This window comes from Choristoneura fumiferana, chromosome 11, assembly GCF_025370935.1.
Source record: "Choristoneura fumiferana chromosome 11, NRCan_CFum_1, whole genome shotgun sequence".
Classification (NCBI taxonomy): domain Eukaryota; kingdom Metazoa; phylum Arthropoda; class Insecta; order Lepidoptera; family Tortricidae; genus Choristoneura; species Choristoneura fumiferana.
Window position 1 is genome coordinate 11,352,580 of NC_133482.1, and position 144,179 is coordinate 11,496,758.

Here is a 144,179-nt window from a genome sequence, read left to right on the forward strand (position 1 = left end):
ATCATCAGCCCACAGCTGTCCACTGCTGGACATAGGCTTCTTCCATGGCGCGTCACATTCTGTCTTCAGCCCCTCGCATCCATCCGCCGCCAGCGACCCTCTTAAGGTCGTCCGTCCACCGTGCCTCAGGACGCCCGTCCGTGTGGTGTCGGGTTAGAATTACACCTCTCCATTTTTTCCGTGGTTGTCGTAAGAGGTGACTTAGGATATAGGTTAAGGTATACCGTAGGCGACAGGCTAGCAACCTGTCACTATTGTACCTTTTTTTTGTCGAATTTTAAACCTAAAATTGCTAAAAGTGGCTCCGAAGCGGTAACGATTCGTGTCCTCGCCTACCCCTTTTGGGAATACAGGCGCGATGTTTGTGTGTGTGAGTTATTAATTTACTCCTTTAAATTGCTTTAGGTATACCTACTTGTGAATTACGCGAATGCAATAAATAATAATAATAATAATATCTGTATTGGTCCTTCATGTTCGATACTGACTTCCACTTGGCTAGTTTTTTATCAATGAAACTACCTATATAAATTAATCGAATAGTCCTAAGTTAGATTTATTTAAAAACTCTGCGAAGTGACTATTCCTGTAAAAATTACATGATAATGATGAATGATTTAAAATGAACTATTATGCATGTTATCTAATTATTTTTTAGCCTTACATAGTAACATCGGTTGGAACTTCCTTTTAAGTATTATTATTACTACCTTTGCCAGGTACCTGGGACCTCGAGGTCCCTCCTTTAATTATGCATTTCAAGTTTATGTGAAACAGGTTAGACCCCCTTTACCACCTAAAATTATATGCTCCATAGCACATTGGCAGGAATTAAAATTAATTATCTGGTTTTCCTGGTTGTTTATAGTCTTGTTAAGTGTGTGGTTAAATATTTAGATGCAGACAAACATATTTACGGGATTTTTATAAGTACGGAAGAACGCAATGAAACTCATACAAACAACATTGGCTAGATAAATGGACGCCCTTCGTTGATGTTCAATGACCATGGTCAACCAGAGATTTTTTAAATTCATAGACATTTTATTTTTAATACTAGTATGTTGATACTGTACGTGAGACATAAACATAATAAATATTATTTTACTTTTATTAATTACTAGTGATTACCCGAGGCTTCGCACGCGTTAACTATTCGATCTGGTAGTTACAATTAAAATTCCGGGATTTTACAAAATTCCCCTGGGAAATCCCAAAATTTATATCATGGTCTTCATTGAGGTTGTGTTAAGAACACACACACACACACACACTTTCGCATTTTATTTATAAATAAGACCAGAGGCCGTATTGTCTAACGTTTCTGACCCTCGCGCAGTTTTTTGCATAGAACAACTGTCATTTCATGTGATCGCGAGTGTCAGAAACTTTAACGCAATATACCCTCAGGTATTATGTTTATGGTACAATCACTTGTATTTAGTAATATCTGACACTGTGCAAAAATATCTGACACGTTCTACTGGCCCTAGAAATAGAGTCGTGTCAGATATTAATGCACGCTTTGTTGTAAATATCAAATCGATGGGTCCTATGTATAAGGGCCAAAGTGGTTTTTTTCAGTTTTGGGTTTTGTGCGATAAAGGTATCTATATAAACTCAGAACTCAGAAAATATAGAATGAAGATTAAAAATTTCACTACGAAAAACTCGAAATATGACAAACGATACATTCGGCACTGTAACCTATTGTATGTTACCTACACCTAACCTACCACCTATTGCTGTTTGTTGTGTAGGAAACCTGCACAACAAAACCTGCGAAGCAATTCAACGGTGTGTGTGAAGTTCCAAATCTGCACTGGGCCCGCGTGGGAACTACTGCCCAAGCCCTCTCATTCCGAGAGGAGTCCTGTGTCCTGCAGTGGGACGTATATAGGCTGGGATTATGACCTACTGTTATAGCAGTTTATAAAATAGATACCCGAATTTCTTTCGTATAATAAGAAGCTAAACTCCTGGAGACAACATAACAAATATGAGTGAAATTTATACCTATCGTATTTGAATGATTGTACCTACAAGTAGTCCAAGCGCCTAAACCTATTTGAGTACAAAAATAAGCAAAAAAAATAATTGTTTATTTTATTTTTTGAATTGGAAATGCTGTAATAAATAACAATAGCTTAACAACAAATTAACGGTTTTTTGTGCTCGGTTATCCTAAACAATTATTATAAAAGAGTAAACAAACTTAATAATGAGAGTTCACTCGAACTCTGGACCCATTAGAGGATAGGTAATAAAGTTGTTTACAATATAGCGAATTGTTTGTTTCGAAGCACATAGAAAAACATTTTTGTGTAGCGTTAATTCCAGCAATACTTTTTTATAATTATATTACTTAATTATAATTTTAGACACCTAAGTATAAAATCCTATGATTATTAAATATCCAGTAATGGATTTTTTAAAATACCTACCCCACTTAAGTGATTGTACTCATTTTAATTAGCTCCTGTGTTTGTTTGGGATATTTTTTGTAGGATACTATACATTTGGAGCAATAAATGACTCAGAACAATTTATTGATCCAAGTAATTTATTTAAAGATAAGGACAATTGGAAATAGCTAAAATCATACATTTTTTGAATGCAATAGGTGATCGGCGTGTCATGTAAGTACCCATATAGGTACATATACCTAACATTTGGAATTTAAAAGCTTATTTTTAGGTATTTAAGTTCGGTTTGTTTAATTATTCCTTTGTTGAAAGTGCATTCTGGCCCACTTTAGATTAGATCCCTTCTTTGTTGTATTGACCTGAAATTTCACCTAAATGCAAAGAGTATTTACATAATTCTATTTATTTTGAGTACGCAAAATAAGTTTGAGCTTATTTGAGAGAAATGACAAGTAATATATTTATTTAGATTAGATAAGTAAGCGCTTAAAAGTGATAAAATTCTTTATTATCAGTCTGGCGACCAAAATTTATCTGTAAGCGTAGTATTTTTTTAAAGGCATTCTATTTTCTATAGGAATTGGGTAAGGTAGGTTTTGTGAGATATTTAAATTTCAAGTGTTTGATTATGTGTGAAAATTGTTTATAGTTAGAGCTACAGTAGATATATCTATAACACCGCCGCTGCCGCCCTAAAGGGCCTAAAGGAAGTAGGTACAGGCAATCGCGAGTAAGTACAGTACGACGGACTAACAACCGTACACGGCGTAAAATTTACATAGCTAAATATTTACATAACATAACTATACTCTAAGTATTTTGTTTACAATAATTTGCTCAGTTTGTAATTAAATGAAATTTAGAGAATAAGTGTTCCAAGAAACTAATTAACGCCTCTAAAAGTAGGCAGGCATATTTTTGTTCTCCTCGTCTAAAAGGTATTTTAGGGGGAAATGTTAAATCTAAAAGAGCATAGAATAGTTATCTAAGTACTCACATAGAAATATATCGCTGTATTTATCTACGAATTCGATTTCATCCGAACTAAGTCACTCAGTTGCTGATGACGAAACACTACCTACCTAAATCTAAGCGGTCCTAGCGTTCGACTGGAATAGTTTCAACCATCAGTTACTCGATTTCAGACAATGCAATGCTTTAGCTTCACTTATAACCATTTCTTGTTTTTATCGCTGCGCGGTGCGGTATTATTATCAGTGGAAAGTCGCGCGGAAGCTCTGCGCATGATCAGGAGGGGGGAGAAGCTGAGGTAGGGGGGGAGGGTGCGCGCGCATCAGTAGGCGGGGTCATAGGAGCCCCGCCCCGGCGGGCGCCAATCGGCGGCGGCGTGGAGGGGCGGCCGGGCCCCTGGCCTCTATTTACTCTTTCAATCAGTGCGAGTGTTTGCCCCTGGCCGGCGTACACGCGCGGGTGATGCGCTAGCCATGATCTCGCAGAAACTGTCGTACGGGGACGTGCCGACGTCCGCGGCGCTGTCGAGCCTCTCGCCGGGGCTCGCGCCGCCCTACGTCAACGGCATGGGCTGCATGCCGGCGCAGCCCTACCCGAACCTGTACTCCAACAACATGGTGGCCGGCGGCTCGTGCATGGGCTCCCCGGGCGTCGGGTACTCGCCGCCCAGCACCATGGCCTCCTGCATGGGCCAGGGCGGCGTGCCCTACGGCGCCCTGCCGCGCGAGCAGGAAGCCGCCTCGCCGACCTCCGCGCTCCAACGCGCCAGGAACGACAAAACGTACCGACGGTCCTACACGCACGCGAAACCACCTTATTCCTACATTTCGCTCATCACCATGGCCATACAGAACAATCCGACGCGGATGCTCACGCTCTCCGAGATCTACCAGTTCATAATGGACCTGTTCCCGTTCTACAGGCAGAATCAGCAACGCTGGCAGAACTCTATTCGGCATTCGCTCTCGTTCAACGACTGCTTCGTCAAAGTGCCGCGGACGCCCGACAAGCCCGGAAAAGGATCGTTTTGGACGCTGCATCCGGACAGCGGGAACATGTTCGAAAACGGATGTTTCCTGCGGCGACAGAAACGTTTCAAAGACGAGAAGAAGGAAGTCATCAGACAGGCGCAAAAGGCGACGCATGGACACGGGCACCACGGGCACGAGAAGCGCGGTGATCACCACGAGAAAACGGGAGACGCGCGAGGTGTCGGAGAAGAGAAGGAGATGCGGGATGACTTGCTGGCTCAGTTGCACGCAGCGCCTGAGCTGTGTCTACCGGAGCATGCCCCGTTGGCCCTGGAGCACTACGCGCAGCTGAAGCAAGAACCCCCGGGGTACGCGCCAGCGCCGCACCCCTTCAGCATCACGCGGCTGCTGCCCGGCGCCGACACCAAGTCCGACCTCAAGATGTATGACGTTAACTACGGCTACGGCCACACCGACAACTACTACCAGTCCTCGCTGTACCACCACCACCACGCGCACGCGCAGCCGCCCTTGTGACAGTACCCCCTGGCGTAGACTCCTACGCCGCGTGACAAGTAAGTCCGCTGGACTCCCGATAATTACCCGTAAAATCTCATTAAATTATTGATATTGGACTCCCGGTGAGCGTGATTTGTGTTCTGGTGATATTCTAAGCCGCGTATTGTGTAAATATTTTTTTCCGTCGCTTGAATAGTTGTGAGCGGCGACGGCCGCGGCGCCGCGTTAGGCATAATGTTTGTGGAAATTGTTTGGAAGTGTCCTTTTTTCAGTCAGTTATTGCTTCTTTGTCTATCAACTCTTTAGTATTGGCGAGCTTTCGTAATCAGTTGTCCGGTAAAGCAAATAGTGTGGGATAGTGGTAATCTGGTGCATTATGCGATCGATGCGATAAGGTTATCAGCGAGTTACTACGGGCCGTAGTACGCGTTGAAGTCTTTTGTTTCGCTCAAGTATCGCCCTATCATTTTATTAGACAGTTTTGTAGTATTAAGGACTGTTTTAGACTGACTAAATTCTAAAGGCAAAGTAACTGCGGACTGCCCATATATTTTCCATGGCTGTCGGAAATATTGCGATTGTAATTATAATGACGATCGGCAATTATTTAAAAACACGTTGTGCTTGGAATGCAGTCGGATTATAACGGCCCCAAAAGTAGTTAAAAAAATAAAATACTTACCATTTTTGCTAATCTTATATTTTAAAATCAGTGACACGCGTTTAAAAGTTTTTAGAGCATGTGAGCGTTTATATTTCTTATTTCTAGAAAAATATTTTTAGAACTTGTAAGCATTTTTCGAATAACGTCCGCAAAGGAAATATTTATTTAACACACCGTAGGTATTTTGTGTTACAAACCCATTTTACCTTCTTCATTTGGAATGAAATTTCTAAATTAACACTTTTTTTAACTAAAAGTTCTCTACGTGTCTGCCATAAAATAATTAAATATATTAAATTGTCGTGAAATATTAAAAATTAGATACGTCAATGTGCAATTCTAATAAAATCAACAAAGTAGATGACTTCAAATTTAAATGACGATTTACTGAGTGTTTTTTTGCCTGACAACTTATTATTTGCAAGTTATTTACTTATGGTTTGTAAAGGGTTGGTAGATAAAGATGAAAAAGTGACATCATATCGTGGACCGACGAACTGTGCAATGTCGTTTATGTAAAATGTGTATAATATACGTTAGATAGGTGAAAGAATTACCGTTCTGTCGACCATCGCATTAGTGTAGATAAGTTTTGTATATATAGTTCGTAAGGTAAATATATATGACTTATAAGTAATGGTGTTTGGTGTAAGATAGGTACCTATCCAGGCTTCTGCACTTCGAATATATATTTATGTGCAAGTGTCAATTTAGCATTTTTATTATACAGTAATAGTTTGGCAAGCGCTGACATTCAGTTAGATATGACTAAAAGCATATATTTTACGTTTTATAATTTAAATACAAAAAAACTCAATAGAATTATCAAAAACCAAACCATTTAATAACAATTATCAAGTCAATTTACACAACGGAATATTATTTATACCGATGACAGAATCGTCGGTACCAGTTTAATACTGATTTCCCTCAATTTGCAAGTAGAATGTCGCTCGCCTTGGAGCTACCTTCGCTTGACCTCCACACGTGTGAGGTCTTGACAGATTCGTAAAAACTTGACGTTTTTGCGATAAAAATCGTAATCACATGATATCGACGGTAACTGTGAGATATCACGGTAACACGGCGGTGACTTTGAACATGTGGGATAACATTTGAGTAACGAAATACTGGGTATACTTATTGGCTTAAAGGACGCAGTTCCCAGGCCACAAAATCTTGGAAAAAATACTGGGCATGTAGACTTTTTTAATGCATTTTTGCCCAATCGTTACTTAAAATCATACATATATTGTTAAATATTAGGAACGATTATTTTTGTTTTTTTTCCATCATGTTCAAAATCACATGCTGATTTTTCTTTGCGCGCGTCAATAATTCATAAATGTCCTTTAATTAGTGTTTTATAGAAGTTTGTGTGTATTATTTTTCTCATTCGAATCATGGTTTCTCTAGTGAAACTTCGTCTCAACAAAAAATAATTATGATTTGCGTTAAAAAATACTGAAATCAGGATTTTTCTGGCGCAAATATAAATTCGCTAGCTTGCGCATGCGGTAATGATCTACTCCCGTGAAAAAAAAAATAGCCCAGTTCCTTATCTTGTTGAAATTTCGAGAAACCTCTTCTTTTTACATCAGTCCCATAATGGAACTAGAGAATGGAACTACTGGGATACGGGGTTATCAATGGACTATAAACAATCACTTTGCATTTTATTTTTTGATAGACTTAGCTATCATAAGGTCGCGGGTGAGCAAAGTTATTGTTTATACACAGTAGATACATTTAGTCATTCACGTTTTACTTTTATTTTAAAGGTAATAGGCAAATTTATTTTATCTTATTGCCAGCACTTGCCAAACCGTTATATCTTACATACTTTTAATTATATTTAGTGAATATTTAGCGATGCTAAATTAATCCTTGTGCTTATAAATACATATTAATGCCATATTTGGATCTAGATAGGATACTTATATTATCATCTGTTAGTTTCAGAGTTAATAAAATTAAGTATTTACAATAACGTTTCTTGTTTTCTTTACATACACAGTTATTCATTTTCAGTTAAAATAAATATTATTAAAAAAATGGAATAAGTTGTTACATTTTTTAATCCGATGAAATTTCAATTCCGAATTCAGGGGAATGCGAATAGTTCAGTTAATTGATATAGGTACTTACCTAATTAAATATCGTCATTAATTTTTAAAAAGTTCGTCCTTCTATGGTTTTTCTGAGTCAACTTAATGAATATTATTTCAATCAATGTCAGTGGTGTTGTAGTAGGTATTTATTTTGATTTCACATACGAGATTTTTCTTAAAGTAGTGACGATATAAGACTGAACTGAGTTAAATTAACACTAGGTACTCCTTTATTCATGTTTATATTACATTTTTTATAACTTGCGTAATAATTTCAAAATATTGGTTCCAAGATTGATGAGTAGGTATATAGTTGTAGTTTTATGTTTTCTGAATTTCGATATTTATCATCATCATTAGCCCAGCCTATATATGTCCCCCTGTTGGGCACAGGCCTCCTCTCAGAACAAGAGGGCTTGGGCCATAGCTCCCACGCGGGCCCAGTGCGGATTGGGAACTTCACACGCACCATTCAATTGCTTCGCAGGTTTGTGCACGTTTCCTCACGATGTTTTCCTTCACAACATAGCTCGTGGTAAATTTCTAATGTAATTCCGCACATGAATTTCGAAATACTCAGAGGTGCGAGCCGGGGTTTGAACCCACGACCCTCTGCTTGAGAGGCGATAGGTCAAACCACTAGGCCACCACGGCTATTTCGATATTTATATTTCTTGCTAAATCATATTATCATTTGGCTGCGTTAAGACTAGGATATTTAGAAATGTATATTAAATGACAGGTCTTTCAATCCTATTCACTTCACGGTCGAATAAAGGACCAATACTTTGGATATAATATGTTCGACATGAAGTTTAGAAAATAAAATTACAGAAATGCGACTGACTACGCAAGAAGGCTTCATTTTCAAAAGTCACTTTTCGGCTAACAATATTTTGGCTTCATGAATTTTTTCTTTCATACTTAATATTTTTTTACTATTTCAACCCACGTGCGTCTTTTAAATATACCTAAGTAGCCTGTTACCCGTGACTCCGTCCGCGTACAATTCGTTTATCACTTCGGTACTACTACCATGAGTTTACAGTGACCGTACTCGATAGCGACGGCGTAAATTATTTGTATGGAGAATTGTACCTACAGCGCTTCTACAAATAACTTACGCCATCGCTATATGCGTATACCTAAACTCATGGTAGTGGTACGGGACTCATTCGTATACCGAATGTATCTGTAAGTATATCGAATTTTGTCTAAATCTTTTCAGCGGCTTAGACGTGATGAGATAACAAACAAACAAACAGATTGACAAACTTTCGCGTTTATAATATTAGTGGAATGAGCTCTACTCAAATGGAATAACACCTTCGTCTCAAAATTAGGAATTGACACTATTTTGTCAATCTCAAAAGGCTGGACGCAAAAATAAAACACTGCTTTTGAATATTCATACAACTAACCCTTTACTGCCTCGCCTAAGCGGCGTCAGTGGAACATTTGTCCACTTCCGAAAAGATAAAAGAAACAGCACAGCCCTAACCCTTTCTTTAAACAAAAGATGATCCCAACCTGTCGTTAAGACAATAATTGCACAAAGAACTTTTACTGACATTCTCACTTTTGTCGGTAACTTGCGCAAGCTACGCGAACAGAACTCGTAAAGCAATAAAAGCCATACAAAAGGCTTAACACGTGGCCATCGGTGTTAATTTGCTTAAGAAATCGGCAAAACTGCCGATAAAAACGCTTGAATGAGCGTATGAATGGGTTACAATGTTTCGACTTGGAAGTTCGAATTGGAAATGTCAGATTGACATTGTACGTAAATTGGCGGTTGGTGTTGCTTGCTGTCTTTGTGTACTCAAAAGAAAACGGGGGCCACGGGTTTCATTGGTAGAATGGAAATATAAATAAATATAACTATTTCTGACCCGTGTGATGTCGGGTTAAAATTACACCTCTCAATTTCTTCCGTGGATATCGTAAGAGGCGACAAACGGTAGGTTTAGGTAGGTAGGTATACGGTAGGCGACAGGCTAGAAACCTGTCACTATTGTACCGTGTTTGTCAAACTTAAAACCTAAAATTGCTAAAAGGGAGTCCGAAGCGGTAGGTAACGTTTCGTGTGCTCTGCCTACCCCCTTTGGGAATACACGCAGAACATTTTTTGCAGAATGAAATGTATTAAATGTAATTATACCGCAAACATAAATATGCAAAGCATTTCTAATTTTTATATTACGTAGATACCGGTGTAACTCAAGGCTCTTATTTTATTTTAAATAATATATAGTTATAGTGTAGGTAACACTCAATAAAATCATTCAACTGTTTATGTTTACGCGCGGCGGCGGATACGTTTTTTGAAAACAGCGATTTTTCTTTGATCGTGAAGGATTTATGAATCCATATCTAGAAATATCATAAAAATCATAGAGTTTATATCCAGGTCGTGTGTAAAATATTAGTAATTGTATGTATTTGATACCAAAAGCACAAGTCACTCTTCAGAAGAAAATGACAAAAAGAAAGTGCTTTTTAGCGATCCGTTTGTAAAATAATTGGCTATAAAGTACATACCTACTAACTTTTGTTAAAGGCAAGGGGACACTTAACCACCATCCACTAGCTATAGCTAGGTACTGCTGATTTGCAAACTCTATAAAAGAAAAATGATCAAATTCAAAATTTTCAGTTCAAATAAATAAATTTGGTCAGGCAATACTCATATGACATCAGTAAGTTACCTATCTACCTATGTCGATAATACTTTGGTAGTCTAGCAAAAAATGTCGCTTATGAATCTCAAAAATTACTCATACGAGTAGCATGATTAATCTAAAAGGTATCGCTGCTGTTGAAATACCGGGTCACGGACAAGAGCCAGCCTTTATTGTAGCACGCACAAACACACAATGGCCCTCACAGCCTCGCTGACATAATATCACATTTATTCAAATAAAAACATTATAACAAAACCAAAACACAACATCCTAACGCACAAAAAATACTGAACCTCAAGTGATTCACTATAAAACTCCTTCGAAAACCAACTTAAAGAAGCGTGCCTAAAAACTAGTTTTAACCAAATGTGATTCTTAACTACTGTGTATTAGATTGCTTCAGTTTATTTTGGAAGTGTATCAGATTGGGTTGGTATGCTGTTCTAAGAGTTGTAGCGTTATGAAAGGTGGTCATCGTCGAAGACCGGTAGCTTACGTACGTGTAACAAGCTAAATGGAGTGACACAAAATATAAATGAACAATAAAAAATCATCGCCCACACAGTGTGTTTCCACTGCTGAGTTTGATATTCATAATATGAGTCCTAACGGAAATCAATTTTATTGATAAAGCTGAGGCCGTAGCGCCTAACGTTTCTGACGCTCGCGATTGCAATCAAATGACAGATTTCGCATACAAAAACTGTCATTTGATTGCGATCGCGAACGTCAGAAACGATAGACAGTTGACCGATCATCGTTTGTGTTGTTAAAATAGGTGGATAGTCTTTGTAATACCAAGGAAAAGTGAATGTCGTCAACAAATTACTTTTATTCTTGTGCAAGCGAATATTTTGGACTAAGTAGGCTAATAATTACAATAATTACAATTACATATTAACTACATTACTTATTTAGAATTTTAACCTCTTTAGATCATGCATACTAACAACTATACTATACAGCTTTATACCACAAGGTGCGAATTGCATTATTTGCGTTGCACCAAGTTGCTTGAACGATAGCCAAATTACAAATCAGTCGTCATCAAATCCGATTGCATATATTGCCGTGATTAAGCCGCGGACAAAAGTTTAAAACATTACATTGGTTACAGTTGTAGTAACTTTGTACAACTCATGCACTAAAACAAAGACCGCGGCTCGCTTTAAATGTAGGTTTAAATGGCCCGCCAGTGACCTAATGGAAATAGCGAAAAATATAGCAAAATTATGACAATTTCAGTTGTTTATATTTACTGCGGCCCGCCTTTAGCTCATAATCTGTCCTAGTGGCCGCTAATCCTAATAAGTCTGTGCATCCCTGCATCAAAGTAACCCTTCCATCGTCAGACAGTGTAACCAAATCATCGCGCCGGCCGGTGAAGTGGTTACTCGGTTAGCTTTATAGAGGCTGTATACCACCCGCGTAGTGGCTTCGACCCAGGCCGCTAACACGGGTAAAAACGACTTTTAATTATTTTATTACGTGACGAAATACATTTTTGGGTAAACAAAAGAATGCAGGGATAACATGAGATACTACGTTATGATTTTACAAGCTTTTATTTGACTTGCAATATTCATATGAAAATGTGTCTTAAAATCGTAGAAGTCCATTTTTACGCACTTGCAGTAATCGGGTTGACTTCGACAGTCAAAAAGAAATACCTACTAATCCAGCAAAAATAAGCTTGTATAAAAAACTTGTTTTAACAGAACTTCATTTAATAACAGTTTGTTTGCAGTTGTAATGGGTCAAATCAAAAGAAAAAATATATACGAGTACAAAGGAGTAAAGCATATACACATAAAATAATAACTTTGTATAATAACTGTATAGGCATCTGCGGTGCGGTTTTACCTGATTTTAGTTTACTCTGAGTAAACTTTGTTGACGTGATACAAATACAAACATTTTTTTTTGTTTTATTGTTTAATATGTTTAAAAATGTATGTAATTGTGTATACGGTTAATGTATCAGCTGGGCGTAGTTATCAACAGTGTAGACATATTGCAACATATCGAGGGACAATAATGAAATATGTGTCATCGGGTAGGTATATACTATGGCCAGCGAAAGCTGTCCACGCATATTTTACGAAACTTTAATCTGGTATCATTTGTGAGTCTGTCAAAATTGTCATATTGTAATTCTAGCCCGGCTTAGATAGTTTTGATACTTCTGCTATAAGAAATAAATATATTATTTTTTTGTTTAATTTAACGTCCTATACCATCCTTAAAATGCAAATGTTATAAGATTATGTTAGAATTAAAATGTTAGAAGATATTCAATGCCAATCTGCTCAAAATGGTCTGAAAGTTGATGCGTCTGGACTCGACTCGATAAATGAGCACTGACAAAGGTCATGAAATTACCAAGGGACTCCTAAAGTGCATCATCAACTTTCACACATTACTATATAATTAATGTTGATGCAGCTTGAAGTCCCGTGTATAATTTAATATCTGGAAAATTTTAATAATTTCTAAGTATCAACATCGTTGAATCAGTGTACAGCAAGCGTTGTCAGCCTTGTTTTTTTAAAATTTGCCGCGGTTTGTCGTGGACAGCTTTAGCTGGCCAGAGTCTACAAGTCAATTTAGCTGCAGAAGCTTGAGTGATATTTCGCCAAATGGATAGAATTTTCTAGAAGTTTATATATAAAAGAAACAACAAGTTTGTAATAAGTGTAATGATAACATGTTAATACGGATAGCAAATCAATATACTTACAAAACAAAAACAAACAATACAAATAAGTAAATAAAAATTACCTACAATCATCTATATCATTATCATTATGAATTATTTTTAATTAGCATTAAACAAATAATGCATTCGACAGTTAATTTCTGATCATATAATGTCATATAATCATTTGAACACTGTTAGCAATAGTTTGGATTATTTACAACACAGCGGGGATGTAGATAATAATTTTGATGCAATAATGTTAATGGTAGAGCGTTCAAGTAAACCAGGCGCTGTTAGCAACAGTGTGGACAAATGTTGGACCAACTGCAACAAAGTGAGGTACCTATTAAAGTGCGTCATCATGACGATTAACACCTCGGAAACTATTGGCCCACAAATATTGGTAAGTAAAATATTCATACATTAAAGTTTCTGTGATTATTTTTAGTGAAGTCTCTACATTCTATCCTATTTAGATTAAGCCTATAATACTGCTTTTTAGTTTGTAAAGTTGTTGTGTTTGTACTTGTAATGAATATTTTATTCAAGAAGTTAACTTTTACAAAATAAGTTAATAAAAACAAAGTTCAATTAGTTATATCTGTAACAGTCATTATACTTATACAGATTTTATATGTAGCTAAACAGTTTTATACTTTATAGTAACTTCTGATAGTACTTCGTTATAGTTAATAACTTCAAAATAATGGTTTAGAAAGCTTCAACTACCAGTTAAGTATTGTTCAACTTTTTTATAACTCTATTAATGATTCTCATTTTTGTAAAGCCCTAATTATTTAAAAGTATGCTTACACACATTAATGAACATACATTTTTATGTATTTTTACGCAATATTTCCAAAGACCACACCACGTCTAAATCATTTTGTACCTACCAATTTGTGCCAAATCTAAATATTCCCAATTTATTTATTCCACGCCAGTCCTTATTTCGCTTGAGTTCGTGCCATTTGATCAATTTCTCAGAAACATTTTCACCACATTTAATACATAGGTTATACGTACTTACGTAACGCCTTCTCGCAAGGCTTTGGCGGTGACGTCACGCCTTTAATAGGTACAGTATCTTTGATAAGTTTTTTATCGTTACCAAATGTCTGGTTGACTTAAGTGCCTACTTGAAGCTGTTAGTTTTGTGACAGTGTTTCATCATAATTTTATAAGATTCTTCTGATGTTTGCATTGGATTGTTACCGAGATATATGACTTTCGTATTGTAATCACACTTATGCATTAATTCGTAATTAGCTATGTGACTTACAAATATGAAATACTTTAATATCCCAATAAGAAGCAAGCTTGCATTAAATATTCTAGAGTCGAAATTAGAAAAAATACATGTTGCGCTATCCCCTTAAACTTAACGTACAATTAGCAGTAGAATTGTGGGCTCAAAATGATCTACCTCTAGCCGTCATTATAAGACGGTGTATACTATATAGATGCTCCTGAGAAGAAGGGCTGCGAAATAGCCCGAAACATGTCGAGCTAAACTCGACTTAAGACGTGAGTTATCCGTTACAATATCATTTTATATAGATCAGCTTGAACTCCACAACTGCTCATACATATAATCCACTTTTGCTGCTGACGTCCAAGTCGCAACTCTTCTTCATATGCGTAAATTGTCACACAAAAAAACTACACTAATCTCATGCGGTAGGTTCAGTCACGATCTTTAATTTGGAACCCACTCAAGATAAAATATCTCTTCTTGTATGACAATTCAAAGGATTTCCTTTTACAAAATGCTGCTACATAATATTATAAATGCGAAAATTTGTGAGTGTGTGTCTGTGTATGTGTGTGTGTGTATTTGTTACTCCTTCACGCTGAAATGACTGGACGGGTTTGAATGAAATTTGGTATGATAGCTGGACTTCTGGAGTAATAGTCGAACATCTCGGAATTTCCAGGGGATCGAGATAAAATCTCCAATCATCCGCTGGTTATGAAGTCACAAAATTCAGCACTGTTGTTTATAATGAAACGTCAACAAAGACAATCATGTAATTCCTACGGGAAATTTGCAAAATCCCGGAATTTTAATTCAACTGCTGCATCTAATGATTACGCGTGCGAAGCCGCGAGTAGACACTAGTGGATCATTTAAGGATAGGGATCGTACAACGTACATACATAGACTATCAAAGACAATGAATTTAGGATCCATTATCAATTTATAGTACACGTAAGTATACTATACGCGACTCAATCTAATCCCAATTCCATTGCAACAACACGCTCTCAAGTGTCCCTAGCTCTGCAGGTATGTTCAAATGTAAAATATGGATTTGTCGGCAAAGAGGGGAAGAAAACCTTTTTTCGTCGCTTGTGTCGGCGTTATCTGTGTTTACCCCGGGACCGGAATACGTACGTAGGAGTATCCGTGGAACATACCTATATTTAGGTGCGTGGTATTAGATAGGTAAGATTGGGCCCGACTTGTGAACGAAATAACAAGTAGGTATTCGATGTAGAAGGGATAATAATATTTTGGTTGCGTTGTTGGGTATTTTTTAATAATGTTTGTTGGCGTCTCACTGGGTCGAAGGCCGCTTTGTCTAAGTATAGTTTTAGTTCACATTTGAGTTTACTCCTGTTTTACTGACAGAGCAATTCGTTGTTTATACGTAAACATTACTAGTACCAATAGATAGACCATCTGCCAAGGTAAGATATTTACTTTCTGATTAACTTTCAACCAGTAGGTAGGCATAAGGTAACACAGAAATTTAAGTATAAGCAGGATAGAAAAAATAAATATATTGGAGGCAAAGTTAAGAATAGAATTTAGTGAGCGCATTGTCAATCGGTATAAAGATACAAGGTGTTTTAAATTAAAATTAATCTGGAATATTATAGCAGATCGTTGGGTTTGTCTGAGACGAATGTCGACTTTGATTGAAAATTCCTAAAAGACTTTTATAGAGATTAGGTAGGTTATTTTCTATATAAATATTATTATGTGTTCTAATTACAGCATATTTTAGTAAAATAATTATTAAAGTGAAAAACCTATATGCGTATATAGTAAACTAAAACCCCTCGGACCCTAACGTATTGCGCCTCTTCTCTCATCCACTCAAAGGTTGACTGGTAGAGATCCCTTAAAGGGATAAGTCCGCCTTTGTACAAGTATCTTAAAGTTTGTCAGTTGTATTTTGTTAATTTTCTTTTGTACAATAAAGAGTTTACATACATACATACATACTAAAACCTAAAACCGTAAAATTAAAAACAAAAATCAGAAAGAAAATTTTCTGAAGTTCGTTATTTTTTTACAGGGACGTGCAATGAAAAATCTGCGGAAATATAAAGGTCCCTTTAAATGTACCTTCATGTATAATCTGTAAACGGCTTAAAACCAATGTCAGTACTTAAACTTGAAAGCTTTCTGACCAGCACATAAAACGAAGAGTGCTGCCGCCAAAACATGATCCCATGGAATTTCCCGTGTCCCTACCAATTTGGTGAGTGAAATCTTCGACACAATTGAAAACTATTTGCTCCTCAAACAACATCCATCACCGGCACTTAGCCGTATTGCCGGCACGCCCTCTCGTACTCATGCATTTTTAATAACGGTTTTTTGGAGAAATTTTGAAATTGAGACCTAAATTTTGTGACCGCATATTTTGAGGCATTCTCATGCGGCACGGGAACATTGCAAGACGTCTCTTAGGAATTGTCATGAGGTTGTTAGGATTTGGTTAATTTGGTTCTCGAAAATATCCGTATGGTACTTATCTAACTATTTTTCGATTATTTTAACTATTCTTGACATTTTCCCCGGTTATATCTCTTCTATTTAGAACAGTAAATCATTTTATTACTTAAAAAATATTTTTTGTTGGAAAAAATTGCTTTTGAGGCAGCTTTTTTTCTGGCTATATTTTCATAAAACCTTGTCCGGACAATTGCAAAAATCCGTCAATTTAGTCGTGCGTTCTCAAGTGTAATGTTTCATATATGTATTTATTTAGATTTGTAAATATTATAATATTACTTAGTAGTAACTGAATCTGAAACCATTCAATCTCTTTATCAAATCTACCGAGACAGATGACTAACTTCCATAAACTTTTATATACGGCGTCTGTGTTTCCTGATTGCTACATTAATATCTTCAAATCTGGGCATTTATTAGGCAAACACGCTGCATCTAAGTCTACATCTTCGCTTATCATCACGCGTGATTGTGGTCAAAGGCAAACCTATTTATCTTTAGTATATAAAGAAAGAATGATTTATTTGCTTAGAATACGTACATACAGATCTTAATTACTACGTTTTGAACCAGTATTCAGTCGACCAATCAACATGCAAATTGATTAAGAAAAGACAATTCAGTGAGCACTTTCATAATATTATGAGGAAAATAATTTATAAAATAAATAAATAATACAAATTAAAAAAAAACGTAAAAAAAATTGTGGAGATATTAAATCATTGCAAATTTACATTATAATCATAAAGAATTACAGATTGACCAATTTAACAAATTCTTTGTGAAAACTAAGTAACACTTTAAAAACAATATAGGTACGTTATAAACTTCAACCTAAACGTCATTATTAACAATTTTCAATAGGAATCCAAAGCACCTTTATCCCGAACAAAGCATGAAGCATCGCTCCGCACCAAAAAGGACCCGAAAAAAGGTTAATATTGCCAATTCCTTAGCAAAACTTTTGGCCGTCCACTTTTCCGATTTGAAATAATTCTGTCCACGGAGTGAGGATTAGATTTCCATGCGTGTGACAGGGTGATTTATGACCGGCCACAAGATGAATTAGTTTGGTCAGACAACTTCGCGATGGAAAAATTGCTCCACTTCATAAGGGTAAGTTTTGTTTTAAACTTTTACTTAGCGACGGGAATTTGAACAGGAATTTAGTGTAATCCATCAAGTCGTGGATATACTTAGAGTAGCTTTTGTCCAGCAGTGGACGTTAGCCGATTAGCTAGTGATACCTATGGCGAAGACGATTGCGATAACAATAAATTAGAAATTATACACACAAAATAAAAATTGCTTGAGTTACATAAATATCTAAATTTACAGGGATATCAGGGGTGTTAGGGTTTGTTATGGGTTACCTAATTTTGTCAATCTTCATCATCATCCCAAACTAATTATGTCCCACTGCTGGGCACAGGCCTCCTTTCTGCTGTAGTTCCTAAGGGTCCAGTGCGGATTGGGAACTTCACACACAGCATTCAATTGCTCCGCAGGTTTGAACATACAATACAATAACTCTTTATTGAACACCAACACATAGTAAGCAGTACAGAAAACACAGGTATAATGTACGGAGATTTTTCAAGGTAAGCTATAGGCGGCTATATCGCTTCAGAGAGATCTCCTCCAGCCAACCTTTACAATAGACAGAAGAAAGGGACAGATAAGATTTACCGATCATACTTAACAACATTTTAATAAACTATATCTACGTCAGAAAAAAAAATTGAGATGTATAAAGTGAATGAGTTTTCACATATTTTTGCCCTTGACTATACGTGTGAATGCCAATTCATCCTGTCAATTAGTCTGTCGGTTTGTAACTAATTGTCTTCAACCATTCCACTTAAACTAAGTTCGTTGACCCTTTCAACGTTTTGTCTAACATGTAATAATGATTAGGATATTTGGACGTTTATTAGGAGTTAGTTATGATACTTAAGAATGGCACGTAATTTGCGCCCACGCAGCTTTGCGAGAACGTCTATTCACAAAAGAGCCAATCACAAGAGAGTATTTTTGCTGAGTAAAAATAAAAGAAAACTGCGTGTTAATTTTTAAGGTACACTCTAGCACTCGCTGTTGCCTACGACTTTGTCTGCGAAGAATTCGTTTATCGCTATCACGTGGTAGCTATGCAGTTTTCCCGAATAAAAATATCTCTGTCCTTCTTCGGGGATTAAACTATCTTCATGCCAAATATCATCTAAATCGGTTCAGTGTATAAGTGTAAAGAGTTATTTAACTGACAGAAAGATCACACAGACAGTTACTGTCTCTTTTATAATATTAGTAAAGGAGTGTGGATAACGAGTATGCAGGGAGTATTAAAGTTAGTATATAGCATTATAATAATGTTAATCATACGAATGCGAAAGTTTGTGTGTATGTGTTGTACTTATTACTTTTTACTGCTAAAACGGTTTCATGGGTTTGGATGAAATACTTGCATCCACCGGATGCCTGTGACACTCTCAAAGTCGTCATTCTACCAAGTGAGAGCCATTTCTCTTCCGTGTGTCGTCTTCTGGTTCGTGGTTGCCACTCGAGGACTTCTCCTCTGACGGTTATCTGTTCCTCAAGAAATGTGACCCGCCCATTGCCACTTCGATTCGACTTGCACATTCTTCGAGCTATGTTGGTAACTTTAGTTCGAACCTGTATGTACAAGTTGTACAACCAACAGAACCCATTGGTAAATAAGGCGATATCATTTCTAGAAAGTGAGCGATAAAATTTCTATTTCACTTCATAAATTCTTTAGTAATAATGTAAGCAGACAATGCTACCTTAGCCACCAAGTTCATAACATAAGCAATAGCCATAGCAGATACCAATTTTAGTCAGCTGAAGAGAAGAGCCACGGCTCATCTTTTCCACTGGATATTTTGGGCACCGCAAACTATGGGGCCAGTTCATGATTGTCAAAAAACTTTTGGAATTATATAAGTCGGCGGCCGATCGTAAAATTCGCCAGATCAGAGATTATGAATTGGCTAAGGGACATCCGCCATATCGTTAAAAACTCACCGTTTAACGATTTGCTTAGTGACGTTTAGGCAGATCATGAAACGCCGCTATATCGGTCCTGGCACTTCGCTGACCGCTGCAACGGCACGCTCGCTTCGCTCGCTCGGCTCGTGCGTTGTGGTCACAATTCATATTAACAACTCCTCGCTTCGCTCGTCGTACCTAAATTTTTTTTTGTATGTGATCACGATGTGCCCGGTATAGAGCTAGGAATATCGACGAATGCGTTACTTAATCGATAGTATTGTTTTACAGGCACATCGTGATATGCCTGGCCCACTTTTAGGCATATCATGAAATGGCGCCAGTATATTCTCTTCAAATTCATGAATTGTGGCGGCGGGATGTTATCTAGATTAAAAATGTGCTTAGAGCCCAGGCCGGCTCTAGGGTAGAGCAAGAAGAGCTATAAGTTTTAGGTGCCAGCTGGCAAGAGCCGCGATTTTCAAGTTCTCAGGACAAATTAAATTAAGATTTGTACCTTGATCAAGGGCTAGAGCTGGCGCTGTCAGAGTCCCTCACAGATTAAAGACGGCCTTGGAATCACCGAAGAACGAATGAAATAGCGCATAACAATAATGATTAATAATAATTGTTATTGGCATTCTGTTTAGTACCTAACTCCTTAATAGGAGTCATAATTGATGTACTGTATTGCTGTTGATGCGCCAAATAAATAAAATAAATATACTACATAGATACGGGCAGTTACTGGATGCGCACCGCCCCGTCCAAGGCACATACGCAGTAGAGTAAGACCAGCGAGTCTTTGCAGAGGTAATGTAAGTCCGTTTTGGCAACCCTAAAAATCAGTCCAACAAGCAGCAATTAAAATTAAAATTGAATTGTGATATGAGGAGCTAGGTATTCACATTTGCACAAAGACATGATCAATATTGAAAATGATCAATTCCTCATACGTAATGGTAAAAATGACAATGAAATTATTTTTAGACTTTGAATCCATGAGTCAGATTTAGACTATGACTCAAATTATTATGAATGAATTAAAACCAATGTTTTTAAAAATAAAATCTATGCTGTCTTTTTGTATTCATGTTTGCACGCTTGTGTATGCCCCTTGTTACGTTTTTGTGACTAAATTTTTTTAATCTGCGAAATGTATTGCGATATTTTTTAATTTGCCGCCTTTTCTTGGTGCCACGATTTGCTGTTGCTACTCTGCTGACTATTCCGTTCCGTTGTTGATAAATATTGAAAAAAAAAAATGCTGATATGTTTTATTATAGCCAGGAAATAAAAAATCATCACGGTGGGTAATTTGTCGATTGACAGTGAAACTTTATGTGCCGATAAGGCAGATATGCAAATATAGATGATTGTGTGATAAAGTATGCGAGGACACCGAGTCATGGTTGAAGAATGTTTCGCGCCTTTTCTGATAAGACAGCGTTACATTTAATCTATTTTTACCATAAAAATACATTTCCGCTATAAAAGTTTTAACTTGGATACCTGGTTCTAAGAATAGGAACCAACAGTTGAAGAAACTGAAACGCCAGGCTGCACCACGCTGTTGCGTTTCCTCGCCTGTAGGTACGTAGTTAGTATTGTAGTATATTTTAGATATAGCGATAGCGGTCGAATATATATCAATAGACTGATAAAAAAACTGAATTTCATTCTTTTTTAAGTCGGTTAAAATTGCAACATAATATCTACAAATTCCTTTATATTTTGTGACTAGAATGTTTCTTTGAAAGCACTTACCTGTCTATCTTAAGGCTATCAAATAAATATAAGGATCATTGAGTTACCTTTAGTAATGTACTTTAAGTTAACTATAACTATAAGGAAATTAGTCGAGAATTCGTATCCAAAATTTATATTGCAAAGGTTTAATAATCCTAGGTTAGGTTAGTTAGCTTTGAGTAGTGTGTTTATGTTTGATACTCCTTCACGCTAAAACGGCTGGACAGATTTGAATGAAATTTGGTATGAAGATAAATGGTCATCTAGAATATTCATAGGCTTCTTTCTATCTCGAAATACTCTAAAATCTCGAAATCTTATCCGCTAAATAGTGATGAACTATGGCACTATTTTTTATAATGCGACGTTAATGAAGACCACGAGTTATTTTTGTGGAATTTATTTTTTTATTTTACGCGTGCGAAACCTAGTGTGTAACAAAGGGCTACAGTTTATCATAGAATATATAATAGTACTAACGCATAACGTACAGAATGGCCACGCTCCGCCCTGCACCGGTTCGAGTTACCCCACACCTCAAGCGCAGATTGCAGGAAAACCGCAGGAAAGCAGTCGGGTGCGCAACGCGATGTATTTATGTCGCTCGCACGGCACTAAGTTCGGGAGCAATAATTTTGCGAAATGGTAACGGTACCCTACCTACTACTTCCATTTTCTAAATAAATAATGATTTCTGAAATTATCGCAATTAATACATGAAATAACTACCTACCGAATAATTCGCTTAAGTTTGTAGTCGTATATCTATTGTAATTGAAAATAATAATGCTTAAATACACAGACAGACACATTTTAAGTAGGTTTAAATAAATAGGTAAGATTAACGATTACATTTTTTTGCACTATCTAAGCCATACTTACCTTATAAGTACCTTTAAATGTCATTGGTAGCACTTATTACTTATAGGGTTTTGCGATAGTCAGCCCTGTGTATCTTACGCACACATTGACGCGTGTACCTACAGACATCGTCGTGCCTATGTAGATTCAAGAACGCGTATTTTGTACGGCTGCCGTGTGAGTTTATTGAAAATAGGTAAGTACCTAAGTTGTTTACTGCTTCCCGTTAAAAGCGCGGGAACGACCGTTGAAGGCTGGGTGCGTTCTATTTATCGGATTTTATCTTATTGCATAGTATTTGCTCGTAGTATCGTATCGATTCGCTATCGAATAGTCGATATTTTTGTTTGCCCAGTCCCATCAATGGGTCTCGAGTGTGCTTTGAGCAATAACTTGTTTGATAAGTTGACGCTGTGATTATACCGTTCACCGGTATTGGCAATAGGTACCGATCTCGAAGTTTTTTTCCTTGATAATTGGATTGTGGTTATACTCGTAAATGTTAATTTTGTTTCGTAACAAAGGTCTACCATACTTAAGTATGGCAAGTCAATTACCCTATTGGTTCGACCTATGGCCTTCCAAGCGTAAAATCGTGGGTTTAAACCATCTAATGCTCCTTTTGTTCTTGTTTATAGTCCTTAATACTAACCGCCGTATATAGATTCCAAAAAAACGTGTGGCACTCTTTACCGGCCCGAATAATACCGACATGGAACTACCGACCCGATTATTCCTATAAGTTTGATACGAGTTTGTATGGGCGTGTACAAGAAAAATCGGATCGGTATTATCCGAGCGGTAAATAGTGTCACCCAAAAAAACTATTCATGAGTTGCCAATAAAATGAAAAAGTTTTGTATCGGTAAGTTTAAACCCCGAAGACGATATCACCGTCACAAACCAAGCTCGATTCGACATAGATAGCAGATGCCCAATAACATCACAGGATTCACAGGGCACTACTTCAGGTTTAAACAAAATTTGGATAGGTACTATTAATCTCATAATTTGCGTATATACTATTTATTAATATTTTTGATATGCACATAAAAATATTGACAACAAATCACGTATGGAAAACTATGGTATACATGGCGGCCACAGGGCCACCATAACATCTCCAATTCTCACTTCATTCGGCATCTGGGGCATCTGGGGGACTACCACGAAATTCGAAAATCGAAGTTCGTATCGTATTGGTATTGTACCTCTGACTCGTATTAAATAACTTAAGCGTCAGCGGGATGGCAAGTTTAGTTACGAAGTTCGAATTTTGCACTGGCTTGACGTTTGAATTGATCGAATGCTTTCTATACTCGTGGTGATTTTCGTTCTTGAGTTTTTGTTTCCTGTTAAGTTTTCTGTTGCCGGTAAAACAAAACATTAATTATAAGATTATTTTTTTATTAATGTGTATGGGTAGGTTACATCTGGAACGTCACAATGATAATGACACTTGTGACAGTGACGTTCGTCCATCTTCGGTAACTTTTTTGGAATCTAAATACGGCGTTGAGTATAGGTGACCACGATTACACCACTGAAGTATTCGTTTGCGCACAAAATCTATCCATAACCATACTTCCATACTCATTAATATTATAAAAGCAAAAGTAACTAAATTACCTACCTGCTCACAATTAAAGCGCTTAACTGATTTAGATAAAACTTGAATTGGAGGTACCTAGTTGGAGACCCTGGGAAGGATGAGATAATTTTTATGTCGGAAAGTTGCGTAGTTCCCGCGGGATAGCGGTAAATGAATTATTCTTAGACGAGGTCGCGGGGAACAGCTAGTCACAAGTCTTCCTGTTGCGCTTCTGTACTTGTGGGACGACAATATTGTGTGAGAATAATTATGGCCACCCTTTAACCCTGTGTACCTACAACCTTGTTCTCATAAATCTCAACAGCCTGCAATTAGGAGACAAATCAGGTGTACCAAAATAACAATACAAATTCCAGTAAGCCAACCAAACGTAGCTTATTATCTTCCCCGCAATGCGTTCAGAAATCCGACACAGGCATCCCCTTTCCCACAAAATTGGAAACGGCCACTTAAGAACGTATTTGGACCCTCCTATGTAATAAAATACTGACCTACGATCTAATATAAAAGCCGATCGCATTAGCTAAAGGAGCCATTATTAAAAAGTATCAGATTTCCGAACGCAGCGCGCCGGCGCGACCAATCCCGTGCTCCCGCCAACGGGACAGCCAATGAGAGCGCTCCGTTCGTTTTTTTGTAGATCGAGTTAATGGATTGTTCTTCATTTTGATTTATGTGTTGTTTCTTTTTTGGCGTTCTGTTTTTAAAGTATTGCTGTTGTGGCCAGGCTCTGTAAATAACGATTAGTCTGATCCGACGTGGTCTGACCGCACCGTTAATTGTTGGGAAGGAAAATAAGCCGTAGAGCGGCTGTTTTTTCATAGTGCTAATTAAATTGTGAGTCGGTAAAGAATTTTTGTTCGCATAAAAGTTACTGTTGAATTATTTTACTGAAAAATTTAGTCAGAGCATGTATAAATTACATAATAATATACAGATGTGCAAATTGCAGAAAGTTTCTAAAAATTTGGGAAAGTTCTTGATCGTAAATTCAAAAAATTTTAGCAAGAAATATAGGAAATTTAAATTTAAGAAACGGAATGTTTCAATCCCCATAAAACTTGTGAGAAATTTTCTGAAATTTTCCTATATGAAAAATTCCGCAATTTTGGAAAGTTTCCTTTGGCACGTCAGTAATTACATATATTTTTTACTAGCTGCGGCCCGCGACCTTGTCTCCGAAAAATTCATTTATCGCACTTGCGGAAACTATACAAATTTCCGGGATAAAAGCTATCCTATGTCCTTTTCAGGATTTCAAACTATGTCCAAAACTCATTACGATCGGATCGAAGTTCTCAAGTACTTTAAGCGTGAAAGCGTTATAAACAAACGAACAAACTAACGAGTACTTATAGTCAAAATACCACCAACGGGACTTACCACACTCGGGTCACGAACAAAAAGTAACATAATACTCAATTTTGTGTGTCCCCGCACAAGCGAAACGTTCGCTGACTCAGCATTATGCTGAGGCGTTAAACGCCAGCAGCGCTGATTTTCCGCCAGAACCGTCTGTGACTCACGGAACGATGCACAAATATATAAAGAAATAAAATAAATAAACCACCTTCACGTAAATAAAAATAGATTAAAATAAATGATAAGCGACCAAGAAATAAATAAATAAATAACCAATAACTAAAAGTAAAAAGCAGGGATAAATAAATGATGAGACAGCTACCAGAGCTACGAGTGGTAGGTAGGTACTATATGTATAAATCTCTTTACCTAGTAATATTAGGCACGGGTAGCACGACATAATAACAGTATTCGTGTTATGTTTCACACTAAAAAAGAATACGTCTCTTTTGCCCATTCGAAAACAGCCTACATCACTTCTTTCATGGCATTTCTAGGTTTTTATGGCGGCAAACAACGTATTTAAGAATTCAGATATGTTTTTCCATAAACTATGCTGAAACGTTAACGGGGGGCTTTATTTTTGACGTTATGTAGGTACCTATATGACGATGATGATGTTAAGTATAATGTATGGTAACCTTTAAAGGGATTAATCTTTATAGATTTATTTATTCCTTTCAGAGCTCTCGGAAACTTTCTAACGATTTCATCTAAATTTGCTATGTGGGAGTTTTTAGGTGAGAACTATTAAAGAAGCGTTTCCGTTAGCAAGAGAAGCCCAGGTATATTTGTAATAGCAGAGCTATGCAAGAATTAGCAATGAGGGTTACTGTGACAAGCTACTAGACGCTAGTACCTATCATGAGGTCCGTTCGACAACTTTGACATTTATGTCACCTTTCTGATTGGTTAAATATTTCAAGTTATCTTGAAACAAAACTGCTTGAAACATCTCTGCAAGGGTGTAAATTTAAACTAGTTCAACAATTGAATGAAACATTCTAGTTTCTTTTTTCCTACTCGATTGTTGACTGCGCGAGCGAAGCGTCTCCGCTTCAGCTTGGGCAAACTTTCGCACATTACCCGTCTGAAAAGCTGTCTGATATTTCTTGAGCAGGGTTTGATTTGTATGGTTGTTTTAGATTTTTTTTTAAATAGTTGAGGGAAGTCTAGTACCCTACAGCTACCAGAGCTACAGTGGTAACAATTACGGTTTAGCCATAAGTCTACCTGTTGACGACTATACTCCCATCCCAATGCGGGTAATACCATATCTAGCTGCTATATATCTTTAAGCCCTGCCCGCGCATGCGTATTACGCTCGGTCAATAATACGGCTTCGGGCGGCCGCTTCTAGCATAGAATGTATCTATTTCTAGAAATATTTGAATGAGAATTGGTTATTTGGCTTAACTTTTGTATATAGAACACCTAGTATCCCAATTAAAGTTTTTTTATCTGTCATTCAGTTCTTATGTCAAAAAAGTTCTTCAATTCTTGTAAGTCGTCAAAAATATGGAATAAGAAAAGGAATTTACGTCCACTTGTTTTTAACCTAGGTTTAAGTGGTCTTAAGTCCTGTCAGAGCCTTAAATCGAGATTTAAAAAACCTACAAGACGTCCTTAAAGAACTACCCAATAAATTGTAGTAGTAGTTTCTTATAATTATTTATGTACAGAAATTTATTTTTGTCTCAGTTAAGTTTACTTTGAAAAAGAGCCGAAAATAGAGCTCAGTACTTATCTACTTGAACTCTATTATTCCATTCTATTTCACACCATTTATAAAGTTACGCCTAATTTGAATTATTCGGTTGAATGCCTATTATTAAGTGAAAGATTCATCTTTTATGAGTAAAAACGAATAAATTCAATAAAAGCCCAAAAATCAATGACAAAACTAAATAAGTCCACATCGCGGAGGTTGTATGCCACCCACATCCATAGACTACATAAATCGCTTTTCTCGCTACGTGACTGGGGCGCCCTCTGTGCCCTGATAATTCCTGCGTGTTTATTTGCTCAGTCTAATATCTGGGGCCGATGACCGGGCAATTGCGCTCTATGGTCTGCTTTGGGCTCGTTCGAATCATAATTTAAATATAAATTTGTGGGCCACAGGGAAGTGAATCTTAAAACTACGTTAATGGTTGAAATAATTGTACATTATGTTTCAAAAAATGGGTAAAATATAGTACGCCGGTTATTTAAATTACGTGCGTGAAAATATCATACGAAATCGATTGGTACTGCTGTTAAAATACGAGTGTAGCAGTAGAAAATTACAGGTGTAAGAACACTGTACGAGTATGTTTTACGTTGATGATCAACTGCTTTTCGCTTTTCCCTATTTTACAACAAGAAAAACCTCTAAACCTATCCTTCAGACTTATATTTAAATAGGTAGTTGAAAATTATAAAATTAAAAAAGCACGAAATAATTCCATTTTCAGATCAAACTACTACATCCAACTTTAGGACCTTTATGGCATTTCTTAAACGCCGTGACGTGTAAGTAGTACTTTTTGCAGTCACGGACCACCTTCACAATTTAAACAATTCCACGGACCCCTGTCAAATTTTTTTTCTGGAAATTTCCTAGTAACCCTTTATACATACTCTCATCTATGGACCGAGCTACTGTGGGACCCCTGACACACGTGCTACGGACCCCTAAGGGGTCCGTGGACCCCACTTTAAGAAACCCTGCTCTATGGAAAGAAAAACGCGTTGTGCAAGCTCAAGGCTCTTAGAGGCTTACAATATCTTTCGATTCGATGTTTTTTTTTTAATTAAAAACGAACTAATTGTCAAGACAGTTGCTTCCTTTAAACACCCAAACAAAAAATCCTCTGCAAATACTAATTTGTTTATGACTATCTATTTTTTAAACGTATAATCCAAGAGTAGCCAAGCAATATTGATGTCACCATCCCGCCTTGAGACGATGCTGAGCCAACAGAGCCTGTTGGCTCATTATTGTCTAAGTCCTTTTAACTCAGTTTAATATTAGAAGCTTTTTACTCGAAGCAGGACAATTTGCACAGGTATTTGCTTATGAAAGATGAAATTAAAGATTTCATTTCCTTTGTGTGCTTTATTAATATTGATTTACGTGTTAATTTGGCTGGGACAGCTTTAAAGACAGACAAAAGTTCATAAGATTTACTTTGAAGATATTTTGTTTTGTCACTTTTGATCTTCGATTTTTGTCTCAAATGTTAAAAAAAAAACATGGCAACGTGGCAAACTGCCACTTGGCATATGCATACAGGTTGAACTTTTGAACGTGCTACGAAATTAGTATTTCAAGTTCAATAAATGCTGGACAATATAGTTAATATTAGATAATATAGGTAATATTACAGGATGCATTTACATAATATATTTTGTTGAAATTAGTCCGTTAAATTTGCAGTTCCCATACATTGATTTCGTGATTTAATTTGAACAATAGTACTTATATGGAAATCGCAAATTTTATTAGAATAATTTCAACAAAAGAGTTGATGTATCTTAACTGCGCTTGAAACACTAATTACGTTCCTCTTCCTTACTTACGTTAAATAACGTTGAAGAAATTACACTCTATATAGGTTCTGCTGATAGATAATATAAAACAGTGACATGTAAAAGAGCCCTTTGCGTATACTTTTATTCTGTATTTTTTTATCCCGGTAAGTATGCCTCATACAAATCTGTTGAGGCGTTTTTCAGTGATGGTGATAAATTGATAAATATCAAACTTTCATAATAGGTATTAATAGACTTGCACCCCTTTGAGACGTGATAAAAAAGACACATTTGGTAATGTCACACAACTTTTGTACCACATAATTGCAATAAACTACATGACTAAGCGACTAGTCATCTAGTCGAACATCCATGACCATATTGTTCTTCTATCTCCTTGGTGTCTTTATAAAATAGGTCCCGAAAGCGTGGGCCTAAACGAATTCGTCTATAATTGTACATAATGAGATCAAACAGTGATTACCGTGAGGACGGACTTTTCATAAGTTCAATTGAACGGAAAAATCCCGCCGTAGTAATCACTTGGACGGTTTCATGCAGTAGAGATGGAAGCGCAAACAATATTTTTTTTTATTTACAAACTTTTTTTTACTCTCAACTGATTAATAATAAGCCTGTCAAGTGTGAGTCAGGGTTACACCTTAAGGAGTCCTAGCACCGCGCAATTGTTATTTTGAAAATCGGGTGAAAAAAAACTTTCTGACGACACTTACACTTTAAAAGGTATTTTATTCTTATTTATTCCTCGGCCGTATTTATATACACCTATTGCAGTTAAAAAGATACAGCCCTGTGACAGAGGCGCTGACAGGTGGACGGCCGGATAAGCAAGAGTAATGTGGGTCTGATTGGTCTTATTACATATTACACATGGAAACCTAATCGGATGGTGATATTTAGTTTTGATTAATGAAAAATTGTTGTGAATATCGTATTGTATATTGCACAAGATTACGACTGCTCACTTAAAAATGCTGTAGTGTCTACACCACACGGTCTCTGTTTTTAACTTGTTTTACAAAAACCTTTATAAATGATTTTTTCCGTAGCATTTTTTACATAAAAAGTAATAGGGGTACGCCATTTTTTTCTTGGCGCTCTCTGGTCCACATCGTCCAAGCTAACAATTAAGGTTGAATTTAAAAAAAAAACCTTTATTTAAGAGAGGACTGGACGGGGTTGGTAATTTGTTCAAATTTTCTTTAGAAAATTTTCGCCGATGTCCATTTAATGGAGTAGGTTAGGTGCTCGCCTTGTTTATTCTGACTTTATGATTTGATTGAATCGTAAACTTCGAAATAAGATTAGCTTCTAATTCTGTTTTAATAATTACTTAGGGGTTTTAATAACTACTTGTTACCTTGAGGTGACTTATTTTTTTTATTTAGTCGGCCGTTATATATGTCAGGGATCCTGACTGTGAAGTTAGAGGTAAGGTTAGAATTCTGGTAGGCAGCCACATGTAGGATGAATAAAAAGATTTAAACCTGAATCATGGCTGACACCATTCGTTTGCAAAGAGAGTATAAGTATTAAAAAGTTATGACAGAACCTGCAGGTATAGAAAGTAGCTGGCTTTTTTCCGCAACTCGACGGCTCAGGCCCTTGTCACACTTGTGAGTAGCGAGCGTATTTTAAAAAGGAGGAGGTTATCAATTCGGTTGTATGTTTTCGTGTTTGTTATCTCAGAACTCCGTCATTTATGAACAGATTTGTTTTTTTTTGCGTACATAAGACAAAGAAAGGGCATCTTAAAATCAATTTTTACTCGTTGCTATCGTACTCTAGGTACTATTATTAAGCGAATTTTTCTTCTACCGTTTTCTTCCAGAAATGTCTCCAAAATAAAACTATGCTTCACGACGCATCCACAAATACCCGGAGGTGTTATCGCGACAGATAAGAGTTTAGTCCCGAGACCGTCAAACAAACAAGGCTATCTAGGAATGGCGCCGCGTGAGACGGTTAGGATGCTATTAATGCATTACAATGATAATAATGAAGAAACCAGTGATCGGATCATACTATTGCTCAATCTAAATATTCGGATTCATACACACCTATTTTTAAATTTTTAGTATAAAGTATTTAGGTATCGGTAATACCTAACTTAAACCTTACCTATATATTATATCTACAGTCACCAGCATTAATATCTGCCACAGCGGAGCGTGCAAAAATATCTGACACATCCTTCAGGCCCTAGAAATAGAGTCGTATTTATGCCCGCTTGTTGTGTCAGATGTCAGATATTGGTGCTGGTGACTGTACCATGTACTTACTAACTAATCAAGAGCTACATAATTATGTGTGCGAATTTCAATTTATGTATGACTGTATATGGTGCCTATTGGTATGTGTTGAGATTTTATAGAGAATATATATAGGACTAACATAAGATGTTTTCAATGAAAGTGACCAGACGAGGTTCGAACCTCTATCTTGTGGCTACAAGTATACACCAACTGCATGGACCACCCGGAAATTGAGACCAAACTTCCGAAAATCTTGTTTTTTTTATTTATTTTTTCTACCGGATGGCAAATGAGCCAGTGGGTCTCCTGATGGTAAGAGATCACCACCGCCCATAAACAATTGCAACACCAGGGGTATTGCAGATGCGTTCCCAACCTAGAGGCCTAAGATAGGATACCTCAAGTGCCAGTAATGTCACCGGCTGTCTTACTCTCCACGCCGAAACACAAGCTTGTTGGCTTACATATTGCTAATATGTTAGATTTCTTTGAGCAAACGGAGTTAAAATGGAGCAAAAATAAATAATAATACAACCATCATAGCTTATCGTTCCAAAATTCAATTTAAAACTTTGGATTCCAAGTCTTGGTACTTGAAGTTAAAGATAACAAAGCTATGAGTGAAGACGAGTGTAGTTGTCGAAAATCGAAGTTCGTATCGTACCGTCCCTCTCATTCTCGTATTAAATAATTCGGCGGGACGGTACCATACGAACTTCGATTTTCGTAGTAGCTCTATAGAAGGGCTACCATGAAATTCGAAAATCGAAGTTCGTATAAGTTCGTATCGTGCCGTCCCTCTCACTCTCGTTTTAAATAATAGGTATAAACATCAGCGGGACTGCAAGACCCGAAGTTTGAATTTTGAACTTCGTAGTAAAGGGCCTGTTTTATCAGATTGATCATGGTCCTCGGATGAGGATCATAGTGAACCTTCATGACGACTTTCTTTCTTTTTACTTGTGGTGGTTTCTCCTTACTTTTCACACCGCAGTGCTGGAGCTTGGAGTTCGTAGTGGCACTAGAGAACGCTGCTGTCCTTTCTCACATCAGGGGGACTAGGTAGGTACTATAAAATTCGAAAATCGAGGTTCGTATCGTACCGTCTCTCTCACTCTAGCATTAAATAATATAAGCGCCAGCGGGATGGCCTGTCGAAGGCCTGTCCTATTCTAAAACCGGGTACGGTGCGGGCTGTAAATAAATAAAAGCTTGTAATATCGGCCCCGACGTCGTCAGCGCATCGTGATCGTGAGGCGTTCCGCGCCGGCGCACGGCGCCATCTTGCGGCCGCGGTGACAACTACCGACAGCAAAAAAAGCAGCTTTCTTGAGGTACGTAATAAAAGCGTAACATAATCAAAAGTTATTCTTTTGAAATAAAAATAAATTTTACTGGAACAAAAGAGGTATATAAGTAAATATTCGTAAGTTGGCCCATTTATGGTCAGACATCAAATTTGCTGGACACTCGCAATACCAGAGGGGCCAAGAGGGAATACTACAATGAACTAAAAGAATTTCCTTGCTCACCCGCGACCTTACGATAGCTAAGCTTATGCAAAATATGCGTGTTCATGCAGTTCCTCCACCTTCACACTGTAAGAACACACACAAATCACACAAACCCATCTATCACCACCACCACACTACACTGACGCGTTTCGAACTCAACCAGAGCTCATCTTCAGAGTGACACAACCGTACACCATCCTAACAACTGGTAGCATGGTGTACGGTTGATGGGTTTGTGTGATTTGTGTGTGTTCTTACAATGTGGAGGTGGAGGAACTGCATGAACACGCATATTTTGCATAAGCTTAGCTATCGTAAGGTCGCGGGTGAGCAAGGAAATTCTTTTAGTTCATTGATATGGACCTCCGCAAAGTAACGCCTGATTCAATAAATTATTTGGCATACTACAAAATTGAAAAAAATTAGTTTGTACCATGTCGTTCCTCTCACTCTCGTATTAAATTATATAAGCGTCTGCGGGACGGCAAGACACGAAGTTCGAATTTTGCACTTCGTAGGAGATGGCTAGTACCTATCAGTGGTGGTAGCGTCCAAAATCAGTTCATTAAACTAAGTTCGTTTATGACGTAGGAAATACGAGTATGCAAGTACATAACTTTTTTATTTTTTGAAATATATACCTACTATCTTTTGTTAAAACCGAGATCAGAAAGAGTATTTTAAATATAAAAATCTTAAAAAAATACGAATAATGGACGTTTTAAATTGACAACTAGAGACAGAGAGATCCGGCACAAATTAAGATATCATGCAGATGCAGACTTAATTTGCCCTCATCCTTATGTTTCATCAGAAATTTATGATTTTTAAGTCTTTCGTTTTATTTTTCAATTTCGTATCACTTAAACCTATTATTTTAGAGAAAATTTGTGTTCCTTGATCGCTGCCGACGCTACGAGCCGTAAGCCAAATATTTCCGAAATGGTCCGAGCCGGTTTCGGCGGTTTTTTCTTGCCTCCTCAGCTGTACAAACAACGACAAGTGAGCGCTTCAAGGAAAACAGCGATTCAGAAAAATGAAATTTTCGCTTACTTGCTGATCCAGTGGCCATTTGTTGTCTCGACAGTTTTAATTTTCAACAACATTCTATTTCACATGGTTTATTTGTAAAGTGTCTTTTAAGTTAATATTGTTTTACATTTTTGAGTACCTACTTACTTATAGCTTTGTTCGGACAAAAAAATTGGGATCGATTTTCGAAGTCATATCTGTGAAAATAAAAAAAAACATTTCAAAATTGGAGAAATGTTGTGTTAAATCCGAAAAAAAAAGTCATGTCGATTAGGAAACAATTACTGCCCTAGTATATTATTATTATCTATTCTGTGCTGTTACCTACTTACTAAACACTTACCCCCTTATTCATAAAACTTAACAAGCCTATGTTAACTAACAAATGCTTTGTCCCTTTCTAACAAATACAAATGTCGAAGTGACAGATAAGGACAAACGAACTTTAGCGGCATTTTAACTAAAATAGGTTTGATTGTCGTTTATGAATAAGGGGGTTAGTAAACATTTTTCTTCAGAACTTTACTTTGGAATAGTATTTTCGTGTAGTGATTTCGTAAATTAATTTTCCCTTGGTTTGGTTATTACAAAATGAGAATTCGTCATAAGTTGTAAAGGACATGATGATGACACTCGTGACCTTTAGATTACAATCTTGCAAAAAAATACCAACCTACTTAAAGTGACATTTCAAACCAGAATTTATAATAGTCTCTTGAATGAAACGTGCCTTTGAAGTACCAGTATATTCCATTTTATCCAAGGTCCGTGGGGTTGCAAAGCTACAAATAGATAGAGAGGTCAGGGAGGAAAACCGTTATAGGTAAAAAACTTGAGAAGATGACCTACTCGTATTGTGTGTAGTAGAGCACAGAATTGATATGGGTCTTAAGTCATTTGTCGAATATTAAACGTCGACTTATCTAGTTATACGGACACGTTATACTATGTAGGTATTTAGTAGCTACATACAGCAGGTCATCTTCTTGAAAAACAACATTTTTGAATAAGGTCGTAGTTGTAGATCCGTCAGTGCGAAGTACCTTGGCGTGCGATGTCCATGGGAGCGCAACTTTGTAAAGAAAATCATTCTCTCCTCCTCTTCCTTCACTTTTTCAAAGTTTTTTTGTAAAATATGAGTTAGAGCCGAAATAACAAAACACCGGTCCATTATTTTTTCATGTTCCCCTGTATAATCAAGCCAGTAATTAACTAGCAATTAACAAGACTCTACAAAAGTTAGAGGGTTTGGTCAGTTTTTAATACTTTGAAGGACAATTTTTCCGAATAAGTAGAGTTTAGGCAGCTAAAAAATACGTGTCCGTTATAGACTGTCGTGATAGACTCTCTTTAACATATATAAAAATAAATCAAATCGGAGCCGGACAGTTCGGTACTGGTTGGGTTTGGGTACTTGCAAGTATTTTCGTCATTCAATAAAAAAAAATTGACCTGTAATTCTGATGATAGCAATACGCAGATTTTTTCCACTTTGGAATTGTATTTTTTTAATATCAAAAAGCGGTAGCCAAGCTGAACTCTTTTATCGTGAATGGGAATCGGAATTTCTATGCAGTTTTCCGTTTGCTCTTTGCTATCTTCAAAGTGTAGGTTCCCACATAGATATCAGTTGCTCGCCAATTTTGACCGACTTTTATTGTAACTCAATACTCAATTGCGAAGGTAATGATTATGGCAGCAGTATCAAACACTAGTTATACGCTATTTGTCTCTAATCTGAAGTGTCGTCGAGACAAAATAGACACTTAGACGATAATCTGACGCCTTGATAGTAAACTTGTCGATACGGGGTCGGTGCCCTGCTATCTCTTATCACTGACACTGAAAGCTTCATTTATAATAACGGCTAAGTAATTTTCCTTGTTGCTTAATACTTTAGAATGTTACGCAAGTTGAGGTTAAGCAATGAGTTTTGCAATATGATCGGGTCGGGCAGCTAATATTTAACGGTTCACCAAGTAAGTATATGATTTTGCATAAAAAAATGTCAACACAAAACGTACTACATGATCACCAAAAATTTAAAGTGAAATCATCAACCGAAACTTTTCACTCATCATCATCAGCCGGAAGACGTCCATTCTGTTGAACAAAACCACAATAAAAAAAAATCTGTGTTATTACACTAAGATACAAAATAATCTTCCACTTAGATAAACGACAGTTTACCATGTTGCCCGCGCAACTCACGTGATAGGTATATAATCACTCCACTTAGCTAGTGGAATGTCTCCAACGTTTCGTCTTCCGGTTCGTGGTCGCCACTCGAGGACTTGACTCACTTTTTATTTAAAAAATAGAGGGTTAAAACATTATTTTTTAAGCAAAGTTACAAAAAAAATCCCTGACTCATCCAACACCTGAGTATGTGAACTTACGCCCGTCTCATAATAAAATTCTGCAGCATGTGACTTTTTCATACATCTCGGCGGCATCAAAGGGATGTTGCAGGGGATGTAATCAGGGTAAGGCTGTGTGCGGGGAGGGTAGCGGGAGCGGTGTTCCATTAACTTTCCTAACATCCGTAATAGGCTAGTACCTATCCTAAAAAAACGAATTAATTAACTAAAATAATTTATTTGCTCACTCGCGACCTTATGATAGCTATACGTTTATGCAAGATAAAAATATGCGTGTTCGTGCAGTTTCTGCACCTCTACACTGTAAGAACACACACAGATGACACAAACCCATCTATCACCACCACCACACTACACTGACGCGTTTCGAACTTAACCAGAGCTAATCTTAAGAGCAACGCAACCGTACACCATGCTACCAGATGTTAGGTGTCTAAGTAGTACTTAGTTATGTGTGTATGAGCAAAGAAATTCTTTTAGTTCATTGATATCTGCAAAGTAACGCCTGATTCAATAAATGACACATGACACATTATGAATGCCAATCATAGGAAAAATCCGAAAATCTTATTTTTATATCAGTAACAAATCTAAAATTTCTCCAAATTGCGTACTTCTTAGATATCTACAAATTTGTACGGAACTCGCGATGCGGGCGTCCGACTCGCACTTAGCTGATTTTTCTAAACTTGAAGTATTTTACGTCTCTGCGCCATACCTACAGTTTACAGCTCAGCCCGCTCAGTCCGTAGGTACTAATTCTTCTGCAGCCAAGATTATGGGGTATAGAGCCATCTAATATTCCCTGTGTCTCGAGCCCGCCAAGGGGGCTATTCTTTGAGTAAACGATAAATATGTAATTTCTACTAGTTTGACGGACACGGCCTATTTCAGCGAAGTCACAGCTCCAGCAGTATCTAATGCCAAAGTGATAAGCGATATTTATTAATTTAAGTACTAAAAAAATTACATCGTGATTTCCTTTAACGATTTAATATAATACACCTGCGCAATAGTTCATGTTTTTATCCTGACTACAGATGTGCAAGTTCCAGAAAGTTTCCAAAAATTTGGGAAAGTCCTCGGAATTTTCTGGAAAATTTCGCAAGAAATATAGGAAATTTAAATTTAAGAAACGGAATGTTTCAATCCCCATACAAAAATTCCGCAATTTTGGAAAGTTTCCTTTGGCACGTCAGTAATCTGACCAAAAAAGTAGCAATATATTGTAAACATCCACCGTATCTACGTACTAATTTTTATCCAAATTCATTCAGCCGTTTTAGCGTGCCAGAGTAACAAACATAACACACACACTCACACACACATAGGTACAAACTTTCGCATGTTTTCCAGGGTCTTATCACGCTAACAACGAGTAATAATACCTCGACGTTTCAACCACATTGCAGTGCAGGCCACGAGTAGACTGTGTAAGGTATCATGGGTTATGAGTGAAAATAACGAAAGCTTAAAACATTTTAAGTAGGAGCGGAAAAACAATACAAACTAAAAAAAAGTACTTATGTTCCTACATTTTGTAATTCTCGGTCCTTTAACATAGTTCTCGACCGACTAAAGATAGCCCCCTGGTCATCGGGCGGCGTCTTTGATCTCCCACGATGGCTGCCACAGAGCGCACTTAACTGAAATTAAAATTACATGAAACCGGTTAAACATGGCGGGTACCAAGTCTCAACTGCCAGTACTGTAAATATAAAGCCAATTACAAAATACAGATATATTGAGTAATGTTCCATCGGGAAAAATCGGATTTGAATCGAAATATGACGGCACCCTAAGTGTCAATCAATTATTGTATATACGAGTGACATTTTCATATACATGGAACTTCGTTATTTAGTGTAAAATGTCACAACGGCTGCACGATGCGTACTGAAGCTAAGGGCGGTTACAGACTAGCGTTTTATACACGCGTATAAGCTCGTTGCGGTTGCGGTGCGGTTTTGTTTTCTTCGAGCATTGACGCGCATATAAGCTCGTATAAGCGCAAGCGAGAACATGCCCTTTAGACCAAACATGAGCAAACACGCGCGTTCGATTTGATTTAGCGCGCGTGTAAGCGCGTATGCCAAAAATGAGCGTATCAGAAAAAACGCTAGTCTGAAATAGCCCTAATGGAGAGAGCACAATGAATACGATCCCGATAAAATACAATGGAAAAACGTTATATAGTAAATGGTAAAGTTTAGTTTATGTCGGGGGTCGCGAGCCACATGCGGCTTTTTGGATGTGAAGCTGACGGCTCTTTAGTTCCATACGCAAATATTATAAACATTAATATGAATAAATATATTACTTTTTTTATCCACAAAACTTTATATATGCAAATACTATTTATTGTTGGCAAGATTTTTTTGCTGCTCTTTAAAAACTTTGGAATTTTGTAGGTATATATTAATTTATGACTCTTCCGACTTCAAAGGTTGCCCCCTGGTCTATATATGTTTGGTTCATTGGCGGACCATGGCCATCATCGTCATCAATGATTATCATCTCGGTTTATATACGTCTCACTGGAGGGAACAGGCAGCCTCTCTGAATGGAAGAGCTTGAGCTTAGTTCCCATGCGGGCTCAACGCTTATATTCCATAGAACCACACTCGATTTACCATACAAGCCCTATAATGTCTAAGAAGGTGCGAAAATCGGCACCATACCGATTCATTTTCTAATAATTTAGTAAAATATTTTCTAATTCCAAATTTTTTAATTTTTCAATTATAAAAAATTACGAGTACCTAGAAGCAACCCGGGTGAGCAAAATAATTGTTTGGATTACAAATGAGCAAAGTAAATTGTTTATAGTTAATTGAAATGGACCTCTGCAAAGTAACGTCTGATTCAATTCAATAAGTTACATTTAATTCTTGTTTGAATGTTGACTTAAATTTACCTACTAAAATTATTTCAGCCACGAAACAACTTTACTATGCTCGTTGCTCAGCTCATACAATTTACTCAGCATTTATTATTAGTCTGCAAACAAACTCGAAAGCAAATATATAATGCTAAATGTGAGTGGACGTCACAGTCTCGGGAACTAAGGTAAAACTCGTTAAATCGGATTTCCAATGAAAACAGTTTCCCTGAATCTAGAATATTCTTAGAACCGTAATCTTCGCCATCTAACCACATTATAAAATAGTATATAATCTACAAAAAGCATATGTGAAAGGTTGCTGGTGTAGAAGCTGGATGCGTTGAGCCGAGGACAGGGCGCAATGGCTTTTATTGGAGGAGGCCTAATATGCAGCAGTAGATTGTTATAGGCTGATGATGATGATGAAGTCTACAAACAACACTATGAATTTTCCGTTGCCAAAGCACGTGGCTTATGGATGGCTGAACACAGATTCCGCCAGTGTTACTTACTGTAAAAAAACTTCATCCATGGACAGCGTTGCACTCGGCAGACAATCATAAATTGACCCGCTCGTTCAGTGGTTGTGCGTTGACATTGACGTAGACTAACGTCGTAAAACTTGGTGAGTACTTATAATTTAATCCAAACAAATCAAGATATCAGTTGAGCTCGAAGATGAATTCAAGGACGAGGTTTATTTAGACAATAACACTTAGGTATATAGGTATAATTCAGCACGCTATTTCAAGATCACATACTGATTTATACTGCGACCTCAAACTGAGGGTTTCAGCTATTCCGAATCTTCAAGCAATTTAAAACCGTAGTTATTATAGTTTAAGGTTTAAATTGGTCAGGCCTCTTTCCTCTGGAGGATTAAGCGAAGCAAACTTGAAAATTCTGCATTGATTCCTCCATCTTGATTATCTTGTTTGTTTCTAGAAGGTTCGTTTCTTGCGAAACACTGTATTTGTCCATTAGTTATTTTAGTGATTTGCTATAATACTAGGTATGCGGGAAATTCCGTGGGAATTTAATTTTGCTATAATCTGTCCTTTACTTATTTACATCAATAATGGGAGCGTCTATGCAATTTTTCAACTCTGGTTCCAACGCGTGGGTTTTGACGAGTCAATCAGACAGACAGCAGTCAGGACTTTTCTTTTTACATACTTATACATGGTGTTAAAAAAACCTGTACAATAACTTTACCCACATTAACATATGCAATGCAATTGGTAAAACTATGCAATGAAGTCAAAATTATCTATAGGGAGATAAAGTCTTCTTGGGACTGAACTATCATACAAAACTTTTTTTTCGAAATAAAATATTTTTCCACTTATATCGTACTAGGTAGTTCGTTATCAGTAGCCTATGTGGGTTAAATTATCGTACTGGATTTCTTAACACGGTATACATTTTCAAATAAAATTAAAATTAAGTCTAAATGGACGGCGATTATGACTTATGATTATATTTTCGTTATTTTCATTTTCAGGACGCTCAAAACATGAATATATTATCATGAAAAAGACGCAAATTAGGTAAAAATTTTGCTTACATTACATCGTGGGACGCTCTCTAGCGTTTACAGAAGACGAAGGTACACAAAGGATTCTTGATATCATGATTTATAATAGTAACCATAGATAGGACTACGCGCTACTATGGCGAAAGCAAGTAATCAAGCTATTCGGAGGGATTGACAGGAAGTACCCTAATTCAAGCTCACCCGAAAGACTTCAAAAAAATCTAACAGTTCTTTGAGTAAATGTTCTGCTAAAAAAAAGAAAGCATATGGAGTTTTTGTATGAGACACCGGGTGATCTTTGGGTCATAAAACATATGTAACATAGTATAGCAAACTCAAGCAAAGCATGTTCTAGGAATAGAACGTTCTACGGAAAGTGTTAAGCGCTGACAAAATTTATTCATTTTGTTGTGACAAGCTGACTTCACACGCGTCTGCTAACGATGGAGTTCAGGGAAGCGTGTGCGCAGGAATGCTTACATAGCGTTATGTACTTGTGTTATGTACTAATAGCTACGTCAACGGATTTTGTATATAAGATACGGTAGGTATTGCTGTAGGTACTCTCTTGGGGATGCTACACAAATATCTGCCACAACAAAGCGCGCATCTGATACAACTCTATTTCATGCATGTCAGATATGTTTGCACGTTCCTCTGTGGCAGATATCAACGCAGGTGACTGTACGTTGCTGTAGATTCATTTGTTGAATGAAAAAAAGGTTAGGTTCGTTTTTATTTTGTGACAAAAAGATATCTGAGAGGTCGGTCTACGTTTTTCTCTGTCCAATTTTAAATGCGAAAGCTTTGAGCTATTTACATCGATATTGATAAACACCTTTTACAGATGCATAATGGTTTTCTATCGGGAAAAGTCGGATGTCAATCGAATTACGACTGCACCCGAAATGTCAATCAATTATTTATATATGAGTGATATTTTCATACCCATTAATATAGAATTCAATATTTAGCGCCAAATGTCAAAATGAAAAATCTACGGCTGTACGATGGGTAGGTACCATCAGCCAAATATGAGGTCTACCACCCTAAAGTTGATAATTGTTTGCATGTCATAAAACAATAAGGCCAATAGACTGTCTGTCAACTTGAAAGTTCGAATTTAGCGACATATTCATTTGATAGGAACTTATTTAAAAATTGATAGACCACTTATTTGGCTGATGGTACTAAAAGGTATGAGTGCTAAAAGACAGGAAAAAAATTCGCTAGATGGCGAATCGTGAGGTTTTTTTGACGTTACGGTCTTGCTTGCAATTAGCTCATGTAGTTATTAGCCAATCGCAAGCAAGACCATAACGTCAATCGGGTCTCACGATACTAACGCCATCTAGCGCCTGTCTTTTAGCCCTCATTAACAAAGCACGCTAAATACGAACTTTTCCGATAAAATTCGATGGAAAACCATTATTCAAGACATCTCAATCATAATATGTGAACAAAACATTTTTTGTTTATATCACTTTGACATTTATCTTTAAAAATATAGTTTTCGCTGTTTAGGTAGGTCTGTATCTTTATATTTGAACCGTTCTTTTTCTTCACAGACAATATGTAAGAGAGTCTTCATCATGTGATAAGTGGACTGATTAGTTAGTATAAAAAAGTTAGTTATTTTAGACAAATATTAAATTTTATAATTCTCTACGAAGCTTTACATTATTGTAGTTTCATACAACTTAACGAGTACGTTTTAAGCAAATATTTAATTCTAACAAGTAACCATCGAAGACACAGGGTGTCCCAATAGTGTCGAAAGGTAACTGGCAGGTCGTATCGCCGCCCATACAAACAGGGGGATTACACGAGCTACGGACAAACAAACAAACACGCTGGACCTTCATTCGAAATTCTCAAAAACCGTGCCGTTGTCTCGCTTATATAAACATTTGCTCGGGCCAGTTATTGGCGGGTACAGCCGAGGAAACAAGGGCTAAGTACCTATAAGTTTTTTCTGAATGATAAGTAAAAAATCTTCAAAATGTTGTAGCTACTTATATATTATTAGCTGTTGCCGACGACCTACACTTACCATGAGGTGGTGATAGAGATTAGAGACCAACTCTGTGAAACTTTGTGGTGTCGTCACATCAAAAATTCTGCAGTGCCTGAAGACTAGAGTCTTCAACTAGTGTGTGTTCCCAGACATGGGGCTGAGACGTGGTCCTTGACTGTAGACTGGCTCTTGGAGGGAATCAGAGTCACGCAAAGAGTTATTTATGCTTATAGATCTCTCATGCTTGAAGTTTCTTTGCGCGTTAGAATCCGGAATACGGAGAGTCGCCGAAGAACCAAAATTACCGACATAGCGAGAAAGACGGCGGGCCACTTCGCTCGACGAACAGAAACCTATCGGGGAGAAAAGGCCTCAAGTGGTGACCACGAACTAGGGGAGGAACCGTTGTCAGGCCTTCCACTAAGTAAAATGATGACATCGCGAGAGTTGCGAGCAACCAGTAGATGTAAGTGGCGAGCTGTCGTTTAGTGTGGTGTTCTAAGGGGGAGGCCTTTGTTCAACAGTGGACTTCATTCAGCTGATGATGATGATAATGAAGATTTAGGACCAAAGCGAGTCAGGACCCCCGTGGTAGGATTCATAGTGCCATCGAGATATATGTCGATTGCGAGATATTATAGATCTAGGTTTAGTTTTCCACGCTTACAGTCTCACATTCATTTCAATAAGCATAATCTGACTGCGTTACCTAAAAAGAATTTCTTTTCATTTGTCTTACACTGTAGAACAATTTCGAAATAGTTCTGTTCAGAGACTGTTTCGGCATGGAAATGATTCCCATTGTATTGAAACACTTTAGTTGCCACCTGTACCCTCCACAAATCTTTTTCGCCTTGCAATAGACTCGGCGTCCACCGTCACGGGTATTTGCCGGTATATTGTGGTTTTACATAACGAACAGATTACGTCTTTACCTTCACGATATACTCGTACATGTTTATGTTGTAGATACGGCGATGTTTGAGAGCTTTGGTTCAATATTTTTTATTTTAGTATTTCTATTTTTTGACGGAGGGACGGACACGAGGACTAGTAGAATATTTGACAACACTTTAATGCCGTGTGCTATATAATTATTATAATATAAATACAGTCAATGTTTAGCAAAGAAAAAGAGAGTCGGCTTAATCAAATTTCATTTCATTGTTGAAACTTAATTACATTTAATTTTTGAACAATGTATAGTTCTTTCTGTGTCTAATCTTGGATTTTAAACATTTACAACTCTTTTGTATGTATTTAACGTAAACATAATTATGTTAACAGGTAGAATAATGTTACATTTGTAATCATGATTAATAATGATTAGATTAATCACTAGATTCTTCAAATTTACAGTAGGTACAGTCGAGTTCATAAACTTGTGAGCAAGAATTTGATCAAAAATATCTGAACACGCTTCTACGTCATTAACAATAGAGTATTTTTGTATATTTTGCTCCCAAGTTTATGAACTCGACTGTATTAAGTATAACAGTAAAAATCTAATTTCAAGATGCTAATAAAATACATGAGATTTATAAATTCAATTCACAAGACCTACAGAAGATTTCTTAACTGCCTGGCTGTAGCTGTTGTAAGAAGAAACTTGATATGTGGCAGATAAATATCATCCTTTAGGAACACAGAGGTTAAATAAGTTTTTTTTATAGGAATTTCCCGCGGGATAATGAACAGCAAACAATGTCGGAGGCAAAAGATAGTAAAAAATGAGTAGAAAATATCTCCTCCCTCTATTGCCTTTAAAATATCCGTAACTACATCTACTAAGTAACCAAAACCCTTCCCCGCTGCAATCGGCTAAAAAGTGCCTCATAAGGCTACTCAACCTCGCTCCTTATCACCCGCTCACGATGCAACGAGGTGCTAATCCACTTGCCGGCTCTAATGAGCCGATGCTAATCACTGCAAAGCAAGTGGCTGGCAAGGCGAGTGGCTCAAAGGTCCACGTCGATCGTCTTTGTGAGCCTTAATTAGGCCACTATTTTTTCTAAGCTGCGATAAAGTGACGAAGCTTCACTTTAAGGCATATAAAAAGCTAATAAACTTTAAGCATTCACTTCTAACAGAACTTATATGATGTGTGTGAACTTATATTTTAACTTATATATTGTGTGTCATTTATAAAACCTTGTAGGTACACTTATATTATTGAATAATCTCCTGTCTGAACCGAAGCTAACCCAAAAATTGAGAATTGAAAAAGTAGTAGGTACAAAAGAAAATTATTACCTACTGACGTTATAAATTAGAATTCGGAGTTATAATGGAATAGTGACAGAGGCTTTATGTTTATTGTTACGGTATACAATTTTATGAAAAACAATCTCGGACTTCCAACAAGTGGCGTTGAAATTTTATGTGAAATTTGGCTCACCCATTTTAAACTGATTTACCGTAAATTAAAATTTGTGATTCGTCCCAATATAGGAGAATGGTTTAATATAACTAAATGCATTGAAAACTAAAGTAACGCTATTACTTACCTTGGAAAATCTCCATATAAGTACCTGTATTTTCTGTACTGCTTAGGTACTATGATTGTGTTGGTGTTCAATAATGAGTTATTGTAGTGTATGTAACATTTACATGAAACTTAAAACAGGACAAGAGGATCTTAAGAAGACACCTGACCCGGCAACTGCATTTCCTGCACCATAACTCGTAGACAATTTCATCAAAGGCCTACAGTTTAGGGTTGCCATCTGTCACGTTTTTAAAATACATGGCTTGTAACTTTGAAATCAGCGTTTTCAAAGTCTAATTTATGTAAGAGTGTGACTCGCAAAAAAAGTGTACGTTGTTAGATTAGTCTTCCTCTATTATTTATCTAATTTTGTTATCAAATTTCTTTGGATCATGGTGATCAAAAAGGATTTTTTTAAATATAGCCGATGATAATCAACGGTCTATATTAAACAAATAAAATGCATATTAGAACACTCCATAAGTGTGCCCATATTTTCCGAAAATCGGTTTATCTTGGTTTCTTTTATTCCAGTCCCATATTTTATCGGTGCAATTTTTTCCCAGTTCTTCGTTGTTATTGCTGAATTTGCTGGTTTGAACCCACGATCCTGTGATAGTATGGATTATATTTTCTAAATTACAATTATAAATGCATGTTAAATATTATAAAAATCTATAAATGCATAATGTACGGAGTTGGCAACCCTGGAGTGATCACTTGGGCGACGCGTGCACCGGCGTGATCAAAGGGCTGGTGTTTGTGCCTCGAGAGGTCATTGCTAGCGTGATTCATATACATAACGTCTTCTATATACTTGTTAAAGTATATACGTTAAGTTTAACAATTGCCAGCGCACGTATGAAGTTGCACCGCTCGCACCTTTGAGTTTTTCGATATTCATGTGCGGAATTTCATTTGAAATTTAATTACCGCGAGCTTTGAGGTGAAGGAAAACATCGTGAGGAAACCTGCACAAACCTGCGAAGCAATTCAATGGTGCGTGTGAAGTTCCCAATCCGCACTGGGCCCGCGTGGGAACTATGGCCCAAGCCCTCTTCTTCTGAGAGGAGGTCTGTGTCCAGCAGTGGGATGTCTATAGGCTGGGATGGATGGATGGATGGTATGAAGTTGCATAAAAGTAGTAGTAGTTGTTGTTGTGTTAGTTGTATAAATTGCGTAGGGATGGAGAATAAATAATAAATATAAGTATATAAATATCACGGGACACTTTTTTTAGGGTTTCGTAGCCAAAATGGAAAAACGGAACCCTTATAGTTTAGCCATGTCTATCTGTCTGTCCGTCCGCGGCTTTGCTCAGGGACTATAAATGTAGAAAGCTGCAATTTTGCACGAATATATATGTAAACTATGCCGACAAAATGGTACAATAAAAAATAAAAATATTTTTTTAGAATTGGTACCTCCCATAGACGTAAAGTGGGAGTGATTTTTTTTCCCATCCCCAACCTTGTAGTGTGGGGTATCGTTGGATAGATCTTTTAAAATCATTAGGGGGTTGCTAAACGATTTTTTGATTCAGTGATTTTTTTGCAAAAAAAAACAATTTTAAAGTGCAAATTTTCATTAAAATCGAGCGTCCCCTCCCCTCTAAAATCTAAACCGGTGGGTAAAAAAATTAAAAAAAAGGATGGTAGTAAGTACCTATATCAAACTTCCAAGGAAAACTAACTATGACAGTTAAGTTTTCTTGAGAATTATTAGTAGATTAAGAGGAAATAGCAGCCTAAGGTACAAAATATACCTAAACTTGGAATATTCCGTACAAAATACGAAATCCTTAGAAAAATATTACTTATTTTTTTCGTAATGGCTACGGAACCCTATTTCGGGCGTGTCGACACGCTCTCGGCCGGTTTTTTTTTAATTGACTGGATAGAAAACGAGCAAGTGGGTCTCCTGATGGTAAGAGATCACCACCGCCCATAAACATCTGCAACACCAGGGGTATTGTAAATGCGTTGCCAACCTAGAGGCCTTAATGGGATACCTCAAGTGCCAGTAATTTCACCGGCAGTCTTACTCTCCACGCCGAAACACAACAGTGCAAGCACTGCTGCTTCACGGCAAGATCCAAGGCTTTATCCTAAAGTAAGCAAAGCTTATGTTATGTGTACTATATATACAACGGATAAACGACAAACATGACATACATACATACATGTTAACCACCCAATACTCGAGGGTAAACATTCGTATTTTTCATAGAAATATCTGCCCCGATCAGGCATCGAACCCGCTCAAGCTTCGTAGTCAGATTCTGTCTGTTGTTATCCGGTCATCGCAGTGCGAAACCGCGCAAACTGTGAGAATATTCTATTGACTTTCATGACTGAAATTATTACATTTAAACGATCGTGTTAGAGTTTTCTTGAAACATTTAAAAACCAAAACTCCTGAACAGTCAATAAAATAAGCCTAGTGTTACGGGTATTTATTAAAACGCACTCAATGTGCTGGTGCCACTACAGGGGATTGCTTCTCGTTTTATTTTTAATATTAAACCCCCTGGCGACTTCGATGCCGCAGAGTAGGATGGTACAGAGCGTACTTTTATTGAACTATCCTACTAATACTTTTTAAGTATGAACAAACACACAACACAGTGTGCAGCACGCACGCACGCACAGGGATTTTTCACCTGGAATGCTCGTCTATATTGAACTGACCCAAGTGTAGTCGAATCATCAAGATAAGTTCTGCATTTTCTCTGTTCATTGCTCACTGTCAGGTAACCCTGTGCGACGAGCGTTACAAAGACAACGCTTGCTGCGTTACCCTAGACCGTCGTGGACAGTGCTACGAAATATAAAAATAATAAAGAAAAATTTTAACAAAAAAGTAAAACCGACTCCAAAAAAATAACAAAAATAACAAAAAATGGAACCGACTACAAAACCCTTCAAAATATTTTTCTAGGTAAGTAGGTACGTACTAGCTCGAAGTCGGTGACTCAGCACGACCCAGCAGGAGTGGCACAATTCACAATAGTCGTCTACCTCACCTACATACTATGTTGGTTTCAATCCCTCCTGCTGGGTCGTGCTGAGTCACCGACTTCGAGCTAGTACGTACCTACTTACCTAGAAAAATATTTTGAAGGGTTTTGTAGTCGGTTCCATTTTTTGTTATTTTTTTATTTTTTTGGAGTCGGTTTTACTTTTTTGTTAATTTTTTTCTTTATTTCTCACTTTTTAGTGATTCGTAGCCAAAGAACATCTCACAACGATTCCATTAAGCCCAAACACGACTTAGTTACGTTGTTTTATAACAGAGTTCCGTTGCCTACCTTCTGGCTTCAGCATCAGATCAGTTCGAAAGAATCATTCACTTAAAGCTTCTTCTTAGTCGCTTATCTAGGTAAGTATATTAATCATGATAATTTAAATTTAACCCGTGAAATACTTGTTATTGATAGTAGTAGTTCCGTTGGTCAAATCTGGTCTTCATCATCAGTTCCAATTCACCAAATTATGATTTGCAAGAGCAAATGCACGAGTTACTGCTAAATATATCCAAATTACTATAGGTGTCCCTACAATATTTGAAGAGTTCCCTCGATTTCCTTAAGATCCAATCATCAGATCCTAATTTGCTGCTTATGGGACCTAATTGAAAGCATTCCTAGACGAACTCAAAAAAAATTTTTCAAATCGGTTCATAAATGACGGAGTTCTGAGGTAACAAACATTAAAAAAAAAAAAATACAACCGAATTGATAACCTCCTCCTTTTTTTGAAGTCGGTTAAAAATTACATTGACGACCAGATGCCCTAGTGGTTAGAGAACCTGACTACGAAGCTTGAGGTCCTGGGTTCAATTCCCGTGTCGGGGCAGATATTTGTATGAAAAATACGAATGTTTGTTCTCGGGTCTTGGGTGTTTAATATGTATTTAAGTATGAATCTATCTATATAATTATATTTATCCGTTGCTTAGTAGCCATAACACAAGCTTTGCTAAGCTTACTTTGGGACTAGATCAATTGGTGTGAATTGTCCCATGATATTTATTTTGTTTATTTATTTTATTGGTAAGCAAATCTTAAACACTCCTTAAAGAATCCTTATAGGTCGGTCCCTCTGCTTTAAAGACCCATTTTTTTAGGAAAGCGTGTATCAAGCTAAATGTATATAAAATGGATATGTAATGTACATTACTTTTATTAGTATTTACATTGCAACCCCGTTGAGCAGTAAAAAATTAAGTTAAAAAACTCAACCACACAAATTACTGAGGAATCAAATCCTATAGGGTACCTACTAATTCCAGTCGTCCTAGAAACTTGAAATTTGCCATGACGTTAGACTACCAACAAGAAGTCTAAAAATCTTAGTTTATTATGTCTGTCTGCCTATGTCATTCTCTCTCTCTTCAAGTGCCTGCTAACTAGTGAAGGTCTAGGGGTCTAGGTCTAAAAAGCTCCGCGGCGCTCTTAACTCCCGTCCATTCCCGGATATTGCGTAGCCACGATTTCTTCCTACGACCCACCTCTTTCGCCTGCCACTTTGCCCATTATAATCAGTTGCAAGAGTTCGTGTCTGTTGTATACGTGACCCAGACAGGCAACTTTCCTTTTTTTGATGGTCTGCATTAGCTGGCGTGTCCTCCCAGTACGGCGTAGCACTTCAACGCTACGTTTGTCACTCTGTGTCCAGCTAATGGCCAACATGCGTCTATATCGGCCCACATTTCGAATGCTTCTATACGTTATGCTTCTCTGTCATTAACCAAACTAAAATGATCCCCACAGTGCGGAAATTCTGCTGAACAGCAGGGATTCAACGGAAACCTCGCTGCGCGAGTCGAATTCGCACTTGGCAGGTTTTTTATTTATCATCTTGAGTTTGTTGTTGAAAGTTTTGTTGGGCATCAAATATTGCTGAAAAGGTATTAATCGATACATTAGTTTTTATTTTGTTCGAAACATTTCAAGTTCTGTCCGCAGCTACTCTGTGTAGTGCGTTTTTCCCGTCGCTTGGTCGAGGGCACTTCGAGCTATTATTGAGATGCAGCCAGTCTCCGTCTGTCCCTGGAACTGCATCAAAATAAGCCAGGCATTAGGTATCCCAGAAGGGTAGTGCTTAAGTTTCAAGCATTGACTTTCTAGTCTAGTAGACTGTATAACCAACCACAGTGAACTAAAACTAATTCCTTTGCTATTTGGATTCACAAAATTAATTGTTAGCGAACATAGTAAGTAAGTAAGAATTTTATTGAAAATACAAACTGAAATATAGATGCACGGAAAAACCACTGGACCGCTGGTGGTGTAGCGGTATAGCACACGGCACGGAATGCCGAGGACCTGGGTTCGATTCCCAGCGCTGGTCTTATTTTTCTGGTTTTTCTGTGCATCTATATTTCAGTTTGTATTTTCGATATAGGTTTTACGGGATGACCGTAAAAGTAACAAAAAATTTGGAATTGAAATAAAAAATACAAAAAGATTCCAAAAAACCAATCTTAAGAATTTTATTATTTGAATACTATACTTACTGTAACTAGAACACATTAAAAAAATAACACAAGGCCTATGCCAGTAAAATCGGTTAAGTTGGTTTAGGTTCCCTATTTACTAACTCATCATCATATCGGCCTATAGATATTCAAAGCACAAACCTTCTGCTGCTGCCTTCTTCTTTTGCTGGCGTTTATCGCCTCAGCATAATGCTGAGTCAGCGACCGGTTCATTTTTTGTGTATTACTCGTATATTACTATTTTCATGTATTTTTTTAATGGTTTATTTGTGTGTAATTGTGTAAATTTTATTGTATTTGTGTGTCTTCCGTATTAGTGAATAAATGTCTTCTTTCTTTCTTTCTTCTCTCCGAATGATAGGGCTTATTCTGTAGTACCCACGCGGACTTAGTGCGTATTGGGAACTTCACATACAGCATTGGCTTTTGCAGGTGTGCGTTATATGTGTGAGAAACTCAAAGATGCGAGCCCAGGCTTGAACCCATGACCCTCTGCTTGAGAGTCCACAGGTACAACCGCTACGCAACTTGGACTATTTTTGCCAAAACAGCGTTACCAAAGCGTCTAAAATTTACCCGATGAAGACACAGTGGTGTGCTAACATAGTACAATCGGCTGCTTTGTTTGGTTCGCTTCAGTGATGGATATCGGGACGGAGGCTATTTGGGACGATCGCGTGCCACCAGCTTGCGAGGGCAATTTTACTAAGATATGAGAGAGAGCGGGGTAAGTCATGATTATTTTGGATTCGGAAAGAAAAATTGTAAGGATGACTTTATTGACAAATAACGCTTGGGATGATTACCACCAATTATTAATTCATGTGCGAAATTGCATTTAACATTTACCACGACCTTTACGGTGAAGGAAAACATTGTGGGGAACAAACCTGCGAAGCAATTCAATGGAATGCATAAATTTCCCAATCCGCACGGGCCCGCGTGGGAACTACGGCCCAAGCCCTCTGATTCTGAGAGGACGCCTGTGCCCAGCCTGTGCTGGGATGATGACCTAGTCCCAAACTTTTACTAAGACAACGGATAAACACACTCATGTAAATAAATACAAACTTAAATAGGTACATATTAATCGTCTAAGACTCTAGTACAAATATTCGTATTTTTCATACAAAAATATTTACTCCAGTGGGAATCGAACCTGGGATTAGAAAAACACCACTTTGAAAATACGAGTAAGTACATCTTACACTTAAAAGAAAATTTATCGTCAAAAGAATAATTAGTTAACTGACTTTCCTGATAAGTTTACCCGCTTCAGCTTATGACTCCGGCGGCGCTAAGCAGTATCTAATGGGCTGCGCTGCGGATAACAAAGGCAATTATACAGGTTGTGTAAAGTTTACAGACTAATGTCGTGCTTCGTTCACCTAGTGTTAAACATTGGCACTTGATTATGATTACAAAATACATTAATAATTGGATCATGCTGTAGCTATAAACGCTGTATTTGTGCTTTTGTTTTTTTAAATTATCAATCATCCTTCACGCTTATTTAAGGCCTGGTGTACATTAAGGCATGGGATGGGGATACAGAGGACGTCCTACGGCTGATATGGTGATGATGATAACACATTAACCCCCTGTTTCACCATACATTTATTAAATTTAACTGACGGATAGATGTGATGCCGACTCTGTTTGTTTTGTTCGAATAGACGGAGACGGCATTACATTTATCCGTCAATTAAAATTAATCAATCGGTGGTGGAACAGCCCCTTAGGGTTTTCGAAAGCGTGTGCTGTGGTGAAGTACGTTTTAAGAACCAAGAATCGCATAGCTTTTTGATTAAAACGTCTTAGTTTTAAAAGTCATTTTACCAAAGCGTGTAGGTACTTTAAAACCCCTAATGTGTACCGTGGGTCTTAAATAAACATGAAGGATGGATAGTAGGTAAGATAAAATACAATAAGTCAAAAAAATATTTTCAAGTTAATCTAAAAACAAAAGTATAATTATGAAGAAAAAATAAATAAATCTAGTTAGGCCTTTTTGCTGACTGTACTTTTCGTTATTTGTACATTCAATTCAAAATTCAAATCAAAATCATAATAATACAGGGATGTATGGGGTCCCTTATAGTTACAAAACTAAACACTAACTATATCTACGTTCATTGGAACTGTGGAAGTGTAGAATGCTACCACCGTCATAAATAAAAAAATAATAATAATTTGATTCTGAAATATACATTTCAGGTCAAGTAACCATTAAGCTTTTGGATTCCGAAGGCAAGCTCACGCCTGCCGCCCCCAAAGTTAACTCACATATGTAAGCAAGTGCTAGATTTGACCCATACAAACTCTGTACATTAAATTAAAATCACGCACATTTGCAGCAAAGAATCTTACATTTAAACGCCATATTGTAAATAGCCAAACATGGACAGGTGGGTTGGCGTGGCGAGCAATAGTTCAGAACTCAAAGTCGCGAGCAAACACACGGGACAAACACTAGGCCATCTGGCTGTTTTGCGTGTTAGTTGACTAGTTTTGAGTCGGCGCTAGGGGTTTTGGAATTGGGGCATTAAGAGAGCGGTGTTTTATTATTAAAAAAACATTTATTACACGGATAACCAAGATCTATAATTGAGTGCATAAATAACATTAAATCATTAAATTACTTTACGATTCTATCTACAAATCTGAATTTCCTTGTTGCATAGATTTTCTTAATAGTCACCATCATAGGCCTTATTGTTTAACGCACATGGAATCACAATATTTTTCACCGTTTCTTTCTATCACACGTTGTAGGATGACGATAGAAAGGGATAGTAAATAAGATCACGAGCGTCAGAGCATTACCTAGACAATGCGGCCACAGTACTTTATTTATTGCCCACACATAATCACCCCTTGCACCGACTCTATTACATTATGCAACCAGACTTGCCAATATCAAAGTTGTCGAGTAACAGTTGTCAAAACGTGCTGTCTTAGGGGGGAGGGTAATTGACAAGCTCAAGGAGCGCCTGGTGCAAAAATATGGCGAATTTCACTGTCAAACCACTTGTTCGTTTATAAACGTTTTAGATAGAAGCCCAATTATTATTATTAAACGGAATTATTTAGCTTTCCTTGTGTTGTTTTGTTTTTTTAGCGTGCCATGTGTGGATCTCATTTAGTAATAATTAAAATTTTAGTTCTTCCTGTTGACCGCTTAATATGAAATTTGGTAATGTAATGACCGTACAACTGATCTTTAGATCAAATTGTTTTTATGCTATTTACTGATACATTGTCAATACATACATAGGTACTGTTACTTTGTTTGAGGTAACAACTCCGTAAGGCTTTTTATGTTTTTTTTTAAGTGAAAGAGGTTACGCAAAAGTGATGTGTTTCACAAACTTGATTGAAACAAATAGGATGTCATTTTCGAAATTATATATTAACAACCTTTATAAAGTCACTAAAAAGTTTTTATTTACTTGAACTCGTACTCGCTCGCCAGTAGGTCATCAATAGATAGTTCAGTAGATATGTTTTATTCGTATCGTAAACATTACATTCTTGACAACTATTTAGATAAAATAAAATATTGCCAACTTAGTAAAGTTAAAAATCTCGAATAAGTATTGTCATTGATTTTAGTGAAACATAGTCAAGAATCTTTGGAGGGAAACTCCCTTTCACGTAAAAAACATGCATTGAAATCGGTCCACCCATTCGAGAGCTACGATGCCACAGACAGACAGACAGACATTGGCGTCAAACTTACAACACCCTAAATTGAAAATACAAACTGAAATATAGATGCACAGAAAAAACAGAAAAATAAGACCATCACTGGGAATCGAACCCAGGTCCTCGGTAATCCGTACCGCGTGCTATACCGCCACACCACTGATGGCCATCATTTTTTCTGTGCATCTATATTTCAGTTTGTATTTTCAATTTCGGTTTTACGGGATGAACGTAAAAGTAAACATTTGGAATTGAAATAAAAAATACAAAAAGATTCCAAAAAACCAATCTTAATTATAACACCCTTCTTTAGTATTTTTTACATTATTTTACAATTCAATAGAATTTTACTTCCTACATAACTTCAGTACAAGATTTCAAGGTGCTGAGTTGTCGAGCGGTAACTTGTGCACATAAATAGTGAATTATGTTTTCATTTTCTTCGTGAGATTTATTGGTTGACGTGGCAGATGAATCCATCATGTGACTAGGATTTATCGCTATTTTAGTATGACAAGTTATGACGCAAATCGCCGAAACTACAGGTAGATGAGTGATATCAGAAGTGTACCTACCATAAAAATACCGAGATTCGGTGGACACCTAATTTTTTTTAATGATAAATGACTTATTTGATTCAGTAATGCCAATTTATTTAATACTGTAACATTTCCAAATTATGTTATACTAGCTACTAGCGTTATGTCGCGGAAATTGTACAGTTTTCTAGGATAAAAACCAATCTGTATGTCCTACCCAGGGTCTCAAACAATCATCATTTTAAACTTCATATAAAGCAGTTTAGCAGTTAAAGTAGAAGAGGTAACAGACAGACACATCTATACAATCCATCCTCATCAGTTTTCGCGTTCAGTACTATTATTATATTCTGTGGTATAAGTAAAAAAACAAGTAAAATTCAAAACCATTTTTACAACCAGTCAGCAAATAAATTAAAAAAATAATGATCACAACTTCTTTTCCTTTCACTCTACTTTGAAATACCTAAAACCCCTAAATTGCTACATAAGTAAACACCTAGTGAGTTAGCATGCTTCAAGTGGTCCCAGCGGGGTCGCGGCGCCGCATGCTCTGTCCCTGGGGTCCCGCGACCCCCAAACCCCGGGGTACCCAGGGGTATTCCGTGCACCGCACAGTTTATTGCATAGGGTTGGCCTTTGTCTCTCCCCAAATTGAATATATTATTAATTTAAATGTTACCAAAAAAGGTTTGTTAATTTTAGAGCTTTGATTATGTTGATTTAGTCCTAATTTTAGACGTTAATGAAAAGACAGGATATCATTTATTAATATGTTTTCTTTTGGTGGTCGTTTTTGTCTTTTCGTTGGAAATTAATTATGTAATTGATTTACCTAATGGTGTTCTACTATCATAAAGCTATTCCTCAATTATAATGTATTTTTTATTATTTATATTGAGGGTATTTCAGCAAAGTTTTAAAGAAATGTACAATAAAATACAATGACTCTTTATTGTACACCAAAAATAGTAAGCGATACAGAAAACAATTTTGTCAGTTAAAAAAAAACTTGGCTAACTTTTTTCTAGCAAGTAAGGTGCTTTAATCAAATATATTTAGTTTAAATTATATATTTATAAAAGTATTACTGAACTATTATATTTGTTAAAGACCACATTTCACGTAAACTCTAGGTCCATAATTTTATTTTTACGATAGAAAAAACAAATCATTTTGGGCAGAAGAAAAACTACATTCACATCAACATTCAATCCTCATACAAGCGCATAATCATACAAACATTTATTATGAATAATTGAAGCGATAGAAATCAGGGCTGCGCCCACCGCGGAATTTCACGCGCAACTAAATCAATTATACTTGTTTCACAACATCACCAGCTCAGGGGTAGGGTTGCCAGCCCTAATATTATAAAAGATGATCCGAGCTACTTAGTAGGTATATTAGGGTCACACCATGAAAAATATTTGTAAAAATAATAGGGATGTATTTCATTCCAAGCAATTCTCTATACTATAACAAATCAAATTTTATGAAAGAACAACTACAATGTTCTCATATGTAGGTAATTTGTTTGACCCACTACCTATATGATATTATTAATATTATGAATGGGAAAGTGTGTATAAAAGCTAAAATAGTAAGACGGATTAGGATGAAATTTGTTACGTAAGTAGCTGGACGTCTCGAAACACATAGACCACTTTTTATCCCGATATTCCCACGGGATCGAGATAAAATCTCGAAATCTCATACACTGAGTTTGAATCAAGAAATTTGGCAAATTCAAGACCACGCCGTAATTTTAGAGAATTCTCATGGAAATTAATTGAAATCCTGAAATTTCAATTTAATCGGTTTACGCGTGCGAAGTAGCGGGTAAAGTCTAGTTATATATGAGTACAGGCCCGGGTTCTCTGCCTTTTCTCATACTTAATTTTTTTTTCCCAAATATTTCATTTTCCAACTGCTTTATTTCCCAAGACATGATTTTCTCTGAAACCATATTATTTTTGGAACTTTCAGAAATCAAATTAACCTAACCAACTGTGCTCTATAAAAACATAAGAAAACACACTGAGTTTTTTTTTGGTTTCGGAGAAAGTTGACAGTTGAGAAATGAAACAGTTGGCAAACAATAATTGTGCGAAAAGGCAGGATACCACAGGCCCGCAATTATTGTAGAAAAATATGTAAATAAATAAGTAAACTAAAATTACAGCGACCAAAAAAAAACTTATTAATTTTTATTTTGTAGGTAAAACCAACTGGCAACCCTACGTCGGGAGTCGACGCCGATCGACGCGGGCGCACAATGGCTGTCAGCACTAAACGCCCGCGGCTATGGATCATTACAGGAATACAGGGGTGTTCTCGTTTAGATTTATTGCTTGACAAGCTAACTTACACTGCTTTTGTTCTCATGTTGAACACTAACATAAGTATAAGACTGTCTGTGAAAATGTCTGATGTGTCAGTATGATGAGTGTGTAAGAATAGAACAGTGTTGTTTTTGTGCAAAAAATAAAAAAGCGTATAAATATAATAATAAAACCTCATATTTTTTCCATTTACTTAGGACGCTTTTTGTATAATCATATCTGCCAATTTGGCAAGAGCAAAATTTTTGCGCAATTTAGTACCTAACTTAATTAATTGAGATGTTCCATTTAAAAATAATTACTAATAAGGTTATTCATCCACTGTACTTAAATTATAGCACGTCGATCAATTTGATTCCAAAACAGTCGTAAAACCTTTTCATATTTTTTTTTACGTTATTTAATAAATACCCTAATAATTAGGTACTTAATAATAAGTACCTTAATAGACAATTAAAAAAAATAAGGCCCTATGGTTGCCCAGGAACCCAATTGATTGAATGTACCTACATAATATAGTTAGTTCCTATAAATTTTCTGAGCTCATACAGTGTAAATGTGGAAACTGTATGAAATACTTCAAATCTCGTCACCGCATTTAAACCAATAAAGACTTGAATTTGAGTTTTTTTTAATAGTTGATATTGCGAACACACCCCTCAACCTAGCCTGCGGCTGCGCCGTATTACTTCAAATTGACAGACAGCCAGTTAATAAAACCGTCCGGCAATAAAACCGTGCCGTAACCTCGGCCATATGTCCACAGTTCGCCCTAGAGTGATCCCTGTTTTGATTGTTATGATTTAAGTTGCTATTATTATTATTTTTAATTGAGTCATTATCCGAGCCTTTGTTCCGAATCACTTTTGTGGACAACTTTTGGCAGAAATGGTAGATGATTATAGCAAAAGTAACAGCCAATGGCAATCGAGTTGTTACGGAGCTACGCTTCTGCCTCACTTAGTTACAGTACAATTACTTGGAGTTAACACTTGACAGATGGGCGTGCCTTCAGTCAATTTTCAACTTTAACGTCATACAAATAAAGCCATTTTTAGTATACCGCTACCCACGTTTACAGATTATGTAAAAACTCTAAAGACGTCAAAGTTGAAAATTGACTGAAGGCACGCCTGTGTCATATGTAGGTGTGTAAGAGGCTTTAGGATTAATCCATAGAGTAAGGTTCTAGCAAAACAATTAAGCATTCAAGATGGAGTTCGTACAGAAATATGTGTTTTATTTAATCGCAAATAAATCCTAATTAATACAATATAATACAACGCCCATCTGTCAAGTGTTAACTCCAAGTAATCGTACTGTAGTTACCTAAGAAAGAAAAAAGAAAGATGATTAAGAAAGCTTTCGGATTATACGCCTATTTCAACATAATGCTATTTAAAAAGAACACGAATATCATGGGACACATACAGAAATGACCTAGTGATAAAATAAGCAAAGCTGTACAGTCGAGTTCATAAACTTGTGAGCAAAAATTAAATCAAAAATATCTGAACAATAGTCGTGTTCAGATATGTTTGATCAAATGTTTGCTCACAAGTTTATGAAATCGACTGTACCTACTATGGATACTACAGATTAAAACACTCATGCACCTACATTATAAACATCTGAAACCCGAAAAAGAACACGCGTATAGTCAACCAATTTGATTCTTAGTAAATAATAGTTATTTGTCTATAACAATGTTTATAGAATGACGTAAAATGTCTTACGACACGGTTCTGTGATGGCCTAGGAATCAAATTCGGAAATTGACGCGGTTGTCGCTTCGTAGTCAGACAAGCTACTACGAAATGCGAAAATCGAAGTTCGTATCGTACCGTGATACCGTCCCTCTCGCTCTCGTATGGAATTATGTTAGCGTTAGCGGGACGGTACGATACGAACTTCGATTTTCGAATTTCGTAGTAGCCCTCCAGGTTCTCTAACAACAGTTGTTAGACTATCGAGTCTAGTTACTATAGTCTATCGAGTCGTCAACATACACATTAATATCTATAAAACAGTATACAAAAAAAAACCCTAGCACAGACCTCGTTAATTAAACAACTTTAACACCCGTCCGTTATCACGACAACCTGTCCACATGCCAGCGTCTCGCGATCGCGTATTTTAATTATTCGTCGTGTGTGCGCAGGTGTGCGCCCGCCCTAAATACCGGGGCCACAATAGTTTTTGGATTTTAATTGTGGTTTATTAGTGTTGGAGCTGTATTGGTATGACTACTCCGGAGATGGCTTCGAGTTCCGCATAGGTGCTTCAAGGCAGCACCTATACTACAAAGTTCAAAATTCGAACTTTCTTGCCGTTTTTCTGACGCTAATATTATTTAATACGAGAGTGAGATTTCGTAGTAGCCCCCAGATTTTTAGGGTTCCGAGACATCTCACTTCTGAGCCATGTTTACAGGCTGTTTTCCAGTGTTATCGCAATTCGTCTCACACGCAGGTTTGACGACTTCCAGCCTCCCGAACAACCCGGTTTCCGAAAAGGCTATAGTACCGTAGACCACATACATGCGTTGCGGCAGGTTAAACAGAAGACCGAAGAGTATAACCTCCCCCTTTGCCTAGCATTTGTGGACTACGAGAAAGCCTTCGATCCGATCGAGACTTGGTTTGTGCTGTAGGGTCTCCAGCGGTGCCAAGTTGACTACCGGTATATCGAACTGTTGAAGTGTCTGTACAAAAGTGCCACTATGTCCGTCCGACTACATGACCAGAGCATGAAGCCTATTCCTCTGCAGCGGGGAGTCAGACAAGGAGATGTGTTCTCTCCGAAACTGTTCACCGCTGCATTGGAGGATGCTTTTAAGGTTCTGGACTGGAAAGGACGAGGCATCAACATGAATGGCGAGTACTTCACTCACCTTCGATTTGCCGACGATATTGTACCTAGACATGGCTGAGACCATGGAGGACCTCAGTGCTATGCTCATTTCCTACTTCTAATAGTAACTGTACTTTCATGCAGCAAGCGGTTCTTGTAGAGAAACCAGATCATATTTGAGCCAAGCAAACAGTCGCAAGCGCAGCGCGTGCGTCGCGTCCACACGCCATCTCGTGACTCGCGAATAAACTACAGGTTTCACAATTGCATTGAGTTTACAGGTTGAGTGGGACAAACATAGAATGTTTGCCATTAGCGAAATGTGCTAGCTCTGCGTATCCAAATGCAAATGAGTTTGGATATCATACCTAGTGTAACTGTTGATATATTTAGCAGATGGTAGATAGTGTAACTTGTGTAAAAGAAAAGACATAACAGTGATTAAAGATATTCGCCGAGATTATATGTACAGTCAGCAGCAGAAGTAGATGATCGGTTGTGATGCTCAAAATGATGTAAACACTCTCTCATTACCTACCTTGGCAGTTGTGTGTAGATCATTTTGAGCACCTCAACCGCTCATCCACTTCTGCTGCTGACTGTACTGTGATAACGTCGCGGAACAGCGACTGTCGCTTAGTTATCGCAAAATGTATGGCAGGCGTGGCTTGCCAGCGCGCGAAGTGAGTTTCGTAGTACTAGGTACCAAGTTTTGTCAAATGCGCGGCCCGGGAAAACGATCGGTCGAGGCGGCCATATTACCATTTTATTCTCGAATGAGATTTGAATACAGTTAATAAATGTTTATTTTTTTTATCGATACAAAAAATTGCGGGGTGCATTTGTCCTGTTATGAATCCCTGATTTTTTAACCGACTTCAAAAAAGGAGGAGGTTATCAATTCGGTTGTATTTATATCTTTTTAAACCACTGTCGGTGAATATACTACAGTACAGATAGTGAACAAATGGTTGTGTGTGGGGGGGTGTGAGATCTTATATCACAGACGGAGCAAGCAACGCACGATTTTTTCCTCTGCCAAGTTCATGATGGGTGCAGTTGTACGACCTGTATAATATTGACCCGGAATGAACGACAATATAATATATAACCTCATAATCCGTGCCCTTATTTACGCACCCGTGTATGATTATATTGGTCACTAGCGACCCGCCCCGGCTTCGCACGTGTTGTGCACAAAGTCTGATAATCGTAATCGCAATTTTTCATGCCTTTGTCAATAAACCATCTAAAATGACCCCACACTGCGTACTTAGGAGAGGCTCTGCTAACACTGGATGTTCATAAATATCTACAAATTCGACGAGTTCGACTCGCTCTCGCCTGAGTTTTTTATACAAATACAGTAACTTTGTTTCTCATCTTTTTTCACTTCTTTTTTTTCGGTATCTTCATTGCTGAAAGTCGTGACTAGTCTGAAGTGATGCGGCTCGTTGCACTATGCTTCTCCATATTTCTCTAGGTTCTGCACTGCATCTGTAGGTTCTTACATAATGTTCTAAATTCGCAAAAAAGATCACCCCTCTGTCGCATCTCGCCGCACGTTCGTTTCAATTAAAAGGGGATACAAGCCATCTATTTAGCTGTTTAGACGCGCAATAAAAACAATGTCGAATAAATACTGATCATCACACCCTCGCCATTAGCCGCCTTTGTGCCGACGCAACGGAATCACCAGATCGGGAAATAGAAATCAGTTGACCCTTAAAAATCTCGGGGACCCTCCGCCCTGTACTATGAAACTAGTAGGGATAGATCCTGTCACACAGTGTTCCTTTAGCCTCGAAAAAGTGACATGCCTGTTTAATACTAGTATTGGCTAATAATGATCATGGTCATTATTTTTGCGAGATGACCACACCCGGCTGCCAATTTTAAGCAATGCTGTTTTTTTTTTTATTAAAAAGTTCGACTGGCTGCCTCATTTTGTTGGAAATGTCACTTAGATTTGGTTGAAATCCTACTGTTTGTGAAGATGTTTGGATGTTTGTTACTCAATCTGAACCGATTTAGATGAAATTCGGTATACTGATAGTTTAAGTACCGTCCCGAAGCAGGACATAGGATAGTTTTTATCCCGGAAAATTGCAAAGTTCCCACGGGATAGCGATAAACGATCCCGGTCAACAGCTAGTTACCTATAAAAGCGAAAGTGTGTGTGTGTGTGTGTAGCTGGTTATCTGGCATATTATATACTATGTAGTTATCCTGATATTCCCACGGGACCGGGATAAAATCTTCGAAACTCAACCGGTATGTTTAGAGTCATGATATAAAATTTGGCACAGTTGTTTTTAGTGCAATTTCAATGAAAACCACGATAAAGCCAATCTACATTCTTTCTGTAAAAAGGTTGCCTGGAAGAGCTTGCTCTTAGGCGATAAGGTCGCCTATTGTTTACCTTGTAATTTTATTTCTGTGTACCTGTTTTCTGTATCGCTTACTATTTCTGGTGTACAATAAAGAGTCATTGTATTATATTGTTTTGTATTGTAAAACTCTATATCTATTTCTATATCTATTGTATTGTTCTACATTTTGGGAGTTCCCATGGGAATTGGGTAAAATTCTAGAATTTAGCTTCAACTGCTGGATCTAATGGTTTAAGCATGCGAAGTCGCGGGTAAACACTAGTTAATAATATTTTATATAACTTTTTACACCTTAAAGAATTTTTAAAATTCAGCTCATAATTTTTGAGTTCATCCATTCAACCAACACTCATAGTCAAATCTTTTCTTTTTGTAATATTAGTTTAGATTACAACATCTCCAGATTTTGTATGTTTGTTTTTAATGAGCATTATATATTTTGGTGTTTGGTGAAATTATAACTTGGTTTAAAAAAAAACATGCCAGCTTTCTTGCAACGTATTCTACTAACTCAGTATATAATGGTATTTCCGTAAGTGCTGGTAAATTTAAAAAAAACGTGAATAAAGATCCCTTTTCGGCTTATTTGCATATTTTGCAATGGTCACATTTCGAGGGTATTCTGACAGAACCGGATAAGTGCACAATATTACGATTTTGTTAGATAAAATGAAGCAGAAAAAATTGAGTATGTCTATGTATGTAACTATTTTTTTTTAATTTTTGCACTTATTCTGTTTTGCCAGAATACCCTCGATTTTTGATCACTATGAGCAAAAAAAGTTTTTGTGAAGAAAATATATATTTTTTATAATTTATTCACCTATAACAATCAGGTACTTATGAAATTTTCGAGTTCCATTTTTATTTATTTTTGTCCTGTCTGCTGTCGGTTTTTGTGTTGTTTCTGGGTAGAGGGGCAGGATTATCTTTCGTTAGCACGCGGGCCGCGTGACGGGCCCGCGCGTGACTACGCGAATATGTTGCTTCAAGCTTTCATCACGCCATTTTTATGTCGGAGATTTTTGTGTATAGTTTCGAGGCTAGCTTATCGAAAATTCAAGCAGGTTCAACGTTATATATTCAGAACTTGTTTTTGATCGATTAAAATAAGTAAATGTTGCAGTTTAAACTAGTGTTCTTGGTTATTTAGCGGTTCAAAACGCGATATTATTAACTTTGATTCGTAAAAAAATGGAAACAGGAAAATCATGTATAACAGGACCAATTTTAATTGAAAAAAAAAGCATCTTTAAATATTTATTGCCATTTATTAGAAAATAATAAAATAATGCTTTATGCCACGCTCTTTTCCACCTGATTTTAAATAATTAATAATATTTTCATCTTTTAACACTGCACGCTCAAAAATAATTAGGACTAAAAGACTTTTGACATGTATTATTTCAACTGTAACCTAAATGCTAAACAATTAAACGAACAAACCGCCCCAATGGAGTCCGCATGCAGAATCGCATCTGCACTCTTTTCGCACCCACTACGTCGGCCTAATATAACGTAAGCCCCGTCCGCTGTGCACTTGTGCAGGCACAATAAGACTAATCGCAGAACAAAGCACAGTTTAGACGCAAATAGGAATCGTGTTGTTTTCGGCGTTACCCCGCTGGGGCAGTGCTCACCCCAATAATAATGAGTGACAGAATTATTGGCGAGGATTTGTCATGATTGCACGTTTATAGCAAACCTAAAAGAAATAGAAAATAGCGTACAGCTAGAATGTTAATGTCAATCAGGAGTCGTCTGTATGCTTCGTTTTCCTGAAGATTCATATGAAGAAGAAAAAGAAAACCGACTTTTTGTTTCGCGTCCCGAACGACGTTAGTTTTTACTTAAATGTTTCTATGTAAGCCGAGTTTAAACTTGCAAGAAAAATCTTGCAAGTTGCATTACATTGCGAGGCCGTAAAGCCAACGAGTTTATAATGGTCAATCGAGCACCGCAATGTAATGCCACTTGCACGATTTTTTTGCAAGTCTAAACTCGGCTTAAGCTTCATCCCTTAATTTTTCTTTTAAGTAGACGAAGTCTTGTTTCCGTTTCGGTAAAAGGTTATGTGCATGGATTTTCTTCAAGGAGTAATTTTTTGGAACTTAATTTTAGTATTAGTTTGTAGTAGTAGTTTATTCTACATTGCGACTAATAATGATAATATTAGTATTTAAGGGTGCATTACAGTATGTGACACTGATCTACGGTTGGGTAGGTATTATTGGTGCTACTTACATCCAGAAATTTATCGCATCTGCATGATGCATCCGCATCGCTACGAACGTTGAATGCTGGCTAATAACAAGATTAGTTTTGTGGTGTCGTTAATGGTTGAACTTTTTTCTTGAGTTTTAGTCCAAGTGGGCGCCAAAGCAGCGAAACATTTTACTTTTGAAACATTCGGACTTGTCCTTCTGTCAGTGTGTAACCCTCTGGGCCCTTTAAACCTCCGTCTACGATTTGCTCGCGTTTGATCGCAATGCGGGGATTATCGCGGCAGAATAAATTATCACTGTTTTATTGGGGTGGTTTTGTTTAGCGCTTTTTAGTTACGAGGGGTTCGGGGCTAAGATACGTATTTTGGATTTCTGTGATTTTAACTGCACTATTGCTACATAAATCTTTGAAATTTGAGCTAACCAAGTTAGTTAGTTAGTTTTGTTTTTCGAAAATTTCACATATTACCACGTAATTATTTTCCAATATTTTAAACCAAAACATGATATAACGTAGATCAGTTCACATATACCCTATTGCATGCACGTCCCTGAGGACTAGAGAAGCATGGCCGCATCTTATTACCTTCCCTCTCGACCGTTCTTGAAAGTAGGTGGACCATAAAAAATAAATAAACACCCCCTTAATTTGATAGATTCGAAGTCCGGATTAAAAGCAATGAACTTAAAGTTTATGTAAATATATTACTTACTCTAAGACGAAGGGGGTTCACAATGATTGAGATGTCTTAACAATTTTATAATTTGACTTGGTGCCAATCAAGGTTTTGTCTAAGAAAAAACAGCAGAAGCTTTTATAGAAAAGCACGCTGCAAATATCCAGATTTTTTTTAGTAATTTACGAGCATGCTATTAAATTGATAAAAGCAAATATAATAATAATTACTCCCCCGCAATATGCTAGCAACTACCAATAAATTCATAGGCGATAAACGCCACATAAATCTGAGGCGAAATCCCGCGCGACGAATCTGTCCAAATCAACCAATCCATATATAAGCCCCTTAACAAAGATTAACATCATAGGGTGAACTTGCCCTTAGCGCAACCACCACAATTGCAAAATGACACAAGTGCTTCAAAGACTCTTTTAAAATCTCCCCTTTTGTGTCCGCACATAAGCGGCATGGCTGAAAGGTGCATAGAAACGTTAAAGCGTAACGCTGTGAGGGATGGTTCTTAATTGTGGCATTTTGGAGTTGGTGGTGTGGTGTAAATTTAATAGTTTAAACGTAGGCGGACAAATGAGGACAGCATGTGTTGCGTTTGTCCGACAAGCTTATTTAAGTTTATGCGAGTTTTAAATCTTGTCGCTAATGGTCGCAAATTAGCAGGATGTGAATGGGGACGATTAATGGAAATTGCTGTTATTGAACTCATTTTACTGTATAGGTGTAGTAATTGTGGACGACTTTTGACATAAATAATGTTGTTCCTTACTTATTTGTCGAATGTCCATGCTAATCGTTTAGAACGAATATCATCCCAGCCTATATACGTCCCACTGCTGGGCACAGGCCTCCTCTCAGAACAAGAGGGCTTGGGCCATAGTTCCACGCGGCCCAGTGCGGATTGGGAACTTCACACGCACCATTGAATTTCTTCGCAGGTTTGTGCAGGTTTCCTCACGATGTTTTCCTTCACCGCAAAGCTCGTGGTAAATTTCAAATGTAATTCCGCACATGAATTTCGAAAAACTCAGAGGTGCGAGCCGGGGTTTGAACCCACGGCCCTCTGTTTGAGAGGCGATAGGTCAAACCACTAGGCCATTAGAACGAATAATCTTGTATAAAAGATATGTGGTACAGTCAACGTCATAAATAAGTGATCACTTTTGTACCTCGTCGCTTTCAGTCGTTACATGATTTTTATATTATATGGTTTTTCAAACATGACGTTAAAGTGACAAGGTACAAAAGTGATCACTTATTTATGACGTTGACTGTACATTTATTTGCCGACAAAACCTTTTAATTATTTCTGAAAACCTTTTCGACCTTCGGTGTAAAAAGAGGGGTGTTATAAGTTTGGCAATCTCTGTCCGTCTGTCTGTGACATCGTCGCTCTCAAACCGATGGACCAATTTCGTTCTGTTTTTAATTACGTAAAACTGAGTTTTCCTGCGGTAGTTTTTAAAATGTCAATTTCGGGATTTTCTTCAACTTATCTATGTTAGATAATTCATATTATTATCAATTTCACATAATCAAAATTGTTTACGCACGCTATCATTATTATCATCTATAGGAAGTGAAATTCGGTTTAAACAGTTTAAACAAGCGATAATATAATATTAATTAAGTAATCATCATGTACAAGTATAATTAGAGCGATATGAGGGCGCTCGGTCTCTTCCACTGCCAATTAATTAAAGCCGCATCGAGTACAGTGCAGCCGCACACACAGACACACAACACAGGATGCTACGGTTTCTGGGCAAAATTTTCTATTTTGAAAACCTAAATAGTAAGTACTATTTCTTGGATGATTGTTCTCCTACCTAAAATAGGTATCTAATACTCATAGGCGACACGAAATAGGTTTTACGCTATGTCAATAATATAGCACATTCAGCTAATCTTATGTACGCAAAAATGTTAAATAACACATGTATATTTAACAATAGTAATATTGGTAATTTTAAGAAATTAATAAACTTCAATGTCCTTCATAATGATTATCTGTGAAAAATACGACTCGATGTATTATGACTTAATTTTTTTTTGTTTTTCTTATTATGTTTAGTTTACGATATTACGCTGTCTAGAAAATAGCAAAATATAGAAATGGAATTAGAGTCCGTATTTGAAAAGTTCGGTTATTCGTGTCTCTTTCCATATAAAATGAAATAAAATTTGCTTCCATTGTGTATATTTCCGTATTCACACAATTCTGAAAATTCCTTCAGTTAGAGTACCTACCAGAAAATGTAAAAGGCAGGACATGTATTTTTTCTAAACTAGGAAGATTATGGCCAAACGCAAGCCTATACTGTATAAAAAAAAGAAAGAAAGATTATGCGCGTGAAAGTTCGGTAGTGGGGGGGCTGTGACGTTACGCCGTGCTAAAAAAGTGTCGCACGTCGTGACGTCACGTGGAACTTTAACTGGTTATATTATAATAAATAGTTTTTATTATAGAGGAATTATAAGCCGCGGTGGCCGAGTGGTTTGACCTATGGCCTCTCAAGCAGAGGATCGTGGGTTCAAACCCCGGCTCGCACCTGTGAGTTTTTCGGAATTCATGTGCGAAATTACATTTGAAATTTACCACGAGCTTTACGGTGAAGGAAAACTTTAACCTGTGCAATTCAATGGTGTGTGTGAAGTTCCCAATCCGCACTGGCCCGCGTGGGAACTACTGCCCAAGCCCTCTCATTCTGAGAGGAGGCCTGTGCCCAGCAGTGGGACGTATATAGGCTGAGATTATTATTATTATTATATTATATTATAGAGGAAAACTTTGCTGCAAGCATCCTGTATACTGTAAAACACAATACATAAACGTGTTGTAGATAAGTCCATGTATGCACGGGGCGCATCCTATTGCCTGGTTTCTCTAAGCAATTTCCTAATAGCCAACATCGTACACTTGGGTATTGTTTATACTTAGATATATTACTCATTCAGTGCTAGAAGCAGATTAAGCTTGAAACATAATATTATTTGGATGTTGATATTATACATTTGATTAATTATAAATATGTACCTATTATCTTATTTTTTCAACTAATTTAGATTTGTTGTGTAAGTATACATATGCATTGTACGTATGATTAGTTTAATATTGATCTAATCTGCTGTAAAATGCACCACTTGCTAAAATGTATTCCTTCTGTCTGTCTATTGTAAAAGTTGCCTGGAAGAGATCGCTCTCTATATATCTGTGTTTTCTGTACCGTTTACCATGTTTTGGTGTTCAATTAACAGTCATTGTATTGTATCGATTCGTAAGTATGTTGTTCACAGTCTAGTTTTCCAATACAAAACCAACAGCGTTAACCCTTCAACAATCCAAAACAGATGAAACAATTTCGGGCGCTATTTTATCCCGCTCTGTGCCCGAAACGGCGGGATCTTAAAAACAGAACACAAACACTACGTATTCAAGAAACGTTTCGTCTGATCTCGCTCGGAGGGGAGTGGCCCCGCCCTCTTAATTATTTTATGCATCCCTTCTCACTAAAAACGGGTTAATTTCAGTAATAAAACAAGAAACTCGCGCTATCTCCAACGTCCCCGTTTCATAATTGCGCCTCCTGCACAAATACGAGGATGTTAATTAGTTTTTTTTCGGCGTATTGTTTACGCATTTTAAGTGTTGACTAAGGCCAGTTTTTTTATTTTTTTTTATTTGACTGGATGGCAAACGAGCAAGTGGGTCTCCTGATGGTAAGAGATCACCACCGCCCATAAACATCTGCAACACCAGGGGTATTGCAGATGCGTTGCCAACCTAGAGGCCTAAGATGGGATACCTCAAGTGCCAGTTATTTCACCGGCTGTCTTACTCTCCACGCCGAAACACAACAGTGCAAGCACTGCTGCTTCACGGCAGGATTAGCGAGCAAGATGGTGGTAGCAATCTGGGCGGACCTTGCACAAGGTCCTGCCACCTGCTTGCAGTTCTCATTGAAAGCATGATACGAGTATTTAGGTAACAAACATTATTTTAAAGTATTGTTGGTTTCCTTTGCGTATACGAGGCTAAATATTATGGTCCCGCCATCAGCTTTCCGCGGTCAGCGTTCTGGATTGACATAGCGTCAGAACGGGAGTTGTTGAGGTCAAAAGACCTTTGCCCAGCAGAGGGACGCCATATAGGCCATTTATAAACGAGTTCTCAAGACTGTTTTGTCACTTACTACAGTAGGTTATGCTAAAATATCTTTATTCAATTTAGAATATAACAGGTTACTTATGAATGTCAAAAGTATCAAGTTTGGAAAGATCTCTGTTGAGAAGAACCCGGCAAGAAACTCAACAAGGTATTTTTTTTAAACCAGATCATCAATTTTAGCTAATGAAATACATCACAGGTACTGAACGAGTGCAAGTACATAATATAGTTAGGTGTATGAAAACTACAGGGCCGCGTTTTGTGGTTGTGGCCAGTGACCCGTGTGCGACAACCCTTATAGCCAAAACCCTCTTAATGCTCTTCGAAAGTATTTGGCAATAAACAATCCTTGCAATCTGACTCACTGTACCTGTTTGTATTTCTTTTCTATCCACTTTGATTTTGTTAGCATAACCGTTTGCGCATTTAATTTAGTGTTTTTGCAGGTGATAGGACCTTGTGCAAGGTCCGCCCGGATTGCTACCACCATCTTACTCGATAATCCTGCCGTGAAGTAGCAGTGCTTGCACTTTTGTGTTTCGGCGTGGAGAGAAAGACAGCCGGTGAAATTACTGGCACTTGAGGTATCCCATGTTAGGCCTCTAGGTTGGCAACGCATCTGCAATACCCCTGGTGTTGCAGATGTTTATGGGCGGTGGTGATCTCTTACCATCAGGAGACCCACTTGCTCGTTTTCCATCCAGTAGAATAAAAAAAAGTGATTGTAAATCTTATGAGAAATAAATAATATTACCTAAATCTTAAACCTTTTATATGCCAATTATAAGAGTTTTAATCGCGTAAGCTAAATAAGGGAATATTGCTACTTTCGTAAGTAGAGGCAGTCCTTGGTCGGCAATACTGACTCCTATCTCATACTTACATACGAGTAGCTACATAATTTGAGTACCTAATCTAAGCCTACATTATCTCGGTACCCCAAGTAGAGTCGAACGCTGCGCGAGGGAGATAGCGGAGCCGTGCCGGCCCGTCCTACCCCCGGATTATTCGAACTTGCCGGAACTCGCAAGAAACGTCTTAGGGGATGCCGAATATTGAACTGGGTAAATAAGGGTTTGCATTCTGATGTTTAAATAGCGCTAGTTGCTTTGTTGCTATGGATTTTTATTGACGTTTTCTAGAACTTCTGTTCAAAAATAATAATAATAGATTAACAAAAAAATAACAAGTACAAGCTTTGCTTAGTTTAGGACTAGGTTAATTGGTGTTAAATTGTCCCATGATATTTATTATAAGTATACCCACTGCTGAGTAAAAAGACTCTTCAGTAAATTTTACGACCACTTTACCGGTTTTTACCCAATTGGACTCTGCCGTTTAGTACGTTTATGGGTCTGCCGTTTAGAGTTATGTTGTGGAGAATAGGCGCTGCAGAGCTACTACGAAACTCGAAACTCGAAGTTCGTGTCGTGCGGTCCCTCTCGCTCTCGTATTAAACAGTATAAGTGTCAGAGGGACCGCACGACACGAACTTCGAGTTACGAGTTTCGTAGTAGCCCTGCTGACACAGCACGTCCTGCCACTAGGTGGATCTGCTGCAAAGATTGTATTCTATCAAAGACCTCCAGTGGTACCAGTGTGCAAATAAGACGTAGTCAACCAATTGTTGCCATCATATTTAAGAATAACTGGCTAGGTTCTATTAATACCCGAACATGCTCTCATGCAGTTAACAATACGGGAGCTTAAAGAAAATGCCACATTACCGGTTATTTTAAACAATCGTAGCGAATCAGCACCAACACGCTTCCATATCCCCTGTCCGAGTAAAAACCATATCGGTGACATTAAGTGTTGCAATCTAGCGCGAACAACAATGCGGTCCGTCGAAACGCCTGCGCGCCACGCGCCACCAAATTCCTAATATTGGTTCTGTCACACGAACACTAACACAAAGGAATATGTGTCTTAAGTATCCCTAAAAATAGGCCCTTTTCGGACAGGATTTAACGCTAACTGAATCATCTATGTAACTTCATATGGTGTATTTTGGTTTAATTGTCTTTTTCATTGGTTCGGCTAATGCAAAGGAGTTTGAGTTTCATTTGTTTATGCACAGGGTGCGTTTTGTTTCTAGTCGATTCGTTTTAATATTGCAACGCGTTGGACGCACGCGCAGCACGCGTTGGCACGTGCATTGTGGAGCACCACCTACCATCACTAATTTGGAATAGTAATGAGGGTGGATGTGAATCGTTTGCTCATTTTGTTTTAATAATTTCAGTGATTTATTCATTATGCTAATCATTACTTTTATCATGTTTTTTAAATTTTGGTACCCATGGGTCCCAATGGAACCGTATTGCCTTCACTCACGCATCTGGGGATTTGTCATAAAGATTTAGAGGTTAAAGACAACAAGCTGACTACTTCTAGAAAACTCGCTTCTTTTCAATGAATGTGTATTACTATGGGTGTAACAACAAATAATAATTTTGAATAAAAAACTTAAGATAATATTCTAGGGAGATCCCACACAAGGTACTTATTTTACTCGTTGTTTTTTTCCGCTCTTTATACCTACCTAACCTACTACTCTTAATACTTTGCTAAGGAACCCATCTTAAGCGAATCCCACACGCACTTAGAAAGAAGACGAAAGAAGAAAGACACGTCACACACGGCATGATGTCCGCCTTGCTTTCGACGCTAAATTTCCGTTGGAAAAATTACACACTGTTTAACCCCGATACCAGAATAATAAACCCGGTAACTTATGTAAACTTTATCACCACAAGAACTTAGCTAATTACTCTTAAATAAAAAACACATAGAAGTTGAATTATTTCGATTAACTTTAGTATTTCATGTAGTTCTTTCACACTTTTTTAATGTCACAAACTTTGGCATGTCCTCCCCCTAATGTTTGCGTGAAAACTGTCCGTCTCTCTGATTGATACGGCTAGCAACAAAACATGTTTACTTTCAATTACGCGCGTACGGTCAGCAGCCGAGATTGTTTCGTCAAGTGTTTGTTGCATTACAAGTGGGTGGCTCATTGTACGCAGTGCAGTGGCATAGGTTTGGTGTAAATATAAAGTACCTAGATAGGCATTTTGTAGTGCCATCTAGATGACATGCATGGTGTAATTTTCAGGAATATCGATTTTAATTTATTATAAGGGGTATGTACTTAGACCAAGACTGGCATTGCGACATCTCGTCAGCTATGGGTTAAATTTAACATATTTTTTTACAACATATTATAGAAAAAATTACCGCCCAAATTATTTCCGCACAATAAAAAAAAACAGCCAAGTGCGAGGCAGATTCGCGTTTGCCAGGTTCCGCACAAATCTGTAGGTGTATGAATGTTCAACATTAGCAGAGTACGTTTTCTAAGCGAAATGTACGCAATTGGGGTCATTTTAAATGGTTACAGGGGTTTTGCCCTACACCTTTACGATACCCTACAACTTTACGATAAAAAAAAATATGAGCACCAAAAATTTCCAAAAATTATATGTTTATTACAAACGAGCTTACGCGTCATAGTTTAACCTACCATGTTATGAAAACTCTGCCTGACTGATGTATCAACGCCCACCTCAATTCCTGTACAAGTATCTATGGGTTTCAATCATGGGATAGGACTATGGGTATGTTTGGGTACACCTATTAAACTGAAATTTTCATTCTCCATTTATAATGTAGACAAGGTAAAACTATGTACTTAATGTTGGAAATTCTCAAGGGACATGAAGTTCTACAACGCAGACAAAGGCACAAGGACAACCTAGTTAACGAAACAACAAAAATACATAGGTAGTTTACGTTTAAACTCACTGGAAATATTTAAACTTAGTAACAACATTATAGTTCATTTAAAAAGTACGAAATAAATTCTAAACCCTAGGTCGTCAAATGGCAGACCGCAGTCCGCATCTGGACCGTCGACTTGAGGCCGTATTGTCTAATTAACGTGCTGACTTTCACGATCGCATTTGCCATCTCTTTCTGCCCTTGTCTTATACCGTTTGACAGAAAGAAGTGGTGAAAACGATTGTGATTCCAAGTGTGTTAGACAATAAGGCCACTGTTTTGTGCAGACCTTAAGTAAACGGTATTTCTTTTTTTTCTTTCTTTTTTAAAAACCAGCCAAGTGCGAGTCGAACTCGCGCTCGAAGGGTTCCGTAACTACAACATTAGACATTAGCAAAAAAATACACGTTTGTTGTATGGAAGCCCCCTTAAATAATAATTTTATTTTCTATGAATATTTCAAGCGTCTACCTGTTGCCGTTATTAATATCGAGCAAAAAACGGCAAAAAAACACGTTTGTTGTATGGGAGCCCCACTTAAATACTTATTTTATTTTGTTTTTAGTATATTTTGTTACAGCGGCAACAGAAACACATAATCTGTGAAAATTTCAACTGTCTAGCTATCACGGTTCATGAGATACAGCCTGGTGACAGACGGACGGACGGACAGCGGAGTCTCAGTAATATGGTCCCGTTTTTACCCTTTGGGTACGGAACCCTAAAAATGATCAGGGTAAGCTACCTACTTATTGATCATTACAGATTTGATGATGAACTTAAAAAGTAGAAATGGACCTCAAAGGAAACTAATTGGGGATGCCTGTTCTAAGCTTTATATAGTATAGATGACGCGAAGCATCCCCAGCAATGAGCACCCACAATGGCTCTAAAATGTAGACAGGGAATTTTAACAAGTTAGCCAGTTCTATTTGATTTGTTTTCGCCGCCTGCGGCCCCGGCGAACTATTTTAATATTTCATTACGTACTAGACTCTAGGCACTCCGTTTTAATAGCTTTCGATGTAACGCTTTTATTGTAGTTAGCAAGTTTTGCCACTGCGATTTGAGTTTTAACGTTTTTATGATGTACGCCTGGCCATTTCAATGCCTTGTATCTTTAGACGAGCAATTCTTGTTGCTATATTTATTTATTTATTTCGAAGATCTCGAAAACGGCGATAATTTTAATAGCTATTAACAGCGTGGTGTTTCAGTGGTAAGAGTATGTTGGACTTGCTAACTGGAGATTCGGAGTTCAAATATAGTTCAAACAGAAATACAATACAACTTTTTAATTATAAGGTCTACCTTTAGAGAGTGAAAATTACAAGGTAAGCAAAAACAATCACTTCAGAACGAGCTCTACCAGGCAACTTGTTTAAGGCAACCCAGACAAAAGTAAGGACTAGATTTCAGCAGGTGGTTCGATTTACAACATTTACGAGACTTAATTTTTTTTCTTTCATTGAAATACGTATTTTCGCAAAAAAAAAGCTTCCCTCAAAAAAGCACTCCGACCAAAATTCCTTCGCATATGTATTTCTTATCAACTGTTGATGAACATATTATAATATTAACCAAAGGTGACCATAGACTATACGTTTTATTTTCCCAAACTTCCCCAGATTGAAAGGGTTGTCGAACAATCCAGCAGCCGATAGTGGGTTCCCGTCCGGTCCCAGTATCGCTCAGCTCCTTATTTTAAACACAAATATTTGCCTCCAATGAAACTTTTCCCTAGTCTCCGGGCTTTATTAATATTTTATTATTTTGTCTTGTTACGTTTCGGAAATTCTCAACTTCCCTTGTTAGCAATTCCCTGTTCTAAAGCGATTATATTTTAAATTATTTTAATTAAAACACTGTGTAAACTTTTAAGTACTCGCGATTCTCTGTTGAAATTGTTTCGTACAATAATTAGAAATGTTCTCCGGTTTCTTTCTAATTGAAGATGTAATGAGAAACTTGCTTTTGTATAATTAATGATTCAGTAAGTAAGTTTGGATAAGACATGGGTATTTAGTTAGAAAGAAAGAAAGAAAGAAGACGTGTATTCACTAACATTAGTTGAGACCGCTTATCAATAAACCTAGTGTAGAAGGCCTAGTATTATACTAGGCTAGGTGGAGCATGGAGGGCTAGACCCTTCTCCGTGGATGCAAAAGTGTCAGTTGGAAGGTATTAAATAGTTAGGTAACAGCAAGTGAAATAAAAAATATATTCATTAGTAATACGGTCGATAGAAGCGTAAAGACTAAGGTGTATGATAAAATTTTCAACTCGACGCACTTCTTTCCGTCAACAACTAGGTACTACATGAATTTCTTTCTTGTTTGTCTTGCTACTGTAGGACCACACTGGAGGAGTTCGGAACTGTCATTTACTGCTTACGGCTGGACATTTTTGCAACTGTTTCCCCATAAATATGAGAGAATTTAGCCTTTACATCCCACAGGGTTGATGTTATGCTTAAGACAGCAGGGAGGGATTTGAGGAAGATTTGAGCTATAAAGACCGAGCTCAGTGGCGTACCATGAGATGATTAGCACTGTGGGCCAGATCAGTTACACCAATTGATCTAGATTTTTTTTAGTATTGGTTTGCTCACCCGCGACCTTACGGTAACTATGTACTCGTATATATGCAACAAATGTGTTCCTGCAGCAACCGTTCACCATGCTACCAGATGGACACATTGTTTGCATAGATGTAGATCGCTGGTGAACAAAGTATTTTTTATCATTATCAGCCAGAAGACGTCTACTGCTGAACGAAGGCCTCCCCCTTATAATGCATCGGTTGCCCGCAATTCTCATGATGTCGTCAGTCCACCTAGTGAGAGGCTTGCCAATGCTTCGATTTTTATACTTAAAAAAATAATTTATATTGATAAAATAGGTAACATCATATTATACGAGAACAAGTGCCTACTCCTACTCGAATTCGAATATGGAACCTGAAGTCTCAAAGTCAGATTAACTGTAAGGCACTTGTCTCACCGCCAGCGAGGAAACGATTGGCTATCGACTATTTTCTCGCTCAAGAAACGAACAAAAGATATAAGATCCTGTGTGAGTAAAAGAGACACATATATTAATAGTTGATCGCTGGCTGTTGACACTGTCGGCGAGAACTCGCTCTTACATCTTTTGTCGCAGCGACAAGAGCTATAAAACTCGCTGAGCTATAGATACTCGCTCAGCGATGTCAGCTTGGCGGCCGCCCCGCACGAGCGAGTCGAGTGGAGCGAGTAATCGCCCGTCGCAAGCGAACACTCGCTTACAGCCGAGCGACAAAACTACACTCGCTTCTCGCTGATCGCCCACTCGTTTCTAGTTACTCGCTCTACTCGCTTCTCGCTCATCGTCGGCGGTGGGACAAGTGCCTTACGATATAGAGTCGTCATTAATGTTATTGCAAAAAACATAAACTATGATTGTTATGTCGCCCTCTCTTGATAAACTTGAAACCAGTGAATGACAAGGACAAATATATCACACTTTCAAAATTGTACCCCCAAAATGTACGAGATAAGTTTTACTTCCCGCCGTTTCGTTAATAGTAACCTACACCGTTTGCGCTCTCGATTAAAAAGGCTGTTTACACCCTGTTCCAGTGTTGCCAGGAACACTGCTAATATTTACCCCTTTCTTTTAATGCGCGAAATGGAAACAGTCTTATTTATATTGCACTATTAAAGCAGGATTTTTTACTTTTGTCTGCAAATGGCTGTAAGTTGTTTTAATTACCTAATTTAGTATCTACTAGTTAAATAAAATCCGGCCAAGTGCGAGTCGGACTCGCGCACGTAGGGTTCCGTACCATCTATACAACATTCATTAGACATAAGCAAAAAAGGGCAAAAAAATCACGTTTGTTGTATGGGAGCCCCCTTAAATATTTATTTTATTTTGTTTTTAGTATTTTTTGTTATATAGCGGCCACAGTTATACATAATCTGTGAAAATTTCAACTGTCAAAATATCACGGTTCATGAGATACAGCCTGGTGACAGACGGACAGACGGAGGGACAACGAAGTCTTAGTATAGGGTTTCCGTTTTTACCTTTTGGGTACGGAACCTATAAAAACAAGTTAGAAAAGTTGAAATACCACTACCACTATCCTTTTAAAGTTCAATGTTATCTTCATAAACGGCTGATCTGATTTGAATGAAACTTAAATAGCCTTCAATTAAAAAATACTGCTTCCAAATCGGTGCATCCGTTTGGGATTTATTATACCACAGACAGACACGTCACTTGTACTAGTAACACTCCTCTTTTGCGTAGGGGGTTAAAAATAGCTACTGTATTTTGCTTGTCATTAAGATATCGATCGACTGATAAAATCCTAAAAGCGATTACATTTCAGTAAATTTTCCCGCGCCGACATTTTAAATATTCAAAGTTATAAACCTATTACAAGTTGGAAACTCAAACTACTGGGTTATTCTGTGGGGCTTAAAGTTTTTGTGAATTTTACACAAGTTACTATATTAGCGGCGTTCGCCGGCCGATAAGAGTTTCTTGTTAGTTAATTAATTAAATTACCACTAGAAATAGGCTTCGCTTTTAGAAAATGAAGGCTCGCTCCTGAAGCGTATTGTGTATTTTACGGGTAGAGAAAATTTGATGTACAATATCCTGATTGAAATTGTATGCTAATTTAAAAAATTGCCGCAATGAGTCTTCGAAGTGAGTTTATTTGTGACATTATTTTATCATTAATTATAAAATTGTTTTTGAAAAGGTTCAAGTATAGCGCGGTAGGTAATGTTGTTTTTATTTGTTGTTGTGTTTTAATAATAAAATCAATGATTCTCATGAAGCTGAATATATTATTTGCTCAGACAGAAGAAGTTACTTACACAATAGAAGAGAGGGCACTAGGGTTGTCTACTAATAGTTATTTATGTGACTGATACATAATGCCTAATTATGTACAGTCGCATACCTAATTTTATGAACATGCATATTATAAGTTTTCAGATATACCTGCATTTTCGAGTTAGTGGTTCTTGTTTGTAGGCAGGCATAAAACCTCCGTTTCAATAAATTATTAACAGCGATAGTTATAGGTAGTTTTTTTTAAATTCATTAACAATCTAGGCTTGAGTCGATTTTGATTCTCAAATCGATTGTAATATTCGCAATTCAAAAAAATGTATGGAACAATAATTTTATTCTTGAATGAAATTACAAATCGACTAACATGATTTTCAATTTTTTAAGATGTTCGAAATTTGAATGTAATTAAAGTGTCGCTTACCGGCACTAAAATGTAAATATTATTTAGATGCAACCACAGATAGAAGTTTCTTAATGTAGGTCATTTGCTATCATATTGATGCCATGCCATGATATTTATTTTATTTATTTATTTATTATAATCACATAATATACGAAATGTTGCACGTTCAAAATCTACGTATAAATATAATCTCTTCATTCGATCTTCAAAACAGTAACATTTGCTTTTGATATAATAAACCGCATCAAACACCACAATAAGTTTTTTATACAATCACACGGGTTTTCAAAACACAAAACGACCAACGCATTTACAATCTTTTGGTACTAATAATAAGGCTGAATGTATTTAAGCTTTACCTAGTTCTGATAATAAACAACTTAAGAATAATTATGTTTGCAATGGAGCTGTCACTTTTCGCGCCATTTTCGAGGGCCCTCAATGTTGCCAGTGACATGAAGTGAATCTGATTCTGACGGACCTCTTTTGTGACAAACGGATTGTATTTTTTTTGAGATATAAATACACTTTTTGGGATATTAGGGATAAAAATAATATGTTTATGTGAAATATTTATTTGAGTACACAATAACAATTCTTGATAGAAGTAGGTACCTACTTAAATACTAGCTCTTCGTTCCCCTGTGGTGTCCGTTAGTAGTTGAAATATATTTTTTTAAATTAGGTACTAAGTCGGTGCATCTAATCGCATAATTTTCGCAAGTCATAATGATGTTTGTCAGTTTTTTTTACATAAATTTGTTAGTTATCTCGCCGAAACCGTATTTTTTTCTGATTTTTTTTAAATGGTCATCTTATAGAAAACTGTAGATTAGGTAAGGTTTGTTTTATAACAATTCTAAACAATTAATGGATCCAGAGAAAAAAGAAATGATAATCAAACATGCTGACTTTCAAAATAATGCAAGCCATAGATCTAGTTCTCATGTCAGATTGGAACTTTACAGTCAATCGTTTCGTATAAAACTAGCGCTTGACAAGATCTAACTTCTTGAATTTCACCCGTGTACAATATTTTAAAGCACGAGTGTATGGTGTGTTCCGGAGGGTACGCGTAGTGATAACGCTCTAATCCTCATATAAATCACGTAGCGCAAATTTACGGGCCCGCGGGACGATACATAAATACCAACGTAAATTATCGTCGACATGCGGCTGAAAAACACCCTATCTTGTGTAACTAAGTAGGTTAAACACGGATTTACTAATTTTGATCGTGAACATTTGTAAACGTTCTATTTTTCAAATGGTAACATTATGATTGAATTGAGGTTAAAAAAAATAAACCAGAGATCAGCAGAGAGGGTCAATATTTGATTTTAACAAAATTTAGCACATTAAAGCTTAATATTTTGTAAATGGATCCGTAAATCGAAAAAGAGTCTTTGCAATCCTATTTTTTTAAAGAGCTATACAACGATAGCCCACACTTAGGATTGGCGACGTGGTTGACATATACTCAAGCAAAATTGCAACTTTCTAATATCGTATTTAAGCTAAGCCGCGTGCGGAAGGAAATGGCGAAACTAATAGCCTCGTGTATCCCAAGAATTTTCTCAAGCTCAGCAGCATTCAGCGCAATATGGTCATTGGTTTAAATAATTATATTCTGTTTTTTTTATTCGCTTAGCGCTCTTGGCGCATTTAGTCTAACGAAGAAACAGGATTAGATATGTAAAATGTTATATTTTATGTTATTCTCCTCGTTCTAAAGTTAACCTATGGCATACATTAAAAACATTGATCCACTATTCACTATAGTAAGTTCCAATTTCAAATATAAATATTTCAAATTCCCATTGTTCCAATAACACGTGGCGGTGTAGTATCACCAAACGTTCTTTTTTTCTTTTTAATGCGTTACCTTACCTACCTATTCTCAAATGTTGCCGGCCAGACACACATTATTATTATTCCGCTCTTCATTCACCTTTCTTTGTCCACACAAAAGACGTCCACGGAACTATGGGTCTAGCATAATACGAGACATAATATCCAAAAGCATAAAAGAAAAATGTTAGACGAAAAATGTTACGCCGCTTTTACAATGTTGTTTCTGATGTAAAACAAACTGACATCGAATGTAAATATCTGCCATTGTGGAGTGTTGTCATCCGAAAAATAACATTCATAATGGATATTTAATGGGCTTTTTTGATGAATAGCCGTCTAGAAAGGACAAATACTTCCGTGACTTGCGCTATCGGTGTTTGCTTTCGTTTTAAATGGGTCATACCTATTGTGGCAATGTTGTCACCTCATTTTTCGGAAGTTGCTAGAAAAATTGCCATTTTGCCAGTTTGTGGAAAATTTGCTCCAAATGTCACTAACAGCATGAAAAACTGAAAGTAATGAATAGTTTTGGCGTTGTTCCATCCAAAAAGTTGCTAGATTTAGCGAGTAAGTTTAAATAAAAGGTAGGTAGGTAGTTTAGTATTAGTCCGTCACTAAATTAATAAAAAGTAAGTTAAAATTAATTTTCCGGGTGTATTAGTTGGCGACACTTATTACGTTTTATTAGTACTTTTACTTTACGTATTTGATTATTTTTTAAATGTTATAGGTCTAATTGGTGTTTATTAGTCTAAAATTTTATGGCATAGTTTGCTACGTTACATTGGAATGATCAATGTCCGTAGAACCGTGGTTGTAGGATATTTAGGTAAATGTTTAAATATTTTTAAGCACCTCAACTGCCCTGAAATATCAACAGACGGTTGTATAACATCTCTATAAATATTGCTAACAGCGCTTGTGATAAAACCCCATGCCATTTATCATACTAAACCTCCTTAAAGTTTTATTAACGCATTTTCCATAAAGAACTAACTAACCCTTACCTTAATAGCGTACCCTTATATGCGGTTAACCTTAATTACTTTAAGTAAGACAAGGGACAGATTATCCTAGTATTCAACATTTGAAAGTTAAAGAAACCATTAACTAACTCCAAATTGATTTAGTAACCAGGAATTAAAACTTAGCGCCATTACTTATTTAGATAATTAAAAACATGCGATCGGTGTTGCCAGCTATGAAATAAAGCATAAAATTTATTTAAGAATGAGGTCGAACTATAGGATTTTGTGAAAACTGAATTTCTATTCAATCCAGTCACTAGAACTGCATAAAATTCGACTTTTACGGTTTGATCTTAAGAAATACCTCTATACAAAAAAACAAGCAAATATTGCACGTTAAATATTAAAAATGTTGACGATGTCGATTTTAAATTAATGTTCGTGAATGACCACAAAATGGTGAATTGGACCGTTCTTTGTATCCTTCCGGTTAAGAGAATTTAGTATCTTCCATCAATGTATGTATTTTAGATACTTATGCCACTGTATCTTTAAGGTGCATTGTCTTTTTGTCCGTTTATTCACGGTAGCACGAACAGTCAAACATGTCATGGTTCTTTCACCGACAAACATAGCTTTTACTTTCATTAAACAAAGGTGAACCTTAATTATGACCCTAAAGCTGTACCCATAGAGTCTCGTATAAATGGTATCACTTATTTCCAACGAATAATAAAAAAAATAAGACAGATCTTGGTTTTTGTTACGTAATAGGATAGCTGCGCGTGAGTTGAAAACGAAGCCTTTGTTTCATGGACTCTTATGCTAATATACTTTGTCGTTCATAAAAATATTAATACACATTCGGTTTAAGTTTAAGTGGAAAACCTCCCTGAGTCACATCTGCGAAGCTTGACCCTGACAGAAGTTCTTAGGATTTTGAATTAGATATAGGTACCTATATCCACATGTTTTTTTAAGGTATTGTATTAATACAGTGTATGTAGGGAAGTAACTTTCGATTATTGCCATTAACGCTACGAAAAAATAATTAAATTATTACAAACATTTCATACTATACATAGATACCTACAGAATACAAAAGTTATAGGTACCTACATCTCCTTAAGAATATCAAATTGTGCATATCGAAAAAATACATTCGCAAGAAGCTCTGTACAATTTTCAATTTCACAGCATCAACAGACTAGCCCCGCGCTTTAAATTTAATTTGTAACAGGCGTAACGTAAACACAAGTGCATCAAAACTGTCCGGTCATATAAAAGTATCTATACTTTACTTAAACTAGTCAACAATAGAAAATGTACCTGTTAACAGGACATACATCGACTAAAACTTCCGTACACCGACAAAGCAACGAATTCGACACGCCCAAATCAAAATATATTATCGACCTATAAATTGCAAAAACTGGCAACACTGATTAAAAAAATCGCATCGGCATTCGCACAATCAATCAAGCGATAAGCCAATAAACCTCAACGATGCGCTTTTGAATTTGGAATTCGATTTTTGAATTGTGCTATTGTTGCGTATGGCCGGCGGCGGTGCGAGCTGCCTTGTCGAATGGCACAATGAAGGGGCAAACGGAAGTGAACGTCGGTGTCTCCTGATGAATGGGAGCTCTGGATGCGTTCAGGAACTATACAAGTTACTGTAAAAACGCCAGCTGTAGCGTCAGCAGAAGAGGGCTAACTTGACATGATAGTTGGTATACTCTTTAGTCTTTCGATTTAATTAACTTTGATGAACGACTTTTCTAAGAGAGCTTAAAAATAGCGAAATATGAGTGTAAGTTTCTTCGTTCGCTTCATTATTATAGAAAGAATTAGATTGTTTGTCACTAAATGACGTTGATTTATTTTCTTCTGACGGTATCCGAGCTAATATCCACACATGACATTAAACTGTCCAGAAACGTAACAGAAAAAATATTGTACAACAATACAACGCCCCCTATTGATCACAACCCCGGCATTGTAGCTTGACGCCGTTGCTTATTAAAAAACTACGTCCGGGGTTGCCAGGGCTATAAAATAAAGCGTCCCATAAAAGGTGGAAAGTAATAATGAAATATGTATTACACGGGTATAATGTTGTTAGCCCCCGTTTAGGAATGAATGGGCTTTTTGATAGTTCGTTTGACTTGTCCCCTTTGTGGGATTGTCCGTGAAATCGCTCGAGATGTACGGGGCTTTAGATTTATATTATGGGAAACGTCTAATAGTTCTACTAATTGCTGGGGACGGGTAGGGCATTATGTTCATGTGTGATGTAAAGTTGTAAAACTTTGGGGAAATTATGATTTTATGCAAGTACTTATAACGTAAAGAAAGCGATACTTTCTCCAGCTAACACAAATTGAGTTTATGCGGATGAAATGTTTTTGCACTTTTCAAAATCCAACTCTTTCAAATAAAAGCCATAATGTAAAGTACAATAGAGATTCAGTATTGTTTTCTGATTTGTAAATTTAAGTTGGTATTTGGATGGGACTTTCGTACGCGTCGGAAGAAGTAAAGCCGGTTCACACTAATTAGTGTTAATCAAATAACGTCGTCTTTGGCGGTGTGACTGGCTGGTCTCGGCTAATAAGAAATCTTGTGAACTTAAAAATGTAGTAAGGTTTATGTCCAAGTTCAACGTACTGGCCGCTTAGAGTTTTCTGTAGAAAAAGAAAAAATCGTCACACATTTAAGTATAATGTTACTGGCACTTAAAGCTAGAGTTTTAAAACGTAAAATATACTTCAACGCAGTTTGTTAATACAAACAGGTATAGGTAATTTTCTTAAGGAGGCATGTAGAAAAGCGAGGGTCACCGACATACTTGTATCAACGCGAATTGGATCATTGAAGTGGCAATGGGCAGGCCTTATAGCACGGAGAACAGATGGCCGTGGGGGCCGACAGGTTCTTAAATGGAGACCACAGATCGGCAAGCGTAGCTTGGGCCGTCCACCGAAGATGGACGGATGACCTGGTTAAAGCCGCGGGTTCACGGTGGATGTTGGCCGTTTCCATCCGAAGTAATTGGAGGTCTATGGTGGAGGCCTATGTCCATATTATGATGATGATGATGAGTTTTCTTATAAAAAACTTAACTCGAGCAAAGTAATAGGCAGCCAGTAGTGCAGCTAAGTGGGACTTGTCACGAGCCGCGTCAAAAACCTTTACGTGGCATGTCAAATACCTTACAAACATCCGTTATCTAGATAACGTCTCCGTGATGCGTGGAAAATTACATTACTCGTTTCCCTAGAGGAATTAAAAATAAAGACTTTCGCAAAATGCGACTGTGATAAAGATAACGAGGTATTTGTGTTGCTTTCAACGCAAATATTGCTTGTACAAGACGTCAACGGGTAAGTTAAAAATGTACTGAGCGGCATAAAATCTGGCCCTCAAATGTATGCAGAAATAGGTAATTTTGTATGTAGAGTGGGCCGAATTTTGTGCTGCTGAGTATAATTGTAAGTACAGTCGAACAAACGAATTTATGTACCTACCAGGGTGACAACTTTTAATAATCAATTCCACTATGATTTTCTTGACAAGACTATGGGATGTCAACGTGACATTAATAGCGCAAAGGTTCCACCCTGGTAAATACATTAGGATAAACAGTTTGTTCGACTGTACAGCGACCATCATAAACATTTAAGCTATTTAGTTCAAAAATATCTGATAGCACCGCTCATGTGGGGTAGTGATAGAAGAGTTATATGCGTCAAACTACTGAAAAACCTGTTTCTATGGTCCTGAGCTTGCATAGCTGTTATGCGTAGTTATAATTATGCGTGTTTTGATTATGCGTTTTAATATAGACCCAGTCAATATACTCATAACTAGATATGTAAGTACACTAGTTTACTCATTTATGTAAATACCTTAATCGTTTAACATTTGCTATCAAATATGAAATACTAAGTAAAGTATCAATAACAATAGATTCCAAACTTGACTGACAAATATTTCTCCGTATAAAACACATGTATTGTCATAAAATAAGCCAACAGGAGGTTCCGCTGCAATAAAACGACATTTATTAGAATCAAATATCAAATATTTACCTAATAAACGTGAAGCACTCAATGTTTACTGGCAAAATAATTTCTAAGACTCGGCAAATTCATTTAGAATGTTGCCTGAATTGAGCATTGATAAATAGAATCAATAGCTGACTGACAACAATAATATTAGGCACAGCAAATATGTATCTTTACATTCGTAATATGATGTAAGTGCTCTTGTTACTTTGCTTGTCGTGCGTTATATTTATTACATGGTGATGGAAATGCTGTGATAATATGATTATGTGCGTAGAAGTATTTTTTTATGCTTAAGATGCATTGCTCTGGAGTTTATCGAGTAGCAAAGATAAAGAGCCGAAATCATGTATACCTGCTGCATTGATAAACCGATTAACAGTAATTGTGTACAACACCATGCAACTATCATTGAAATTTTTTTTTTTTTGTTTTTAACTTGTACTTAAGTAATTTTAATTTTATTTTTAATGTGTCGTTTTTGAGTGTTATCACTCGTTAGTTTACTAAGGTAAGTCCTCACTGAAAAATCAGCGCCACGGCTTGCTGTGACATTCTGAGTGGGGACCTATTTTGCGGCAAGTATGCCTCTAGTTTTTTCTTTTCTTCTTCGATTGTAATGTTTTATGACGTTAAACAATTATATATTTTCTTTTTTTAATCTTTCCGATGCCTCAGTTTTATCATCACTGTAAATCATTAATTATCCTTTTGCATTGATTAATGATTAGGTAATTCGCTACCACATACGTGCAAGACAGCGCGACACCTAAGATTTTTTATGCAGAAAACCCGCGTTAATAAATAAAGAAAATACATATCACAGGACAATTTTAAGCCAGTTGACCTCGTTCCATTAAGTAGTAAAGCAAAAAAAAATGGACAGACATGGCGAAATTATAAGGGTTCCGTTTTTGGTATTTTGGTTACTGAACTCTAACCAGTCTAGTAGTCTAGAACTTTTTATGTAAATTGAAGTTGACAGTTGGGATCCATTAGGTACAGTCTACAGCACCAATAATCTGACACAACAAGCGTGCATAAATATCTGATACAACTTCATTTCTATAGAGCCGGAAGGACGTGTCAGTTATTTTTGCACGCTCCGCTGTGGCAGATATTAATGCTGGTGACTGTACTGAACTGAGCCGGTCGCGATTTTGAATTTCTTGTAGATAATACTCAATATACCTACTTACAACAAAAGTTTTCTTTAATAAGTGACTCCATTTTATTTTTCCATCACCCTATTACCCCAGACTATATATACGTCCTACTACTGGGCACAGGCCTCCACTCAGAATGCGAGGGCTTGCGCCATAGTTCCCGCGCGGGCCCAACGCGGATAGGGAACTTCACACACACAATTGAATACCAGCGCAGATGAGTGCAGGTTTCCTTACGATGTTTTCATTCACCGTAAACTTCATTTAATTTTTCCAGTATTTAAAATTCTCATATTTCTTGATATCTCCTACCCATTCCCATTTCAGTTGCGCAACCGAAGCATGTAAGCAAAACATTACGTTTTATAAATAAAACATTTCCACGAACGCAAATTAAATACTTAGCTATAATTTTCCACGGCATTTGTCCGTGGCCTAAGATGGCCGCCAAGCTAACGTTTTCAGCAAACATAATTATTGAAAGTCGCGCGTACGACACTGTTTGATCTTGCTTATTGGCCAACAGCTATGAGATTATAGTTTCTAAGTAAAATGTGTATTGAATTCTTATTGACTAGGTGTCATTTGCTTTAGTTGTTAGTTGGTCGGGATTTTAGAGGTCCGTATACATATAAAGGGTACAAAAAGAGAGCGCTGTTATTATTGTTATTCCGCCCTTACTCTACAATCAGGAGCATAAATATTATGTATGTTACTCGTACCAAAATGTCAAAATTATCTATCTTTGTGTCCCTAACCATAAGGTGGATAACAAATTATATTTGACACTGTGGCTGTGTAGGTACTTATTTATTTATTTTTACTCGACTGTAATGTACCTCTGAGTTTTTCGAAATTCATGTGCGGAATTACATTTGAAATTTACCACGAGCTTTGCGGTGAAGGAAAACATCGTGAGGAAACCTGTACAAACCTGCGAAGCAATTCAATGGTGCGTGTGATGTTCCCAATCCGCACTGGGCCCGCGTGGGAACTACGGCCCAAGCCCTCTTGTTCTGAGAGGAGGCCTGTGCCCAGCAGTGGGACGTATATAGGCTGGGATGATGATGATGACTCGACTGTATCTCTGTCACACGCTCTCTTATTATCTCGTGATACCTATGTGTGCAAAAACCAATCTTAATTTGATTGCTTAATAACGACATCTCTTGTCCGGGTGAGCGGTTAGTTCCAATGGAATGCTGAAAGTTTCTCGATGAGGGCTACAGCATAGATGTCGCTAGTGTCGCTGCTTAAGTGACTAAATAAGAAACCAACAAGCTGAGATATGGGGTGCATAGGAGAAATTCGTGTCTGTACCCCTGTCCAGTGGTGGTGTAGTGGTATAGCACGTGGCACGGAATGCCGAGGACCTGGATTCGATTCCCAGCGCTGGTCTATTTTTCTGGTTTTTCTGTGCATCAATGTTTCAGTTTGTATTTTCGATATGGGTTTAACGAGATGACCGTAAAAGTAACAAAATTTGGAGTTGAAACAAAAAATACAAAAAGACTCCAAAAACCAATCATTTTCAGTGTATCTGTTTTACTAGGGGCGCTACAGCAACAAGTAATAAGATTAATGTAAAGAATGTTGGAAAAGGTCTCCTATTGAGTGGTTTATTTTTCGGCGTAGTCTGCGAACGCTGACGGCGTTGGATGAACGATCTTAAAAATGGTTGATCGATCGCACACTAAAATTATCCTCTTCTGGCTATAAGTATATAGTGCAGGGGTGCTCTCTGGGAGAAGGCAAAATTCAGTGTCATAATAGGGAATATTACTGCAATTTTCTGCCGTCAGAGTGCAGCAATAGCACAAGAGCGCGTAAACAGTTTTTTGAGTATCTTAAACGGCACAATATCATTATTTCAATTTTTTTTAATATCGTTACTATCGATGTAAATATTTTGTTACCTACTAATAAATGTATCATGATTCTACATTTATAGGTACTAATACTCTTTGGTCGTGATCTGTCATGGCGACAAAATGTAAAGAGAACAAGAGAACTAAAATAATTTCTTTGCTCACCCGCGACCTTATAGTTAAGCTTATGCAAAATATGCGTGTTCATGCAGTTCCTCCACCTCAATACTGTAAGAACACACACAAACCCATCTATCACCACCACCCCACTACACAGACACACGACACTATCTAACTGACTAACTGCATGAACACGACGAACACGCATATTTTGCATAAGCTTATCTAACATAAGGTCGCGGGTGAGCAAAGAAATTCTTTTAGTTCATTGATATCGACGTCCGCAAAGTAACGCCTGATTCAATAAAATATAAAGAGAACTGACGTTGTCATGGAGGTTTGCACTAGTGTCGCCCCCCGCGCAGAGCTTTGCCTAATATGCCCTATTGTCATACATATTGACTTAGTGGTATTGATAAAATGTTACTGGTAACTTTCATATGGATTTTTTTTTTAAATGTACTTGCATAGGTACATACTGTGTGTCAGAAAATTAATATTTAGTAAATAAACAAGTCAAATTTAAAAGGTTGATGAAATACTCCGGCTCTTGACGACCCTCCTCTCCGTTGATCCGTGGGGAACCCGCGACAGATGCACTAGCATAACTTGTGGACTTGAGCACTGCTGCCAAGTATCATCGATGCCTTTATTAAATTCGAACCGCTCCCAATAAGTAGACTGTAGATATTTTGATCTCTACCTTTTTATATCAGCAAAATTTGGTACATGAAGGGGCTGTTTCACCATCCATTGATTAGTGTTAACTGACAGTTAAATGTGATGCCGTCTCCGTCTATTCGAACAAAACAAATAGAGACGGCATCACATTTAACCGTCAATTAACACTAATCAATGGATGGTGAAACAGCCCCTAAATTTATCTTTTTATTTTAACTACTAGAACTAGAGTCTTGTTTTTCGTGTGTTTTAATAGGACGTTTAGTGTTAAGACCTAGATGAGTCACCAAACAGCTTACAACTCACCTACCGAACTCTACCTAAATTAAAAGGAGACTAGAATAAAGTAATTATCACATTGTGGATGCAAAATTTTAGAACATGGCAACAATTTCTACGTAAAATTCTAGTTTTCTACTCAATACAATAACTACACACTTTAGCAGCAAATTTTGCATGTGACGTCTCCTATGTAACTGGCAGTCTAAACTTTCGTTTTACTTTTTAAACGTAATTCGTCACTGGCAGTTTACAAAAACTCATTTTGAATTTGGAACATTGGCATGGGCACGCGAAAAGCTTGTAACTCGCCTCCATTATTTTGGACATTCGTACCCGGATCGCGCAAGTGTTAATGAGATGAACGAGAGACCAGACAACGGAAATTATCGGCTCCACTGTAATGTGACCCTCTGATGCCCTGTGGTGCTGCGTTTAGTTGCCGATATTTAGTAAGTTGAATAAGAATTTGGGGACGATGGCGGACACAAAATTCTTGTGTAAGTAAGTCCTTTACAATCCCGAAAAGTTGTCAGGATTTCCTTGGACGTATGTTCTAAATTTAGTAAACTGGTTATTTCTCCATACCATTAAGAGTATTTGTTTTTACAGATTATGGTGCGAATGTAATTTAAATTATACTCACTAACAGTAAGTATTAGAGATACGAGTATTTATGTGCTTATGCGGTGTTTACAACTAGTTATTTAAAGTTACTTTAGTTTGTTTTTTACATTCTTGGTTGACACAAAAAAAATCTTGCGCATTACCTGATTCTATATTCTATATCCGGGGTAAGCAATCTAGTTTTTATATACAAACTTCAAGAACTAATTGTCTAGTACTAACCTAAAGCAGTAACTGAACGCGGCACAAGCTCCAAAAGCGCAAGTCAACTGTTTGAGTTTTCAATTCGCGCCCGCACTGATTCGATACCATGCCGCGGCTAACGCGTATTTGTTTAGCGATACACATATAATTGGCCTGGCTGTGTCCAAATGTAAGCTGTGTGATAATTCACAACTCGGATATGTACTTGAGGAAAGATACTTGAAGGTACTGACGTGAAGATTCTGGTACCAGCGATGGGAAGGCCTCACCCCGTGAGCGCGATGAATACAAGTGTAATAGCTGCATGCCTGTGAGTTTTAGTCTGTTCCAATTTGCGTCAAGCGTTTTCAAAATATTTGAATATGGAACTCAAAATGGAATGGTATTAAGTACGTTCGTCTAGCTAGATCAGCGGTTAGCCATTGCGATTATTAAGCACTTTTCGCCTAAAAATCGTGGCAACCTGGAAATAGCTACTATAGAAGATCGTGGGTTCGAGTTTCGGTTCATACCTCTGAGTTTTTCGGAAATAGTGTGCAAAATTACGTTGAAAACTACTCGGTGAAAACTTTTCGGTGAAGGAAAACATCGAGAGGAAACCTAGCGAAGCATTTCGATGGTATGTGTGAAAAGCGCTGAGCCCGCGTGAGCCTACAGTCCAAGCTATTTCAATCTGAAAGGACCCCTGTGACCTGCACCGGGACCACTAACAATCAGGAACTGATGATGAAGGATCGGAAAAACGCCTGTCATCACTTATTACTGCATAATCCCGTTTTGAAAACCTTTGGAAATGACGGCACTTCACGTCACTACGCATGCGCGGCGAAAAAACGTGGCAACGGTCGTATTTACTGTTCACCCCCTTACAGAAACATTATTAACAACTTTATCATTTCATTACCCATGTTCCGTGCTTCTGTCGTTATGAGCTGAGCTGCATATAGCACACCAATTGTGCTGAAGTACAACGCATTAGGTAGTAGAAAACTTTCCTTTTTTGAATAAAAGTCTGGTATGAAGTGAGTAACACGCTTTAATGGCCAGTACTAAGGGGCTGTTTCACCAACCATTGATTAATTTTCTTTGACGGATAAATGTGATGCCGTCGTCTACTCGAACAAAACAAACAAAACGGCATCACATTTATCTGTCAAATAATCAATGGGTGGTGAAACAGGTGGTAAATCTATTAAAGCTCTGGAAAATATAGGTAGTAATTAGTAATAAATAACAAAATAAAATCAAAAGATTATTCCGTGTATCCAGTGTATCCTCTTGTTACATCTCTGCAAACTACTCTTGCGTCACAAAAGTCACTTGTTTAAAAAAAAAACAATTCTTAACCCGTCTACGTAACAATGTACATAGATTATCGTTTCAGCAACATTACACAAGTGCCAGTGTCGTAATTGTGCTTTCGGTACAAATATAAATATTATGTTTATATATTGATAGAGTAGAGCACTCGTCAAACAGTGCGGTGCCAATATTAACTCTAGTTATCAGGCTGTGGGTGAACTGGTTGCCAAGGTCAATGTCAGGGTTACATTTCAGGGTTGTATGTGGAATAGTGTTGCAATTTTGAATTCAATTTTAGAACGTTTTAAAGTCATGTCACTGGCTGGTTAGAGATTTTATGATGTTGATTGAAAATATTCATATAAAAGGGTTGCACTCTAGGAACCTTAATAAGTTGATATTATATTTTAATTATGGAATAAATTTATATGGCACTGTTCACTACTTAATTACATTACGTTCGACGACCATGGATTAGGTTTAGAACCTGACTACGAAGCTTGAGGTCGATTCGATTCCCGTGTCGAAGACAAATTTGTATGAAAATACGAATGTTTGTTCTCGTCTTGGTTATATATTTAAGTATGTATCTATCTATATAATTATATTTATACTAATTTCATTTTTAATATAAGCTTTTTTGCCGACTGTACTTTTTGTTGACTGTACTTGCATTGTCACCCAAACTAAATTTGCATACCCAATTTCAAGTCGATGCCATTAACCGTTGAAGAGTTCCGTCCTGCAGAGACGATCTTGGCCGGACTACCAGAATGTTACTAAGATTTTGTATTTTCTCGCAAAATACATAAGTATGGAAAATTTCAAGACAATCCTACTACTAAAGTGGTTCAAATTTAATTTGCAAGATTTGACCCGCACATAAGGAAGAGAAGGAATATAAAACACCAGCAGGGCTACTACGAAACTCGAAACTCGAAGTTCGTGTCATGCGATCCCTCTCGGTCTCGTATTAAATAGTATAAGCGTCAGAGGGACCGCACGACACGAACTTCGAGTTTCGTAGTAGCCCTGCTGACGCGAGGGCAGCACTTCTACGTTTTATATTCCAATCTGTCATATTGACAAGGTTCTTGAAGAGACGCTCTGAAGCGATAACGCCTATTGCTTACCTTTAAATATAAAGGAATATTTTCTAATCCCTCACAGCTAATTTTGATGCTGACTGTACAAGATACATTGCAAGTTAAATAAAAGCTTTTAAATTAACAAAAAGATAAAGTGTTGATTAACCTTAGTGGCATTCTGGGTTAGGAGTTGTTGTCAACATGGTAAACATAACTTAAACCCAGTTGAACAATCAATTATATATATTGTACGCCATTAAAGTTCGAATCTGAGATTTCAACTTGACATTCCTCAGAGACGACCTTGGCCGGACTACCAGAATGTTACTACCAGATTATTGCATTTTCTCGCAAAATACATAAGTATGGCAAATTTCAAGACAATCCTACAACTAGAGTGGGTCAAATTTAACTTGCAAATTTACCCGCACATAAGGAAGAAAAGGAATATAAAAATGGCAGGGTTTCAGTTCGAAACTCCATTCTTAATAGTGCGGTCCCTTCGGTCTCATTAAATAGTATTGCGGCAAACCACATCTGCTCGATTTGTGAAAGCCAGTCATTGTGCCATTCTTTACACTTACTATGCAATACCTACATTTATTCAGCTGATATATTTAAAGGAAATTTACTACCCTTGCAGCTACTTTTGTTATGTAAAGATCTGCATAAAAAAAAAGCTTCAACACAGCACCAAAAATAGGGTCGACCCTAGTCGGCTGTATGGCAAACCTGAACTGTCATAGACTATTTTAACAGAAGAGCGACATTGATGTCCGTTTCAAGTTTTAGCAAGTTTTGGCGTTACATTGGAATTTCGAAAAAATTTGGTTTTCGGCAAAACAACTGCCGAAACCAGAACCAAAACTAAAACTTGATTCGTAGGCTTTCGTGCGGCGCCCAGGAACAATCGGACCGCTCCTCCACCTGGGCAACTGTTAATAGGTAGGTAGATACTTACTTTTTTGTATCAATTTACCAAATAACCACTTCTATGAACAATACAAATAAAAAACACATATTTAGAAAACTATAAAAAAGCAAAAAAAAGAATACGCTACAATAATCTGGAATAAAGTTTCGGTTTCGGCTAAAACTTAAACAGAACCGAAATTCAGTTTTTTTAGAATAGGACACTGTAGTAAGTTTTGGCGGACATTGGAATTTCGAAAAATTTTGGTTTTCGGCAAAACATCTGCCGAAACCAGAACCAAAACTAAAACTTGATTCGTCACGCGTCCAAGAGACTACATTAGTCCCTAACTTTTTTTGTGCGGGAAATGTCCTTAAGACTACTGGTAGGTAGTCTCTAGGACATTTAGGTACGTAGTCTCTAGGTTAAGGATAATGCTACCGTCAACTAACAAATTTAATCCGTTTTAATATATCATAAAATAACGATCGACACAATTTGTTTATATAATTTATCAAGGCAAACTCCTTGGATTACATTGGCGGTGTTACCAAATATTTTCCGTGCAAGCGGGGCGATGTGTGCTGTGTACATATTATGTGTGTTTGTGTATTGTTCTGTGTGTAGAGCACATATTTAGCTGGGTCCAATATGAGGCCCCTTGGCCCCTCTGTATGTAAGCACTCGATTCTAGTATAGTTAGCGAATCTTTAAGCTAAGAGTCTGTCTAAAAAGCAAGGTACGACAAGTTAATAAAGTAAACAAAGTCAAAGTCAACGTCAAAATATCTTTCTTCAATTTAGGCTATTATAACAAGCATCTATGAATGTAAAAAATAACCACCGGTTCGAAAAACCTCTGTTGATAAAAATCCGCCAAGAAACTCAAAAAGTATTTTTTTAATGTTGAGTTAGCTGGATCATTAAATTTCAAAATGCATAAGTGCAGCAAGGGCTCACCTCAGTTCTGACCAAAGAGGGAGAGGGGTCAAATCACATTATTTTTAGGTCGGATCCCCCGCGCTTATTTTGTCATGTATACTACACGATTTTCGTTTTTTTAACGCATACCTAGTACATACATAATAATTATAATTGTAAAATTAATAATAATTGTAAAGCGTAAAATTTCCACGAATGCATGTAGGTAGGTACTCGAAAAGCATCTGAAATACTTTAAATTAAGCGCTTACAACTATTAATATTATTACTAGTCTACTATTTACTTACGTTAATATGTGCTTTTATAGTTTCATTTAAGTCCTCATTTTAAGTCTCCTCATATTTTTCTTTTATTAAAATCCATTTCTCAGTTTCGAAAGACGCGTGCCAAATGCATTCAAATATAGGTATTGTACACTTAAGACACGACCAGACCTTTAAAAAAAAAACAACCCACAACGCAAACAATATCCACAATTACGCAAAACGGAATAATCCCAAAGACCTCATTACCATAAAAGTAGGTGCAGACCTTTTACAAAACAGGTCTCCAGAGAACAAACTTGTGCGCGCGCGCCGACGCTCGGCAAACAACATGGCGGCGATAAGCGGCCATCTTGGATCGGATCGAGGTTACGACGCCACGCTGGAAATACAAATTATGATTTTATTACCATATTTGAGATTAGTCACTGTGTGATTATTATTATAAGGGGACAATAAGACGGGGTAAAAAAATTAAAGTGATTAAGATACTAATTTTGATGAAGAGAAATTGAGGCGGTTTCGAAATCATTAAAAAAATAACAGACGTAAGTTTTAGAGTGAAAAAAAAACGAAACCCATAACTATGTTTACTTGAATCTAAACTGCATAGATAAGTTGAAATATAATACTTACTAGTTTGCTAATGTCGTTCACGACTCGAAACAAAAGATTGTTTTTTTTTCTCTCTCAACTGATAAAAAAGTCAAAATGGAAGCCAGCACCAGCGTCGGATTGGGACCATTTCATGACAATTTGTCTGTTTCGCTTTTCAAAAAACCTTAAATATTTTCCTTTATTTTCTCTTTCTTTCTGATGAAGCTGCAAAACTTCTTCATTTAAAAATAAGTATAACTAATTAGTTGCCAAGTGCTTTGCATGAGTCAAGCACATATGAACATTACTCTGATAACCTGTTATCTATAGAAAAACAACCTAATCCCCGTTGCGAGTGAGACGGAGAACAAATTTGCAGTACCAACAATCAGACGGCACCTCGCGTTGCCTCATGTACGTAAGGGTGGGCTCACAGCTGGAGGGAAAACTGCAATGGTTTTCCTACTTTCTGATTAATTGTTCTTTAGTGTCATCCTCCAATAGCGGCTAAGCCTTGTGTAGGGTAGGTGATACAGGTATTCGATCTAGTAACCTTTGACCTTCATAGTAAATGTTTTCTATAATTCGCTTAAAGTAAAGCCAACGAAACAAGATATTCATCCTTGTCTGATACGTCCATACTTTTATCTCGATCTTTTTCTTTCTCATGCCAGAATTTATCTCTTTTCGTTGGCCTTACTTTAGTTATACCAAGTTATACCTACTGTACAATTTTTTTGAGGTCGAGTCCTCTTAAGACCAAAGACGCTAGATCCTTGCTTTTGTTTACTTGTTTATAGTTTTTAAATTTTATATGATATGAGGTGCTTTCTAACTTATATTTAAAACATGAAAGTTTGTGTGAATTAGTGACTCTTCTGTTTCTAAACTTTTCTAGTTGGTACGCACATACCTGGATCTATGGAGTAACACATAGGCTACTGTTTATCGCGACATTCACACGGCATCAGGATTACTAATATGTTAAATTTCAAAATTTTAACCTTTATATTTGTACGGATTCTTCATGCACGTGTAAAGCAACGTAAAGGTATACCACGTTGTAATTATTAGGGAATTCAATGTGGATTCAGTGAAATCCCGAAGTTGAAATTTAACTTGTTACCTTCCTTTTTTATGAAACTGGGGCCAGGATCCAGGATGCCGATACATGAATTTCACGAACTCAAATACCGACCCTATACTACGAAAAGCATCGTCAATGGGACGGCAAGATACGACTCTTGCCGTCCCGCTGACGCTAATATTATTTAATACAAGAGTGAGAGGAACGGTACGATACGAATTCAATTTTTGAATTTCGTAGTAGCCCCCTGGTCTAAATGCACTCCCTGCCTAACGCCGAGCGGCTTACACAGCAAATATTTCAACAAAGATACAGGGGCGCTCACCCAACTTTAACTGCGATGCCCTTCACGCTGGCACTGAGCTCATACAGCAGAATAATGTTATCATTGATGTTTAAAGCTTAGAACGAGCAGCTGATGATAAATATAGCAAGACACTGGTTGAACTTGTGGAGAACATAGGTGCCTACTTTTGGACATAGGTTAGCTGATGGAAAGTATAAAAATAAGTAGTTAAAAAATCATTAAATCGTAACTGCCATCTGATCAGCTATGGTGTAGGTATGGTTCTGAGTGCTGGAACACCATGACAAAACATGAGCAATGCCTAATTCGATACAGCGGAAATGAAAAAGCTTTGGTGGGCGGGTGGTGTAACCCACTTAGATAGAGTGCGAAATGAATACGTACTAGAATCCTTCAAGGTGGCACCTGTATCCAAAAAACTCAAAGAGGGCTGAATCCGATGGTATAGTCATATGTATGGTGAGGCGGAACGAAAACTACTAGAACATCAGCATCAAGCAAAGGGCAACGGGCAGACCTCCAGTCCCTTGGTGGTCCACTGTCATGAGAGACTTGAAGGCGCAAAATACCCCACCATTGACAACCCAGGACATATTGTCCTAGCGCAGACGCGCAAGAAGACCCGATTCCAGATGAGGCTGGGAAAGGTTCAGGATGGTGATGATGATGATAAAATAATATTAAGCCCGTGAGTGAATAACGCACGGGCATTTATAGAAACTAACGTACGCAAATATGTATAAGTATTCAAATGATATAGCTGCCGTGATTTACAGGATCAACTAACATTAACTTACCTATCTATTAGCGTAGTGAGTTGTAAGTTGTAACGCTAAAGGTTGGCAGAGCCTATGTACTCTGGCTGCCATGTATATTTAAAGAGGCTATAATAAATACCTGCAGATAAACCCGGAGGAGATTGTAAAAAACAAGTGTTTGTCATGCCAGGCAAGATACAGTGTTTGCGAAATTACTTTGGAAAAATAAAAGATCTGATGGAAGATGGGAGAGTTCCAGTTCTACATAGAAATGAAAGTACCTATTTATGGTATAGGCCGTATATATTGTTAGCAGTTGAAATATCTGCAAATTTCTAAAGAACAGCTCGAAATATTGGGATTAACAGTCAATACTTTTACAAACGAACATATAAGTATGACAATGAAAAGAGCCTAGTTGCTCGTATATGATCCGATTTGTATATTTTCCAAAAATTTTCATTTTGCTTTTTATATTTTTTTTTACAGAATTCGTATATGATCTTTATCCATACCAACCTACATATGCTTAGCATTATTCTGAAAGTAAGTATTTACAATTGCTCAACGTATTGTCATTCAATCCAGCGCGGAAATACTTTTTACTTCAATTCAATAATACCTACAGAATAATTTGTAAGTATAACTAAATATTTTCTTGTATATAAATAAAAAATAATGACTAAAAATAAAGTCACGGGGAACAACTAGTTGTAGGTAATTAAAAGCTGTTTTTTCTTCAGCGTTTCGTTACCAATTTGCATCAAATAAAGAAGGCACAGTTTAAATTACATTGGTTTTGTGTGAATGATTGTAAGTTCACGTTAATTTTGTCTCATTTTTTTTAATGGCTATCAAAGTACTTCAGACACGATGATTTATATTATTTAAATAAATTACATTAATTACTACAATGGTTTAAAATTAAGTATGCTTGACACAGCTGGGCAGCTGGCTCTTGTTTTTAGTGTATTACGAATAATTTATTTTACTTCTGTATGTAATATTTATTCATACAATATTTTAATGTTAACTTTCGCGATTTTCAATATGCAAATTTATTTTATATTATATTCAAATTGAAAATTTATCTTTCCCATTCTGCTTTCCCGAAAGTTAAGTTCGAATTAAATGAATTTAAGCCCATCACGGTGTAGAATATTTTTACTATAAAAGTACCTAATTTATGTTTATTTTCTAATGCAACGATACACTTAATAAATCCGGGAAAGTCTGTGTTCTACTCGTATGCCTGTAAGTGTATACAGGATGTTTTTAAAGTAACTGTCAAAGGAATGTCAATATCCGACGGTACTAGTCTCAGTCCCAATTATTTCGAATAGCCGAGGTTCAACAGTACAGTCACTGCATTAATACCTGTCACAGTGAAGCGTGCACGTCATACAGGTCCTAGAAATAGAGTCGTATTAGATATTTGTGCACGCTTTGTTGTGTCAGATATTGATGCTGCTGACTGTAGATACTACTTGGAGATTTGGGAGACGTGAGCAGGACGAACTCTACACTCTCATTGATTGATTATGAATCATTCACAATCAATTTTACAATACAATATAAGACAATAACTCTTTATTACACACCAACACAGTAAGCAGTACAGAAAACATAGGAGATTTTCTAAGGTAAGCAATAGGCGCCTTATCGCTTCAGAGCGATCTCTTCCAGGCAACCTTTACAACCACCCACCACCTTTACTCATAACCCCTACACTTTTAATTGCAGAGTAACTTCGAAGGTACATATTTTTTTATGTAATATAGCAGACAAACGAGCAGACGGGTCACCTGACGCCCATAGACATCCGCAGGGCACCATCAGGGCCGCAGATGCGTTGCCGGCCTTGCAAGAAATGGTACACTCGCATCTACCCACTGGTATTTTCTTTCCAACACTAAAAAAATAACGTTATATAATAGCCTTAGGCCGCTTGTAGACGTCCATTAATTTCACCGGACAACGGACCGTTTTTTGCGGTGTTGTATGGCTTCGTCGCCGGACAAGTGTCCGGTGAATGTCCATTGCACACACATTCATTGTAAGCCATACAACACCGCAAGTCCGGCAAAAAAAACGACAATGTCCGGTGAAAACAACGGACATCTACAAGCGGCCTTAACCAACTGAATCCGGAAAAGCTAGACCTCCTCGGGGGACAACTGTTACTCGCGTCCGCAGGATTTACCTACCACAGCCCTGCACGCGTCCCCTGGGTGGTGCTAAAGAGTGACAAAACTTAAGGCGAATTGAACGTTCTGAATTGATAAATAGAGAAACGCATAATTATGAGCGGTGTCCACATGAAAAGAAATGCTTATTGTTTTTACGCCATACGATTAAATAAAAAGTCCTGCTCAAGTCTCCCTGTATAACACTAAAGCGATTTTTCATAACGTGGCCTAAATTCGTATTTAACAATGAAATCGCCAGCAATAATTAAAACTTAGACCAAGTTAACAGTCGTTAAGTTAACAGCTGATTGGGGTCGGACAGACGGACAAACAGAGGCTCTATTTCTTTGCCAAACACTAATATTTGAAATCTCTCGCCACGATTAGACCGCGATCTACATATTGTCGCCGCGTTTTCTGTTTGCTCCTCGCTTCTATGTCCTCTGGGTACAAATTGGATCTTATTTGTTGAAATAACACGTAACTTATTGCGGTTTTTATGTAAAAGGATAAGACAGGAAATTAAAAAAAAATGCAGTTTTGAAACACGACAAAATAAAACATTTTTTTTTTTTGCATTTTGACCTTTGGCAGTTAAAACGGTTTGTGCGATGGGTAAGTACTTCTCAGCCATAAAGATACATAGTTACATAGAGTCATACGTACGTAGAGTCATAAATAGGAACTAGTCAAAAATCTACAACTCGTCCATCCATCTATTACTCGGGTACATCATTATTTCCTTATTTCCTATGTATATCATTATTTCCTGACTATACAGGTATTACTGGGTATCGTCAAATACTTTCGGAATGTTTCAGGTTATTGGGTTAGTTTGACTCAAAGCGTAGCGCCTTAGGGCCAGTAACCGCAACTGCCGACTGCCTATACATTTTTCGTTGCAGTTTGATTGCAGTCGGCACAACTGCACTTTGACTACAAATAATATTCTTTCTTTGTATCTAAAAGTATGAGAATATGCCCACTAGCGCGTTCCGCAACCAACCGTCGCGGCCGCGTGTCATGTATTTATGCGTTTTAAATTGGGATGTCCCAACTTTTGACAACGTATAATAAATCGAAAACCGTTTGGAGAAATAGGCTTTGTGAAGCGTTTTCAGAAATCAGATTCCAAAAATATAATAAACTGAATTAAAAAAACAAAATTTAAGTAATGAAGAAGAAGAGAAGAAAAGTTATGACCTTCATTTGACCCCTGCAGTGTCCCGTCACAAAGGCAGTTCTAAAGCAGGTCTACACTCTAACGCAAATTGTCAGTTTGAAATGTTGCTGTCCTGCTTATAATAGCAAAGAGTGACAAAGACAGAACTTTAATCACATGATGCCCACTCGGCTTTAAACAGTTGTCATTTATCGTAAAGTCCGAAATGTATACGAGTATTTCCTATGTATTTTTACAAATTTAATTATTAAATTACTACGTTACAAGTAAATAGAAAAGAATTTAAATATCAGATTTTAATAAAAAATATCTATTTACTATCACACCATTAAACACCCATAGGAATAATCGAAGCTAAAAGAAGAGAAATAAATAAAACTATTTGTCATGGTTCATTTAGGACCCTAAGCCTTGCTTGTATAGCTTGTAGCTAACATTTACAAAGAACCCAACCACCAGCTGAACTATTCCGCTGCTGGGCAGAGGCCTCATCTCAGAATGTAGTACAAACAATTTTGTTTTAATTGTACAGTGATTATTTATCTAATCTCACAATCTTCTACGAAAAAAAAGAGACCAAGTCATTGTATTCTTAAATTTAAATAAATCAGGATTTAAGAATTCATCACCAGTCCGTAATTGGTGTTAATTAAAACGATTACTTTATGTCTAATCTAATAATCGAACTCTTCAGTCTACCGGATGCCGATGCTCAATTAAAAAAAGAAAAAGTAGATCTGGAGCCAAGCTCATTTAAAATTCAATTTGTAAAACAAAAACTCAGAAGTAGAATGATGTAACTTGGATAATTTTCAGTGCCTAGAGACGTGTTTGCACAGATAGCAGAGCATTCACTATTCTGTATTCTTTGTAGATGGTGTTGGTAGAGAAAGATTGTATAACACTTGCAAAAAAGTGGTCATATTTTCGTATCTGCTCCTTGTTGTGTCATACTCTACAATTACGAGTATATAATTATTCTTTTACAAAATGTATACGTATCTTTTTTTTCAGAGGCTATCAAAGATAATGCTTTACCAAAAGTGGCATGTAACGGATACCTTTCAATGGAATTTCCACAACATGAGTCCAAGTGCGACACTCACTTTGCCGGCTTTTCTCTTTTTCAGTTTAATCAAATTAAACCAGTATTTTTTTCTAGATCAGATGGAATTTCGCTCGGGTAGGATAGAATGCACATTAGCTTAGGGCTTCAATATGGCGTTTTTATTATTATTATATTAGTGTAAGTATATTTCTTCTTTTAATTTTGGAACGCGCTGTAAATAATGTTCTATTGCTTACTTCACTAATTTAATTCTCATGCGCCATGCAGCCATATCTCAGTAAATAATTTTATTTGTCATAGCTAGGCTTATTGAACGCTGTAATGACATCATAGAGACAGGGTCCTATCAGGTTTGATCTCAACACAAACATCCGTCAAAATACCAAGTCGTCGACATAAACCAGTAAACAACGTCCAAAAATACCTCAAACTATCCTCCGTTTTCCAATTAATCCGTTCGGCGGCAAGTTAAAAATCGTTTAAACGCTACCTGAGCACCAATTGAATTATTAATACAGCCTCCACAACCGGCGCGTACATATTTACTCGACGCGTAAATAGATGCGCACACAACCAACACGCGCTTTGTGTTTTGTATAAGTAGGAATAGCAGATAAATTCACTTGAATCACTAAAGTTCCGGTAAGTTAGGCCCTATACTAGGAAGTAGATGATCTAAGTAGCATCCCGCTTACGGTAATATTATTTTATATGGGAGTGAGAGCGTGAGAGTGGGAGTACGATACGAACTTCGATTTTCGAATTTAGTAGTAGCCCCCCTGGGGCTTAGCTTAAGCGGGATGGCCAGATACGAAGGTCACATTTTTCACTTCGTAATTTAGGGTCAGGCCAAGAGTATCCGATATCGGCTAGCATGTTAGAAAGAATAACGATTGTTGAGGACGCAAAAGTTGTATGTCAGGACCGTAGCAGATGAGAACAAATAATCTCTGCCTACCTCTTCCTTGGGAAGGAGGCATGATTTTGTATGTATGTGTACAAAGTTCCGTGATGGTAGAATTAATTGAGGCGTTACTTGCAGAGGTATATTATTAATGACCTACATCTTTCTACCCTGCACGTCCTCTTATGTGTCGCACAGATGTAGCTGTCGTGTACGTTTGGAAGCAAAAGTGCAAGCTAAAACAATTGTAGTTAACGGTAACCTATGGAGCCTATGGAAAAAGCAGTTGATTTGGCAAAGAGGAAAAATTGTCGCACGGCGTGATGTGATGTCACGCAGAAATTTAATTAATTATAAAAAAACCGGCCGAGAGCGTGTCGGACATACAGCGGAGCGTGTGTACATGAGTTTTTCATGAAATATGGTAGCAATGGCAAACGCGATGCCTCCCAGAGATCGCTGGTGGTACCGTCACCGATGGACACCCCCAGCATTTGAGGAATTCAGATGTGTTGACGGATAGAATACTTCCTGTGCCAGTATTTTTTTTTCTTTTCTACATATGTGTACCTAAGCTGTATCGCAGTTATAATCGTCTTTTGTTTTAAAATTTTAAAAGTTGTTCTCAATGTAACTGTTGGGTGCAACTTTAAAAACCGGCCAAGAGCGTATCGGACACGCCCGAAATAGGGTTCCGTAGCCATACGAAAAAATTAAGTAATATTTTTCTAAGGATTTCGTATTTTATACGAAATCTTCCATAGTTTAGGTATATTTTATACCTTAGGCTGCTATTTACTCTTAAACTACTAATAATTCTCAAGCAAACTTAACCGTTATAGTTTTCCTTGAAAGTTTGATATACTTACTACCATCCTGAATTTTTTCAAATTTTTCCACCCACCGGTTTAGATTTTAGAGGGGGGGACGCTAGATTTTAATGAAAATTTGCACTTTGAAGTTGAATATATCGCAAACAACTCACTGGATCGAAAAATCGTCTAAGCAAACCCCTAATAGTTTTAAAAGACCTATCCAACGATACTCCACACTATAAGGTTGGATGAGAAAAAAAATAATGAATGATTTTGAATTTTTTATTGTACCATTTTGTTGGCATAGTTTACATATATATCCGTGCAAAATTGCAGCTTTCTAGCATTGATAGTCTCTGAGCATAGCCGCGGACGGACGGACAGACAGACAGACAGACATGGCGAAACTATAAGGGATCCGTTTTTGCCATTTTGGCTCCGGAACCCTAAAAATGTGTGCTCAAATTTTAGACTGACGATTCTGAAAACTTTACATATACACCCGCGTTCTTGTACACAATTCGTACGTAAAAGGCCGTAGTTTTCCCGCTTGCGCGCGCCGTTGCGCCTGTGTGCATGCGTACACGTCGCCCATGCCTGTGTGCGTATGAATACAGTGCCGTGCGCATGTGTGCGCAGGGTTGGCCTTTTGGGTGGGGCGGTGGGGAGTCGCTATTTGCCAACTTGTGCAATTAACAGCTCTTTATGAATATTCAAGAGTTTTTATACCAATTGGTGATCTTCGTGTGTCTTGAGTTTGAGTTGCTTGGCATTAGAATTTTTGGGAGTATGGGGTTGGGAATTTAATAAAAAGTTCTGGATATACTCGTAGACACGTTAATTGAATTTGAAATTAAAAGTATGACCAAAATTATGAAAAATACTTACTAAGTCAAGTCATAGTTAGTGAAAAATAAATTTCTGATAATCTCGGAGAATGGATAAAATGGAGAGATTTATGTTATGATGTGATGTTATTTGAACTTGATGCTCATATGTTTTTAAAGTCGCTTTGTGCCCTGTTTTGGAAATGAATTAAATTGATATCGAGTACTATAGAACTAAAAATACCTACGTTTTTTTTCATAAAGTAGATAAAACGTGTTTCCTGCCCATTACACCTTGTTGTCATAACGATTGAAAAGTATATCAACTTAAAAAGCTCTACAATTGAGTATTTGAATGACAAGTTTTCCGTTATTTTTCCATCTGTTATATTTTGGCTGTATCTCTAGTTCAAAGCACACCAGACAAAACATATTTAAGTTGAAACTAGCCTTATGTGATAAATATTTTCTATTTAAGCATTTTTTGATAATTTAATTCACCACCATCCTTTATCCATCTTATTATAATCTCGAATTTATCCTTTAAAACAAGCATACAACTCAATTACAAATCATGGTGTCTAAATCATACAAAATTCCCAACCCAACAACGTCTCCAGTTTTACAAGACTCTCCACTGAAACTGTGCGAACGAGATGACATTGCGTTGAAAGAGACAGCGAACCGGGGGTGAACTCGAAACAGGAATCTCTAAAACGACACATTGGACACTATCCAGGCAGATGTGAAAGGAATTTTCACTTGGAAAATTTAAGGTTGCTTTTTGGTTATGTGTTGTGTTATGTGAGTATTGTGCGTGTTGTATTAAGGCAGAAGAGTACGGACAACAAATATTGATTCGGTGCGAGGGTGTCAGAGGGGGCGAAGGGAGGGGGGCACATAATTTGGACTAATTCCTCCACTGTTGACACAGGCATGTCTGGCCAGCCGATGTGGCCACGACGGATCAACTTTTAAAAAGTAACGGAAGAAAGTGTTTGGTTACTTTTGGCTGACATTTGAAAGGCTATAAGCATACTGAGTAGGCACCTGCAATATCCAAAGTACTTAGGTTAGGTTAGGTTCGATATTTTAACCGTCCATATAACTATCGATATTTCAATTTTCGATATTCAGATACGCGGCCCTTTGACAAACATTCTTCGGGTTTTTTTAACTGTGTCCGATCCAAGTTTCTGTACCCATGCCGAATCCGATTTTAGAATAGGATGGACCCATTTCTTTCCGTAGGTATCGTATCGCAGCTACCGTGGGCAGTGCCAGATTAGTCCATAAGCAAATTAAGCAATTGCTTACGGCATCACGTCTTGAGGGCACCATGAACAGCATCAAAAAAATTTGCTAGCATATAAAAGGTAAGGCTTCTTACGGTTACAGGACTCTGGGTGTTAGGAGGTTATGGATGGGGGGGCGGGAGCCACAGGGTGGATTGCTTAGGCCATGCTTAATCTGGCACTGATTAAGGGACTTGAAGTGAGGGTGGACAGCAGCACTCTCTTGCCAAATACAAACTCTGGACTCCAGCTCTGCGGTGTGGAAAGCAAGGGAAAAACCAGCACACTGTTTTACCAAGAAATGTGTCATGAAGGTTCACCATAAATCTTCAACCGACGGCCCAGACCACTTTAGTTGTCAATAGTGTAGCGAGTTAGAAGAAGTTTATTTAAGTTTATTTGTTCAAAAACTCCGATTAAAGCTTTTACAAAGACCTTAGATAAAGACCAAACATAATTATTTACATTTTTCTATTACAGAAATCTACCTGCAGAAGGTCAAGATGGCATTAGCAATATCTTTCTACCGTCGCCTTATATCGTTTGACAGAAAGAAACAACAAATGTAATGGCTATCCAAGTGTGTTTGTCTTTGTGTGAATGTGGTTTAGACCAAGGCTGTCTTCATCAATGTTCGAAGCTGTCATCCTCCTTGTATGACCTCCTTCGTTATGATATTCTCCATATTATCATTCTGTGTGATTTTATATCCTCTAATAATATAAGACTATAGTTCTAACCAATAATAACATGTTTTGTCTTTGTCGTAGTGTGACGTGACTCCCGCAACAGCGTTCGGCAGAAAAGGATTTATTTTTATTTTTATTTTCAGAATTGTTTTCTTGCTCCTGTCAAACTCTAGGCGTTCTGCAGAATCAACCGCAAACCTGTCATCGTAACTGACATTGGTCTAAGCCTTAAGGCCGCCATCAAGGGGAATAATAATAATAAGTGTGTTTGTCGATACTACCTTTTTTGCCATAAAAACGCATATAGCATAATCATGTTTGGCATAATAACTTGCGTGATGTGTAAGTTCAGTGTCTTAGAATAACTAACTATAATATAACTATTTATATAGAAGTAACCATACAATAAATATTAACATTCACATAAATACACAGCAACATATAAATAAAGTCAATAAGTTTATTTATATTTGTTGTAACTAATATAATAAATGCGAAAGTATGTGTTTGTATGTTTGTCCGTCTTTCACGTCGAAACTAAGCCATGGATCGACGTGATTTTTGGCATAGAAATAGTTTATGGGCCAGAGAGTGACAGGCTACTTTTTATCCCGGAAAAATGCACAGACGCGGGTTTGGGAGTTTATTTTTACTTTTATTTAAATAATTGGAGGATACAGTAAAACAACCATTTGTAGTAGACGGTAGATCAAGTAGTGAATTTATTTATTTGAACACTGCTTTATAAACGAAACGCAGGTGACCATAGATTAGTTTCCGAGGGAACAGCGCGCGATAACCGAATTCCAAGCGGGCGAAGCCGCGGCCAAAAGCTAGTTACCATATATTTTAACCAAACGGGAAACAGATTCATCGTGTTTGCGTACCACACCTCTGATGGGAACAGAAAACAAGCCATCAGTAGCACTTAGTGTGTGCTTGTACATTTACATACATAATTCATCAAAGTACAGTGTACGTTAATTTGTAATGTAAACATTTTTGCATTTGCCGAAGATGTGTCTATGTCTAATTGAATATGTAGCTGCCAGAGATATTGCTTAGCACTATTCAATTACAGTTTCCTGCATGTCGCCTCAATATATCAGGTAGAAAAAATGCGTTTTCTTTTTGTTTTCGGCGTATGCTAGAAAAGTAGATTAATTAGCTCTTTGGATATTTTTTAAGCCGTCGCTGGTATTCTGACATACCTGCGACGAATTAAAAAAAATATCAGATGTTAGATTAACATCTGAGTACCTACGTGTAACATCTGATTTGAGTCTAACATCTGGTAACATGGTGAACGGTGTGTTGCTCTGAGAATAAACTGATTGAGTTTGAAACGTGACGGTGTAATGGCGGTGCTGATCCTTAGGTTTGTGTAATTTATGTGGTTTGTGTGTGTGGTACAGTGTTGAGGTGGAGGAACTGCATGAACACATTTATTGCGTAGATGTATCGTAAAGGGGCGGGGAGCAAAGTGATCTGTTCATTTCTTAAATCTTCAAAACCACCGTCCAACTAAAGGTCGGATATTCAACGCCTTAACGTAACTCTACATACCACGTTCCCACAAAGCGCCTTTACATCAACACCTTATCTCGCTGTTCAAACTGCGGCGTATCTCGAAATATTTCCATATACGCCTTACGAGGTGAGAACTTCCGAGAAGACGAGATAGCGCAGGGATCTGTCAAGGGTAAAAAATACTGGCTGCCAAGGTTTTTTTGGAATAGGATGTGTAAGTTTGATCACTGAACGGTGCTGGCGTCGCTCTAGTTGTAGGTATACAGAGTGATTTTTTTTACATGGTACTAAATTAAGGTCTATATTGTAAATAATAGATACAACTTTTTATTTACCTAGTCTTAAATACCGGGCAAAAGAAGGTTCCGGGCAATTTTTCCCAGAGATGGGACCAAGCTAGGGCTTATTCGCCCCCAAATGCCCCCACATAGCAAATTTACTCAAAATCGTTAGAGCCGTTTCCGAGATCCCTGATATATGTAAATAGGTAAATAAATAAGTTAATAAATATGTAATATATTACAATATACAAGAATTGCTTGTTTAAAGGTATAATATTTATTTATTAGGGATAGGAATAACTATTTATATTACGGCTTCAACCATCTGATTGCGACGTAATGAAAAGTATACAAGATGTCTTTTTTTTTTATACGACTGGATGGCAAACGAGCAAGTGGGTCTCCTGATGGTAAGAGATCACCACCGCCCATAAACATAAACATCAGCAAACCAGGGGAATTGCAGATGCGTTGCCAACCTAGAGGCCTATGATGGGATACCTCAAGTGCCAGTACTTTCACCGGCTGTCTTACTCTCCACGCCGAAACACAACAGTGCAAGCACTGCTGCTTCACGGCAGGATTAGCGAGTCTTCAAATTCTTACGGGATAATATACAGGGTATTACAGAAAAAAAAACCTTTCGTAGTTTTATCCTGCAACGTAAAAAAAATACCAAGTTTCATCATCACTGATTACTCTAAAACAATCTTTTATTCACTCAAGCATATCACCAAAACCCAAAGCAATAACAATTTGCGAGCAATATGGCAGCACGTAATAAACGTCAAATGATTCTACCGAGCCAAATCAGGGATGTACCCCCAGGGCAGACCCTCACAAGGGATGATCCAAGTCTTACCCCATATTAGCACCGGCGGCTATGCAACCCTATAAATAAAAAATACTTATTACAATCCGTGGGGCGGTTTTCTGGTATAAATATGTAATGATTTTTTTAGGGTTCTAACCCATACTAAGGCGATTTTGAAGACAACATGTTTTTCTTAAATTTGACCTTAAATTAATACCTAGTAGTCTTGTAACGGCCAAGCTTTTCATAATAATATCTATACTTGTAGATGGTCATTAATAGATAAAATAATAATAGATAGGTACACCAGCTCTAGATTTTATTATGCATTTCAAAGTGGAGTGCTATTTTTAGCCCACAGTTTAATCAAACAAAATTTACTAGACGAATAAAATAAAAGTACGAACGGACACATAGTACTTAAGAGCAGTAGACGATTACAAGACTTTAAATCCTTAAATCTATTTTTTTTTCTGTGTGTATCTGTTTTCTGTATCGCTTACTATTTCTGGTGTACAATAAAGAGTTTGTATTGTATTGTATCCTAGTCTTTCGGCTCTCCGACTCCGAATGAATTCAAACACTTAGTTTCTATTGACTTAACTATTATATTATTTCACTACCTGACGTCATAGAGTTATCTTTATGTGACGAAAGTGTTATATTTAGAACTTAATCTTTAGATCGGGTATAAACTTTAGATGAGTTTATTATTATTAGCTTAGCTCCGATGGAGATAAAAGCCATGGCCAGAAACGTTATTTTATAAAATCTTAAAATAAGGCTATGAACAGATTACCTATTTTAAACGTGATTGTTTGTTCGTTTATTTTTGACAGTACAGTTTTACATATATAAGTAGGTATGTATGTATGTTTATGAGGCGTGTGGTGTATGTAGTTTACCCATAGAGTTTAAAAAATAATAACCTTTTATTTTGAATTCTTTTTCAGAAAATCTTCACACAACGAAGGTTTTAACAATGATTACCTCGATGTCACAAATTGGAGACACTTCTTTATTAGCTTTACCTTCAAGTAACAAGGTCAAAATTAAAATCGAAAATGCAACCGAAATTCTGCATCACTCGGTTTCAAAAAGCACTAAATTCGAGTGCATTTCGTACAAGTCGCTGCATCGAATGCACTTCTGGTTGTTTGCGCCAATCGGTCAACGACTTGCAAACAGCGCCCGTCGGCCGCGATAGGTATCACCATTGAAACTTTAATACTAGAACTATTGCTTTGTGCTTATACCTATGAGCCTGTTAACCTTGCGAGCCTTTGCGTACTTTATAAAGAACAAATTCATTCATGCCTAAGCGTCTGTTGCAGACGAATTTTGGCGTATTGCCTGTGCGCAACGTCTTTGGTTGCTGACTAGACCGATGCGAGGGCGACGTAAAGAACAAATTAACACTAAGAATAATATCCGAGTGCACTTTATAAAGCACAATTTTTCATTGAATAAAGAATTTTAAGAGTGTTGTAATAATATACAAAATACCAAAGCTGGTTGCGTCTGGTAATGAACTATTAACTATCCTACCCAGAAACATTGCAAATATATTGAAACCGATGAAAATTGTCAAAATATGCAAATTCATGTAAATGCATATCCGCTCTCTACCTACTGATAAAATAACACTTTTGAAAGACAAAGATGGCGACGCGGTCACGTGCGAAGCGTTGCAATCATTTCGTGTTTTATGTTGTTTGGCCTATTATTTACGACTGGACTTTACGGCCTGAATTAACCTGTTTGTCCAAGGGACCTAGGTGAGGTGGCACTGAAGCTTAATTACGCGTAGAATGATTTGTGTACGGCCAATGAACCTCTATTTATATCGAGTTCTCCCTGTTTTTAATCGCCATTAGAAAATGGGCTAAAAATAGGCTATTAAAGTTTGAGTGATTGAAGGGTAATTTTTGTAACAAAAATTCACCGGTTCGACTCACGGTTATAAAGTCAGTAACGGTCTGACTAGTTTCGATCTTTTCTGGAGATCTTCTTCAAAGGTGAGTGGGTTCATGGCAATGGCGCTGGCGCCCCCTGCCATCGTTATTTTTGTGTTACTTTTAGTATTTCGATAACTAAGAAAAGTATGTATGAATAAACCCTAAATTGTAATCATTACCGACTTTGGATGAAAACAAGGGAGAAGATGAAACTGGCGATGAGTAATCTGGTGATGGTACTGATCGTGGTTTTGTTTCAATTATAAGTTTTACCTGTATTTAAGTAACAAAAAATACCAACGAACTTTAGAATAACGAAGAATCTTAGTCACTTTAAAATATTTACTTTTAATTTTTTAAATACGAAAACAAAGTTCTGACTGATTGACCCACAGCCAGTCCAAAATCGTTGACCAAGAAATAAGGGATTAGATAAGGAATGTTGGCAGTGATGACATACGGAACTGAGACGTGGGCGCTAACGATGGGCCTCATGAGGAAGTTCAAAGTGTAACTCTCTAAGTACCCACCTATATTTTTTCTCAAACAAAACATAACTACCCACAAAACATTAATAAATTTTAATCGTCATATAAAACTACCTTGAACTTTTATTTATTTATTGTTAAGGTGTGTTTTAGGTGTCTTTTAGTTAGTTTAGTTCATTGATTATTACCTCCGCAAAGTAACGCCTGATTCAATAAATTACTTTAAAGTGTCCCAATAACTTTAAAGTCCGGTACAATAACCGACGAAATATTAATTCCCGAATAGGTTCAAGTTTCCAAGGTATTAAATAGTGTATTTGCTCCGCTTGGCATAAATTGTAGATTCGCTAAGCTCCTACTTAGATACTTCTCGAGTTGGGTGTACTTTGCCGAGTCACAGCTTTCTCTCCGGGTGGAATAATTAAAGGACACATGCGCATTAACTACAATGAACTTATTTAATACTAGATTTTACCCGATGCTTTGCACACAAAACACCCACTCCAAAATTCTGGTCTATAAATCTAGCCTTCACTATAGGCCTTAGAAATAGGCTCAGGGTTGCTCAGCGAGTTATGGAGAGAGCTATGCTCGGGGTTTCTCTACGGGTTCGAATCAGAAACGAGGAGATAGGTACGTAGAAGAAGAGCTCTAGCTAGGGTCACTAACATAGCCAAGCGAATCAGCTCGTGGATGTGGCAGGCCATATATCATGGAGAACAGATGGCAATTGGGTTTGAAAAGTTCTCGAATGGAGACCGCGGACCGGCAAGAGCAGTGTAGGATGTCCATCAACAAGATAGACGGATGATCCCGGTAAAGCCGTGGGTTCATGGTGGATGCTGGCGCTTTCGACTAATGCTACTGGGGTTATAAAGGGAAGGCCCATGTCCAACAGTGGACGTCCTACGGCTGATATGATGATGATGATGATCCCTTTGTAAATAGGTCTAAAATATCGTAGCTTTTGAATCTCTACCAGATATAGCATCTACCATTTAAAGACACGCAAGTACATTCTTTTAGTTGTTGGTACTTACAACTAAGTCAATGCCAATCGCGTTCGATCCAGTACATTTAAATTAAAAATAATCCGTAAACACGAGGAATCAAATCTTGCCCGTATTCAATTATTCTGTCAAGTCCCCCAGCCTGCAGCGGGTAGAACGCATCCTAAGCAAACAACACTCCCTGAACGCATCTGCTTCGAAAAACGCCCCTCCAGTTAACAGTTAACACTTGATAAGTTGCCAGTGTTAAATTTTGTGCAGTGAACACCGTTATTTTGAAAATAGAAAAGCTTTGAAGGTGTTGTGATTCGAATGCGTCTTTTTTTTTCCTTTATTCGTCCGTTCGGACAGACTAAGGTCCGGGACCATGACGCCGTCATGAGTTCTACCTAACTATAGTAATTTTTAACGTCCTACGTATATTTTATTTCCACGTCGTCCCATTCGGTAAAACTTCTTCACTATTTCGTTGTGTTGTCACATACGCCTTCCTTTTTAAATTGCTTTCTACTTAATTTTTAAATAGGTAATTTCGATTTTTGAGCCTGGGTTAGTCAATAATACAGACAATGTATCGCGCCGTGTAATATCTATTTTAATTTTTATTTCCCTCTGTACTTACCCAATTATTTACAGATGAGAAATGACCTTATTCACCGTTTAGAATTAGACAATAGATTTAACGGGAAAAACCTATTTCAGTTGCAAAAACAGACATTGTCATAATGTGTGAACAAAGTATGATGAAAAGCGGGAATTCCAATTGCTAACTATCCTTGACTTGGCTGAATACTACTGGCAACCAAAGCCTTATACATAATTATTCATTACCTATGTCATATAAACTACACTACTATTACAATAAGACAAAAGATTAAATGTATCAAATTCAAATTCATTTATTTCGTCAACATAGGTAAATACAATTAGGTGATAAATAGGTAAACAAAAGAACAACTATGATGTGCCTGTCGGCGTACGAAATTTAGAGAATCAAAGTGTCAGATTGAACATAAGGTAAGATGTGTTTACAGGACGTGATAAAAATAATAATAAATCAAATTAAATGTCACAAAATGAAAAAAATAACTTTCTTAACTTAAATGATAAAGTCATTAGCACATTATCATTAACATTTCATCAACCAATTACATGTCAGATACAATTAAAAGCGGTCACATTTCCTTATTCATAATTATGGCAAATATACATTTTTCTTATTTAAACAAGTAGGTAAATCATATTTCATCATCCATAAATTCTTTAATGGTATAATAAGCCTTTTTAACCAGCATATTTTTTAAACGTAACTTGAATTCTTTTATATTATTGATATCCCTTATTTCTTTAGGAATTTTGTTGTAACATTTAGGAGCCATCCCAAGTACCCCTTTCGATAGTAGTGCACTTTTTGATGGCACTGATTATATTTTACCACATAATCTTGCACTGTTAAACGTTACACATAGTCCCAGGTTAGATTTAACAAAACTGGCAGTCTCATAAATACATAAGGACGGGAGCGTCAAAATTTTAAAAATTTCAAAATAGGGTTTGCAGGATTCAACATGCTTTATGTCACAGATAGCTCTTAAACACTTTTTTGAGCCCTGAATGCCTGTTCACTGGAATTCACATGGCTATGATCATATTCAGCCTTATGAAACTTAATGAGCCCTGAATGAACCTGACCGTGTGAAAACAAGTCCAATATGCCGCTGATTTTATTAACAATACGCGTAATATTCAGTAAGTACAAGGTTTTATTAACAATCTTATTCAACATGTACGTACAAGGCATATGAGTACGGCTAAGTTTTTTGCAAACGTTATCGACATGTGTTTTCCAGTTTAAACTACTTACAGTCCACATTAAGACCTAGAAACTTTGTTGTGTCGGTTTCTGATACCGTATCCACCTATCAATTAATAAACCCTGATGGAGAAAAAAATACCCACCCTTTATTACTTTTTCATGTCATAAAACGCTACATGTAGCGCCATCTCTTGTGAACTTCAAAGATTAATACTATTCAAACTGTGATATTTTTCCGTCTAGATCGGTTCTTAGGTACATGAGTTTTACATGAAATATGGTGGCAATGGCAAACGAGATGCCTCCCAGAGATCGCTGGTGGTACCGTCACCGATGGACACCCGCATAAGCTTAGCTATCGTAAGGTCGCGGGTGAGCAAGGAAATTCTTTTAGTTCATTAATATGGACCTCCGCAAAGTAACGCCTGATACAATAAATTACTTATTATGTGTTGGTGTTCAATAAAAGTTATTGTAGCTATTGTATTGATTACTGCTTTTCAAACGCATGGAACAAATGGAACTCCAACGTGATAAGAGTTTAGCTCAGCATACTATTATATCCTGAGACGTGCGTGTGTGTGTGTGTGTGTGCGTGCATGTGCGTAAATTAACTATTTTGTTTAGCGAAGGTTTGCTGCATCTGTGTGTACATGAGGCGTAGTTTAAACGGTTCACACTTTGCCCTTCACATAACTCCGTCTTTACTTTTTATTTCAACTGAGATTATAGCGTCCGAAGCATAAGGCACACTGTCCTTATCTAATAAGCAAGCCTTTGTAAAACGATGTACTAAAGGTACCAAAATGCTTTGGGTATTTCGTGGTAACAACGGTATCTACCGCGCTTTGAAGGAAGGCTTACGGAGACGTGATAAATATTAAGCACATCACAACCGAGTCGACTCTCGACGAGCGTGCGAGTCCTCGTAACGCTAAACACGTGACCTAATGATGTCGTAACGCTCGGCAAAACACACAACCCATTATTTAATGTGCCATTATAGCACAAAGCTCATGCCCGAAAAAAGTTGAGTACACACACGCTTGCCGCTGTCCACCGTCCTATTTGCGGAAGCAATTTCGCGAAATGCCACAATTTATTTAAAAATTACGCCCTTGTTTGTGTGGGTAAATATTGACGTGTTTGGTTTATGATAATGGCAACACTGAATACTGGCAGGTACGGACGACTAGCGACACTATTATTTAACAGCATTTAATATTTGCTGTCACAATGCAAAGTTTACAATATAATATTTGTAAAGTGATGCTCCTCTTTTGAAAGTTTGTGTTTGCAGCGTATATATGGTTTTTAATAAAAGGCAAATTTGTAGAGCAGCGCTATGAATCCGTTCAAATTGTTTATGTTTGCAAATAATTGTACAGCGGGTTGACCGTCTGACTAACCTTTATTAAACTTCTGTATCAATTACAGCAAACAACGTAATTATTATTTTTCTGTCACTAGAACAACGTTGTCTATTAAGTACCTAGAAAGTCGTACAGTATGTTTAAATATGTAGATAGGCACCCACTTAATTAGCATCCTAAAAGCTTACACTGTTCACATGCTGAACAAACTGCGAGATAATGGCGAATAAGTAAGTAGCAACATATTTTTCTATTTATGTGAACGATACTCCTAATACATAGAGTTGTATTTAGTATTTATGTTTACCTTCGTAGTTGTTTTTCTCTCTCTTTTAGCCTAGGTATACTATAGATAGTTGTTCACTAAAACATTTGAATTTTTTTCATGTTTTTCTGTTTAGTACATACCTAGGAAAAATTATCTACCTATTCTGTTACTATGTTATGTATACGTATTCATTTACGTAGATAACTATATTTCATCAGTAGTTACATACCCGTTTGTTGCTCCTGTAAATTATAGGTACATGTGATGTAATAATGAATGTGTGTTCGTAATCATAATGTACTGTATGGATGTATGATTCAAGAATAAGTTCTGTTCATTGTAGGAGTAGCGACTTTACGTCAAAAAAAGAATGCCTTTTAATGAAGCCTCTTCATTTGCTTAGTTAATGCCATTGTAAGCCAAACAATGGAAACGAGGCAGCCGGCCTTCTCAATCAATTTATAATAAGTGTTGACTTGTTACGCGGCACCAAACAAACTCCTCGATCGAACTCAAAGTCTCACGGCAAACAATATCATCATGGTATTTGTACAGAAACAACAAATTTGTAGCTAGCTTTAAATGCAAGCTTAACAGGCCGGCACACACTCAACTTGTGTACTGAGACAATATGTAGGAGACTACTAAGATCTTAAGCAACGCGATAAAATGAATCTCCGTTTGCGACTGATACCTACGGCCCAAATCAAACATCGGCGCCATTTTGTTTTGCTCCAGCCCACGCTAAACCCGACCTAACTGGGCAGCTTTAGGGTCTAACGTGAACAATGGCTTGCCCGAGTAGAAACATCGGAAATTAAGGGAGGACTAGACGCGACTGTTTGCCGTGAGCGTGGTCCCAGGACGAAGTTACAAATATTTGACGTGTCAATTTTGTGAATGTTGACCGAGAATTGCGGTTAATATTCCTGACCCGGACAACCTGGCTGCTGGGCGGCCCGGTAATTAAATGACTCAAATATTCCTACTGTTAATTTATTAAGTCGGAACTTGGGACGCGGGAGGATATTAGCTATACAAATTTATGGCGGGCTTTAACATTGGAAGATACACCGAACCATTTGGGTAAGTAGCTCGCGCCTACTACTTTTTGTTCTCATTTAAACCACCTGATGAAATAGTTTGAACCGAAAAATGAAGCATGCGTCGTTGATGCTCTTAGGTAGGTAGGTTAGGTACGATACGCGAACCAGCCCTTCAATACACGAGAGGTGCCTAAAACTTGCAAATTCCATATTCCGGTCGAGTTTTGAAACAGAGAAGGAAAAACATCGGTTCTGTTCTAGCTAGAATAGAACAGAAAATACCTAATTGAAGTCTTATTGTAGAGTCCCACATACTCGTACTTACCTACCGACCAGGGTCAGCAAAAATGTCTGGTCTGGTCAGGTCAGCAAGAAATCTACATCGATCAGAACATTCTCGCCGGCCGGCGCCGGCGTGTGTGTAATGGATGGTGGTTAAAAAAGAAAAGAATCAGAACAGAATCGGTATAGGTTTACGGCCGGACTTACATTAATCCACTCTAATCTATGCTCACTCACGTTCATGATCAGTTACGCCAGAACACAATGTTGGATAGTTGTAATTATATAATAATCATGATGTAGAGATTCAATATGACTCTACCTCGAAGATGCAAATTGCCACCTCAAACTATAAAATTTACGTAGGTAACCTAGTTTTGGAAACACTATTGGAAACCAAAATGTTGTCAGCACATAAAAGACATCTTGTGTCCAACCAATAACAATTGACGTCAAACCATAACATTGTCCCAACTTGTTAGCGCATTTGCTCTATACGACGCGGCTATTTATTTTCAAGTGGCAACACCGAGCGAAAACAAAAAACACTAGACCGTTCGGCAACTGTTTTCACTGGCAACAATGCGTGAGTGTTAAGAGTAAGAGGTGCTTGAGTGAACACTTACTTTTCGCGACGGTATCCGAGTAGGGGTTCTCCGTTCAGTATTTTCATTGTATGCTTTTAATTTTGAGTGCGCGAACTAGCTCGCTCTCTCGGGAGCGAATGTTTGCGAGGGTTATATTTGCTTCCGCTGTATAATTCAGCCGGCCGCCATATTTGCCAAAGAGCAATCATTTTAATATCGTCAAGCATCACATTAGGGTCGGATTCTTTTATGGGCGTTTTAATTTTTCAATTTTAATTACGTGATGCTTTTTCTAGGTTTTATTATTAGGTAGAATGTTTTAAACTTTCGTGATTTCACTCAACTACTTACCTCATCACCACCTCATACTTATTGCGATCAAGTGCGGGGTAGTTAGAGATACGAGTGCCGGTTCTGGGGTGCTACTACGAAATTCGAAAATTGAAGTTTGTATCGTACCGTCCCTCTCACTCTCGTATCGAATATTAGCGTCAGCGGGACGGCAAAATACCTACGAACTTCGAATTTTTCACTTCGTAGTATAGGGCCTGAAGGGCTACTACGAAACTCGAAACTCGAAGTTCGTGTCGTGCGATCCCTCTGACACTTATACTATTTAATACGAGAGCGAGAGGGACGGTACGATACGAACTTCAATTTTGCCAACCTAGAGGCCTAAGATGGGATAGGTACCTCAAGTGCCAATAATTTCACCGGCTGTCTAGGATGTAGCCAAACCATTATGTATGATGTTAACTTTAACAGTATTTTTTATATTCATAAGAAGGGGAAAACGAGCATGCGAGTCACTGATGGGAAGCAATCACAGCCGCTCATGGATACCCGCAAAACAGGGGCTATCACAGGTGCGTTGCCGGCCCTTTGAGAGACTGATAGGCTCGTTTTCTAAAGATCTCTAAGTTGTACAGCTCCGAGAATGCTGTCACAGAAGGCGGTTCCATATTTTTGTCGTCACTCCCCCCCGCCACACTTTTGACATACTATACATAGATAATAGATATAATAATTTTGTATAGAAATGTTGAATTCCCTCTTCATCCATTTCCTATTAAGTACTCTTTTGTGAGACTATTCTGGATTCTGCCCTGTACAAGTTGTGACAAGCTTTGTCGCGTAGTGCGTCCTTTTCTAACCATGTGAGAAGGAAAGGAGCGTACTGAGCGATAAATGAGATTTCGGCTGTCGTTTTTTGATAGGTATTGCGCGACATGTTATAAATATGTGAGTGAAGGACCACGGTAATTCTAGAAACTTCTCTAAGAAATTTAGTGAAACTTAGAAAGTACAATTTAACTAAGTACAAGATTCGCGCGAAATCGCGGATAACATTTTATACCATCGATATATGTACTTTATACTAACAAATAAAATTGAGAGTGATGTTTGTCACTCCATCACAAAAAAAACTGCTCAGCGGATTTGGATGGAGCTTGGCACACAGATAGTTTAAAAAATTATAACACATGGGATACTTTTTATACCGAAAAATTGCAGTGCCTGCGAGATATATATCTACATCACACATCTACAATGACATTGTCATAAGACCCACGGCACGCTGTGAATGACTCTACCTATACCGATAAACGACAACTTCGCCATTGACTTGACATGTTCTCAAGCAGTCATGGGTTCGAGCCCGAACCTGCATCTCTGATATATTCGGAATGAATGTGCGAATTAACACTTGAAAATTACCATGAGCTTTTCGGTGAAGAAAATAACGTTACAAAAGCTGTATACACGTGCGAAGCAGCCTCATTTATCCCGGGCGTATTTTCTCAGGCTTTCTTAACCCGGAGATTAAGCGCACAGTCGAACAAACTGCATCATGTACAGTCACCAGCACCAATATCTGACTCAACAAGCGTGCATAAATATCTGATACGACTGTATTTTTAGGGCCGGTAGGACGTGTCAGATATTTTTGCACGCTCCGCTGCCTGTGGCAGATATTAATGCTGGTGACTTTGAACAGGGTGGAACATTTGTTACTAATGTCATGTTGACATCCCATTACTCTTGTCAAGGAAAACATAGCTAAATTCATTATTAAAAGGTTCCCACCTGGTACATGAATCACTTTGTTCGACTGTGCCTATCTACTTTTTTACTTTTAATGCCGTTGACTGTATTTGCAATCTTTCCAATTTAAGGATCTGAGAATCTCCAGTTATACTTTATACTTCACAAATATCTACAAGTGCATACCAAAGCACTCGAAGAAACAGTGAGTGCCTCAGTCGCTTTCATATTAATAAATTGCTTTCAACGCCATCTAGCGAATGACACGGATACTCCTAAAAGGACAGTGACACTAACAAGCTACGAGTAGCGCCATCTAGATATTGTAACACGAAAATGGAGCACAAACGAAAAACCCTTGCTCTTGGTGCCAAATTGCCATTATAAACAAAATAAAATAAATGGAGAATCTTTTACATTTGTCATTCTACATCTTTCTCTATTATATAAAATTCTCGTGTCACAATTTTTGTGACCAAACTCCTCCGAAACTGCTTGATCGATTTTTAGGGTTCCGGAGCCAAAATGGCTAAAACGGAACTCTTATAGTTTCGCCATGTCTGTCTGTCTGTCTGTCCGTCCGCGGCTTTGCTCAGGGACTATCAATGCTAGAAAGCTGTAATTTTGCACGGATATATATATAAACTATGCCGACAAAATAGTACAATAAAAAATTCCAAAAAAATTAGGGGAACCAAAATGTGCGGGATGCGGGGTTTGCGATGGTGTTGGCAGTTAAATGAAATAGTTTATGTTCACTCAAAAAATATATAATAATGTTTTACAATGGACTCTTAAATGTTAATGTAAAATAAGGATTAATTAATGTTAACGAATACACCCGATCGCGAAGATCTCTAATAATGTACTAAAAAACTCAGTGCAGTCCAACGCATCGCGAATATATACTTAACATCTTGCCGGGGGCAAGGATAGAATGTAGGTAATTTAATAGACGAAAATAGAAATGCATGAAAATGATACAAAGTCAATGACAATACGAATGATGCCATTAGGGGTTTGCTAAGACGATTTTTCGATTCAGTGATTTGTTTGCGAAATATTCAACTTTAAAGTGCAAATTTTCATTAAAATCGAGCGTCCCCCCCCCTCTAAAATCTAACCCGGTGGGTGAAAAAATTTGAAAAAATTCAGGATGGTAGTAAGTATATCAAACTTTCAAGGAAAACTATAACGGTTAAGTTTGCTTGAGAATTATTAGTAGTTTAAGAGTAAATAGCAGCCTAAGGTATAAAATATACCTAAACTATGGAAGATTCCGTATAAAATACGAAATCCTTAGAAAAATATTACTTAATTTTTTCGATACGCTCTTGGCCGTTTTTATGAATTTTTTTGGTGTATATTTGGTAGTTCCGTAATAGTACATCGGGCGTAAATAAGTTACAAACGAGAGTCTATTAGTGACGACTGGCCTAGTTTTGACTATGAAGCTTGAGGTCCCGGGTTCGATTCCCGTGTCGGGGCAGATATTTGTATGAAAAATACGAATCTCGGGTCTTGGGTGTTTAATATGTATTTAAGTATGTATCTATATCTATATAATTATATTTATCCGTTGCTTAGTACCCATAACACAAGCTTTGCTAAGCTTACTTTGGGACTAGGTCAATTGGTGTGAATTGTCCCGTGATATTTATTTATTTATTTATTTATTTATTTATTAGAAGCCCAAAGTCGAAGAGGTTTAATGAGTCGATGTTCTTAATTCTAGTACCTACCGCCCGTGCGACATAAAATGTTTTTCATCACATTTGCGAGTAAAATTTTATATTTGTAAAAAAAAATATAATTGTTCCAAATATTGGCGAAACCTTAGGCGGCGCTCTTGGCAAAATATATGTTTGCGTTAATAAGATTGCGTTTTCACAAAAAAATGCATTGCCTATTATTAAATATTTTATTGCTACAAAAAGTATATACAATTATTTGTCTCAGTGTTTTAAATTAAAAAATAATCGGTAGTATCCCTTAACTGTCTATAACGCATACAATGCGTTTATAGTATAAAAGAAATTAACTGTAGGTATACTTAAATAATATATTTTTTAGAAAACTGTCAACTTATTCAATACATACCTAGGTGGTCAAAAATATTTCGTTAGACCAAAATTTTTGGTCGACTTTTGAACTCATGAAATATTATTTGTCTGTTTGTAGATTGTTCATAACACAACATTATAATTATGCAATTAGCTTCAGTAAATTTTAGTAGGCTAGTTGAGAAAGCAAGGTAAATACTAACTTTTCCGACAAAATACGATGGTTTTTTTTTTTGTCTAAATCGGACTACTCTAACATTAATCACTAGATAAGTATATAAAAACCTTCCATGTAAACATTAAAAGTTTGGAGTTAGCTGATGAACAGACAGACAGACGCGAATGGCTACTTTCTTTTATAATATGTAGAGCTAGAGATGTTTTAAGACCTCGAAAGCAACTTTAACGATTTACCCCCAGTTTCACCATCCATTGATTAAATTTATCTGACGGATAAATGTGATGCCGTCTCTGTTTGCTTTGGTTCGAATAGACGGAGATGGCATCACATTTATTCTTCAAATAAAATTTATCAAATGGGTGGTGAATCAGCCTCTTAGAGTAAATTGTTAAATCCACCAAAAACAAATAATGTAAAATGTTGCCAAGACGATTACCCACAGACCTTATATCGAGATAGACCGTAAGAGTTTACCTACCTTGCGTGTAAAAAATTTGATCCACGTTCAAAGTTTTGACCGACCGCGCAAAGTTTTGACCGAATGCGCGATACGCTTTGAAAAAGCCGCGGCTCGAGTCGCGGCGGCACGCCTTTGTATCGGTTGACCGCGTGCGGTTTTGAATGCGCGATACTCCGGTCTTGTATTTCCCATGACTAAGTGCGGTCTTGGTTTCATCCTATCACATTTGATTAGTGTTAACTTGCGGTTAATGCAATAGATGGTGAAACAGCCCCTAAATCTCGCTCGTGACGTCATCGTAGGTACGAAAAATTCGACACGCTAGGTTCTCATACAGTTTGAAGCGCTCTTTTCGTCTATCTCGATATAAGGTCTGTGCGATTACCATGTGGCCCGCACTGTCAAAAAGTTATCAGATCTCATGTACACTCGCCATCAGATATTTCGGAGCGGCCAAGGTGGTCAAAAATATCGGCACATACACTCTATTATTAAGGTATTAGAGTTCATGTTTCGATATTTTCACCAAGCTTCTAACTCTACAAGCCGTAATCACAAACTCTACACTTTGAGTCAAAATAATACACGTACTGGCCGTTTCGCCACCGTCATATAAGCGTAAGGTGAAAAATGTATGCACTGTTCATTACTTTTCCGATATACAATAGTTCTTATAGTAATGAAACGGCCGAGGTAGGTTGCAAATCTCTGCTTCCTTGTGTATTTAGAGATGTTGTTTGTATTACAGTATTTTATTTATATTTCGAACGATTCTTTCTTATCGAATCTCTATATAGTATACAACAAAGTCGCTTTCCACTGTCTGTATGAAGACAGATATTTTAAAACACGGAAAGGATTTTGATGCAGTTTTCACATTTACCCTACGATAACTTCCATTTTGACACTCGGGATATCTCGGTTTAAATCGTAAAGATAAATTACAAACAAATTACTATTTGTTTTGTTTTGTCTAATATACAAAGCCGGATTAGACGTTGTCGCGGCCATGACCAAATCTTGATTTCAATCATTCTAGAATTACCGAGTGTCAATGTGGAGATAATGGTACTGTACAGATTTTTGCACGAAGGTATACATACAGTAGAAGAAACTGAATGACCAATCAGGGTGAAACCTTTTCATAAACAAGTTCGCTATGATTTCTTAGGGAAATGTATGGGATGTCAACTCGGCATTGGTAGCACAAAGCAGTTTCCTTGACATACACTATAACGAGCGACTCGTCTCGGCTTCACACGTGTATAGTTTTGGAGAAAGGGAGTTAAAAATGTGAAGGTGTCGCCTTTGACGATTTTTGCCTCTACTTTTTCAAATTCGCACCAGCGCGGAGCCGGTGCGGATCGTTAGTACTGCCAAGGACTTTCATTCATGAGCCACCATGGAACCATTTCACAGTAAACGTCATCACATTAATAACAAGGAAAATCGTAATGACTCTTCCTTTAAAAAATCATGAATTAAAGTCCTTGCCCGTACAAATGACAAACAATTAATGATTAAGCTTATATTTTATGTAGGTAATTGTTGAGATGGGGGAGGCCTATGTAAGAGGGAGGCCTGTTCAACAGTGGACGTCCTACAGCCGATATCATAATGATGATGATGAATCGTTGAGGTAGTTGTGCCTGTACATATTTACGCATAAATTAGCCAAAGCGCTTAACATTTATTACCACAATGAGATGAAAAAGTTCAACATTAAAATACAATTTTTTTCTTCTTCTAAATGCTACCTGGGATGAATAATACCGTAAAAAGTAAATTTTTAACTTCGAGCCGGCGATTTCTTAACGATAAACAATCGAAATATTAACAATAACGATCAATACAGATCTAATGTCAGCTTAACTAACCTGCAAAATTGAGAATTAAGACCAAAATTCAAAATTGAGAATCCTGCATTCATCAAACATAATTAAATTATATTAAAAACAATCACACTTCACACTCACTTATATTAAGATTTGACTTAAAATAAACTTAACATTATCATTTTTTTAAATTCTAAATGCAGAAATTCAATAAAATTATACATAATCCATTAAATGTCATGTAAAAAAAATTGTGACGAGTTTTGTACTCAGAATGGCAAATATTAAATATGGCCACATAAAAATAAAATCTCTTGATTATGGTTTAAACTAAGGCCTAAATCATGATGGCGTGATATATTATCACCTGATTATATTACACGTAAACTAAAATAAACTTGATTTATGTTGTTATTCAACCACCAGGTCGAATTCTTCAATATCTTCACACATCGAGTTGAAGCAAGCTGCCCATGCGTCTACCTCCGCTTTCTGAAATTACGAAATAACAATTAAATATAATGAATGAATTACCTATCATATTGTTTTTTTTTGTCTCCTATCGGGTGGCCATATACACTCGGAATTCCGATATACATCACACATACGTCTATTTCAATTCTGTATGCACAGGCCAGCATGCAGAATTCCGAATTGGAGAAAACTTCGGACGGAAAACTACTGTTTGTATGATTAGATATCTATCTAGATTAGATTTATTTATTACATAAAATAAATAAAATAAAAATAAATAAAATAAAAATAAATAAAATTACCTTTTGAAAAAATACATTAATAACGCATGTCAGGTAATTACGAGTATAAGAAATTCACAAAAGGATCGTCCAATGTATACAAAAAATAAAAATAGAATTTACAATGTCAAATTAGTGAAATTAAAGAATAATAATTAAAGGTAAAAAACAAGAATATAAATCTATGTCAAATTTGTGAAATAGGTATGTATATGAACAATCAATTAAACAAACAATAAAATAATTAAAATGTCAAGGCAATAAAATTAAACAAAATAAAAAATTAGTTCACAAAACTGTGAAAAATGAAACAAGGTACATAAAAAAATAAGTGGTAGCTGTGGTGGTAGGTAGGTCCATAGATTTGTATGGATTTACTGCGTTCGAAATCCCGAATCGGATCCGAGTGGTAGCCGCCCTTCAGTGCAAATTATAGACAAAGGAGAGGTGACACCTATAAAAAGAGGGATTTTCGACACGTGAAATCATTAGATGGCGTTAGTATCATGTTTGAGAGTCTGAGACTGGTTTATTTAACTAAATGGACCAATCCTAAACCTGACACAAATGTCAGAAACACGATACTAACACCATTTAGCGATATTTTGTTTATCAGCCATCTGTTCATATTTATTCCCGGGCTGTTATCACAGGTTATATTGAACAAGCTTTTGCCCGCAAATCTGCTCCCGTGGAAAAATAAAAAAATTGTGTTGTTCTTTTTAAATCTCCCGATCGTGATTTAGGCCGTGCGCTGTCTGTTAGTCAGTCACATTACTCTTTTGGGCAAATAGATATTGTATTTGATAATAAAATTAAAAGTGCCACCATGGGCCTTTTGACTTTCTGGAAATAGATAGGCTAATAGACAAACTGAAGGCCTTATTCTCTCGCACATTCTGAATTACTATTGTTTTCACCACTTCTTTCTGTCACATGTTGTGGGATGAGGATAAGAAGAGATAGTGAATAAGTTCGCGAGCGCCAGAGCGTAAAGCTTTAGACAATACCACCACAAGATATTTTCCTGTTAGTTTAAAAAATTAACAACCTATTAAAAAAATCCAACTGTACTAATGTTGTCCTTTACAAACAAAAAGCCCATACCTCTTTCTTGGACAGCAACTGTTTCTTAGTCTTCTTCTTTTTAGTTGCTCTCTTGGTCTTGACTTCAGGCAGATGGAAGCTCAAGTCCTCTTCATCACTTGACAAGTTACGGGCAACTTCCCCACGTTCCTCACTGTCTGAAGAGTGTTGACGGAATGTGACCTTCTTTGATTTACCATAGCTTTTGCGAGTTGGCTGGAAAACATAAAAATATGGTTATATTTTAAGAAAAAACTTTTGCTTTGTTGGGATTTGCTTTATAATATTTTTTATTACTTTACGTCCAAATTAATTTTAAAATCATCAATAAAAGATAAAATGCAGTTGGCAGAAAACTCAACACATTTAGTTAAAAAAAAGCTCAATTGAAAATTAGCTAAAAAAATAAAAGAATTACCTTTACATGATGAACTAATTCAATGTCTTCAAACAAATGTACAGACTGGCTGTCGTCATCTATGGATGCCCTTTCAACAGGCATATCTGCTACATTTGTAGTTTCTACTCCATCTTCTTGTGCATCTAATAACACTGGAGCATCAGTAGCAGATTTCATCTGATCAAAAATCTTTTCCACAACATCCGAACTTGGTGCCATTTTAGTTTTCATGGCAGCAGGTAAGTCAACTCTCATAGGACCAGTCTGTTTATTTAATTCTTTGAGCACAGCTCCTGACCGACTCCTCAAGTTCCGTAATCTATTTTTATTTACAATTTCAACTGGTGACATGTTTTCTTGTTGGTTTTCACTGTCATCAAAACCAAATAATGTATTCTCTTTATCTTTGCGAGATACTTTCGCTGGTGTTGGATTTATATCACCATCATTTTTACGCTTATGTACTTTGTTTAATTCTGCACTGGTTTCATTTTCCTTACTAGTGATTTGTTCAGAGGAGTCAGATTTATCTTTACTTGGTGTTTTGTTGCCAACAGTATTTACAGAAGTATTAGGATCATCAAACAAAGAATTTGCTTTTTTTGGAGTCTCCTTTAATTTCTTTTTTTTACTGGCACTTCTTTCTATGACTTCTTTAATAAAAGATATGATGCTTGTTTGCTTTAATTTTGGCGCCTCATTCTCTATAATATCTGGCAATACATCATTTTCCTGTGCAATCATGTTTGTGTAAACATGTTTCTTCTTACCATCATCAAATTGGTTTATATAAGAGCTCTCCAAAGCAGGTGTCATGTCTGGTTTGACATATGTATTGGCCTGCCATTTAATTGGCAAGTTTTCAAATTCCACACGCCACGGTGTTGCTGTGGGATTTCTTGTGGACATATTCATACTACTGCTTGCTACTGGTTGCTCATCAAAGAAGCTAAGCTCATTGCGTAAATTTAGAGGATCATCAAATCTAATAATAGCTTCTCTGTCTGGAGTCACATTACCTGTATTGTTTGGTTCTATGTCATTACAATGGGGTGAATTAACAGGTGAGTAGTTTATATCATCATGATGGTCAATAGTAGCCTCAAAATCAGCAGCAATATCCTCAACACGAATGGAAGCATGATTTTTAGTTACCACTTTGCTTTTTACTGTATTATTATTGTCAGGATTGTTGTGTATTTGGGCAGTTGTACAAATTACAACACCTGATTGATTAGGCACAGGTGGTTGAGTAATAGCCACTTGTTGAGCATTATTATTAGCAGCACTAGAAGGAATGCCACCTTTTTCTGTTTTCTTATTAACAGTATTCTTCAAGTCTGCCAGTGCTCTTGCCAAATTTTTTTCATAATTATTGTTGTAAACTCTTGTTTTTGGCTTTGCTTGTTTTCTGTTGGTTACTTTCTTCTTTTTTTTCTTTTGTGGTGGAGGCTCTTGAGTTGGGTCAAATGTGAATTCATAGACATCTAGGTTATCTCTATTATTTTCTTTTTTATCTTCAAGGACTCTAAAAGAGGAACTTGCTTTCAATATTTTTTTACCATTGTTATTACTGGGTTTGGTAGTCTCTGGACTTTTTAATTTGGGACTTAATGTTACTTCTTTGTACTCAACAGGTTTTCTTACTCGTCTTGTTCTTTTTGTGTCAATGTTCGCATGAGTATTATCTTTGACAATGTCAGAGAGTTTCTTTTGAACCAGTTTTGTTTGTGCATGTTTAGTGTTTTGTGGGGATTCATTCATTTGCTTGTTATTTTGTGATATAACTTTCTGGGGCACAACTTTTGTTTGTTTCTGAGGTGTAACTTTCAGTTGCTTAGCTTTTTGTGCTATTACTTTTTGGGGAGTAACTTTCTGTTGCAATATTTTCTGTGGCATTTCTTTCTGTAATAACTCGTTATCCAATATACCTTTTTGTTTATCACTTAATGTTCTTGGCACATTATTAAGCAGATTTTTCGATTTTGGCACCAATGGTGTGCTTGTATGGCATGGTTGAATTGTAGCCTTGTTAGGGCTCTCGGACTGGTCGTCAAATTTTGAAGGTAGTCGGCTGACCCTTCGTGGACGATTTGCCAGCAAACTGTTGTCTAAATTGATAGGGGATTTAAATGGAGATTCTACCTTAGAAGAGTTTTTAACTGGAGATTTAGCATTAAGTTTACTGGGCGATATTGCACTCTCTTTGCTGTTTGACAAGTTGTTCAATACCAGGTTTTCCACATATCTGGTCGGTAAACGCCTGTTTCGACGTGGTCTTTCTTCATCAATCACATCAGGCACAATTTTTCTCGAGGACTTCGTATTTTTTTGAATAACCTTTTTAACTGGTTCTGGTGAAGCATTTTCGTCATTAGGCACGACTTTTCTCGACGACTTCGTACTTTTTTGTATAACCTTTTTAACTGGTTCTGGTGAAGCATTTTCGTCAGACGCCGAATTAGTTTTGTCCGCTAGAGGTTTTCGAACTGGTTTCGCAGTTTTTACTTTGTTTTTGGTAATGATATTGATATTTTCTTTTGATGTTTTCGATGCCTTTACTCCGCGCGTTCTAGGTGGCATTATGGCGTATATGAATCACTTTGCTCATTTACATCGAATAAGTAATGATGTAAACATTAGATTGTATGATTTAAGGGATATATCGATGGCAATTAGTGAAAAAAATACGTGATTGTTATGAGATGAAACACGAACGTAAATAATTTTACAGTTTTCGCTCGTTTTTCTAACTTTTGACAGTTCTACTGGCTTGTCGCTACATGAAATAAACAAGGGAAGGAAAGGAAGTTGCCAGTATTTCGTGCTGTGGTGTTCGAGCCCTAGTTAAACCGGTTGTTTCATAAAACATTTAATGAAGGAACTTAAAATTCATTTAAAAATAACTATAATAGCGTTAGTCAAAATACGCACAGGACTTATCACGCTAACGATCCAACGGGGAATATTGAGTTAAAATTCCATTTCAATTCAAGATGTTTTTTGTTCATTTGTTTTTTGTTTTTGTGCAACACACTGCTTTTTAAAATTCATTATTATAATGAATGGCATGCATTATTTAATTCCTCAAGTTGGTATTATAATCTTAAACATTCTACTCCCTAATAGATGGCGCTTTTATCAATACTTTAAATATTTTTAATGGCAACATTTATTTTAAGAATGTCGTGCCGAGCCGAGTCGTCAGTTTGATCTCAAATCAAAACTAACCGTTGTCATTTTAAAACTAGATCATGTTCTTGTACGCTTCAGTTGAATTATATTGCTGTTTTTATTATTCAAATACCATAATATAACCTCGGTTAAGGTGAGTGGACCAGTGCCGCGCTTAAATTGGCTATAAATGCCCTGTAGGATGTCGTTGCTCAAATTTATGAAGTCTAGTTAGGTTCGTGCTTTTCAAGTGAAACCTTCACCGTTGGTAGTTATAAACAAATCGAAGTATACTGTACCTAATTACCAACCTTTTTACAGTATTTTAAGTCTCTGGTTGGCATTTTAAAAAGTCAACTGGCATTAGGGACAAGAGAAAAACATTGACACCGCAACAAAGGGCATTGCGGATGTATGACCATTTTTACGGTCTTAGGTCATAAGTTTGGTTGATCTGATCAAAAGCCAAGATGGTTGACGGCGAGAACAGCAAAACCATAGATACGGTTCAAGTAGCGCTCCGTATCAGGCCCCTGATGCAGCAGGAAATCGACAGAGGGTGTGATGAGTGCATTGAAGCTATATCTGGAGGGAATCAGGTGCAGATCAAGGACCTGGCTTTCACGTACAATTATGTTTTCGCACAACACATAAACCAGCAAGAGTTCTATGACACAGCTGTCAAAGGTCTTATTGGAAAGCTGTTTCAAGGTATTATCCTAATTTTTGTATCAAATTATTGTGGTTAAAAAAATAAAAATATGCTTTACTGCCTGCCTGACTGTTCCATCATCAGATTTCAAAGTAAAATACTACACACTCAAAGTACACTAAGACTATTCTATCAAGCCTAAGCACAGCTAGGGTTCTTTATCCTGTCTTCGAGTTCCAGTGCCTAGTTTAGGTTCGGCTCCATCAACAAATCAGCACTATCACAACATCTCCATAATTATTATTGTATTGTCATCAGACTACACATAAATACAAAGTAGTGTCATAAGAAGTTGGTTAAAATACCTACAACTTTTGAGGCATTTTCTTTCATACTACAAAAGAGAAGTCACCAAATAGGTGCTACCATTCTGAAGTATCATTTCTTCAAGCCATTTTTATTTATAGACATGGATTTCAACTAGAATAGAAACCTCTCTCCTGCAACTGAACTAAATCTGTGCCTCTGTTTTGTCTCTTTCTTAAAAGTAGGAATAGAAAGCTGAAATCAAAAAAATTTAAGGTTTGGTTAAAAATTTGAATTTCTTCACTTCTGATCATTTTGTTTTAATTTATCTACAGGTTACAATGTTACAATATTGGCATATGGCCAGACAGGCTCTGGCAAGACCTACACCATGGGCACAAATTACTCTGGATCTGATGGTGACTCAACAAAATTGGGTAAGAATATTTATTTATTATTTATATATTTATTTTGTTTTATTTAAACTGACCAGCTATTTACCTTTATCTCACCTGATAAGTGCAAATAAGACTGCAGATCAGATGTTTTCAATCGGTATGCGGCGGCACACCACTGCATAGAAATCATTGATACTATTTTAATATATAACTAGCTTTATGGGGTTTTGTACCTAAAGGTGACAACTGGACCCTATTAATAAATAAGCCTCTGTTGTCCGTTATGGAGCCCTCTATGCGCTTTTACTGGTGCGCCGAGAAACTTTGATGAAGGAAAAGTGTGCCGTTAAAACTAAAAGCTTAAAAACGCCTGCTGTAGATGGTTCAGTAATAGACTATTTACTCAGCTCAGTCCTTGAACTACAAATGTGAATTCCTCAGTAATCTGCATTGTTAGATGAAGTGGAAATTAATATTTCATTACGTATTTCCTTCCCTTGCCACAGTGAGTTAGATCTTAAAAAATTAAAACATGTTTTTTAACCTACATGCAATGCATAACTTGGGGCTATTTGTAACTGTAAATAAATAAAAATAGTATGTTGTTTCTTTTTTACTTTCTATTGATCTAGCTAGAACCTAAAATATTTTTTCCCTCTCCCTCGTTTGACAGATGTGAGCAAGGGAGGGTAATATGATTTGGATTCTTACCTTTTTTTTCAACTTGTATACTCCATGTGCTGTATTTAAATATTTTGGCAAACCTCAGGTGTAATCCCGCAAGCAGTAGCGGACATATTTGACTTCATCGAAACCCATGAAGACAAGTATATATTCAAAGTGAATGTGTCCTTCATGGAACTGTACCAAGAGCAGTGCTATGACTTGCTCTCAGGGAAGGAGCGGGGACACTCCATCATTGAGATACGAGAAGATATTAACAAAGGGGTTATACTGCCAGGTGAGAATATTACTGATTACAATAATTACTACATAACATAGACAACATCTTTAACAGTTAGGACTTAAAGAAAAATACCATGTGTGGGATGAATATTAGTTGGTCCAAAATGTGTTGCAAGTGTCCCTACCTACCCACCCTAAGCATTTGGCACACTCTGTGCCGACCTTAGCCATCTAGGAGCTAGTCTAGTTATGCCTTTAGTGCCCTTTTAGATACGACAGTTGGGTGTTTGAATATTCATAATTACTTACTCCTACAATATAAGTCTGTAAAAGTTAATACACTGCATCTAGTTCTCGTTTAGATCAATAAAAATAGGTATTGAAATTAAGTGAGCTGGCACGCTCGGCGCCATAGTACTTGGCGCCCTATGCCCCAAGCTACAAGTTACAATTTACAAGAGGTAGTCTTTGTTTAACAGTATGCATCGAAAAGAGACTACTGCTTGTAAATTGTAACTTATAGCTTCGTGAAATGGGTCACCCCTCTCTAAGCCGGCACTGGGCACACGACCTGCCGAAAACCCTGTACAAAAAATTTAATACAATATTAGCACAGTATTATTTTTGTATCCACCATGTGTGGCTTTGGTTTGGATACTTTTATTCCAAAACTTTAAAAAAAACTTTTGAATATTTCCTATTATCTTTCAGGCATCACGGAGTTAGCAGTCACGTCGACCATGGAGACAATGATGGTACTCGAACAGGGCTCCTCGGGCCGCGTCACCGGCTCCACCGCGATGAACCAGGCCTCCAGCCGGAGTCACGCTGTCTTCACCATCATCATCTCTAAAGAAAGCCGGTCTGACAAGTGAGTATTCTGTATGAGGCTACAATTTATTTTATGTTAAATGACACATCGCGCGGATGCTCCGCGATGATGCTCAATTCGCGCAACGGCGCTAGGTGTCATTCGAATGTCAACGTATTATTAACGCCCACGCAGCGTCAATTTAACGTTCGTGCAGCGAATCTGCGACGGCAATTTTGAAGGTCTGAATCATAAACAAAAAGGAAAAACCCACTTATTTCGCGACATTGCTGCATGAACGTTACGTTGCTTTGTGAGCATTAACTGCTTGTTGCTTGAAGACACAGCTGACGTTGCGGCGTTGCGTTGTTGTGGGCGCTAAAAACGCTCGAAAGGAAAGGCCCTAGTTAACAGGTTTCCTGCCCCATGAGGCACATGTGCCTCATGCGTGACTTTACTGGTACAGTCAAGTGCAAAAATATCAACACGGCCAAAGTTACAAAAATATACACGACCTTAATGTTAAGTGCATAAAGTCGTGTATACATTTTTTTGTAACTTTGGCCGTGTCGATATCTTTGCACATGTGCCTCATGACCAGTGCTGTAAATAATGCAGTTGTTCTTTCGATAAATAATCTTTGGTGTACCTTTTTGCTGCTATATTTGCCTACTACAGTAAAAAAAAACCTGAAAAACATTCTTCTTTTGAACCGTTTCCCCATGATTTATTATTGACCTTCTTTCAGAAACATAGCAACTACTTCCAAGTTTCACCTGGTCGACTTGGCTGGTTCAGAACGCATCAAGAAGACGAAGGCTAGCGGCGAACGACTTAAAGAGGGGGTTAAGATCAACCAGGGCTTGTTGGCCCTCGGTAATGTTATATCCGCCCTTGGGGACGGAACCAACAGGAGCTATATTAGCTATAGGGACAGCAAGCTTACGCGGCTACTACAGGGTAAGTGAATAAATTACAGGCCGAATCCTACGTGAGACCTAAAGCGCCGCGAGCGATCTAATACTAGCCTTTAGCCACCGTTTCGATCGTGTAAACTATTTTTCATCACACTTGCTCGTAAATAGTTGCAACCCCCCAAATAAAACCCTCGACCTTACGGTATCGGCAATTTTTGAAAAAATATTAGTTTTTCTTTTACAAATATACAATTTTACTCGCAAATGTGATGAAAAACATTCTATGTCGCACGGGCGGTACTAGAATTACGAACATCAACTCATTAAAGCCCTCAGTCTTCGACTTCGGGCTTCTAATAGACTCTCGTTCGTAATTCCTTGTTTACCGCCCTTAAGACACAATGTACTAAAAACTGGCAGTCGAATTGAAATATCGGAATTTTACTTAATTCCTACGGGAATTCCCGAAAATGAAGTCGTTCTCTTCATTAACATTGCATAAAAAGCATCTGTCTCAAATATCATGTCTCTAATTTTGAACATGAAACTACCGTGAGACTCACTCATATTAAATATAATGACCCGGATAACTCACGTCTTAAATCGAGTTTAGCTCGACATGTTTCGGGCTAATCCGTAGCCCTTCGTCTCCGGAGCAACGCGACTCAGCGGCTGCTGCAACACGCGCACTGGGGACGAAGCCTAGCAATTGAGATTTATGGATTTTATCCCGATCCTGTAAGAATGTCGGGATAGAATGTAGCGTTTGTGTAATTTCAGAAGCTATCTGCATACTAAATATCATCTAAATCCGTAAACATTTTTTAGCGTGATGGAGTAACAAACGCATGCAGATTCATAAGCTTTCGCGTATTTAACAAATCGGTATATAACCATTTTAGACACACGATTTAAAATGGTTATTCCAATTTGCTAAAATTTCGTATAGCTACGAGATTAACTCAGGCCAGGAACCATCAGTCGATGTATTGATGTCAATAAAGTTCTTGTTTAAATCCAGTGCGAAAGCCCTTCCAAACTCTCGCTTCTATTCCATTCCAACTCTCCATCCCCAGACAGTCTGGGCGGCAACTCGCTGACGCTGATGGTGGCGTGCGTCAGTCCAGCGGACTACAACTTGGACGAGACCGTGTCGACGCTGCGGTACGCGGACCGAGCGCGGCGTATCCGCAACAAACCTATCATCAACCAGGACGCTAAGGCTGCTGAGATCGTCAGGTAACACCACCGATAGTCTCGGAGGCAACTCCCATATGACTCCTGGGACGAACGAGTGGCGGCAATTTCAAAAACCGGCCAAGAGCGTGTTATACACGCCCAAAATAGGTTTCCGTAGCCATTACGAAAAAAATGACATATTTTATACGGAATCTTCCAAGTTTAGGTATATTTTATACCTTAGGCTGCTATTTACTCTTAAACTACTTAACCGTTATAGTTTTCCTTGAAAGTTTGATATACTTAACTACCACTCTGAATTTTTTAAAATTTTTCCATCAACCGGTTTAGATTTTAAGGGGGGGGGGGGAGCTCGAGATAGACAGACAGACATGGTGAAACTATAAGGGTTTCGTTTTTACCATTTTGGCTCCAGAACCCCAAAAATGTAGGGTTGGTGTAAGAATTTTCATGCTAGCACGAATTTTAAGAGATTCGCTGCTTGTGGTGCCATAAATCATCGATGCGCGAGAGATCGTGTCCGGCGTTGTGTAATTTTATTTATTTATTGATAACCGCTTCACGGATTCTTTAAAATGTGCTCGTCGGTTTTAGGTTAGTAATAAAATAAGCAAGGGTAATTTGATAATAGTTTATGAGTCCACCAATCAATTGATTTACTGTCCAGTGCAAAGATATGGACACGGCAAAAGTTACAAAAATATGTATACACGACTTTATTGCACTTAACATTAAGGTAGTAACACATTACTTCTTATGAGCTCTCCCAAACATGTATTTACTGACTATTTATTTATTGCTAAGCTACTAATAATCGTATTTTACATTTAATTGAATATTAATCTTGTTTTTGGGATAAATTAAATAGTTTTTTTTTTATTATAGCTGTCTTGATATTATTGTTTAAGGGGGTCAAATGCCCCTATTAAAATGCGTTTCATTCACACTGGCGATACACAAAACACTCGAACCTTTTAATATTTTTACAGATTAAATAACTTAGTTAACGAGCTGCGGCTACAATTGCTGGGCCAAGCTCCTACCGACAGTGAGCAGAATAACGAGAAGCTTCTAGAGGATATTGAGCGTGAAAAAGCCAGATACGCAGATTTGCTCAAAAAACACAAGCAAGTCACAGAACATCTAAGCAACATGCTCATTGAAAACACAAACTTATGCGAGAAGGCACTCCTAGCAGAAGCAGCAAAGGATAAAATAGAACAAAAACTAAATGAACTAACAGAACAGTGTAATCAAACAATTGAGAACTTAAATGTGTCCGATAATAAAGACGATCCAGCTAATAAAACAACTGTTCTTGAATATATTAAGGAGATCAAGTCTAAGTTGGAGGACTTACAGTCGGTTAACTTTAAGACTAATGAAGAGTTGATAGATCACGAGATTAAACTGTCGTTTGTGAAAGATGAGGGTGAAGAGAGTGAGGATGTGGTGCTGACTGAAGACCAAGCAGTATTAGAAGAGGAGAAGAGGGCTATGGGACAGGTATAATAATATTTTGTTATTCAACTTCTGAATTTTCACTATGGATAATCTGTCTGCAGCTTTCTAACTCTATTTATGTAATTAATTTAATTACTTTGCCAGGCCATATTTATTATAAAATTTATCAATCTTACGCTCTCGCTTCGCCCTCTTTGCGGAATTCCTTAATTGTTCCAATTTATTTTCGTCACAAATGAAACCTCTGAGCAAAATTTCAGCTTTCTAGGCCTGAATTACTGAACTGATGATGGACTGAATGTTGATCAGTGAATCAGTCAGACTCAGATATTGATGTTTATGTATAGGTACTATGAATCTGAGTATTGATGATTGAGTTTATCAATGTACTAAACTCACTGTCTTTTGACCAGAAATTATCAATGTGTGCATATGGACATGATAAGTACACTCGAAACAAATGAATCGTGAGCCACTGTGGAACCTTTTCGTAGAAAAAGTCATAGTGACATCGCATTGCTTGACAGCAAGGGAATTTATTATGCCACTTATTGTGAACACCTTCTACAGTGGGTCAGGAATCAAATGGTTCGACTGTACATGCACACTGGTAAACATCTTCACTGCACTGTTCAAAAGAGCATGACTATATTTATCTGATCCTCCTTTACTAATACTATAAGTTTATTATTACCGTGTTTTTGTTTCCGCCATCTATTATTAACATAACTGTAAGTTCCTGTGCTCTAATGGTTGTCTGGAAGAGATCGCTTTTGAGCGATAAGACCGCCTATTGTCTACCATGTATTTTGTGTTCATATGTACAATTTTGTACTGATTTGTGGTGTGCAATAAAGAATACATATTTGTATTTGTATTAATTGTATTATAACTTTGTTTTATAGGTGGCACTAAACCAAGAGCTACAGGAGCTCAACCGAGCAATGGCGATCAAAGCTTCAGTGGTCCAAGCCATTCTAGCCAACAATAAAGACATGCTAGACAGTCACAATAATCTCAGAGAGAATGAAGAGAGGATAGCGCTCTTGGAGAAAGAGAAGGAAGAACTTGTGCAGCAGTTGAGGAATAATAAGGTAAGGCCGTTTCGAACTGATCTATAACATCTATAAACTCTGTCCCTCCATTGTGACTGTGGTTAGGGTATACCAACAGTCCAACAGACTACAATTTTGTCTCTCTACTTCTACGTAAACGAGGTAGAAATGCATTGAGTATCAAGAATGATAAATGGTCTGCGTGCTAGCGGCTCTAGTTAACCTTTTACCCAACGACAGCTCTATGCAGCAATATTTAATAGTGTAAAGAAATATTTACGCTATGTCGTAAATTTCACACTGTCTTTGCTATTTATCCGAAATTGCGAGATCTTTTCAGATTTCGTGGCCAGGAGATTACCTTTTTCAGTCATGTCCGTGAATCGGCCAAATCTACACAAAAATCTGACCTTTCTCCTTCTACAAGTACAAAATGAATTTGTTAAAAATATGATACGCTTTAAAGTTAATCCTTCATAGCTAAACAACAAAGAACTGTGATTAACTTTGTAGTGCGTGTTTAAATTGGCTGGATCCGGAAAAAGGTTATAATTCTTTCAAATCAGTACTATAAAATTTTTCTTTTATAACATAGAGTAAGGACCCGTCCCACGAAGAGCGCCGCACCAAGGTTCAGACCCTTGAAGCAGAAATCAGCGAGCTGAAGAAAAAGTGCCAGCAGCAAGCCTCCGTCATCAAGACCAAAGAAAAGAACGAGGCTAAGATAGCTTCTCTAAACGCCGAACTCAAGGCTATGAAGGCTACTAAGGTGATTATAATGTTAATTGACTTTTGGGGTTTGGAAATTCGTATTCTAGATAGATCCTTTGGTAGACGGAGGTACGCCCCGTAAAACTACAACAGCTCGGCTCGACACGACGTTATATCATGTGAACACAATCATTCTTGTGTTCTAAGGGTCAGTGCTTCTAGTACGACTTTGTATCAATGCTTGAAGTACCAAAAAGAGCCTTAAATTTTCCAAGCTTTTGTTTGACTTGCTAAGTTAGTATGTTTAAGTCTAAAGCCTAGTTTAGATTAGACCTGCAAGAAAAATTCGCTTTCTTGCACTCTATTAAAAAAATACTAACCTAGCTTTAAGATTACTATGAATAGCTAAATAAACGATTCGAAATGAAGATATATTAATATAATATAATATTATTACATCAAAAGGTGAAAATAATCCGTCAAATGCGCGAGGAAAGCGAGAAGTTCCGCAAATGGAAGGCGGATAACGAGCGGGCCATGCTGCGTCTGCGCAACGAGGATCGTAAACGCGCCACCGCCATGGCCAAGATGGAGTCGCTGCACGCCAAACAGCAGAACGTGCTCAAGCGGAAAATGGAGGAAGCTGTCGCGGTTAACAAGAGGCTAAAGGTAATTAAATTACTCTTCATTCTCTAACCACAGGGTGTACATTCAACTACAAAGAGATTGAGATATCAAAATATATATACACTACTTTATTCACTTAACGTGAAGGTTGGCGCATACATATTTTTGTAATGAACTAAAATAATTTCTTTGCTCACCCTTTATGATAGCTACACGCTTAATGCAAGATATGCGTGTTCATGCAGTTCCTTCACCTCCACACTGCAAGAACACACACAAATCACACAAAGCCATCTATCACCACCACACTACACTGACGCGTTTCGAACTCAACCAGAGCTCATCTTCAGACCAACACAACCGTACGCCATGCTACCAGATGTTAACCAGGTGTTGAGTTCGATCTCTTTGTAGTTGGCTGTACAGTATGTGCAATTACTTATTATATTGTTTAAATAGCTATCCACAGAAAAGTTCTTCAATTCTATGTCTGTTTTTCTCAACTGCCTGAAGGAGGATTGTTTTTCAATTTTATGCAAAATCGTAGCTTGTAGTTATTGTATCTTGGAAGAAAGGTAAGGAAGGACTAATGACTTTTTATTGTACAGTCGCCAACAAATCTTTCGGAGCGGCCAAGGTAGTCAAAAATATCGGAGCATGCACTCTATTCTCAAGGCATTAGAGTTCACGCTCCGATATTTTTGATCACCTTGTTTGCTCCGAAAAGTCTGAAGGCAACTGTACAGTCAAGGAAACTGCGTCACGTGCCAGGGAACCTTTGTGTTAAGCCCCATTTAGAATATGCGAGAACTTCCATGCAAGTTTCACTACATTGCGGTATTTGGTTAATCAACTGTATTCATTGCCCCTGAATAATCTGCGATGTAATGCAACTTGTATGCTTGTATGTTTTAAGGTTATTTATTGCCACGACAGCAGTATTGTATTATCTTTTACACAGAGCGACGTCACTTCTTCCTTGTCTATGGTTTTAAATTTTTTACGTCTGACTGGGGCAAAGGAACTGGCTCATGCATACATGTTTAACGTTTGGGCTCCACAGAAAATCAGTGTTACTGCACATAATGTGCGGCAACACATGCTGAGTGGAGACCCTTTTTGGTGACGTGTCACCATGTAACATAGTTTTAGTCTTAGTTTTAGGTCGTCCTTATGGAGCCAAAATAATTCTTCTTCTTTCCTTCTTTCTTTCTTTCTTATGCAAGTTCTTGACATCCCATTCCCGTACATTTGCCAAAGAAATCATAGCGAAATTTAGTTTAGTTTATTAAAATACAATAAGCAGTGTAATATTTTTAAACTACAAATTTACACGGCTATCGTAATTTTCCAGGAAGCTCTGGACAGGCAGAAGCAGACGCAGATGAAGCGAAGCGCCAAGGGCAACGTGAAAGCAGGCGCCGTGCAGCAATACATCGAGCAAGAGTTAGAGGTGCATCTCAGCATCGTAGAGGCTGAGAAGTCTCTGGAAGAACTTATGGAGTACAGGTTAGTGTTCAGCCAATTAAAAAAACGAAAGGCTGCGAAATCCTTTGAGACGACATTAAACCAAGTAACAATAGTATATTATTGCCGAGGCCGGGAAAAAGCAGTTCGTAGTCCGTCAATAAATAAGAGTATGAATCCACGAATTGTCATTTCCGCTAAAGCATATTTATATAGTGCTTTGCTCCAATAATGCGAGGAAATAAAGCAAAATCCTAAAATATTGAATTAAATGCTTGGTGCTCAGACGTTTTCTTAGAGAAACTAACATCTGGTCTGGTAGCATGGTGAACGGTTGTGTTGCTCTGAAGATGTGCTCTGGTTGAGTTAGAAACACCTCAGTGTATTGTGGTGGTGGTGATAGATGGGTTTGTATGATTTGTGTGTGTTCTTAGAGTGTTGAGTTGGAGGAACTGCATGTACACACATTTCTTGCATAAAGGTAGCTATCATAAGGTCACGGGTGAGCAAAGTTATTGTTTCAGTTCATTGGCCGCAAAGTAACGCCTGATTCAATGAACTATTCTTTTTAATGAATAAAGTTGTAAATCCCCTACTTTATCACTTCAAAGTTAATATATACACACACGCACACACACACACACACACACACACACACACACGCACGCACGCACGCACGCACGCACGCACGCACGCACGCACGCACGCACGCACGCACGCACGCACACACACACACACACACACACACACACACACACACACACACACACATACACACACACACACACACACACACACACACACACACGCACGCACGCACAACGGACAAACTTATAACACCGCTCTTTTTGCATCGGGGGTTAATAACAGTAAGACAACGAGGGTCATAGCCAAGCGAATTAGTTCGTTGAAGTGGCAATAGGCCGGCCATATAACATGGAGAACAGATGGCCGTTGTGGCCTAAAAGTTGGCCAAATGGAACCGTTTCATTTTAATTTAAGAAACACTGGTTTACAGGTCAATCCGATTCTACTTAGGTATTGGATATGATTTTAGCTTCTTAGTATTAGCTAGACATTTTCTTTATAGAGCGTGGATAACGGAGCAAATTGAAAACCTACGCAATGCCCCAGATAACGAAGAGAGCCGACAAAAGATGGCGGAACTCGAAGACAATCTGGCGCTTCGCAAGGCACAGATATCCGATCTGCAACAGAAGATCCTAACTGCTGATCAAGGTAATTAAATCTATCTATTTATGAATTTTATAATTATTTATAAATAAAAATCAATTGCCAAATGAATCGCATCATCTCAGAGCGGCTGGACTTATTTGACTAATTCTATTTTTGTTGTTTGTTAACGTTAGGGCAAGGTATGTATATAAGAAAATGCTTAAAAAATACACGAACGAAATAAGTTCATACAGGAATATTTGGTCTCATTTTCTTCACCTGTGCGAAGTCTTGGCTGATAGCTTTATATAAACCTTCTACATTTAGCTTGGTAATGTTGCACTGTCTGGGATATAATCAATATAAATAACCGTAATTTTTTCTTGTTATGTGGTGTCGTAAAAACACAATATTGATTTTACTTAATTTTTGTAATTTTCCATCAGAGAACAAATCTCGAACGCAATGGGATAACATCCAATCCATGCTTGAAGCGAAAGTTGCCCTCAAATGCTTGTTCGACCTTCTTGTTGACGCAAAGAAGGAACTCCAGAATCAGAGCGAGAAGGGCTACCAGGCTCGCTACGAAGAGGTGAAAGAGGCGCACGATCGGCTGGTCATGGACTTTGAGAATAGCAAAGCTGAGTTTGAACAGAAACTGGCTACCTTCAAGCTGCAGAGTGAACAGAAGGTGAGAGAGCGAGGATTTTTTTTAATATTTTCATGGAGTGAATCCCCACTATGTCACCTGATGAATGAAATGAAGCCAAAGTAATTTGCTGACTTGATAACAGCTTATGCACTATAAACGATGACCGATGGATGTAAATTTGAATTTGTATTTAATATAGGGTACTTTCGTTGATCTTTGATGCCATGCGAAAATGTCTTCCACGCTGTCTGCGCGGCAGCGAAAAATCTAATCGTTAATACTATGTATTTGTTTTCGGTTTACCAGACATGATTTGAACCTTTTATGGGTTTACGCCAATAGTGGCGCATGGCGTAAACCCTAAGGCCGCTTGTAGACGTCCGTTGTTTTCTCCGGACAACGGACCGTTTTTTTGGGTGCTGTACGGTTAAGTCGCCGGACAAGTGACCGGTGCATGTACACACATTCATTGTAAGCCATACAAAACCGCAAGTCCGGCAAAATAAAACGGTCCGTTGCCCGGTGAAAACAACGGGCATCTACAAGCGGCCATAGGAGGTGTACATTCAAATCGTATCTGGCAATTTGTAAATACAGTGGAATCCGGTTATAACGACGGCCAAGGGACCGGTGATATTACGTCGTACTAACCGGACGCCGTACTAAACGATTCGATGTACTTTCATGGTGTCTCATATTAAAACCAAACATATGCCTATACTTACGTCGCTAAAAACGGCTGGTTGTTAAATACGAAGTCGTACTAAACGGACTACACTGTATCCGCATTCATTAATCAACTACCAGCGTGTATATTTTTCATTTTTCTACGAATTTTTAAATTACTATCGACGAATGATACAAAAAACGCGCTGTTTCTAGCGACGACTTATGGCATCACGGGCAGTGAGTTTTTGCCATTAGTATCATTAAAAACTTGAGTCCCAAGTCCATATTTTCTTTATACAGGTATCTGCGTTAGTGGCACTTCAACGCGGCGTGGTTGGCAACAAAAGCCAGGCCTGCCAACATCTGCAGAACGTAATCCAGTACCAACAAGAGAGACTGGACCAAGTCGAGGCAGAAAATGTATGTAGAATACTTAGTATACATTGTCTTGAATGGATTTGATAGTAAATAGTGGAGTAAATTGGTGTTTTTTTATTGTAATGTGTAGTTTAGTAGAAATATGTATGGAACTGAGTGAATACTCAGAATTAAGATGAAAATATGCAATTGACAATGAAATGTTAAGTCAACTGAAATAATTTAGGATCTATAAAAACGGTCACGGTTGTCATAAATCTATCCCATTTCGATAGACTGGAGAATTTCGACGATTAGAGAAAGAATTGCAAATTGGTAGGGTGAATGAAACAGCCTAATTTTACTTAGTCCCACAAAATGTCCTAATTAATTTATCTGGAAACTTCCTTTATATGTTACTAAAATTGTTTATTTCATGGCAACACATGGCACTTGCAGGTGGTAGGACCTTGTGCAAGGTCCGCCCGGATTGCTACCACCATCTTGCTCGCTAATCCTGCCGTAAAGCAGCAGTGCTTGCACTGTTGTGTTTCGGCGTAGAGAGTAAGACAGCCGGTGAAATTACTGGCACTTGAGGTATCCCGTCTTAGGCCTCTAGGTTGGCAACGCATCTGCAATACCCATGGTGTTGCAGATGTTTATGGGCGGTGGTGATCTCTTACCACACACTTACAGAATAATAAAAACGGAACCCTAAAAAGGATTTTCCACAAAAATATTTAGGATAGACCACTAATGTACAAACATTTTGGGCAGAGCTTAAATAGTATA

At 37.3% G+C, this 144,179-nt stretch overlaps 3 protein-coding genes and 1 long non-coding RNA gene across 7 annotated transcripts in view; 3 read left to right on the forward strand and 1 right to left on the reverse strand.

Moving 5' to 3' along the window:
- The first annotated feature begins 3,790 nt into the window (after window positions 1-3,790).
- fkh (fork head box protein) lies at window positions 3,791-7,532 on the forward strand. The gene has a single exon (XM_074094552.1). The coding sequence runs from the start codon at window positions 3,872-3,874 to the stop codon at window positions 4,904-4,906; it is 1,035 nt and encodes a 344-aa protein (XP_073950653.1). The 5' UTR covers window positions 3,791-3,871; the 3' UTR covers window positions 4,907-7,532.
- Window positions 7,533-13,257: 5,725 nt separating this feature from the next.
- On the forward strand, window positions 13,258-57,737 carry LOC141432367 (uncharacterized). Its single transcript, XR_012451825.1, has 4 exons — window positions 13,258-13,451; window positions 16,357-16,542; window positions 17,664-17,915; window positions 57,008-57,737. It is a non-coding gene; the product is annotated as an uncharacterized lncRNA (long non-coding RNA).
- A 65,291-nt stretch (window positions 57,738-123,028) lies between these two features.
- On the reverse strand, window positions 123,029-129,618 carry LOC141432791 (uncharacterized). Its single transcript, XM_074094553.1, has 3 exons — window positions 126,864-129,618; window positions 126,467-126,661; window positions 123,029-125,096 (listed from the first exon to the last, which is right to left on the reverse strand). The coding sequence occupies exons 1-3, from the start codon at window positions 129,426-129,428 to the stop codon at window positions 125,016-125,018; spliced, it is 2,841 nt and encodes a 946-aa protein (XP_073950654.1). The 5' UTR covers window positions 129,429-129,618; the 3' UTR covers window positions 123,029-125,015.
- A 422-nt stretch (window positions 129,619-130,040) lies between these two features.
- Klp3A (kinesin-like protein 3A) overlaps window positions 130,041-144,179 on the forward strand; it is a 20,458-nt gene continuing 6,319 nt past the window's right edge. For 3 of the 4 annotated variants that reach the window (XM_074094554.1, XM_074094557.1, XM_074094558.1), the window contains exons 1-15: window positions 130,041-130,173; window positions 130,341-130,730; window positions 131,313-131,414; window positions 132,145-132,336; window positions 132,993-133,152; window positions 133,841-134,052; window positions 135,086-135,248; window positions 136,199-136,715; window positions 137,579-137,767; window positions 138,324-138,497; window positions 138,905-139,108; window positions 140,421-140,575; window positions 141,624-141,772; window positions 142,156-142,400; window positions 143,331-143,450. In XM_074094554.1, coding sequence (XP_073950655.1) covers window positions 130,490-130,730; window positions 131,313-131,414; window positions 132,145-132,336; window positions 132,993-133,152; window positions 133,841-134,052; window positions 135,086-135,248; window positions 136,199-136,715; window positions 137,579-137,767; window positions 138,324-138,497; window positions 138,905-139,108; window positions 140,421-140,575; window positions 141,624-141,772; window positions 142,156-142,400; window positions 143,331-143,450 — 2,823 coding nt within the window. In that variant the 5' untranslated portion in view covers window positions 130,041-130,173; window positions 130,341-130,489. Of the gene's footprint in view, window positions 130,255-130,340; window positions 130,731-131,312; window positions 131,415-132,144; window positions 132,337-132,992; window positions 133,153-133,840; window positions 134,053-135,085; window positions 135,249-136,198; window positions 136,716-137,578; window positions 137,768-138,323; window positions 138,498-138,904; window positions 139,109-140,420; window positions 140,576-141,623; window positions 141,773-142,155; window positions 142,401-143,330; window positions 143,451-144,179 lie in introns of all 4 variants that reach the window. The other variant, XM_074094556.1, reaches the window with a different exon arrangement.

Excerpts from the sequence above, each read along its gene's own strand:
- LOC141432791 (XM_074094553.1), bottom strand. The coding sequence starts at position 129,428 with ATGCCACCTAGAACGCGCGGAGTAAAGGCATCGAAAACATCAAAAGAA. Across the intron at positions 126,662-126,863 it reads AATTAGTTCATCATGTAAAG|CCAACTCGCAAAAGCTATGG; the intron begins GTAATTCTTTTA and ends TATGTTTTCCAG. Across the intron at positions 125,097-126,466 it reads AGTTGCTGTCCAAGAAAGAG|AAAGCGGAGGTAGACGCATG; the intron begins GTATGGGCTTTT and ends TCGTAATTTCAG.
- fkh (XM_074094552.1), top strand. The coding sequence starts at position 3,872 with ATGATCTCGCAGAAACTGTCGTACGGGGACGTGCCGACGTCCGCGGCG.